The sequence below is a fragment of the Eulemur rufifrons genome, chromosome 25, assembly GCF_041146395.1.
Source record: "Eulemur rufifrons isolate Redbay chromosome 25, OSU_ERuf_1, whole genome shotgun sequence".
NCBI lineage: Eukaryota > Metazoa > Chordata > Mammalia > Primates > Lemuridae > Eulemur > Eulemur rufifrons.
In genome coordinates this window covers 15,822,764-15,966,942 of record NC_091007.1, presented here as the reverse complement: position 1 = coordinate 15,966,942, position 144,179 = coordinate 15,822,764, and the positions used below count along the sequence as shown (strand labels likewise).

The following is a 144,179-nucleotide window of genomic DNA, read 5'->3' as shown; positions in this document are numbered from 1 at the left end:
ATCCTAGCACTCTGGGAGGCCGAGGTGGACGGATCGTTTGAGCTCAGGAGTTCGAGACCAGCCTGAGCAAGAGCGAGACCCCATCTCTACTAAAAATAGAAAGAAATTATATGGACAGCTAAAAAATATATATAGAAGAAATTAGCCGGACATGGTGGCGCATGCCTGTAGTCCCAGCTACTCGGGAGGCTGAGACAGGAGGATCCCTTGAGCTCAGGAGTTTGAGGTTGCTGTGAGCTAGGCTGACACCACGGCACTCACTCTAGCCTGGGCAACAGAGTGAGACTCTGTCTGAAAAAAGAAAAAAAAAAAACTCAGAGGTTTACTGTTCTCTCATGAAAAATGCTAAGGTGAGAAAAGTTTACATACTGTATTATTCTAACTACCTGACATTCTTTGTAAGGCAAAACTATAGAGACAATAAAAAGATCAATGATCGCAGGGGTTTGGGGTGAGGGAGGGAGGATCAATAAGTGGAGCACAGAGGATTTTTAAGACAATGAAAATATTCTGTGTGTTCTTTTTTTTTAATTTTTGTAGAGACAGGGTCTTGCTATGTTGCCCAGTCTGGTCTCGAACTCCTGGTCTCACGTGGGCCTCCCTGCTTGGTCTCCGAAAGTGTTGGGATCACCAACGTGAGCCACCACACTTAGCCAATTCTGTATGATGTTCTAATGATGGATACATGTCATTATACATTTGCCAAAACCCATAGAATGTACAACACAGTGAACCCTAATGTAAACTTCGGGCTTTATTTAATAATGATGTATCAATATTGCCCCATAATTATAACAAATGTGCCACACTAATGCAAGCTATTAATAAGTGAAACTGGGAAGGGAGTTAGGGGTCTATGGGAACTCTTGTTCTTTCTTTCAACATTTCTGTAAACCTAAAGCCACTCAAGAAAATAAAGGGTTTTTTTTGTTTTTGTTTTTGTTTTTTAAAAACAATGCTAAGATGAGGGGGAAATTCTGCTCCATACAGTCATTCAAGGACTCAGGTTCCTTCCAAGTCATTGCCCTCCCATCCCTAGAGTGCCGTCATTGTCTGCATGGTTATAGACGGCTCACCATCAAGGCCAGGTTCTAGTTGGTGGAAGGAGGAAGAGCAAGTGGAGGAGGTATGCCCGCTGTTCATGGACCTGGACTAACACTACTCCAAGCACCATTCTAAGAACTTAGTCACTTGACCACACCCAACTGCAAGGAAGGCTGGGAAATGTCTACACAGACACTCAGGCAAAAGGTCAGAATAGATTATGGGGACTAGCCAGCCTCTCTCTCTCTCTCTCTCTCTCTCGATATTTTCTTATGTATTTAATATATATATAACTCCATTATAATGATTTTCATTTACAAAAATAGGATAATGCCATACCACATACTGTTTTGCAACATTTTTTCAAATTTGCAATTTACCTTGGACTTACTTGCATGCCAAATGATTACCTAATTCTTTTTTTTTTTCCCATTCTCATTGCTTCAGTTCAATGATTACCTAATTCTTTACGACAACTATATATGATTCTATTTGCAGATTTTCCAGAATGTACTAACCTTCCCCAGATCATGAACTCTGTGTTGTTTCAGACTTTCCTCTATTTCCTATCTCCAGACTGGCCCCGGTCCTTTAATTGCATGTTCTCAGAGTGGCCTGTGCTTCTTCATTGAAATGAAATAATAATTTGAATAATTTGTCATTGGTGTCTTTTGCATTTTTAAATTAAATGTGTAATAAAGTCATAAACTCTGTGATTTGACATTTGAGATCTATGTTTCCTGCTGGCATGCAGACTTTGTAACAGCTCTTCAGAGCTGGGACCGCATCTGTCTTGTTCTCTAATATATTACCCCAGAACCCAGCCCTGCACCTACCGCATAGCAGGTATTTAATAAATATCAGTTGAATGTTGAGTATATGAATGAGTAAATATCAAAAAACTACAGGCCAGGCACAGTGGCTCACGCCTATAATCCTAGCACTCTGGGAGGCCGAGGTGGGAGGATCACTAGAGTCAGGAGTTCGAGACCAGACTGAGCAAGAGCGAGACCCCGTCTCCACTAAAAAATAGAAAGAAATTAACCTGACAACTAAAAATATATAGAAAAAATTAGCCGGGCATGGTGGCACATCCCTGTAGTCCCAGCTACTCGGGAGGCTGAGGCAGGAGGATCGCTTGAGCCCAGGAGTTTGAGGTTGCTGTGAGCTAGGCTGACGCCACGGCACTCTAGCCTGGGCAACAAAGTGAGACTCTGTCTCAAAAAAAAAAAAAAAAAAAAACTATAGACTTCTCAGTGTGCTTTCAGAGTTATCCTGAAAATACACTGAGAAGTCTATAGTTCTATAGTATTTTCAGGATAACTCTGAACACACCGTTACTTGTTCAAATTCATGGACATTTTGTATTTTTATAGATATTGCCAACTAACTTGCAAAGAGTTTATACCAGTTTGTACTCCCATCAGTAGTGAATGAGAGGCACTATTTTCCAACTTTCCCTAAAATGTGTGGAAATTCACAACAAAATGCATGTGCCTAAAGAGGAGATTATTTTAAAACTCGATTTACTACATCTCTGTAATTGTGAGGAGATGAGAACTGTTATTTTTGTTTTTTGGAGAAAAGCTGGAAACGGTAAAATAGTCTATGGCCCTGTTAAGTGAGAGATTTAGGTCTATTGGACTTGACTTTGTAAAATTTTCAAGACTTATTTGATCTTTTTTATAGCTCAAATATGCACTGTCATGTGTATATGGAATACTATTGCAATTGCTCATTGTTCCCCCTAAAATACCCAGATTAAATAGTTAAGTGTTTAAAACTGTTTGTGGAAGTATAATGCAATACAGAAAAGGAGCACATATTGTGAGTCTTGGATCCAGTGAATTTTCAAAAACCGAACATACTTACCTAACCAGCACCTAGATCAAGAAACTGAACATTATCGGCCCCCAAAAGCCCATTGAGTAAGTTTTCATTTATTCAGATATTTGTCTCAATTATGTCAGCGAACTGATCACATGCATGGCAGTAATGATGGCAATCTACACTTTATATGAGTATATTTAAACCACGCTTGTATATAGCCACACGTATGATGGCATAGATATTCATACGGAAGTTTTCCTCTGGAATTCCTGTTGTCATTATACTGGGTGTTTTAAAGACAGGTCAGTAGAGATAAATAGAAGTTCTGTCACCTCACACACGGCTAAAATTAAAATCACAGATCACCCTGCACATTCTTAGAGGTTTCCAGGTAGCGCCGAAAGTCAACCCCGCCAGTCACGGACGCAGCCGAGGACTGTGTGTGACAGGCGGCGGTGACCAGGATGATTCAGGCCCACGCACTATTATTAGAGCGAGCAAGTGCTACTTGCGTAAACAGGCTGTTAGATAATCCCCTCGGAAGAGGGAGAAGAAAAGGAAAAGCGGATCTGAGTGGCTGGCACTTTCCCTTTCCAAACTGTACTAGTCACAGTCCAAGTGTCGCGTCAGCCCGCGGTCATGTACTCACGCCGCTCTGGTCTTGGCCTCCGCGTGGCAGCTGCCTGGGCCATCAGGCTCCGTAGGGCTGTGTGTCCACCGGGAACTCAGTTCACCTCTTCCTAAAGTGCTCCACCAGGAAGAAAGCCAGAGATGCGTGGCACTGCCAAGGAAAGTTCCAGAGACTTCAGTAAACACATACACCTCTTTTCCCCAGATCTTTTGCCATATTTTTACTTTGACTTGAAGTGTGATTGTCTTATTAGGGCTTCTAAAAAGTACCAGAGAGGACACAGTGGTTTCATGATTTTGTTTGGGTGACAATTGCACCTTACAGCTGGTGGCCCAAGCCCTCCGAGTTTATGCTAATGAGGTGACTTGGGGTGGGGTCCCTGGACCGCTTCAGCACTAGAAAGACTGAGTGATTAGAGGATTAGAGGGTCAGAACTTCCAGCCCCACCCACCGACCTTCAGTGGAGACTAAATTCTATTAAAAACTCTTGCAGAATGAGCCTTCTAAGCTGTCAGGCTGCTGAACACAGGGAGGTGTCTGGAGGGTGGGCGACCAGACAGGACATGGAAGCTCTGTGCCCCCAGACCCCCGAATACCTCCTCACCCTACCCTTCCCTTCATCAGGCTGTTCAGCTGTACCTTTTGCAGTGTCCGTCATAATAAACTAAAAAACATAAGTCAGTGTTTCCCCGAGTTCTGTGAGCCATCCTTGCAAATTCATCGAACCTAAGTGGTAGTTGCGGGAACCCCAGTGTGTAGTCAGAAGTAGCGGTGGCCCGGACTAGAGATTGTCATCTGAAATGTGGAGCAGTCTCGTGGGGCTGAGCCTTCAACCTGTGGGATCTGACACCATCTCCAGGTAGACAGTCTCAGAATTCAGTGGAACTACAGGACGCCTAGGTCGGTGTTCGCTGGAGAATGGCTTGGTGTATGGGGAAAAAAAAAACCACACACACCTGGTCACAGAAGTGCTCTGTGTGGCACTGAGTGTGCGAATAGAAGGGAAAAAAGTTTGTTTTTCCTTTAATACAAATGAAAAACATTTTTAAAAAGTGATAGTCCTGCACTCACTCTAGCCTGGGCAACAAAGCAACACTCTGTCTCAAAAAAAAAAAAAAGTGATAGTCCTATGTGTACCAAATAATTACAAATTTGACTTTCATTTGGCAGACTTCATCAACATCCAAAATCTCAGTAAATTAGAGAAATTGTTTAAGTAGAATGAAGTTCAATAAAGCTTGAAGCAGAACACTTAAAGAAGAGAACTTGCTGGGTGACAAACGTTTTTGCATATTTTTCTTATTTAATCCTTAGAATGGTGCAATGGTTTAGTTACTGCTATTACTGCCCTTTTATATTACAACTGAGGACACTGACTGCCCCTCAGTGACCCACCTGGTGGGGGACTGAGGGAGAAGTGGTATGTTCTGCAACCTGACTACATATTCTTCCTGCTCAATTATTCTACGATCTTGGGCCCCAAACATGAATGATAATGTGAAAACACGAAGACAAAAGTTGTAGATTTACAAGCCAGTTTCGTGGAAGTACCTGCTACATACTGGGCACGGTGACAAGTGTGCCTCATGCGTGTTCTCATTTAATCCTGTAACAGCCAGTGCCCAGGTGAGGCTTAGAGAGGTGGAGAAGCTTGCCCAAGATCAAGCAGGTGAGAGGTGTGGAGGTGGGGCTTAGACTCACCTGTGCTGCTTGCCAGAAGGGATTTTTATGCAGATGAAGTACATCAGAAAAGTAACTCTCTAGTCTTCGTGCCTTTGTTTTAAGTACAATCCTTAGGACTCTTGAAGGCACACGGTTCTCCTCGGTCAAGGACTTATGGGCCCAGGTCATGAGTACAGGTGGAAGCCCACATACGCTATGACTACATGTGTAACTATAAAGCAAGCTAACACATTGCCAAATAGATTATGTTCGATCTTTCTGCCTAAAGGAACATACCTTTGTGATGATCTGGAAGGCTGGGTTTCGATTTCTAATCCTCCGACTCCTTGGCATTCATTACGGGCCAGAGGGCAAAGACACAGGGCCCGCACTTGCCCTGCTCTTCCCGGACAGCGAAGGGTCTTGTGCTGTGCTTCCAGCCCATGGGAGCTCTGTGCGGTGTGTCACCCACCGGGGCCCCGGGGGGCACAGCCGGCGGCACCAGCTGCAAACAGGGACCTGCAGAAGCAGCCGGAGCAAGCCCTGTAAAGCAACCTGAGGCCTTTTGGGCAGGGAAGTCTGGGGTCCTGGTACTTTGGAGCGTGAACTACATGGGGTGCTGGGTTAAAGCACGTCCTCTGGGCCTGTCTCCCCACCCAGAGGCAACAGCTAGAGCAGGGCAAGAGCAAGGTGGGTCTGGGCAGCGCCTTCAGGCAGGAAGAACTGCTTGTGGCCCCACAGCCAGACTCCAAGAAGCATCCTTCAATCAGCCAACAAACAGTCCTTTGGAAAATGATTCTGGTCTTTTTACCTTGCCTAGGTTCTAAAACAGTAAAAGTTACGCAGCGCTTAAATCCCAGCAATAATTCTTCAATCCACTTTTCTCTTCGCAGTTCTATACCACCTCGCTGGCTCCAAAGAACCACTAACTGCACACACCCCTAAAAAAGAAAGACAATCTCTCCCGCCAACACCCAGCTCCATTCTTCTGGGATCCCTTCGCCCCTCACTTCCTCCTTCTTTTTTTTTTTTTTTTTCTCACTTCCCTATTTTCTCCCAGCTTTTTATTATGTGAACTCAGTTAACTTTCCTTAAGAAAAAGTCTCTCCGCCTCTTCCGGCTCAGGTTCCATTCATTCGCAGATTTTGCAGCACAGATGTTTTTAACCAAGAAAGAGAGAAACAGGTGGGGAGAAGGTATTAAGATATGAGTGGGCGGAGAGAGGATTCCTTGGGCTAGGGGTTGGGTGGAGAAACTGTTGATAGGGAAAGAAAGACCAGCTTCCTTGGTTGGAACCTCAAAAGAAATGTGAAAATGAGCGTCAGGTGGCCTAGAAATAAACTGAATACATTTTGTCTTTTGTTTGAGGAATGTGTACACTGAAAAATCTGATTCATATAGTTAAAATTCAAGGAAATCATTTTAAATAAATATATAATGACTTTCAGGAAATGTCTTTTTTTATTGCTCAATTTGATTACTTGCCCACTGTGTGTTTTTGTATCTTTGTTTTCATTGTAAAGTAACAACAATATATAGAGAGAGAGACAGAGAGAGAGACAGGGTCTTGTTCCATTGCCTGGGCTAGAGTGCAGTGGTGCAAACATAGCTCACTGCAGCCTCAAACTCCTGGCCTCAAGCGATCCTCCTGCCTTGCCCTCCCAAAGTGCTAGGATTCTAAGTGTGAGCCACCATGCCCAGCCAAAAATCATTTTTAAAAGCCAGATGTACCCCTAACACTTCAGAATGCACAGTTTGAACAACCCAATGTACATGTTACTAGCTACACAACATTGAGGAGAGAGTATTAACAGAAACTTCATCTCATTGAGTTCAAATGAGTTATCAATGATGGTTTTTCCTTTGAATCTTGAATCTAAATGTAAAAATAACTGCCAGATTGATTGCATTGGTACTTAGCTTATAAGAATGTCAACATTTTTAATAAAAAATAGCATATTCTTAAGGTATATGCTTTCAAAGTTTGGTGCATTCATACGTGAGCTTACACCCTTAATGAATTATATTTTTCTTTCTAGGAAATGATGCTCAAATTTCATTTTGTATGACATTGAGAAAATAAGGATTGATCAACAGGAGTATGCTTTATAGATAAAATTTTAAGCATGTATTAATTCATAAAATAAGGTATATCTGTCTCTCTTTTTTTTTTAAAGCTAGTCAAATTTAGCAGTGGGGCATTGTATACCAACTTTAGTGACACTAATGTTAATAAGTTCTTATAATCTACTACTATTGGACCAGCCTGTCTTTTTTTTAAAGTTTTAACTTTTTTTTCTTTTAAAGTTTTTAATCTGTGTTTTCAGGAAAAAAATGCATGTGTCTGTTGCAGGTTTCTCATGAAGCAGTGCTGGAAAGCGGACATCTGGCTTCTCTAAAATGAAGCCAAAGGCAACATTTTTCAACAACTTTAAGTACTTGACACGGTTGCTTGTTGTGGGTTGTTTGGTTAATTCTAGAGTAAGCAGTAATGTAGATTTGCGTCAGCTATTTTGGGCCTGTAATTTTGCAATAACTAGACCTTCAGATGTAAATGCATGTGGTTCAAATATGAATCATCTTTCCACTTCTTTCTCAAATCTGTTCCTGCAGTTTTGAGTCACTTTTCACTAAAAGTGACACTCAGTGGGGAGGTGGGCTTTGAGCCCTTTTGTCCTACTAACGTGCACCGTGGTCTAACATGTTTGAAAACATGACCATATATACTATTCAAGACTCGGACTCATATACTACTCACACTCTTCATTGTTTGGAAAATCTGACAATTTTTCAAAACTATCAACCAAGTGTAGGCCACAGAATGTAAGAACTGCACAATAATTGTGCCCTAAGTTTGGTACTAATCATACCCTATATTTAATTCTGGGCTTTGCATCTAAAAGAAGATGGAAAACTTGGAGAGAGTTTAAGGAGAAGCCATGAAAATGGTTAAAGGTTTGGGAAACCAGATCTATGTGTTCAGCTTTGCTTATCCTGCAGTGGCCCAGAGCTTGAGCCCAAGCTTGAAGAAGGCTTTCAACTGAAGGGCAGCTGCTGTCTTCCTACCAGGTAGAAAGAGTTTAAGTTAAATATTAAATATCCTAACAATGGGATCATTTACCCAAAAGAACACAGAAAAGCCCTGTGCAGAGAACCATTAGAAATAGGGTATGCTCCTTGAACATCAGGAAAGTCAGAGGAAAAAAGAAAAAAAAAAAAAAAAGAAAGAAATAGGGTAGATTTTTGGCAATGACAAAAAAAGAAAAAGAAAGAAAGAAAAAGAAACAGGGTAGATTTTCAATTCATAGGCAGGAGAGAGCTTTGGCCTATCTGAAGCCAGGTAGAATATAGTCAATGTCTTCTTAAAATTTCTTTTAGTCCCATGATCCTAGAATCATTTCTGTTTGTATAAGTGAGTGGCTACTGTTATGCTACAAATGGTGAGATCTCAGCCTCAAAGTGGTGTTTTAGATCTCGCCAAACCCTGATGATATTGATCAGTCATAAACCTCGTGACAATCCAGTTAGCTTGACTGGAGAATGATAACGAGGATATTGATGAACAGTCCAGTTCTACTTCTACTGATGTTTAAGCCAATTCATTAATTATTAGAAAATATCATCTCCCCAACTGCAGCTTGGCTTCATTGATAACTCTGTACAATTTTGGGGAAATCATAGGGACTTACCATACAGGTTTCATCATTGCTGCCATCTGAATGTTTGTGTTCCCAAGATTTATAGGTTGAAATCTTGTCCCCCTAGGTGATGGCACTGGGGAGGTGAGGCCCCTGGAAGGTGACTATGGGATCAGTGCCTGTGGTACATAACATGAAATGTATTTGGCCTTTGTCCCCAGTTTCTGTCCCAGAGCTCCTAAAACCCTAAGAATTTCCTGAATGATCAGAGAAGTTATTATTTATAATGAACCCTTTCGACTACACCTGAGTTTATGCTAATGAGATGTCATGGGGTGGGACCCCTGGATAGCCTCAGGATGGGCCGCTCTCCAGAAAGACCAAGCGGTTAGAGGATCAGAGGGTGGGAACTTTCAGCCCCACCCACCAGTCTCCTGAGCAGGCGTGAGGGTGGGGCGGCTGGAGATTAAACTGTGCAAACTCTTGAGCAATGAGATGTGTGAACACAGGGAGGGGCTGGGAGGGGGCCGTGCCCAGAGAGGGGTGGCGGCTCTGCACCCTTCCCGCATACCTTGCCCTCTGCATCTCTTCCCCTGGCCATTCATCTGTATCTTTGCATGAGCAAAGCATGAGCAAAATGTTTTCCTGGGTTCCATGAGCCACTCTAGCAAAGTAACCAAACCCAAGGAGAGAGTCCTGGGAATCTCCAACTTATAGCTTGTCGACTAGAAGTCCTGAAGGCCCCAACTTGTGATCACCATCTGACGTGGGATCAGAGCCCTTGACCTGCAGGATCCGGGTCTCTGTCTCCGGGTAGATAGTGTCAGAACGAATTGAATTAGAGGACACCCAGCTGGTGTCCTCTGGAGAATCGCTTGGTGTGTGAGGAAAAACCCCACACCCATCTGGTTACAGAAATTTGTATTGAGCATGAGAGCAGAGAGAAAAAAGTTTTTTCCTTTACAGTGGCTTCTAAAATATTTTGAAAAAGCTCCCTTGTCCCCTTCACCCGTGAGGACATTGGAACCAACAAGTTGCCCCTCACCAGACACCGAATCTGCTAGTGCCTTGAGCTTTTTTTTTTTTTTTTTTTTTTGAGACAGAGTCTTGCCCTGTTGCCCAGGCTAGAGTGCCGTGGCGTCAGCCTAGCTCACAGCAACCTCAAACTCCTGGGCTCAAGCGATCCTCCTGCCTCAGCCTCCCGAGTAGCTGGGACTACAGGCATGTGCCACCATGCCCGGCTGATTTTTTCTATATAGATTTTTAGTTGGCCCACTAATTTCTTTCTAATTTTTTTTTTTAGTAGAGACAAGGTCTCACTCTTGCTCAGGCTGGTCTCGAACTCCTGACGTCGAGCGATCCTCCCCCCTTGGCCTCCCAGAGTGATAGAAGTATAGGCATGAGCCACCACACCCGGCCTGGTACCTTGATCTTGAACATCTCACCCCCGTGAGAAAGAAATTTCTGTTGTTCATAAGCCACCCAGCTAATGGTATTTTGCTATAGCAGCCGAAATAAACTAAAATGATTATGAAGACTAATAACTCGAAAACACCTATATGGCAATTTAATAACTAAGAAAAATTGCTTGAGATCAGAATGGCATAAACTATTAATAACATGCTCCTTTATCTATAAGAGCACTTTCTTTGATATTTCTTTTGACCGTGTGTACTCTAAATGACTGTGTAGACTCACCACAGTACAAATAAGCTGTATAAACATGCCCACAGGTGATCCCTGTGTGAGCAAGAGTGAGGAACCATGTGTACTGAACCACTTACTTGGTATTGGGAAGGTCTAAAATAAAAGTCTTCAAGACACATCCCCTGTCCTCAAAAACACAAAATATACTAAAAAAAAAAAAAAAAAAAAAAAAGAAAGTGGCATTTGCTCATAGGACCATACTATTTATTATACAGAACAATTTTTTAAAACCAAACTTTCTATACACTAGAATTTTGGGAAACACCATAATATCAAGCAAAGAAAATTCAAGATTTCATTTTAAATATTGCTTTGGCATCTAGAAGTATTCACTTTAAATACAAAAGTTTCAAAAGCTAAAAAATTAGGTACAAAGATATAGGTAACATAGAAATTAAAATGGGCTGGGTGTGGTGGCTCACACCTGTAATCCCAGCACTTTGGGAATCCGAGGCAGGAGAATCCCTTGAGGCCAGGAGTTCTAGACCAGCCTAAGACCCTGTCTCTACAAAAAATTAACCAGGGATGGCAGTGTGTGCCTGTAGTCCTAACTACTAAGGAGGCTGAGGCAGGAGGGTCACCTGTGCCCAGGAGTTTGAGGATGCTGTGAGCTATGATCGCAACACTGCACTCCAGTCTGGGTGATAGAGAAAGACCCTGTCTCAAAAAAAAAAAAAAAAAAAAATGTATAGCCATTGTGTCATGATTCACAATTCTGTTTAACTTTGAGTTTTCAGAAATCCCATCTGTGTTTGCCTATATGATCATATCTAATAGTGAAAAGTGAATAAAAGTTAGGCACACAATATAAAAATGCTTTGGGTTCATTCCCACTCTTTAAGGTGTCAGACCACAGACCACAGGTTATAATTTTCTTAATAACTTTGATAGTGCATAAAGTTTATCTAAGTAGATTGCCCATTGCGTTGATCCCATTAATACAAATGGTCACAATTTAAAAATATTTTTAGTGTTCTCATTTTATCAAGTGTAAGTAATTGATGAAACTACAAAGATTCAATTCTACTTTGCCAGCATTAGGCTTTTTATTGGTCAATCACAGCCCTTCCCATGTTCTTTTGTGATTTGCCAGATTGGTCGTAACTTGCATATTTTATATTGAGATTAGAGAATCCTTCTGGAATGCTACAAACTTGTTTTGCTTTGCTGATTAAATTCTTTGTTGCATGCTTTGCAAAAAAAGAATCCAGTTGGATCACAAAGAGCTACGCCCAGTCCATGTTTCAGAAGCACAAGTTGGACAGAGCGTTGTTTCTGCCCAGGAAATGCCTGAGTCACCAGATGACTTGCTGGGTCTTGAGAGCCTGCTTGAGCAGAACAGGCTTGGGTTGTCAGAGCAACCGTTGGTGGCATGTTAATTTCAAATCAAGTTCCATATATATTTTATGGATTTTTTTCCTTGTAATTTTCCTATTACAAGGTTTCTTTCAGAAACATTTATACATTTATAATTGAAACAATATTTAAATTCTTTTGCTTTGTCATATAGGGATTGAACAATTTGGGAGAGTTGAGATGGTTAAAATATCTCAGGGAGCACTCAGTGCAGTCTTGGAGTAAGAGGCAAAACATCGTACAGTGGCATGGCAGTGTCACGCTCTGTTTTGTGGAGGGCAAGTTTCAAAGTTTCTCTGAATAATCAACAAAAAGATTCCCAATAATTATGATGTGGTTTCTTGGAGGGGTCAAAACAAGAAGCCTCGTGCCATGGATACATTTGTAGCTAATTGTTTGTTACATAATAGGATATAGATCAGATTGGGGTCTACGTTTTGCACAGAAATGTATTCAGAAAGGTTACACTTGTGCATGTAGTTCTTGTGCTTCGGTGCCCCACATTGTTGAAAAGTTGCAGGGAATAGGCTCATGAACTGACTGTCACTTTTCTCTGTGGATCATTTGACTTTAGTAGATTAAGAACAACTTGCAATGAATCGTAGTGAACGACAAATGTACTTTCCCAAATGGAATTTTCACTCCCCTTGTCTCCACTTCTATGGTTCTTTGCCCTCTGTCATTACGGCACCATCTGGGTTTTATTTTAAGTTGCACACGTGTCAATCTCCCCCTCAGGATCATACATTCATTGAAACCAGAGAAAATGTTCATTCAATAGCGTCTTCATCAGAGGCTCTTGTATGCTACGTTATACAGTCTCCGACTTAACCCTGGTTTGACTTAATGATTTTCGACTTATGATGGTGCAAAAGAGAAAGGTATTCAGTAGAAATAGTGCTTTGATGACCCGTATAACCATTCTGTTTTTCACCTTCTGTACAGTATCCAAAAAATGACATGAGATATTCACACTTATAATATTATAAGATGGGCTTTGTGTTAGATGATTTTGCCCAACTGTAGGCTAATGTAAGTGTTTTGAGCATGTTAAAGGTAGGCTAGGCCAAGCCATGTTTGGTTATTGGGTGTATTAAATACATTTTTACTTATAATATTTTCAATTACTTTTTTTTATAATTTTTTTTCATTTCTGTTTTTCATATATATATATATATTTAGTTGTACAGCTAATTTCTTTCTATTTTTTTTTAGTAGAGACAGAGTCTCGCTCTTGCTCAGGCTGGTCTTGAACTCCTGACCTCAAGCAATCTCCCTGCCTCTGCCTCCCAGAGTGCTGCGATTACAAGCATGAGCCATTGCACCCAGCCTTTTGATGTACATCTTTCCAATCTTTTTTCTTTCCTATGCACACATATATTCGTTCCCTTTTTCCAAACCTGGGATTAAATAAATATATTGTGTTGTAGCCTCATTTAGTTTAACTATACGCTATAATTTTTTTGCATTGTTACAAAATCTTTTTTATGCCGTATATTATGTCATGGCATAGATGTACAATAATTTATTAAAGAAATTCCATTTTGAAAACATTTGGGTTTCCAGTTTTTCAATGTTGTAAACAATACTGATATCAACATTCAATGTGGTATGTATTTCTATAAAATATATTTTTCACATATATTTATGTTTCCATGATAATGTTTAATCCTTCTCTTAGGTTATACTTGATAGTTCAAAATTTATCAATTTATACACTTAGTTTATACTATTTTTCTCTAATTGCATTATTTGACATTTGCTCTGTGTCACTTTTCTGCCCACAAATATGTCCTTGAAATTTGTTCCCTGTGTTGATTTGTTAATTCTTTACATATGAGCGTTCGTATCCACAGACTTCAGAGCTCATGGTATACTTGCTCTTCCAAATCAATAACACCATTAAAGTTTTTTAGCTCAAGAATTGAAACCATAGATTATTTTCTATGGCCTCCCTGTAAATGCTTTCCAAACCAAACTGTTCCGTGGTGAAATCCTACCACAATAAGGCATTGTTGAGCTGATGGGATCTTTGTAGATCTTATCAACATCTTCTTACCAGAGGCCCCAGGGATTCAAACAATAGATAAATTATCTCTACTCTTTGTCCACACTTATTTACCATCTCAAAGAACTGTTTGAAATTAGTAAAACCTGATTTCCCCTTTATCTTCCCTTCTAGAAACAAATGTCCCTTGCCCCTTTGAGAAATTGGAGAGCTTCATCTCCAAGATGTGACTCTGTGGGGGGGGGGGGGGCGCGTGGGAGTGTCTGTAGGGGTGGTGGTGTGTGTAGTATGTGTATTCATGTTCATGTAACAAGTTAGATAAAGGCTTGGCATTTCTTAAATAATTGGAAATGCCTATTTTATGTCATGAGCTTGTCATATGAGCTGGCCCCAGACTAAAAGGTCAAGTACATAAGTTCCTCTTCAGTCTTTCTACTTCTGGGAAGCCCAGGCCAGTCCTGTCCCTGGAGTCTGAGAGGAGCTGCTGAAACAGACTCCCACAAAGCTGTGAGTGATTCCATATGCTCCCCGTGAGGGGTTTTGCATTAAAGAGGATGGCTCAGAAGGCGGGACTTCCTTCATACAAACAATGAATTGTTGATACCGGGAAGTTTGACCACCAGCCAGAATAGGAGATATTTACAAGTTTCCCATCAGTCATTTATTCAACAAACATGTATTGATTTCCCTGCATCAGCTGGACACTGTAGTAGCTGTTGGCCATACCTAGAGGCCCTTGCTCTCAACAAGCTTGTGATTTAGCAACAGAAAGATAAATAATTATAACACATTATAACAGAATAAGAGCAGGTGTAGAGATATGTTCAAAAGATGTCAGGAGAAGAGGGGTGTGAAAATATAAATTGTGATTGGCCACCATCTTCAACACTGCTTCCTCTTTGTGTAACAGTCATGAGGTAAAAGGGTTGACCCCAGCTCTGGGGGTGGCCCTGAGGAATCTAAGTCACTATGGGACCTCTAACCCTAACTCCCTGGACACAGGACATCACCAAGGCCACGCCTCTTGTTCATGTGATTGACAGGTAAGGAGAGATTTTTGTGAGAAATGAGAAAGATATGTTCATGATCCTTTTTTTAAATTGAAATACAATTCACATACCATAATATTCACCCTTATAAAGTGTACAATTTAGTGGTTTTAGTACAATTCACAAAGTTGTGTAATTATTACCACTGTCTAATTCTAGAACATTTTTACCACTCCAAAAACAAACCTCATACCCATTCTCCCCTCCACGCACCCACCCCTGGCAACCAGTAACCTACTTTTTCTCTCAATGAATTTGCCTATTCCGGATGTTTCGTGTAAATGGAATCATACAAGATGGTTTTCGTTTTTCTTTTTGGCTGCTTTTGTAGAACTAGAAAATATTGTAAAGGGCTAACAGCCTATTTCAGCTTCTGTATCCATGGCTTGCTTGCTTGATGCTTAGCTTGGCATAACAGGCTTCAGAAAAATTGAGAAAAACAAGGCCCCAGGGAGGCGACCACAAATTACTTCCTGATAAAGGACTAGGAGTCCCGGGGCTCCCACCGACCAATTAGATAAAAAGGGCAAGGCATGATCAGTGTGTGAACAGCTTGTGTGAGGCGTGTGTTTCCCAATATCGCTTGTAAACCAGAGACCAGAGTCTTGTAAACAGCAGAGAGTATAAAAACTCACCTTGTACCACAAGGCGGGGTCCTTGTTCGTGAAGAGGCCACTGCGTTGGTGCTCTGGGACTTGGACCCTAGCTCAAGCTAGCAAATAAACTCCTTTGCCTTTTGCAACCTTGGTTGTTGTGGCTTCCTTGCTCTGTGGGCCGAGGGGAACCGGCTCTAACATTTTGGGGGCTCATCCAGGATCCCTGAAACCCCCAGAGCGGAACCCAGACCTGAGGAGGAGTTGGAACTCTGAAAATCCATACGGTGCAGGTAACTAGGCTCTGGAGAGAGACCAGCAGGAGGCCTAGGCCGACGCGCTGGAGGGTCGCTGGTCGGGAGCGGAGGGAGACGTCCCTCGCCCCCTCAGTAGGTTTCTGGCACGGGCCGGTAGGGTCCGTTTGGGAGGGAAACCAAGTCGGTACGTTTCCGGTGCTGGCCCGGTAAGAGTCAGGGAAACTGAGTTCGCCTAGGGATTTGTGGAAAGTCTTGTTGTCGTGGTCGATCCATATTGTTGTCTTGTCACCAGTTTGTCACTCGCCTCGTCGCTTCTGTCCGTGCTTTATGCTTCTTCGTCATTCATAGAACCGTGAACTTGAACTGACGTGCAGAGAAACGATTCCAGGTCCCAAAGACTCTGAGACTACCAACAGAGCTGGATGCCCTTTTTGTTCCAGGGGGAGCAAACAAGGGTGGACCAATCGATTTTCTTGCCCTGTACCTTCTTCTCCTTTGCAGCTGCGCTCCTGGCGTGCTCGCTGCTTCCCAGCTCCCTCTGCCCCACCCAGACTCGAGCACGGCCGCAGAACCCCGTCTCTTAAGGCCATCCTTTCAATGATCCCCTCAGTCTCTGGAGTTACTGCTTTTTGGTTGCGACTTATCCTCCTTGGTTCACTAGCTCTGGTGTTTGGTATCGGTCTATACACTGTTACACCTCCATCTTGGGGACCCCCACACAGGTGTGCCCTTACACTTTTCTACTGGGTTGTAGTAAGAGTCCTAGTGTGGCTCCGAAGTCTGTCTGATTGAATGAGTGAAGCGTGACTGCATGAGGTTCCACGGCGAAAGCTACGGAATCTGAGTGGGTCCTAACCTGCGATTCTGTGGCGGTGTCGTACGGCATAACAGTGATTCACTCCCCTAAAAAGGAGTGACCAGGCCTGGGGATTATAGGGATACACCTTAGCCAAGACGCGCCTAAATTCCCGAGAGGGACGCAGCCAGGCGGACACCTGAGAGAAACTGCCTTTTTCCCCGCCCCCTTGCCAGCATGGGACAGACACAGACAACACCTCTATCTATTCTCATAGATCATTTTAAGGAAGTCCAGGATCGGGCTCATAACCTCTCTGTAAAGATCAGGAAAGGCAAGTTTATAAAATTTTGTGAGTCCGAGTGGCCAACCTTTGGGGTTGGATGGCCTCAAGAGGGAACATTTGACCTTGGCGTTATCAACAAAGTAAAAGAGATAGTCTTTAACAAAGGGCCTCATGGCAATCCTGACCAGATTCCATATATCATTGTCTGGCAAGACTTAGCTCAGGCTCCCCCACCTGGGTTAGAAAAGATCCTGCCCCCCAGTGGGACACAGCAAGATCATGATAGCAAAGGAGGCCAAGAACTCACCCCCCGTTCTTCTGGATTCCACTCCATATCCACCCCCTCCTTATAACCCTGCTGTGGCCCCAGCCCCAGCCGCTGCAGCCCCTTCGGTGGATGGACCGGCATACGGGACCCGGCAACGGGCTACTAGGACGCCGGACCCAGAACCAGTCATGGCTCTCCCCCTGCGAGCAGTAGGGCCCCCGCAAGCAAACAGGGAGCAAACTTACCAATATTGGCCTTCTCGACTAGTGATCTATATAATTGGAAGTCTCAAAATGCCAACTTCTCAGAGAACCCTAAAGATCTGATTAACCTCTTAGATTCTGTTTTGTTCACTCACCAGCCCACCTGGGACGATTGTCAGCAACTACTAAAAATTCTTTTCACCACTGAAGAAAGGGAAAGAATACAGGGGGAAGCACGGAAACTGGTTCCAGGAGGGGACGGCAGACCCACCACTAATCCAGGGATCATAGACCGAGCGTTTCCGCTCGAATGACCCCCCCTGGGACTACAACGAGGCTGAAGGTTGACGGAGTGGCGACCTGGGTACACCACTGCCACGTAAGACCTGCCAAGGACGAGCGAGAGCGGCAGCAGGATCAGCGGAGAGCCTCGGCAGATCTAGAAAATCCACTGAAGACCAGACTGACTCGCGTGACAACCAGACCATCGCAGGACCAATGATGGACACACATGGACTAAAAATAGTTGTGGTGACTGTAATATTCATAACCCTTATAGGAAAAATAATGACTGACCCAAATCCCCACATGCCCTATAACCTCACCTGGGAGATCCCTAACTTAGAAACCCATGAAGTTTTTGATAGGACCTCAGGAGTGGCCCCACTAAACACTTGGTGGCCAGACCTATATTTTAATTTCGAAAAAGTTGCTTTTCTGGATGAAATGGAAGGGGGAGCATGGAGGCAGAACCAGAGGCGAGTATCCCTGAGCCAGAATGGGTTTTATGCATGTCCAGGGTTTAGAACAGGGGAAATGAAGCACGCATGTGGAGGGGTTGAGTCTCTCTACTGTGCAGCGTGGCGGTGTGTGACCACCAATGACGGAGAATGGAAATGGCAGGTACAACCTCTTCTCATCGAAATGTCTTATGTCCGGCCATGCTCGCGAACCAGGTATGCCTCTGACTGCAATCTGATACGTGTGAGATTCACAGATGAAGGGAAAAAGGACAGGCGGTGGGTCTCGGGATTGCCATGGGGTCTACTTTATCAGCGCCCATATTTTGGCACTACAATACAGCTTAAACTAAGAGTCTCTCCCATCTCGGGTGCTATGGGACCTAATCCCGTGCTAAAGAAAGAACAAAACCGCCCACACCCAACTGTAGCTCCACTTTCACTTTCAAGGACCCCCAGAGCAACCCCCAGAGTGACCCCCAGAGTAACCCCCAGAGCGGAGGTGAAAACACAAGTGACCCCCAGAGTAACCCCCAGAGCGGAGGTGAAAACACAAGTAACCCCCAGAGCTAAGGAGTTAGGAGATCCCTTATGGAAAATGCTGACGGCAGCATATGAGGCATTAAACCGCTCTGATCCCAGCGCCACGAAAGCTTGTTGGTTGTGCTATGATATCAGACCCCCTTTCTATGAAGCAGTAGGAATAGATACCCCCTTTTACCGTTCAGGAGAAGAGGCCCCCAGGTCCTGCACGTGGGACCGCAAAGGCCCGGGGCTAACACTTCAGGCAGTCACTGGGAGCGGAACCTGCGTAGGAAAGGTGCCCCCTAGCCATGCACAGTTTTGTGCCAAAGGCCATCCGTCTGTAAGCCGGACTGGAGGAACAAAATGGGTGGTCCCAGCACTCAATGGATGGTGGGTTTGCTCCAAAACAGACCTGACTCCATGCCTCAGCCTGTCTGTCTTTAATGAATCAGAGGAATTCTGCATCATGGTGCTAGTGTTTCCTAAAGTTATTTACCACCAGGAAGATGACATGTATAGCCATCCTAGCATGTGTGAAGCGGTATCTCACTATGGTTTTAATTTGCATTTCTCTAATAACTAATGATGCTGACTATCTCTTTATGTGCTTATTAGCCATTTGTATGTCTTCTTTGGCGAAATGTCTATTCAAGTCCTGTTTTATTACTTTTAAGTTGGGCTATTTGTCTTTTAATTGCTGAGTTGCAAGTGTTCTTTAGATATTCTGGATACCAGACTTGGATCAGATCTATGATTTACAAATATTTCCCCACATTTTTTGGGTTGTCTGTTCATGCTCTTGTTGGAGATCCAAGCACAGTACCCCAATGTAGGGTGTTTTGTCATGCCAAGGACTTTGAACTGAAGGAGATTGGGAGACCTTGACTCAGAAGCAAGGTGTCTCTGACCTTCTCCCACCCTCTGTTCTCCACCCCTTTCTCTCCCAAGGTGGGTCATAGAAAGTAGAGTTCCTTTCCCCAGCGTAAGCCATAAAACCTAGGAAGGTCACTCACTGGCTTCCTCCCTCCCCACCCCAAGATCCTCATGCAACAGATGTCCTGCCCCATAGCAGGGGAGGGATGTCTTACACAGACACAGAAAGGAATCTGAACAAAGAGGCCTTGCTGAGTTCCCCATCACTACCAGTTTATTACCATTAGATCATACCCCTTTTTGTCCAAACATGTTTCTCCACAACTATCCACTTCTTTCATCAGATGTAGCACAAAAATACACATCTTTCCTGGGTCTTTGGGTCTTCGTTTCTGAAGGCTCCCATGTCACATAAAACTTCATTAAATGAATTTGTTATGCTTTCTCTCTTTAACCTGTCTTTTGTTATGGGAGCGTCAGCCAGGACCCCTGTGATGGGTGAGGAAAGGTATTATTTTTCCCTTACACTCTTCTGAGTGTGATCCACTCTCTCCCTCTGGACATCTATGTGACTGTTCCAGGCTTAAGAATGAGCCAAGAAATTGCAGAAACATGGAGTTAGAGACACTGGGTGGAGCCAATCCTTGGGAGAACTTTTTATCTTATCTCTGGACTCCCAGCTTCGTGAGTCAAGACATTTACATATTGTTTAATTGTGATGTTCAGTTACCTGCTGCAGAAAGTGCCCTAAATGATACAGGCATGGAATCCAGCCTGAGGAAGAGGAAGTCTCAGTCCTTTCCACCTCCTCAAACCAAACCACAGAGTTCAAGAATTAACCTTCAACAATAACTACAGTGACATCTTGGATTTTATCCAAGCATTGAAATAGTTGAGTAATATCATCTCAAAGACAGAAAAGCCAAGAGATGAAGTTCACTTCTCAGTAGAGGTTTTATAGAAGCTACTGTTGCATTGCTAATTAAATGTTCATTTAATAAACCTTAATCTCTGCATCCTTTTTTTTCTGAGACATAATCTATATTTTAATGGTTTGGGGGCAGCTCAACAGGGGACAGACTGAGTAGAAAATCTACCTCCCCAGGCAGAAAATCATTCTGATTAAATGGGTCCTAGCAAATCTCTACTTCCTCTCCTTTGGCACAAAGGAAATGTTCAGTTGTTTTGTTTTCAAAAACCTCAAGGTCTATATCAGTTAACCAGCCGTCCTCAGTGTGGCTTTGCTGGTTTGTGGACAGTCACTGAATGAATGAATTATAAAAAGGAAAAAGAAAGAATGAAAGAGAAAGCAAACAAAAAAGGCAAGGCGTGGACAGAAGTGATTATAGTACAGAGATCCAAAGCATTTGTGGGTGAATTTCATTTTTATTTAGCAACTCTAGTGGCCACTCAACACCTACTTGATTTTTTGTTTTTTCTTTAAAGAGAACTCCTTTGCGTTAGGAATCAAAACACCTAATGGTTCTCACCAAAACTTTGCACTGTGGATCTCTCAGCCCATTTTCTCACAAAGAGTTAGTAACAAGGGTTAGGTGTTACGTTCCCAAGACTCTCAGACGACATGGAGCCACATGGTCTAAGGCTTCTCCCACCACCTGGGCACAGGAAAACCCGAGGGAAATGCATGAATTCTTCAGGCAAAGTGCCGCTCAGTAGGTCTGACCCAGATGCTAAGAACAGCACATTGGCCTTGCGAAGTCGCTGGCAACAAGCACAGGGGCTGATCTGGGGATAGCACAGAAGCTTATATTTGGTTTCGGGGGGGGTGGGGGGGTGGGGAGGGGGCGGGTATTTTGTATTTTCTCTGGTTCGGGCCACTCTCCACCATTGCACTGAGTAACGCTACATCTTGGAGAGAGCAGGAGCTGGCTCAGGACCACGTAACAGGGCCACCCCAGAAACCCAGCCAAAGGCAGAGCCAGGGACAGGGCAGCAGGATGCGGCAGGACAGCTGCTTCAGGGGCCAACTCGCCTCAATGCCCTGAAGTTAGAGCAACCATCACCGTGTTGTGTAGAATGACATCCTGGATACCCGGATGCCTTCCTCTAGGCCCGGGCTTGCAAAGGGCTTTAGTAAATGCTTGCGATTGCGTTTTATCTGCTCATATCCTTTTAATCGAGTCATTAAGAAATAAGAAAACAGTTCTCAAGTCATCTGTCCATTCCCCATTGCCTCTCCTGCTTTGCTCTTCCTCGTTGCATTTACCTCCACCTGATATGTTATACATTCACCTGTTTATCTCATGTGTGGGACACGCGTGTGCACACACACACACACATGCACAAATAAATACAGTAAGAGTGAAGGGAATTGTTTTATCTGTATCTTATTCCAAATGCCTAGAAAAGGGCCTTGCAAATAAATAGTAGGTGGACAACAAGGTTTTTATTCAATTGCTAACTCAATGGGTCTGCATTTCTATTCCCTAATTCATCTATTTAAAAAAGCATGCATACAGATTAAGAGCATGAGTTCCGGGCACAGACTGACTAACTGCCAGTTCTTCCACTTACAGGCTGTGTGACCCTGGGTGATCACATAACCTCTCTGTGCCTTGGTTTTCTCATTAGTGTAACAGCAATCATAATGACAGATATCACGTAGGTTGTTATGAATATTAAATGTGATGTTATACCTAGAGCACTGAGAATAACGCGAACGTACATAGCACATAAGCACAATGCCTATCAAATCTCATGTGCTCAATAAATGCTAACAGTCATTACCTATTCATTCAACAAATACTTACTGAATGTTCACTATGGGCCAGGCGCTGTGCTAGATGCTGGGAATACAAGGTGAACAAAACCAAAAGGCGACCTTACCCCTATCAGGTTTATAATGCTGTGGGAGAGAAATATATCAATCTAAGTGTTAAGGACTGAATTGGGTTCCCCCAAATTCATTTGTTGAAGTCCCAACCCTCAGTGTGGCTGTATTTGGAACTAGGCCCTTTATGGAGGTAATTAAGGTTAAGTAGTGTCATAAGGGTGGGGCCCTAAACTGACAGGGCTCGTGCTCGTATAAGAAGAGGAAGAGACACCAGAGAGTGATCTCTCGCTCTCCCCCTTTCTCTCTCTCTCTCTCACACTCACACACAGGAAAGGTCATGTGAGGACACATCAAAAAGGTGGCATCAGCCAGCCAGAAAGACAGTCCTCACCAGATATCAACCCTGTTAGCACCTTGATCTTGAACTTTTAGCCTCCAGAACTGTGAAAAAATAAATTTCTGTTGTTGTTTAAGCCACCCAGTCTGTGCTATTTTTTTTTTTTATGGCAGCCTGAGGAGACTCATATATCAAGTAACCACACAAATGAATGTAGAATTAAAACTGCCTTAACCGTTAAGAAGAGGAGATTGGGCAAGAGTGTCTTTGTAGGGGGCATTTGATCCGACCAGAGAAGGGAGGGAAAGATTTCTGGAAGAAGTTAACGAGGCATATGGGGTGGGGAGAAGATGGGGTGGTGAGTGGTCCTGGACAGGACCAACAGCTTGTGCAAAGGCCCTGTGGTGAGAGGGAGCACAGCTTATTGGAGAAAGTAGAAAGTGGTTGCGGGGGGGGGTGGGCACTGAGAGTGAAGGACACGGTGATGCAGGTAAGGCGGGGGAAGAAGGGAGGTGGAGGTCTGACTGACATCCCACGGCTGGGTAGACCATGGGAAGGATTTTCACCATGAACTTGGGAGACTGTGACCACCAGATTAGAGACGGATCAGACTTAGGTTGTCACTGAAGTGCTCCGGGGCACTTAGGACTGAGGTTAGAAGAGACAGAGAGATGGGGACAGCTTCAGAGCGTATTTAAAAGGCAAAAACGAGAGGACTTAGTAATGGTTTGGAAATGGCAGGTGCTGGAGAGCAGGGTCAGGATGACCTGCAGGTGTCTACACTCGTAGCTGGAAGGTCACGGAACCATTCGTGCTATGAGAAGCCTGAGAGAGGACCAGATTTCAGAGAGACGATCATGAACTTGCACATGCTCAGCCTGCTGTGCTCTTGAGTCATTTCAACAGTCATTTAAGCAGAGACGTTGGGGGCGGACCTATCTACAAGTCTAGACTCAGAGAGAGGCCTGAGTCATGTGTCACCGCGCTGACAAGGAGGGAGAGGTGATCCCAGGTGGCTCTTCTCACACTTTGAGTTTCAGGATCCTTTTACACTCTTGAAAAACTGTTGAGGGCCCCACAGGGCTTCCGTGTATGTGGATTATATCTGTCCATATTTACTGTGTTAGAAATTTACTCTGAAAAAAAATTAAAAATATTTACTAATTTATAGTAAATCCATTACATCTTAACATAAATGGCATATTTTAATGAAAAATAGTTTCCCAAACAAAAAACATTTTGTGAGACGGATAGCATCGTTTTACATTGTTGCAAATCGATTTTGTATCTGGCTTAATGGAAGCGGGTTGGGCTCCCATATCCACTTCTGCACTCGGTGTGTTGGGATCTGTCTCCCTGGTTGAACTTTATGAAGATCTGGCCTCACGCAGATGTCGAGATAGAAAAGGGAGGAGATTGTGGTCCCCTGGGTGGGGTCTTGAAGACTCCCAGCGTCCTTAGACTGTAATGTGAGAACTGCTAATCTAGAGAGATGTTACAGCAGATGACAAGAAGAGGACATCGGCCAAGCCTTAGGGAGCAGCCACATTCAATGGCCAGGACAAGTCAGAGAAGAGTAGTCGGAGAGCAGGAGGGAACCCCGGCACAGCCGTGACCGTGGCAGGCAGCCAAGGCAGGGCTGGGCTTCCAGAAGAAGAGTGGAAAGTGTCAAAAGTGGTCAAAAGTGCTTCTAAAAAAAGTCAAGATAAGAAATAAAAAAAAAAAAGCTGTTGGCTCAGTTTTTTTCCCCCATGGGAAATAGCTGAGCATGCTTAAAGGGAAGGAGAGAGCTGAGAGGGAGACATTGGGGTACAGATAAAAGTGGGTGTGTCCTTCCATTCATTCTCCCCGTTTTCTATAGTATCAGGACCTTGATTTTTAATGAGGCACGTAGTCAACCAGAATAAACAACTACATTCACCGCCTTGTAGGCAGGAGTGGCCATGAGACTAAGTTCTGCTAATTAAGTCGAAGTGGGTGGAATTTGTAGCAGCTTCTAGGGGGTCCCTGAAGGACAGCTTCTCTGTCTCTTTGCCACTTTTTCATTTTGTCCTCCTTCCTGCTGGCTGTAATGCAGACGTGATGGCCGGAGCCAGAGCAACCACTTAAGCAATGAGGTGACCACACAACACAGGGAAGTGGCAAGATAGGAGGAACTTGGCTTTGGAGGTCTCGATGGAGCAGAGCCACCCACCAGCCTCACATTACCAACTTCTACAGAAAAGAGAAATAAATCTCTATCCTGTTTAGACCAGGATTATTTTGGGTGTCTATTATTCACAGCCACACTGAATTCTAACTCCTACAGTGAGCCGGTGGTTTTAGTGGTGGGCAGTTGAAGGGGTTTCTCTCTGATGGCTTTATTTTCTTTGGGAAGTAAGATGTAAGATTAAAGGATGGGAAGGAAAGGTTAGGGAAGGAGGTCAGAGGGGTTCATAGAGAGAAGAGGATTTGAAATAGCTAAAAGAGGATTCGAGAGCGAGTGAGACAGTAAATTGGGTTAGTCTTAAAGGCCTGTGCTGGGCATTCTTTAACCTCCAAAGTCCCCATTACTCTCCACCCTGGGCTGGCTCCAAGAGTTGATTTTTATTCACTGCCTCAACCAGCTTTGCTTCCCCTCTGGCTCTGTCGGGATTTGGGTTTGGTCAACTGGAGGTCCCTGCAGGAGACTGGGGGTACAGAGCGACAGGTTGTGGTAGTTGTTTCGCATTTGTCAGTTGCTGCATTTCTCTACTGAAGACCACAGCCCCAGCTACGTGCTGTGACTTCCCCTGGCTGTGCCAAGAAGCCCAGCTGTGAACAGAGAATACATGTTAGAGTGCAGCCAGCTGCATACGCCATGATGAGAGTCACCTGAGCTACTAAAGTGGCAGCGAGCATTGAAAGGGTGACCCAGGGAATGGAAGCTGGCCATGGAGGAAGTGAAGAAAGGATGTGGCAGAGGCCTGGGAGAGAGCAGGGCAGTCGCCTTACTGGAGGCTCTGACGGATCCAAAGGCAGGGGTCATGGGTAGGTAGGAGGAGACTAACCGTAAGCTAGAGGTCAAGAGCGTGTGGTCAGACAGAGGGCTACTTGAATTAGTGAACTTGGAATTGAGCCCATTTAAAGCCTTTTTATGTCCCCAGGGCACTTCCTATGAATAGGGGACTCTGCACAGGGAAATCAAAGAGAAAAATATTGTTCTTCTCTCTGGGGGACTTAACAGTTGAACTAGGAAGGCAGATAAGAAGTATGCAAACTTAAATAATGATCAAGAGTGCACGTAAAATGCCAGATGAATGGGACAGACTGTAAAAAAATGTTTGGAGGTGGACGCGTCCCCAAAGTCTGGCCCATTCCAGAGTTGGTGGATGTCTTGCTCCATTTTCTGTTGCTTATAACAGAGTATCTCAAAGTGGGTAATTTATAAAGAAAAGGAATTTATTTTTCATAGTTATGGAGGCTGAGAAGTCCAAGGTCGAGGGGCCACATGTAGTGATGGTCTTCTTGCTGGTGGGGACTCTCTGAAGAGTCCCAAGGGAGTGCAGGGTGTCACATGGCAAAGGGGCTGGATGTGCTAGCTCAGGTCTTCTTCTTCTAAAGCCACCAGTCCCACTCCCATGACAACCCATTAATCCACTAATCCGTGAATGAATTAATGCATTTATGAGGGCAGAACCTTCACGACCCAATTACCTCTTAAAGGCCCCACCTCTCAATACAGCCACATTGGGGATTAAGCTGCAACATGAGTTTTGGAGGAAACAAACATGCAAACCACAGCAGTGGAGAAGGCAGGACTTGACATAGGCTTTGAAAGAAGAGAGACTTTAAGCACGAGAGCTGGGTGCTTTAGGCAGGGAGACAGCATGGGGACACAGGGCAAGGCGTGCACAGGGAGTGTTTGGAATGAGCAGATTAATAAGGGGACAGAGTCTGGAGAGAGGAACACAAGAATTAAAAATGGAGTGGTGTGTCAGGGTCCCCCAGGCCATCTCCAGGACCGATGATTTGCTAAAAGGACTCACAAGACTCAGGCAATAGTCACACTCGCAGCTGTGATCGGTTACAGCAAAATCATGGGAACCAGTCAGCAAAGAGAAGAGACTCACGAAGTGAAAACTGCAGGAAACGAGGCACAAGCTTCCAAGAGTCCTCTTGGAAGTCTCCAGGATGTGCTTAATTCCCCCAGCAGCAAATTAGGCCAACACATGTGGAATGTTGTCTGCCAGTACCAGAGTCTCATTAGCACCTCGGTACCCAAGGCTTCTGTTGTGGGCTTGTCCCATCGGCACCCTCTTCCTAGCAGCACAGAAATTCCAGAGTCCAGGAGGGAAAGCAGGTGTTAGCATGAGCCACGCTGTTTGCACAGTGTAAGCACATTGACCAACTCTTATTAGTTAGCCAATGGCAGGAACCCTCCCCAAATCCATGCTTCCTGAAGCCAGCCAAGGGCCAACCTTGCAAGCAGCCCTTTCTAAGGATGCTAGTCTCGGAGCTGCTGTGTTAAACTCTTCTGTACAAGGAGTTAGTAGAGGGTTGTGCTGGGAGGACTTCAGACACCAGCCCCAGGGGACTGGGCTTCACCTTGTGTATGGGATGAAAGACTACACATTAGCAAGAGTCACAAAGGAGGACAGGTCAGTCTGGAAGTGACGTGTAGGATGCAGACGTAAGAATTACTGGAAGGAACAAGAGTCCAGAGAGAAGAGTAGATGGCTGAGCCTGAAGGGTGGGGGGGACAGTTATTCGTGCTTAGCAGGTCCCTGGTACTGGGGGGCTCACAGAAGTGCCCAGTCCTAGAGTCGAGGTAGGACAGAGGGAGAAGCTTAGACTGAATTTTCCCAGGGGCTCCAAGTACCAGCCCCACCCCAGAAGCCTGTCTCCTCTCATCCCCGCTGAGCACAGGGCAGAGGACAGCTAGGGACCCCGGGCCAGCTCACCTGCGCTTATGATGACAGCAATTCAGACTTGCATAGCACTTTGGAGTTTACGAAGTGTTGATTGCATGTACTGTGTTCTAAGTGCGGTTAGGCGACTTGTCCAGCTCACAGAGCTTGGAAGTGTCAGGGCCTGATGCTCTGGGTTGTGGCGGGAGTGAAAGGGGCTTTCAAAGGGACTTGTTTCCAAAGAAGGTTCTTACTTGGAAGCAGCAATTCTGGCACTTTCTTGTAAGGCTCTCCGTCGTTGGCGGGTGCCGAGGGCCCACCCCTCACGCCAGCTAAGCCTCTGCCCTGCTTTGGGGCATTTCATCTGTTCTCCCTGCAGGCTCTCTTACTCCAGCTTGCCCTGAGGTCTGCTCTGACATTCAGTCCTGGGTCTGCATCGTCTGGTGGTGTTGAGTCACAGGGACACTCCTGATGGGCACAACCCCCGCAGAAGGAGCTGGGACATAAACCTTTATGCCTCTCTCCCGTGCTGTCACCGTCAGCCACCCCAACTTTGTTTCCCACTAGCCTGGTGCTTCCCAAACTGGGTTCCAAGCATGTTAATCGTCTTCCTGTGGCGGGGAAAGAGTTCTATGCTTTGTAAAAGGAAGCACTGGGGATTATATATACTTTCTATACTTGCAATTTTTTAAAAACTGAAACATATGTTTTGCAACATGATATGAATCTTTAAGAGGGAGACCAGAGCCCGTGGCATTTCTATGAGGAATGCTCTGTGCTGTGGGAAGACGGAGAGTGATTGTTAGTCTAGACGATGAGCTTCCTGTCTGCCTTGTCACTACGGGGTCCCTAGTGTGCAGCATGGGGACAGGCCTGAAGTAGCTCTTGATACATACTGGTTAGATCAGTGAATGTAATGATCTCTCCCTATACCCTGTGCCACTTCTGGGTTGGTGGGACTAAGGCCATTGGTGCTAAATATTAACTCCAGGCCAGGCGCAGTGGCTCACGCCTGTAATCCTAGCATGCTGGGAGGCTGAGGCGGGAGGATCGCTCAAGGTCAGGAGTTCGAGACCAGCCTGAGCAAGAGTGAGACCCCCGTCTCTACTAAAAATAGAAATAAATTAGCTGGACAACTACAAATATATAGAAAAATTAGCCGGGCATGGCAGCGTATGCCTGTAGTCCCAGCTACTCGGGAGGCTGAGGCAGAAGGATTGTTTGAGCCCAGGAGTTTGAGGTTGCTGTGAGCTAGGCTGACTCCATGGCACTCTAGCCTGGGCAACAGAGCGAGACTCTATCTCCAAAAAATATATATATATATAGACTCCAGTTCCCAAAGCACAGGCCAGTGAGGTGTCTTCTTTTAGTGATCTGAGAGTATTAGTGATGATTAATGATGGATTTGCTCAAGTTTTCATTGTATACATAGGCCCTGTTTCTTCCAAGGTTTTTTCCCCTTTTTCCCCTTTATTCTGGGTTATTTCTCTTTCTTTTATGTCTTAGGCTTTTCTCAAATATTTGATGGGTCTTGGCAGTCTGTTTATGTTTAAGAATCAAAAACTGAAAAGGTGATTGTGTGCTCTGCTCTGTGCTGGAGGCGGAGGGAGTCCCCCGGGGATCCTCGCTGTGTGGTGGCCTGGATGGGCCATTTCACTGGAAAACCTCCAGGGTCGATGTCTTTGGGTCCTTTCTCTGGGTCTTTTCAACCTCCTCCAAGAGGAGATTTCTGCTGTCCTGCCTGCGTGTGGCAGGACCCTGGCTGGCAGCATCCTCAGAGCCCAGCTGGTGGCAGGACTGGAGGTCCCAACATTCAGGGTGGAGATGTTCACTCCATCTGTCTCCACTGCAGGCACCACCCACAGGCACCTGGGGTCCCCTGGTCCAGACACGGTCTGGTCTCTTTTACCCTCAGTAAGAATCAATCTGACAAAGTATAGAAGAGCCAACTTCCCATCTGTGTGCACCTGGGGAGAGGGTTTGTGGTCTAACTGCTTCTGAAAGTAGCTTTCAATAGTGTCCTATTGTCCAACCTCCTCACTCCCACCCCCAGAGGGCCCTTGTTTTGCCAGTCCCCGAGCTTTGTGAGGCTCTGCGGTGCACACGTGTCACTTTTGGGGTTTTTGCCACGACTGCTGTGGGATTGAGCTTTCTCGTGCCTACTAAGGCAGTTACTTCTCATCCTTCTGCTTCCTGGTTTCCAGTATTTGATCGATGCGGAGTCTTCCTCATTTTCTCAGTCCTCGCGTGCTTGTGTCTTTTTCAAACAAGTCCTGCTGGTGCTTCAGTGGCGACCACGATGGAGCAGGTGTAACTGCGTGCGTTTGCACCGCTGCCTTTAACCAGAGGCCTTGTCCTCTTGTGGCCGTCCCTGCTGCCTCTGACCTAGACTCAGATGATTGTCACAACATTCCCAAGCCACCCTGTCTCCGAGCTTGCACGCTCAGCTCCATTCTCTAAACTGCAGTTAGATCACACTAAAATAGACGTGATCCCGGGAAAACCCAGGCCCTTTCTCCTCGCCTTCTCTCCACCGCTGGCCACAGAGAACTCGTGATTCCCGGACCACACAATGCTGTTCCTTTCTGCAGGGACTCACTTGTCCTCCTCTCTCTGCTTTGGGGGGCTTTTCTATGATTTTCCACCTGGCTAACTCTTATTGGACCTTTGAAACTTAGTTCCAGCGCCACGTTCTCTAGGAGAAGCAAGTCCGAATGCCCAGACTAGGCGAAGGCTCGGGTGAGGGCAGCCCTGGAGGGTGGGAGGGAACCGACAAGGTAGAATCAAAACAGGAAAAAGAGAAAAACATTCTCCAAGAAGAGAGAAAAGGACCTCTGGGGAATAAACCACCCACAAGAAGTTCCCTAGAGTAGCCAAGATCCTGAGCTAAAAGAACAAAGATGTGCAAGCCAACTTCAAGTTCTTTTGCTTTATATGCTGTTTGTTTTTCCTCGAAGAGTCAGCGAGGTAAGAGTGAGCTAGTGGCCTGGAGTTCATGGTGATTCTGCCTTGAAGGAGAAGAGGCTGGTCTGTGATTAGGGAGAAGATGTGCTGAGATGGGACCCCAGACGAGTGGGCAAATGGACAAGGGACAGGAGAAAGAAATGTCCTCTCCCTGCATCCATGCTGAGAAGTTTTATGAAAATATTAGGAAAGGTAATTAAGCCATTGCATTTGGAGATAAAGGGAAAGGTGGAACCAGAAGTCCAGAGGATTTTTGAACACCTATTGATAACAACATTAAAATTGAGAGGAAAGAATAAGTTCATTCATAATTCCACCTCCCTAAAATCATTTTTTGTTTGTTTTTATGTTCTGTTTTCCCTTTCATTCTTCGGCTATTATAAATAACTGCAGGCATTTTTATTAATACATGGTTTGACTCACAGGGCTCGAGTCATTTTGTATCTTGCTTTTTATGAGGTGGTACAGAGTCTTTGTAATTATTCATACTAATCATCATCTTTTTATAAAGGGGAGAGATTGAGCCTCAGAACCTTGCTAATTGTGCTTATGACAAAGGCTAAAGGCTCTTTGTCAGAAAGGCAAGTCCTTGAGTATAGTATTTAGTAGCTGTACTCGATCCCCCCAAATAACCCAGCATTTCAGCTGCACGATTACATAATTGCTTTTTATTAATAGAGATGGGAGTTAAGGGGTGAGAGAAGCATTCTGTGGCCAAGGAAAAGAAAAAGCATCACTAGCCAAGCCCATGACCTTGGGCACATTCCTCTCATTAGTTTATTTTATTTATTTGTTTATTTATTTTTTTAGAGACAGGGTCTCACTCTGTCACCCAGGCTGGAGTGCAGTGGCATGATCATAGCTCACTGCAGCCTCGAACTCCTGGCCTCAAGTGATCCCCCTGCCTCAGTCTTCTGAGTAGCTGGGTCTACAGGAGTGCACCACTGTGCCCAACTAATTTTTAAAATTTTTTTTAGAGATGGGGTCTTGCTATGCTGCCCAGGCTGGTCTCTAACTCCTAGGCTTAAGTGATTCTCCCACCTCAGCCTCTCAAAGCGCTGGGATTATAGGCATGAGACACCACACCCGGCTCAGTAGCTTATTAACTGAGCTAAGTAAGCAGTCTGAGAAAACAATGAAAACAAAACCAAAGAAACAAAACTACAAACCATGAGACTTCAGAGACTGAAGAATCATTAAAAGCGATCAGAATATAGTAGTAAATGAGACCGCTGACGTCAAGATAGGGAGGGGTACAATTAAGATTCTTTAAGACACAACAAGAAACTCTAGTCTAGGCTTGGTGCAGGCGAAAGTGACTTTGCCAATGAATTATTCAAGAAGAGATGAGCTGAATGAAGGAACCCTCTCTTTGCTTGGCAATAGTTCAGACTTAGTTCAAACTTTCTCCTCAGGTAACAGTATAATACAAAGTAACAAAGAAGCATGTTCGATTGTTACCTGAGTACTTTGCATGTGGTGCAAAACTGCTTGCCCTGAGTCCTCTTACTATAGTCTGAATCTTTAACAGTAACTTAGGAAAAAGAATATTAAGAATGTAATCTTCCATCTAAAAATTAATTAATAAACAGGTTCAAGAAAAGTTTGTGGAATCCATGTAAATTCCTCTTTCTGCTTACTATTGTAAGCACAATTTTAAAACCAGATGAATTAAACAAACAGTTTGAGTACCTTGTATGGGCCACATGCAATGCCTGTTTCACTTATACAAAGATAAATAAGGCCCTTTCCTCAAAACAATCATAATCTAATGGTTTAATTATCCACCCTAGTATTTTCCTGCAATTATAGGGGGAGGAGACGTTATCCTCCTGTCCCTTGTCCATTTGCCCCCCCCCTTTTTTTTTTGAGACAGAGTCTTGCTCTGTTGCCCTGGGTAGAGTGCAGTGGCATCATCATAGCTCACAGCAACCTCAAACTCCTTAGCTCAAGTGATCTTCCTGCCTCAGCCTCCCAAGTAGCTGGGACTACAGGTGTGTGCCACCACACCTGGCTAATTTTTTAATTTTCAGCAGAAACGGGGTCTCGCTCTTGCTCAGGCTGGTTTTGAACTCCTGAGCTCAAGCTATCCATCCGCCTCGGCCTCCCAGAGTGCTAGGATTGCAGGCAGGAGCCACCGAGCCCGGCCCATTTGCCCGCTCGCTTGCGGCTCAAGCCCATTCTCAGTACTGCTTAGATCAACACATACACAACTTAGGAGAATGCAGCCTGGGGGTGGGGAGGGGGGATTTCCTAAACACACAACACACTGCTAGCCTTTGTTCACATGCTGTGACCCTCTTTTTCCCCATCTATCCAGACCATATTCAGGCTTTAAGTCCTGGCTCTACGTCAGCCTTTCCATAAAATATTCATTGAAATATTCCTCCTTCAGGGGTCTCCTCTTTTCTTACTTAGAATTTAATTTCTCCACATTCCCTACATCATTTGGAATTTTCATGATACAAATCAGCACTTTCGTATAGATTGTTTTAAACGAGCCTGTGTCATTTTATTTGCATTTGTTTTGTCCTCTCAAGCAATTTGTCAGAAAGCAAAACCTTACCCCTGTACTCTATCCTGTGCCATATATTTATATACAGTTTTGTTTTTCTGAGATGAGGTCTCACTCTGTCACCTGGGCTAGAGTGTAGTGGAGTCATCATAGCCCACAGCAACCTCAAACTCCTGGGCTCAAATAATCCTCCTGCTTCAGTCTCCTGAGGAATAGTCCCCCACGGAATTTAATGCTAAATTCTTACCATGTGATTGGGTCTGCCATTCTGATTTGGCTATCTTTGTTTCTAAAATTCTAATTGGTAAGTTATTCCGTGGATGTCTGATGGTCAATTTATTTCATAATTGTTAATTATTTTGTCATATCTAGATCCATGATTTCTTAATTAAATGTAAATGAGCCTTGCATTTCTAGCCCAGATGTAATATTTCAAAGCTAATAGTGTTATTGCATAATAACTAATACATTCTATTAGGAACATGTGGTTTTTATCTAATTTTTGTATCAACATAATAAATATTTAAGTGTCTATACTATGTTTCCAGGCATATTTGGTTGTGAAATAAAACGATGCATTTGGTTATAAGGAAGGAAGTCACAATTATTAATAGAAACTAGTTCTGCTATTTTCTTTCCTTTCATTAATGCTTGTGTTTTAAAAGCACTTGCTGATAAATTCTTATCATCTACCTTATTTCACTGATTCTGAGATTCACAATTTTTCACATTCCTAACATCTTTGAAATTGTGGTGTATCGTACAACCACAGATGTGACAAGGTGTAATTGTAGTTGGCAGTATATTTTTCCTTTCTTAGTAGTGCATAAAATAAAGACACATCTTACAAAGGATAAAAATCTTAGATGGCACGAAATATGGTAATTGCCTGTGTGTTACTCTCCATTCAGACTTCGGCTTGCCCTGAACCACCTCACTTTATATTCCAATATGTGGGTTACAGTTTTCCCAGGTTACAGTCCGGGCACTTGAACGAACCTTGACATTGCCTAAATTCCCCTCTGCGGAAAGTTTACAAATTCTCTTTCAGGTGGGCTCACTTCTGCATATAGCGAAGCCCTACCATTTTCTTCATACGTTTACAACTCTCCCTTTTAAACAGTGATGATCTAAACTTAGCTCCAAACAGAGGAAAGCTTGCACTCCCGTGCTCAAGGACATTTGGCAGGAAGGATCCAAATTCTACAGCCATGTTGCACCGAACCAAAGTCCCCATCGTGCTTGTCACCTTGGTTTTCAGCTCTGGCTAGGTGTCACACTTACGGATGGAGTTTCACAGAAAGGGTATGTTGTCTCACTGCAGTAAAATTTAAGACATGAAAATGATCTAGTCTCAGGAGCTTTTCCATAAAGGGTTTAGTAGCATAATATTGTCCTGGCTGCTTCCCTTCCCAACCCTTTATTTAAGAACTTTGGCTATGGATGAGGCATGACATAAAACAAGTTTACATAACAGAGCCTGCACCACATAATCACACATTACAGCTGGTGATAAAAGAAAAATAAGCACTTCACGTATGATGACTCTCTAGAAAGAATTTAAATTACAAACCTAAACTGAAACCTCTTGGTTCTTATTAAACTACAGAACTGATCATATCCAACTGGAATATATAAATTACTATGTTTAGAGGGAGCATTTGACTCCTAATCAAATCCTCATGCTACTTAATCTGAGATGTTATCACTTTTAATAATTGGTGGGTGCTATTTCTATGTAAATACACTTTATGTGTATACATATATAGTACACATATATGTGTGTGTTTCGGAGAAATATTTTAAATTGTAAAATTGTGCCCTAAGTCCTAGTAGCTGAACAAGTAAAAAGCATTTTAGCTTATGAAATGTTCAACTTTTAAAAAATTGAAAACTTTAAGCAATGTTTTCCTGGGTGGTGGTTTAGGAAGAAAGAACACACTTATTGGACGCCTGGTTTGTGTTTGTCTTGCAGTGTGCTCTCTGTGCTGTGTGCTTTTTCCTGCTTAATAGATAACTTCTAACTGCTCTTTGAGAAAGGTTCATTATCCAGTTTTTATTTGTGAGAAAACAGAGGCTCAGAAATGCTAAGTAACTTGCCCAATATCCTAAATTGAGTAAGTTTCAGAGTCTATATATATATATACACGCACACATGATATATATTTAATGTTTACTGCCAAGCAAGCTCATGAGCTTTCCATTAAAAACCATCAATGAATTCAACATGTGATAAAAAAAAAAAAATGCCTGGATTTAATACGACAAATGCTTTGACAATGCCAACTCCAGTTTTATAGGTGAGAAGAAGATTTGAAATGGACAATTTCATAAGCCACACACCTGAGAGATAAAATAGGTAACTGACAAGAAGTGTTATGTAGTTAATAGTTTCACAAACAATCATCATCATAGCTTGATCTCCCAGCCACTGAAATCTGAAACTCCTCGATATGCTATAGCAAGGTTTCAAACAAAGATGTTTTGTTCAGTGCGTGTTTTTGTGGGATGGTGTAACTATGCAGGCTGTATCAGTCAACAAACACTGTTTTGAGCTGACCAGTGAGTCATGAAATCTACTGTGAGATCTCCCTCCCTAGTTTCAAAATATTCATTTATAATTGCACTATCAAAATAGCCAACAGCTTGTCACGTTCTTTTCACTGTCTTGGCCCAGCTCTAAGTGGATCAGGTTTTTTAGTTTAATCTTTATTTTAAAACATGTATATGCATTGTGGTAAAATATCATTTAAGAAAAAGACAACTTATTGTAGATATAGAAATTTCTTTCTTTTAAAATAGCAGTCCCCAACCTTTTTGGCACCAAGGGACCATTTTCATGGAAGACAAATTTTCCACAGACTGGGGGGATGGTGGTTTGGGGATGATTCAAGTGAATGACATTTATTGTGCACTTTATTTCTGTTATTATTACATTGTAATATATAATGAAATAGTGATACAACTCACCATAGGTTGGGGACCCCTGTTTTGATTAAACACGTTTTGATTACATAATAAAAGTTTCTCAAATAAAGTTTTAAGTTAGGGCCGGGCGTGGTGGCTCACGCCTGTAAGCCTAGCACTCTGGGAGGCCGAGGTGGGAGGATCGCTCAAGCTTAGGAGTTCCAGACCAGCCTGAGCAAGAGCAAGACCCCATCTCTACTAAAAATAGAAAGAAATTAGCTGGACAGCTAAAAATATATATAGAAAAAAACTAGCCGGGCATGCTGGCACATTCCTGTAGTCCCAGCTACTCAGGAGGTTGAAGGCAGGAGGATTGCTTGAGCCCAGGAGTTGGAGGTTGCTGTGAGCTAGGCTGATGCCACGGCACTCTAGCCCGGGCAACAGAGCGAGACTCTGTCTAAAAAAAAAAAAAAATAGGTGTCTCATATCAGTTACCAACGAATGATAATTTTTTTAAAAAAAGGATGAGTAATATTTCGCTATTCAGAAGAAACTTCTCTTATTATTGTAGCAACTTGGTAGAACTGAATTCCACACTATACGGTATAGTTTAAAGCTTGACGGCCTGCAGTCTGACCTCCTTATTAAATGGGCATGGAGGCCTGTTTAATCTCTGCAAAGAAATGTTTTGTCCAGGGACGCCTACGGTTGTGGTCAAGTGACAGGTGTAGGCAATTTATCAGGCTGCCTGCTGTCCTCTCATTATGGCATTGCTCGGGGAGCTCCGGGCTCATTATGTCACCAGCATCGTTATTAGACGTGCTCACGGTGACCTCTGGCACAAGGTGGGCGGCCAAGGAAACGAGGGCCGCCGCGCTGCCTGCGGGTCCAGCACGAGTGGGAAGAGGGAAGCAGGGGAATCTGAGTCCCCCTCAAGGGCACGGGCCCACGAGGTGGGCTGAGCTCAGAGCCTGGGGAGACGAGGAAGCCAGGAGGGCCCGGGGACGTGGCCCCGGACCCCGCCGCACCGTCTCCCCTGCCAGCCCGCCCCGCCCCCGCCCCGGATTCCCGCGCTTGGCGGTTCCCCCGGAGTCGCCATGGCAACGGACGCCGGGCTCGGGACTCTGTCTCGGCAGCCGCCAGCGCCGCGGGGGCGCGCGTCCGGGGCTCGGATGGCGAGCTGGGACGACGCGCCCGAGACCGAGGAGTGCCGGAAGATCCTCGAGAGCCTCGGGGCCTCTATCGAGCAGTTCCAGGTCAACCGCAGGTGACCCGCGGGGCCCTAGCGCCCCGGCCCGCGCCCCATGCCTTCCCGCGCCCCCTGGTTCCTGCCGCGGGGCTGCAGCTGTGGCTGCTTTAATGTGCTCCTGCTGGACACTAAGAGCAGGGACTCTTCTGGAGCCACACCGCCTGGGTTCCAGAGTCCCGGCGACCCTCTTAAAGAGTTAGGCGAGTTACTTAACTTCTCTGTGCCTCGGTGACCGCAGAGGGAAACAGCCACGACGATGCAGGGTGGTGCCTACTGCGCAGATCACAGTGAATGTCGGATGAGTTCATCTCGGTGACGTTTAGAAGGGTGCCACGCACGCAGGGCACACGGGACCTGCGTTAGTCCCTTCCGGCTGCTGTAACAAAATACCGCAGACGGGGCGGCTTATCAGCAACTCAATAGAAAGTTCTTTGTCACCGTTCTGGAGGCTGGGAAATCCCAGATCAAGGCACTGACAATGTGGGCGTCCGACGAGGGCCCCAGGAGATAGTGCCCCCTGGCTGTGTCCCCCACATGGTGCAAGGGGCAAGGGAGCTTCCTCCAACTGCCCGAATTTCTTCACCCCATACCCCCTATCCTGCTAGTATAAGGGCGCAGTCCCATTCCTGAGGGCTCCACCCCCCTGACCTAATCACCTCTAAAGGCCCCGCTTGCTAATATACCATCACTTTGGGGATTAGGATTTCAATGTGAATTTTCCAGGGACACAAATGCTCAGACCATAGCAGTAGCATATAAGTGTTTGCCAATATAATTATTTGCTATTCCCCGATCCTTGTTTATAGTTCCTCCCCTTAATAATCTTTCTTTGTCCCCTGTGCTCTAGTTTTGTTGTTTATTTGGATAATGTAGAGCTGATGTTTCTGGGAAAATGTATCTGTCTTTCTAAAAACCATTTCAAATCAGTAAGTGGCCAGCACTAGCTTAGCTGCTATGGGAGCACTCACAGTTCCATAAGGCAGCCCTCATGGGGCCAGGTGGGCTGGCCTAGGGGCAAGTCACCTCCAGGGTGAGAAGAAAGGACCACAGCTGTGCTAGCCAAGGGGTGGGACAGTGCTGCCAAGCTTGGCCTCCCCAGCTTAAGTGTATTCAGCGGGTACCTTTGTTAAAATGGGTCAGGTGGCCAGGCATGGTGGCTCATGCCTGTAATCCCAGCACTTTGGGAGGCTGAGGTGGGAGGATTGCTTGAGCCCAGGGATTCGAGATCAGCCTGAGCAACATGGCGAGACCCCATCTCTACCAAAAAAATAAAATAAAATGGGTCAGTGTACACACAGGATCTGATTTCGAGGTGGTTGTGAAAAGCACGTGTCAGAGGCAGTGCATGGCAGACGCCAGAGGCGCACTGTGTCCATGCTGTTCCAGAGTTTGCAGACAGGAATGGCTTCCTGCCCTGGATTCTTTGGGGGGAGGGGGGTAGCTCCCCACGGCACTCACTAGCCGCCCCACAGGGCAGACTGATGGTGCCAGGTGCTCAGTTAATGCACGTTGCCTGAACGAAGGACCACTGATACCCATGTTAATTCCTCTTCATCCAAAGCGTTAGGGGGGCTGGGCTGGTGGTGTGTGAGTGGGAGAGGCTCAAGTACTAACCAGAATCCTGGGATTAAGGCCTGAGCACGGCAGAGTTAGGCGCTGGGGAGGCAGCAGTCTACAGACTGAAGCCCGGGCTTGGTGAAGTTTACATTCTAATCAGGAATCGATGATCAACTGGATAAATAAATAAACTATATAACAAGTTAGATAGTGGTTAAGTGCTAAGGAAGAAACCTAAAGCAGGGAGGGGGCAGAGGGGAGTGTGTATTGGGTGGGGGAAGTGGGGAGGGCGGTTGTGATATTCAGATATGGTGACCCCGGAAGGCTTTGCTGAGAAGATGACATTGGGGTGAAGACCTGCAGGCTTGAGGGGGAGCCACATGGGTATATCAAGGGACCCATGTTCCAGGTAGAGAGAACAGAAAGTGGAAAGGGGGGAGCCTGGATGTGCCAGGAGCGTCAAGGTGGCCAGCGTGGCTGGAGCAGAGAGTGGAGGGAAGCAGAGGTGGGGACAGAGGGAAGGGGATTGGCACCCGATGGCGTGGGACCTTAGGTCACTGTAAGGACTTCAGCTTTGACTTTGAGATGGGAACCCGTGAGGGGATTGAGAAAGACCAGTGACAGGATCTGATCAACAGGGTTACTCTAACAGCTGTTTTGATGATAGACTATTATGAGGACAAGGGCAGAAACAGGGAAACCAGATAGGAGGCTAGTACAACATTCCTCGTAAAAGATGATCATGGTGGGGGTAGCAGTGGTGAGGGATTCTGAGAGATGTGGTCACATTCTACATGTGTCAGAGGCAGGGCTGACTGAATTTACTGTGGAACTGGCCTGGAGTAGGAAAGATACCAAGGTTTTTTTGACTTGATTAACTGGTAGAATGGAGTTGCCATTAACTGGGATGGGGAAGTTAACAAGACGAGCTCACTTTCAGACACGATACGTAAGCAGCGACTATTAGACATCCACTTAGGCTGGTAAGTAGGTAGTTGGTTATATGAGTCTGAAGTTCACAAGAGAGGTCCAGCTTGGCTATATCCGTCTGGGAGGAACTGGCACAAAGGTGGTGTCTTAAGCTGTGAGACTCAGTGAGATCTTCCAGAAATGAGTGTACATACAGGAGAGCTCTGTGAGCCACGGGGCATGTCCAAGTTGGGTGTTCTTTGAAGAGGAAAAATATGAAACAACATTTTTCCTATTTAACACTGAGCAACACCTCACAGTGAAAGTTTAGCATGCCTAACGCCATCTTCACTGACAAATTTATTAATGAGCGTTTGTTAGGATGGACTATTCTAGGACCCAGTGGGAAGTGTCATTCCATTCCATTCATAAATATTTATGGGTTTGTTTCCTATAATAGATGAACATGTTAATTTTGTATCTAATTTATTAAAAAACATAATTGCTATCTTCCCAAGACTGTTTTATGCATCACAACCGACCTATTATTCAGAGATAGAATTGCTGAGATTATAAATAAGGGCTGTGTAGGAACCACTTAGCTAATTTGTTGTGATGTGGGTTTCCATTCTAGGCAGCTGGGTGGTTATCTAAAATTAGAGACATTTGGAATTCGAAGGGAAGCTCAAGAATGAATCTTCATATTTCACTTAGGTTCTGAATGAGCCAGATCTTTCTGAATCAGTCACACAAAAAGTTAAGACTAGAAGGACCTCAGGGCCTTGGCCTGTCCTCGCTAGGGATTCAGAGGAGGAACCTGCCACTTTAGGCTTACGATTTTATGTTTGTTTGTTTTTTTTTTTTTTTGAGACAGAGTCTCACTTTGTTGCCCAGGCTAGAGTGAGTGCCGTGGCGTCAGCTTAGCTCACAGCAACCTCAGACTCCTCGGCTTAAGCGATCCTACTGCCTCAGCCTCCCGAGTAGCTGGGACTACAGGCATGCGCCACTATGCCCGGCTAATTTTTTCTATATAGATTTTTAGTTGTCCATATAATTTCTTTCTATTTTTAGTAGAGACGGGGTCTCGCTCAGGCTGGTCTCGAACTCCTGACCTTGAGCAATCCACCCGCCTTGGCCTCCCAGAGTGCTAGGATTACAGGCGTGAGCTACCGCGCCCGGCCTAGGCTTATGATTTTAGATGAGTTATTTGCTCTCCTTGAACCTCAGTTTCTACAGCTTCAGAACAAAAATGTATCTCTCTTATAAGATCGATGGAAGGATTACTGGAGGGGAGAATGTATGTGTTAATGTACGTATCTTAAAGCATGTGGGACAAATTAAGCACTCACTAAATTAGGCACTAATATTTTTAGACATCCTGGAGGAGGTTTCTATAAAATTATTGGACCTGATTTTAAAATCTCATATTGTATTATTATAACATTATGGCACCAGGAGGAATAACTGGAAACATGATCTCAAGTTTCTAAATCATATCCGGAATATATATATGCTGATAATAAAAACTATCCACACTCCATAAACCTACCACCCACAATAGGTCTTTCGCTTAAAATGAGAAGGAACGAAAGAACATACATGTTTGAGCTTCATGAAAAATGTGGTTGAATAGTAAAAAGGCTGGTCTCTGCATGGCTCCCAGCCTTCCTCATCGCCCCACGTCATTGACCGCCATGTCAATTCCTCCACTCTGAGAAGGGAAGGAAAAGGAAGACAGAAGAGAAAGTGAGACCATATGACTTTGATAGGTAGAATTGTGGGGAGACTTAATCCTAGGCTGAGGGTACAGCTGAGGTGCAGATGTATTTTGGGAATGTTTAACTGGCAGACACATGCCAGATGAACATAGTACTTGCAGGATATGTAATGAGAGATAAAGCTTACCACTGCCTCAGAATATATAACATGTTTTTGTTTACTTGTTACTGTGATGAGTGTGTGGAAGGTTAGTTGCAAATTCAGTGGTATTAATTGAAAATCATTATTTTGAATATTAAGATGTTTTAAAATTAAACATAGCCTTTCTTAGTTGCTATTGCTATGCTTTAGTCATTTTCTCCAAACATAAAAAAATTATGATATTTCGAAGCATAGTAGTGATAGTAGTAAGAACCACTGCCGCAGCACCAATAATGGGCAACATTGCTTGAGGGCTTACTATGTATCGGGGACCATTCAAAGTACATCTAGGTCTTAACACACTTAATCCTTATAGTAACCCTATGAAGTAGGCACTATTACTTTCCATAAGAGGAAACTAAGGCACAGAAAGGTTAATTTACCTAATGTCACACAGTAGAGTATCAGTTAGGATGCTTTCGGCTATAGTAGACAGAAACTGCCAACACTGGGTGCGTTTATTAAATCTGACATCCCAGGAAGATCCAAGGAATGACAGGTTTCAGAGCTAATTGAGTCAACAGCCCGACAAAGTCATCCGTCGAATTTATTTCCATCTTTTCTGAAAGCTCATCATCTATGTACTGGCTTTGCCCTCTGGCTGGCCCCTCCTGTGGTCCCTGATGACTAGCACAGTTCTTGGCATTACATGCACACTTGGCAATGTCCAGGGTCACAGAAGAGACCTTTCCTCCGGTGCCCTGATGTAGGAGTGTGAACAACTTTCCCACACCCCCACGATGGACCTTTCCTAATGTCTCCATCACCAGAACCGGGTTCTACGCCCATCCCTGGACAGCTACTGCCAAAAGAATGAGATCGCTGTGATGGGCTAACCCAGATAGGCGTTGCCCTTGGCGGTGGGTATAAGGTCAACCTCTCCTGAGTTGTGCAGGGAGCAAATCTGAGGCTCTGCTACCAAGCAAGAAGGTGGGAGTTTGCCCCCATCAGGGTCTTCTCCAGCTGGTCACAGAGGGGCAGGATGGAAGCTCCCACACTCTGCCTTTAGAGTCTGTGCTGGGAAGTCTGACAGTTCTACTTGCGCTTTCCTGGCTCTCTGTTTTTAGCTGACATTTTAGAAACAGGCAGTTGCAGTAGGTTTGATCAAAGTGGCAGAGAGAGTGCATCCAGAAATTAGCCTTATTATTATTGTTTGGGATGCCAGTCCTTAGGGCTCTGTAGAAGGAATTTGCAAATACTGCCCTATTCAGATTTTTCAGAAATAGAGTTTGAAAATCAAATACAGGAGGGTGGTGTGATTATCTTAAAGAAGCAGTTCTCAAACTTTTTCCTTTCAAGACTTCTCTATGTTCTTAAAAATTATTGGGGCTCTCAAAGAGCTTATGTTGATCATATCTATGGATAGTTGCCATCTTAGAAAGTTAAAAGGAGAAATTAAAAATATATTTATATTAATCCATTTGAAATAATGATAAATCAATTATGTGTTAGTATAAATAGCATATTTGAAAGAAAAACTCATGGTAATTTTCAAAACAAAAGACTTTAATGAGAAGGGTGTCATTGTGTTACATTTTTGCAAATCTTTAACGCCTGGCTTAATGGAAGACAGCTGAGTTCTCACAGCTGCTTCTGCATTTAATTTGTCAGGCAGTCATGTAAGCTGTAGCCTCTGGAAAATACCACTGAACATTCGGGAGAGAAGGGTAGTGAAAAAGACAAATACAATCTTAATATTAATGTAAAATAATTTTGATCTCGTGGAGTCTCTCAAAGAGCGTCCCGGAACCCCAGGGGTCCCCAGACCATACTTTGAGAACCACTGTCTTAAAGAGCTAACTGGGCCCATGCATAATTTATAATTGTTTCCAGCAATAGCACAGGTGATAAAATATTAAAAAGAGGCACTTGGCCAGGAACGGTGGCTCACACCCGTAATCCCAGCACTCTGGGGGGCCGAGGTGCGAGGATGGCTTGAGGTCAGCAGTTCAAGACCAGCCTGAGCAAGAGCGAGACCCTGTCTCTACCAAAAACTGAAAAAATTAGCCTGGCATGGTGGCATGCACCTGTAGTCCCAGCTACTTGGGAGGCTGGGACAGGAGGATCACTTGAGCCCAGGAGTTTGAGGTTACAGTGAGCTATAATGATACCACTGTACTCTAGCTGGGGTAACAGAAGGAGACTCTGTCTCAAAAAAAAAAAAAAAAAATTAAATAAAAATTAAAAAAAAAATTTAAAAGGAGAAGGCACTTACATTGGTCATATCTCAGAAAAGTGGAAATAAGATGAGGATCAATAGAGCAACGTCCCCCTCATCCTGCTGAAAACTCCAAATCTGGAAAGTTAATGCAGAGGTTTCCTCATCTTACCAATTCCTTAGAAATATTGAAAGTGTAATATGAGTTACACAAAAAATATACACACTAACATATGTTTCTAAAGAAATATTTATCGCATAAAGCATAGTTAATCTCCTTTTTTTCCAGACTTAACATTTCAGATGAGTTAAAGGCTGGCTTTTTCAACACAGACCACGCGACTCAAACAGATTCCAGTGAAATTTTGGCAGTAAAAGAGTTGAGTTCAACGACACAAAATTTAGTGCAGGTAAATCTGGATTTATTCTGCAACTTCTTGAGATAATGTTAAGGCATTATTTGCCTTCGTATCTTTTTCAATGGCAGAATTGAAATGATTAAAGTTTTAAAAATATTAGCCACGTTTGACAAACTGAGCTAAAAGACAGTTGTGTTTTAAAAAAGTCAGTAACATAAGCTGCTACTTGTATTTATGTCTTATTTATGTCATGCTTACGTATGTTAACTTGTTTAGTGACGTGTTTTGTTACTCTCTTTGGACTTCTTTTGACATCTGTGAACATTTTCTATTTGTGATACTTTAAAAAAATTATCCAATATTGTTGCATATAGATAAACGTAGACAATAATATTAATATAATGAATAACTGTGTTACCCACCATACAGCTGTGTCCAATTTTGACATTCTGTTATATTTCCTTTGGATCTTTTTGCTTGTAAAGGAATAGGGCATTTCCTATACATCGGATATCAAGAGTTACCATTAAAAACCCTAATCCATAAAACTGTCACATGAGTTAGCATACACAAATACTTTTGTGTATCTTGTTTTTGTTTTTTCACTTAATATAACTTAGAAATCATTCTATATTGGTACATAAAGAGGTTCCCCATTTATTTCACAAGTATATTGTATCACAAATGATACATTGTATATTTAGCTATCTCCCTATTGATGGACATTTTTGTTGTTCTTAATCTTTTACTGTGATGAATAATCCTGCACCTACTCGTGTGCCAGTAACTCTGTGGTGTAAATTTTTAAAAGTGGGATTTCTGAGTCAGAGGATGTACGAGTTAGTCATTTGGAACGATATTGCCAAATTGCTCTCCACAGAGATGGGACCAATTTATATTCCCACTAGAAACTTTTGAAGATGTCTCTTTCCTACATATTTGCCAATTTGTTGTCTTCTTTTATGCTCTCAGAGACATCTTAGAATAATTTTATTCCCTCGTAAGTAGATGTGTCCAAATGACTGCGTTCTGGTCAGTAGGATCTAGATGGAAATGGTATGTGGTAGCTTTTGGGAACCTTCTTTGAGACACAATTTATAAGCATTCTCTGTTACTCCCTCCCTCCCTCCCTTCCTTCCTTTCCTTATTCTTTCCTTCCTTCCTTTGGCTAAAACATGAATATCCCACTTGGACCAAGACAGGATACAGCCGACTAATAAGACAGAAAAATCCTAGATTATTTTCCTGACTGATTGCCTAAGTAGATTTCCAGTGAAAAGAGAACAAACTTATTTCTCATTTATGCTTCTGTTCTTTGGATTTTTTGATACAGTTGAATCAAAATCTGAGACAATATGTTTAAATCAGATTAAGGATGTTTTCTTCTGTTTCTAATGAACTTGAAATTAATTAGGCAGATTTCTAGAATGCATTTTCAAAAAACATCATGAATGACTGGATTTGAATGCTTTTTATGGATCTATTGAGATGACCATGTGGCCATATAGCTTTTCTCCTTTATCTGATCATGTGGTGAAATTTGGTGTTTGAATAGAAACCATCCGTGATTTCTCTTCTGAATAAACCCAACTGGATCATAATATTTCTTTTTGTATTTCTGCATTATGTGCCATTATATTTTATTGAGGATTGTTTTACATCTAGGTTTGTAAGATTACCATATAATTTTCTTTTCTTATAGTATCATTGTTCAATCTTGATACCAAGGTCACAGTATCTTCATAAAGTGAGTTGAGAAGTGTTTCCTAGTCTATTCTCTGGAATAGTTGGTGTAAGATTGGGATGATCTATTTCTTCAATATTTGTTAGAACTTGTGCGTAAAACTGTGCTTATTTTTATTGCTGTCATTATTTTGCTATGGTTATATTCTAGTTTTCTTAAATCTTCTTGGGTCAGCTTTGATGTTATGTTTTTCTACAAAAATATTTACTTTTACTAAATCTTCATTCAAATTTTTGGTATAATGTTAATTATTCTCTTATTACTTTAAAATCTTTATTTTATCTGTAGTTACAACTCCTTTTTATTTTTGATATTGTCCACATCTCCCTTTTTTTCCTTGGATGATTCTTAGTAGAGTTACCTATTTCATTAGGTTTTTTTCAGAGACCCAACTTTTGGATTTATTAATCCTGTCTATCATATCTTTATTTTCTAGTTCATAAATTTCTTTTTCTTTCCTTTTTTTTTTTTAATAGACAGGGTCTTGCTCTGCCACCCAGGCTGGTGTACAATGGCATCTTCATAGCTCAGTGCAGCCTCAAACTCCTGGGCTCAAGTGATCCTCCTGCCTCAGCCTCCCAAGTAGCTGGAACTACAGGCGTGTACCACCACGCCCAGCTAATTTTTCTATTTTTAGTAGAAATGAGATGATGCTCTTGCTCAGGCTGGTTTTGAATTCTGACCTCAAGCGATCCTCCTCCTTCAGCCTCCCAGAGTGCTAGGATTACAGGCGTGAGCCACCGCACCCAGCCTATCTTATTTTTTTCTATACTTCTTTTCTTCTCTCTTCCTACTTTCTATTGGATTGATAAATTTTCTCTAGTTTCTATTCTCTCCTCTGCTAGCAATTAATTTAATCATTTTATCTTTTCTCCTTTTTTTTCTTTTGTTCAAACAACAACCCATTCCAAATGAAAATCTTTATTCTTTTAATGGTTATCCTCAAATTTGAACATTCATACCTGGTTTACAGTATCCACCATTGACTAGAATTTCTAATTTCTGTCAAACAATACAAGAAACGTAGAACTTTCATCTCTAAGCATCCCCTTCTGTCTTACATATTATCATTATAAAGTATTTCAGTTGTTTTTTCCTAATATTTTTGCAGCTAACCATTCATATTACTATTTTGTGCATCTAATGTTTGTTTAGATTTGCTCACACTCATCAATTTCTTTGCCCACCATTCCTTCCTGTATCCTAGCAGCTCTTTCTGAGTTTAATTTTCATTCTTCCTCAAGATCCTTTGATCCTTCTTTCTGCAAGGATCATACTGCACTTGGCATTAACATTGTCCAACTTCAGTCAAAATGTAATAACCTTGTAGCTACAGAGGTCCATTTGCCATCTGTGCCATGTCCTGTATGCTATGGTTATATGTGTTACATCCACATACTTTATAAACTCAAATTGTAATGTGTGCTATAAACAGGCCTCTATATTTTAAGATAATAAGAGAAAAAACTGGTCTTTGTTGTTTACCTGGATATTTTCTATACCCAGTGTGCTTCATTCTTTCCCGAAGATCTACGTTTCCAACCTGTATAATTTCTCTTTAGCCTGAAGAACTTTGTTTAGCAATTCTTGTGCTGTAGGTATTTTGGCAATGAATTCTGTTTTCTTTATTTAAGATGTTTTTACATTGAATATAGAATTCTGGGTTGACAAGTTTTTTGTTTTGTTTTGTTTTGTTTCTCGCTTCAAAATTGCTCTGCTGGCTTTCGTAGTTTCTGATGAGAAAACAGCTATCATTAGTCATTCTAAATGTTATTCCCCTGTATGTAGTTGTTTCTCTTCTGTCTGCTTTCAATATTTTTTTTAATCTTTGCTTTTCAACGGTTTGATTATTATGTACCTAGGTGTGGCTTCTGTGCCTTTATCGTGCTTGGATTTGCACAGCGTCTAGACTCTGCATGTCTCTTGCCTAATTTGGGAGATTTGGGGCCATTATACCTTCAAATATTTTTTCTACTTCACTCTTTCTATCCTCTCCTTCTGCAACTCCAATTACTTATATGTTAGAACTCTAATTATGGACTCACAAGTCCCTGAGGTTTGTTTATTTTGTAAAATTTTTTAAATCTTTTTTCTGTCTACTCTTTTATTGATCCATATTTGAATTCACATACTTTTTCCCTCTGTCATCTTTATTCTTCTATTTAATACTTCCAGTGAAGTTTTAATTTCAGATATTTTATATATATATATATATATATATATATTGTTTGTTTGTTTTGAGACAGAGTCTCGCTCTGTCACCCAGGCTAGAGTACCGTGGCGCCAGCCTAGCTCACAGCAACCTCCAACTCCTGGGCTCAAGAAATCCTTCTGCCTCAGCCTCCTGAGTAGCTGGGACTATAGGCACCTGCCACCAAGCCCTGATAATTTTTTTCTATTTTTAGTAGAGACAGGGTCTCACTCTTTCTCAGGCTTGTCTGGAACTCCTGACCTCAAGCAGTCCTCCCACCTTGGCCTCCCAGAGTGTTAGGATTACAGGTGTGAGCCACTGCACCCGGCCTCAGAGATTATATTTTTAAACTCTAGAATTTGTTTGTTTTCTTTATCATAGTTTCTATTTCTCTGTTGATATTTCCCATTTTTCCCCTTCATTAGAAGCATGTTTTTCTTTGTTTCATCATACATAGTTATAATAATTGTTTTAAAATCTTTACCTGGGAATTCTAACATTTTAGTAACATTGGGGTTGTTTTCAGTCATTGTTTTTCTTGAAAATTAATCACATTTTCTGTGTGTGTGTGTGTGTGTGTGTGTGTATCAATTAATTTGGATTCTATTATAGACATTGTGAATGTTATAGTCTGGATTCTGATATATTTCCCTGAAGACTCTTGATGTTTTTGTTTTAGCACACAGTTAACTTGTTTGCTTTCAAACCATAAGCTAGGTCTCTTGGTTGGCAGCCCAAATCTTGGCTTAGTTCTTTTCTCTCTAGCTGGGCTATTTGCAGTTTGCCCTACGTCTGTGTGTTTCGGGGATGAGCCAGAAGTTTGTTCAGAGTTTTCAATTAGCAATAATCACACCTTGGATAAACATCATTGGCTATGATACTGCCACTGCACAAAGCTAGTTTGTTCAGAGTTTTTACATCAATTTTAGAGTCTTCCATATTTTATTCTTTTCATTCTGGGACCCCCACACGAACACTGTCACTTAACCTCTCAAAGTCTTGATATCCTCACCTGCAAAATAAAACCTTCCATCTAGTATAAAAACACTGAAATGCAATCCTTCCCAGGATGCCGGCACCCCAGGTATCAAATTCCCAAATTGACCGTGAGTTAGATCCCATTTGCAGATTTTGCAATGGGAATGTTACACATTAGATGAATGCCTCTCAGCTCTTGAATCAGACCAAGGATAATAAAAAAAGGAGATCAGGGAGTGAAGAGGAAAAATTGCTGAAGCAATTTCTTTAGAAAGAATGATCGCCGCAGTCCTTGTGGGGGCAGGGCCAGCAGAAGCACTGTCCTTCAACTCAGAGCTAGCAAGGAGGGCTTCTGTGGCGCTTGGGTATGTTTGCTGCTATTGGAAGACACAAAGGACTGTTGCTGGATTCATGCCTAAGGAAGCTAAGATGGGCTCTCGAGAAGACGAGAAGATAGAATGGCTAGGTTGAGATCAGTCTGCACTTCCAGAGTTGTTGGGGTAAGGGATGTGTAATTGTCTTTCATAAACCATATGTCACCTGAGAGAGAGAGAGAACCAATGTGGGGTCCTTCTGGGTTCTGTTCAGTAGAGTGATCTGGGGGGACAGAGGACCACTACGGCAGGGAGAGAAAGGAGGTGAACTCCAGATGCTCAGGGGCTGAGAAAGGAGTAGCAAGCAACCACCCAGAGTAGGGAAGCACCTGCTTGGATCAAGACATATGCACAGGAGAGAGGGTCCCCCAAATCAGAATCTCTCAAAAAGCAACTTCAGTGCCCAAGGAAAGAAAGTTGGTTCTTCTGCTTGGGCTTCACCTAGGCAGAAGACCAAGGTGAAGCCACCTCACCAGGTAAGAGCAGGCATGACCCTTTCTCCTTTTGCCTTGTCTCTGATGGAGATACAGCCGCTCGGGTGTTGGACAGGAGGTAAGAGAGAAAAAAGAGCTCAAGGGTGAATCCTACTCTTCTTTAAACACAAGCAGCTGCCAACTGCTGCCCTCATCTTGGAGCACAGGGATGAATGAAGCTGGAAGCATTTTAACTCATAGTCCCATTCTAAATGCTACTTTGAGGCTGTGTTTGGAGCAGTGGTAGGACTCTCTGTTCCCAAGAATGAAAAGAAAAGTCATGGGATTTTCTAAAGTTTCCATTCAGAGCAGGAGAAGATTAGCTAGTGAATATATTTTAAATCCACGGTAAAATACATTATGTTTTGATTATTACTAATGGTTCTTAGTCAACACCTGGTTATATATTTAAATGTTTGGGCTAGCAGATTCTAAACAAATGCTGTTTCTTGCTTATCTTTTCTGATCTGAAATCCACATCTTGAAAACTATACATGTTGGGCTATGACAAAATATCTGTTAGCACAGATATTAATATTTTATTCTGTATGGGAAGAAACTGCTAGGAAACTCCTCTCCCTTAATCCATTAGCATATCTTGGTTTGGAAAATGAACGGTCATTTTGAAAGCCTGGCCACCTGGGATGCAGCTGCTGGAATTTCCCAGTGTGTACAATGTCTGAGAGGTCACCCTAAAGGACAGGACAGTCTCCTGACCAGGACCCACGTTACATGCCCGTCACCAGAAAAGGTGCTGAAATCTTTACACAGAAGGCCTTTACTCGCTACAGTAATGTATGTTTTTCAATTTTTAGATTGTTAAATCCCTCCAGGTGGAGTTTGGGTTCCTCAAACAATTGCTTCAGTTGAAGTTTGAGGACAAACTTAAAGAGGAGTCTTTCAATCTCTGCAATGTTCTACATGACAGGATCGTAGAGCTCGAAAAACACCGTCAACAGGTAGATGTTCTCTCGTTTCCTTTATTCTATGTGTGGGTTGATCTTTTGCTTTGATGTGTATGTACTGCAGTTTTGAATTTAGAACTTAGGAGGGCCATTTAGTTTACATAGGTTATGTCCCATGTAGTAGTTAATAAATACATCGAGTTTTACTATGTGTCAAAAACTTTTGTAAGTACTTGGTATATGAACTCCTATAATTCTTATACTGACCTTATGAAGTAGGTAAAATTCTTTCCCCTCTTTTACAGATGAGAAAACTGGGGCACAGAAAGGTTCATTAAGTTGCTCAAGGTCAGCAGTTAAAAACAGCAGGGCTTAGGTTCGAGGCCAGACAGCATGATGCTTGTGTTCCTGTGCTTAACTGCAGTTTCGTACGATCTTATTTGTTCTTTAAGGGCTCTGTGGGAGCCAAAGACGTGAAAACTGCTGCTTTAAGGAATTTCCTAAAATCTTTGGTCAGGGTGGCATACTTATCTGTTATTAGCAAGCATCACTATTACTTCTGTGCTATAAAAAAAAAAAAAAAAAAAAAAAAAAAACAAGAACTCCAGTTTTAAGTTTGTTTTTTTTTTAAGTTTTGGAGAAGTGTCATTTTATTGAAAATATCTGCTGCTCACATTTTGTATGATCCGAATTGAGACAAAACGTTTACAGCCAAAAAAGGAGGAGAGGAAGAGGGGGAGTTAGAGCATTAGTGGTGAAAACCCCATCTTTTGCTAACCACACCATCCAAAGTCCTGTGCTGAGCCTTTTAAATATATTTACTCTGTAAGCCCCTCAAAATCCTAAAATGGAAATTCTGTTATTCCTGATCTACAGATAAACTGAGCTTGTCCAGGGTAAGTAACCTGCTGAAGGTTGGACAGTAAGGGGCACAATGATATTTCAATTCAACCCTATCTGACTCTAAAGCCTGTTTGTTGTTCACACTCCGTGCTGGAATCAGAATCGATATCAGAATCAAAGATATTTTTTCAACTTGTACTATCTTTCATTATTATCCTAAACAGATGTAATCAAATTATATGATTAGTCAGAAAATAACTCTAGTATATAGACAAGCCACTCTAGATTTCTTTTTGTGGACATATCCCCATTCAAAAAAGCACAAGGATCAGAAGAAGATATGAATCCCAAATGGATTTTGCTACTCTTAAAAGCAGTTCTAAGAAGGCACTAAAAGACTTTACTTGCTATGTAAGATGAAATGAAGTGTTCAAATTGTATGTATTTTATCTATATGATCTCTCTATTGCTTTCGGTTAAGTATAAGTAAAAATTGAATGTGTTGCAATAGCTATAGTGAGGAAGAAATTATTATAAATTGAAGTTTTCAACAGATTGTGATGATTTTTTTTTTTAGCATGAATCCCTCCCTAGTGGGTGTGAGTCATATTTGGAAATACATTGTGGTGCTTATTGTATTTATTCTTGGTTTGCAGAATGAGGATAAAATAAGAAAGTGCTTCTATCAGCAGTTAGCTGACGCCATAGCTGTTGTCAAAGGAATGTACAAGGTGGGTTTTTGGTGGCGTCGTGGGTGAGGCTGGCTTCCGTTCCTGTGAGTGCATGCAGTGGCGCTCACTTTGGGTTTCCAGTCTATCTTTTTAGCTTTGAAGGTCTGTTTCCTCAATTTTCAGGTCATCTCAGAGGGATCAGGCCTAAGAGTATTCATGCTCACGTTAAATTTACCAAAATAGCACCTTTATGAAGGTACTGTTCTATTCTGGTATCCACGCACCTGGGCAGGTCTCCGCAGTTTGCAGCTGGGTAGAAGAAAGTCAGATGGTCCTAAGAGAGAGTTCACGGGGTCTGTGGTTAATCCCAGGGAGCAGCCCTGGAGGAACTTTCTAATGATGGGGACACTTCTATCTGCCAGACGTGGGGCTTCACTCCTCTTCACAGTGGGAAAATTCGTATTTTCAATTAATTTTTTTTTAGACTTAGGAAGGACCTTGTGCTGCTTTTAGTGCTTATAACTATGATCTCGCCTTTTATTTCAATCTACTTCCATAAGGAAATATTTTATACTTACAGCTACTTGCACACCGACTGCGTATGTCTTTCCATCAGCACTTAACACATCTGTGGTTAATAATGTAACTGCTTAAGTGTCCCTGTTCCGTGCCGGACTGTACGCCTTGCGAGGGAGGGGATGTCGTCTGCCTTCCTGCTGCGCCACTGCCCCTTCGCACTGCGCCTGGTGCATAATTAACCGGCTACGAATTGCTAAATGCATGAACGGTTGCCTATACCTGTGGCAGACAGCGGTGCTGCTTGGTCAACTGTCATTCTCCCCACTCCTTTTTCTTACTGACGGAGGCTTTTCCTACTACAGAAGCCAAAAATGTTAGATTCTTCCTCTCCCGGGTTCCTTCTCAGCGATGACGCAGGCATGGGCAAAGTCAGGTCCCTGACCAATGGGACCTGAGGGTGAGCTGGCTGTGAGGTTTACAGGGAAGGTTACTCTTCCTAATTAAAAGGGACTCATGGGTGGAAACATCTTTCTTCTTCTTTGCTTGACATTGTTACATCTCCTTCTGATTCTTGGAACCGCTGTAGCTCACTGGAACCAAAGGATGAGATGCTCTGGATGTGCTGAGATGGCAAAGTGGAAAGATAGAGACCAGGAGGATCCTTGGTGACATCATGAGCAATGAAAGTAACCCTGGCCTTGCCCTACCTCTTGCCCGTTTATTCATGAGATAACAACCCCTCAGTGTTCAAGCCACTGTCAGTTGGCTGTTAGTTACTTGCAGATAAAAACATCCCAGGGAGGATTGCTCTGTCAGCAGTCCTTGTGCCAAGTCGTGCTTCCAAAGTTGGCCTTGACACCATCTCCCACCCACCTGCTCTTCTGCAACATCGCCTTGGTTCTCTCTGATCAACGGGTGGAGTCTAATTCCCCTCCCTTGCCTCAAGGCTGGCCTTAGTGACCCGCTTATAAGCACAGAATGTGGATGAAGGGAAGCCGCACACCTTCCAAGTCTAGGTCAAAAGAAACCTTGCAGCTTCATCCTCACACTCTCGGAATGTTTGCTCTTTGGAGCCCATTCCAGGACAGGGGGTGGGAGTGGGTGCAGGGTTCCAGGTGGTTACTTCTAGTGCATTCTTACACTGGAAGGCTGGCCCTTTGGTGTTCCAACTTTAACGAGTGGTCTCCCAGTATGTAGAGTTTCCTCCTCTCTGAGGAAGACGTAGGCGTGGTCTCTTCTTCCCTCTGGCCTGTACAGAGTTGCAAGCCAAAGCTCAATTTACCTGGCTTACCAATGCCCTGAAAAGGCGGCCAGCTCAATGCTGTGCAAACTTCCCTGGGTTTCTGCATTTGCTTAATCTTGGTCTAAGTATTCCTGACTTTCTTATCAGCTCATAGATGCATTTAATCTGTCTTATCCAGAATTCTTTTTGTTTACGGTAGGAGAGTAAGTCAGAATTCTCTGATTTAAAAAAAACATACTTTTACAGTCCTTTGTGTCTTCAGCAGTTTCTGGGACACTAATGTATTTTTTTTTTTTTTTTTTTTTTTTTTTGAGACACAGTCTCGCTCTGTTGCCCGGGCTAGAGTGAATGCCGTGGCGTCAGCCTAGCTCACAACAACCTCAAACTCCTGGGCTACTGCCTCAGCCTCCTGGGTAGCTGGGACTACAGGCATGCGCCACCATGCCCGGCTAATTTTTTCTATATATATTTTAGTTGTCTATATAATTTCTTTCTATTTTTAGTAGAGACGGGGTCTCGCTCTTGCTCAGGATGGTCTTGAACTCCTGACCTCAAGCGATCCATCCGCCTTGGCTTCCCAGAGTGCTAGGATTACAGGCGTGAGCCACCGCACCCGGCCCACTAATGTATTTCTAAGGTGTATCAAATGTGCAAAAAATACGGCTGAATAATGAATATCACTCTTTGTATATACTTTTTATACTTCTAGGGGCAGAAAGTCATGAAAGGATTAAATTCTTCGTATTTATCAGTTTTTCATAAACATGTGCTGGCTAGATATGCTTAACCAACGGTGTGTTCATTGTGGTTAGTTGCCTTATCTAATGAAAAAATTGTTTATATTAAATTAAATTAAAGTCATTATGTGAATCTTTCCTTTGGCTTGTTGGCATCGCTTTGACCCATGACCTCAGACAGCCTTCCTAATCCTGGCCACCCAGTTTGTCCAGGCTGAGTCATAAGAAAGGACAGAAGAGAGTTGAAGATACAACCGGAGTACTGTCTAGACTATTGGTAGAGAGGACAACATGAATGACTCTCTGCTGCCCTCTGGAGACCAGTTAAGGACACAAGTACCTGCACATTTTTTTTTTTTTTTAAAGCTAGGAAGCAAGTTTCTAAATCTATTTAATTTTTGCTTCCAACTAATAGAATACAGCAAAGGTGGAGAGCTCTATGTAATTTATGTTCCATAAGAGTGTAGCAGCTTTCTTGCTAGAGTCTCTCTCTCCTCTGTTGGCTTGGAGGAAGCAGGAGGCTATGCTGGCAGACTCCACGTGGCAAAGAACGGGGGGGGGGGGGGGGGGCCCTCTGGCTCAGCAAGAAAATGAAGCCCTGAGTCCTGTAGTTACAAGAAAGTGAACTCTTCCAACAGCCTGACTGGGCTCGGAAGCAGATCCTTTCCCAGTTGAGCCTGAGATGAGACCACAGCCCTAAATGACACCTTAATTACAGCCTTGTGGGACCCTGAGTAGAAGACCCACCTAAGCTGCACATGAATTCCTGACCCACAGAAACCGTAAGATAATAAACGTATGTGTTTTAAGCCACCGCATGTGTGGTAGAACCATTCCTCAGCAATAAATAACAAATTCGCCCTGCATATTCAGTGAGCCATGAAATTCTGCCCGTTTTTACCTCCTAAATCCACCTCTCGTTTTCTTGCCTCTGAACTAGTTCAGGCCATCACCGTCGCTTGCCTGGCCTGTGGCTGTTGCCTTCTCATCCCTTCCGGACTGTACTAAGTCCATCGTCTGCCCAGCTATCTGAGCTGTATTTCGAAACACAAGTCCAATCACATCCTGTCCTTGTTTAAATCCTTTAGTGTTTCCTTCAGACCTGTAGGATAAAGTTCAAGCCCCTTAGGAGGGTACAGAAGGCCCTTACACTTTTACCTCTTTCCATTTCTTGGCTAAAAATTTTACTGTCCAGCAACACTGAGCGGTCACCTGCCTCCCTCTGCACACCTGAAGTTGTTAGTTCCCTTCCTGGGATTTTCACGTGATGTTCCTCCTTGCTCTTCCTCTCTGCATGATAGTCATGCTGAACTGTATCACATCTATTCATTATGTGTTGATCTTTCCCCTAGACTGTCCCTGTGGAGCAGGGACTGAGTCTTATTCCTCTCTGCACACTTCTCCTAGCAGAGAGCCTGGCACATAAAAGAACTCGATTGTTGATCCATTTATCCATCACCTGATTTTGTAGCAGAGACACAAGCAGTTCTTGCACTCGCATTGTTCATAATCCGGTGGTCAAGACAGATAAGAAACCCACAATGACAGTCCACATCAGAGGTTTGCACCTGATGGTTACCTAACTCTTCCTGACAGTTTGGGAGAATAGTTAAGGAAGACTCTCGAGAGAAGGTGATTCCTGTGCTGAGCCTTGGAGGATGATTAATGTTTGGGGAAGAAAGGAGGAAGACAGAGAACGTGGCCTATTTGACAGCAGGGAGGCATTAAGATGCTCGGCACAGTCAGAGAACTGACCATGGTTTGATACAGCTGGAAGACAAAAGATCTGCAGAAAATGGCGAGAGGTGAAACAGGAAAGTTAAGCTAAGGCTTTTATATTTTATCTCAAAGACATCAAAGAATCGTTACAGAATTCTAAGCAGTTTTAAAAATTTTTTGGAGAGATGGGATCTCACTGATGCCCAGGCTTGTCTTGAACTCCTGGCCTCAAGCAATCCTCCCGCCTCGGCCTCCCAGAATGCTAGGATTACAGGTGTGAGCCACCATGCCCGGTCCCCCAAGCAGTTTTAATGACATGCTTAGATTTGCAACTTTGAAAGATAGAAATTGTTGGAGCGTTTATGAGACTCAATAAATAATACCCTACTTCCCCACAAAAGTTCTAGACAGGTTGAAAATAACGTTGAGAAGATGTAAGATGGAGGTGACCTGTTTGCTTGATAAAGCAGGTGCTGGAGAAAGTGGCAGGTACCTGACGTTAAACCCCAGAACTGGGCAGCGGTGGGCACAGGCTGTCTCTTCCTGCCAGGGCAGAGCGTGTGCTCCTGCAGCACTTGCCCCAGAGGAAAAGGGGGACAGGAAGGGCTTGGCCAACATATGACCAAATGTCTTCTTTCAAGGTGAATAATTCCAAGGTGAATAATTTCATGGAGAGAAGGCAAGACTGTTACATTAAAGGATGTCACTCGCCGCATGGGAGGAAGCAACACTCACTGGATTTTCATCTTCTCTTAACACAGTGAACTTAACCATTTAGCCTGTGATTAACCAGGGGTGTGTCTGTACCCTGGCGCAGAGGAGATCGTCCATCTGCCCTGCTACCACCTTCGTGATGCAGCCCCCAAGACCAACCACTGCTTCTCTGGGGGTCCTGAGTCCAGTGGCTCCCTAGAAGACTCTGCATTGGGTTAGAAGGATGCATTATTTTATTTACATTTAGCTCCAAGGTCACTGTGATAGTTAATTTTCAGGGTCAACTTGACTGGATTAATGGATACCCAGATAGTTAGTAAAGTATCACGATTGACCCTTGAACAACACGGATTTGAACTGTGTGGGTCCACTTGTATGTGGATTTTCTTCTGCCTCTGCCACTCCTGAGACTCCTCCTCTTCCTCTTCCTCCTCAGCCTGCTCAACATGAAGATGACAAGAGTAAAGACCTTTATGATGATCCACTTCCACTTAATGAATGGTTAATATATTTTCCCTTTCTTATGATTTTTCTTAACAACATTTTCTTCTCTGGCTTACTTTATTGTAAGAATACAGTATATATACATGAAATGTACAAAATATGAGTCAATTGACTCTTTATGTTATCAGTAAGGCTTCTGGCCAACAGTAGGCTAGTGGTAGTTAGGTTTGGGGGGAGTCAAGAGTTGTATGTGGATTTTTGACTGTGCAGGGCTTTGGCACCCCTAACCCCTACCCAAGGGTCAACTGCATTTCTGGGTATGTCTGTGAGAGTGTTTCCAGAAGAGATTGACATTATAATCAGGGGACTGAGTAAGAAAGTTTCACCCTCACCCGATGAAGGCAGACACTGTCCATCAGCTGAGGGTTTGGATAGAACAAAAAAGCAAAAGAAAAGCAAATTTGCTCTCTCTCTCTCTGTCTACTGGGACTGGTACATCCATCTTCTCCTACGCCTAGACGTTAGGATTCCAAGTTCTGCAGCCTTTGGACTCTGAGACTTGCATCAATGGCCCTCGTGGTTCTCAGGCCTTCAGACTTGGACCAAGCCATGCCACTGGCTCCTCTGGGTCTCTGCCTTGCAGATGGTGCCTCATGGGACTTCTCACCTCCATGATCACGTGAGCCAATTCCCCTGATAGCCACCTCATATCTATCTATCTACATCTATATTTATACCTGTATCCTACCAGTTCTGTTTGTCTGGAGAACCCTGATAACAGTCACTTTGTACCCAAAGCTGAAACTTGACTTCCTAGTCTATTCTCACCCCAGGTCATGTCCAGTGGTGCCATCCAATATCGTCTATCAAGAGGTTTTGCACATGAGGTCAAATGACATTATAAAATTACTCTAATAATAAAAAGCTAATGGCACAGTTATGCCCCAAGTTTGAATATAAACCCTTTTCTACTTTCAAATGCCAAAGAGGAAATGAAGGTGCAAATGTTAATTTTTCTTGCAAGACCAAAGGGAAGTCCAAAATGACATTCTCTTGTCTTTGTGAATTAAGAGATCAAAGACATGTTCCTACCTCCTTTCCCTTCCCATTCCCCGCGTCACAGCCGAGCGCTGGGTGGGGCAGTGTGGTCGGGAGGGCCACACTGCAGAAAGGCAGGATGAGCACATGTGCAGTGCGCTGAGCATGATGGGAGCGTTTTCTTACTGCCACGGCAGGGCTTGTATCACGGAAAGGAGACAGGCTGTGATAAGGACTGGTGTTAGGTTGGAGTTGGAGGTACTGATATGGCCTTATCATCTTTAGATACAGATATTGTATTAATCAGCGTTCTCCAGAGAAACAGAGCCAATAGGGAGAGAGAGAGAGAATAGGGGAGGGGAGGGGAGAGATTTTAAGGAATTGGCTCACACAATTGTGGGTGGCGGCAAGTCCAAAATGTGCAGTGCAGGCCAGCAGCTGGGGCCCAGGAAAGAGTTGATATTATAGCTGAGTGTGAAGGCCATCTGCTGACAGAATTTCTTCTTCCTTGGGGGTTCTCAGTCTTTTTCTCTGAAGGCCTTCAACTGATCGGGTGAGACCCACCCATGCAGTGGAGGTACGAAGGGTCATCTGCTTTACTCAAAGTCTACAATTTAAATGTTAATCTCATCTGAAAAATACCAGCAGCATCTAGACTGATATTCAACCAAATATCTGGACGCCATGCCTAGCTAAGTTGACACAGAAAACTAATCATCGCAGATATAGATAGAGATATGTGAATATATAGGTGCATGTGTATGTGTGGGTCTGTACATGCTACATACATTTATATATTTTCTAATTCTGTCTATGGAGAGGGCACAGAGGCAATAACCCCCTTATGGCAATGAGCACACCTAGCATTCAGCTCTTAGTTTTTAAATGCCATCTGCACTCAGAGAAACCAGGGCTCTTTTGGAGAAATGGACAACAGCTCCAGGGCTGTGACAGGGACAATGGAAGAACCTATAATACTTTGCTGTAGCAGAAGCAAGGAAATGCTCAGAAAATGATGAGGACATGTCAGAAGGACATACGAGTCAGCTTCTAGGGGAATCCTTCCCTGGGCAATTTGGAAAAATTCATGCAGCGAAATAAATAATGATAATTATGAGTTGTAATGATTTTAGTAAAATAGGAATCCCTGAGGTCGATGGGCCTGCCTCTGAGGGCATGGACTGGCATACCTTTGGGCAGGCCCCTGAGGGGGCAAAATTGTACTCAGACCACAGTTGACAGGGCCTGCAGCCGAGTGACACAGCCATTGCAAGATCTGCTGTGGAACTCAGGTCACCAAGCCTTTCTCCAAGGGCATGGATGGGCATGACTCTTGGTGGATCCCTGAGCAGGCAAGACTCTCTCAAACTCCAGCCTAGTGGAAGAATGAGGCCATTTCTGGGTCTGTAAGTGGCACAGTCAGTGAGCTTGCCCTTGCCGACAGTCCTGGGCTCCACCAAGGTTTTGCAATGTCCTACCTGGGTCCCAAACTCCCACAGGGGCACTTTTCTTCATAGACAGCTGCCAAATTCTTGTTGCTGGGGAGGAATATACATGAGGGCCCATGTCCACCATCTTGCTCTCTACTATTATTATTTGGGTGGCTGATACAATTAGAGTAATCTAATATGCTATGTGTTTTATAGCATGATACTGTGCTAGTTCACATGATACCTTAGCATATATTTCAGTATAAAGCTGTTTGCTAAAGTTGTATTCAAGCTACAAAAATAACCCACTTCATAAAGCAGTAGCTTAAAGAAAACACAAAATGGTTTGTGGTGGTGCTAGCTTAGTGTCTAATTTTTAACACTGCTTCCCCTCCCCGCCCTCAGCAATTCTTTGAGGTCGAAGAAGAGGTGATTGCTTTGCAAGATGCAAATACTGTCAAAATAAATATTTTGTCAAGAAAACTGAGAGAAAAAGAAGACATTATTAAGGAGTTAGAAGAAGAACTAGACCAATATGAAGAATATGGATTTCCAAGACGTGTGAGTTTTTTATTATTTCAGAATATTACGAGGGTACAAACGTTTTGCTTACATGAATTACTTTTGAACAGTTTGAGTCAAAGTTGTGTGTCCATCACCCAGATAGCGTGCATTGTACCCATTAGGTGTGAACTTACCCCTCCCCTCCTCCCCCGTCCAAAATTTGTAAGTCCTAAGGCAAAGAATAATTAATTTTAATATGTGTAAATAGAGTCATAAGTCGCTAAAAGCTTGGATTAAGAATAAGTGAAACCCAAATGATTCATCCTGGGTACCTCTCTGTAATATAAGCCAGTCCAACACTTCTCTCTCTGCTCAGTGGCCTTTTCTAGAAAACCTATAATAATATGAATAGGAGTGATGTGACTGTTCTCAACTTTTATTTATAATGGAAATAAAATAACCAGCCTCCCACTGCAAAAAAATTTCCTACTCTAGAAGAGTTCGTAAGTGGGTTTTTGTTGTAATTCTGAAAACTCCCACCCTTTCTTCAGTCAAGATAGTTTGAAAGACACAAAGCTCATCTTTCTAAGTCGTAGCTTTCAGGAAGCCAACTTGGAACAGAATGACCTTCCAATGAAAACGTCAAGAAGGCAAATGTTAAGGGGTTTTCCTCCTTAGTTCTCCCAGTTGCAATGGGAGCCGGGAGCATCTCTACTGCTCAGAAAAAGCACCGACAGGAGCAAGAAAGCAGAGAGGAGAGCCCAGGCTCCTGCCAACGAGGAGAATTTTAAGGGCTCTGGAAAGTGTGGATCCCGAGAGTGAATTTATTTCCATCTCATGTCAGCTCTGAGCCACCAGCTGTGTCTCAGGGCCAATCGTAGTCCAGAGCTAGAGAGGGTTTCATTATTAGGTTCTAAGAACAAGACGCTGATCATATGATTAGGAAAGGCTAACAGAGATGCCAGAACTCGGAAGGAATACAAATCTATTGAATACCAACTAACAGCTACCAGATGCTTCATCAGTGGTATGCCTTTTCGTTCTCACAGCTCGGTTTACAGGTGAGGAAGCAGAAACAGGGTGGTTAAGTAACTTCCCCACAGACACACAGCTAGTAAATGGGAAAGAAGGCATGTGAACCAAGGTCCACCTGAATCCAAAGCCCACATATGGAGTGGATATTTATCCTCTACAGTGAGAATTAAAGGTTGTAATGAATCTGTAGTGTACAGATTATGTTATTATATTTTGTTATAATGTATTGATACTTAAAAACATATGAATATACACACATAGAAATACTGACATAGGCACAGGAGAATCTGGGAATTTATACGTGAAAATCTCAACACTCGGAAGAAACACTTGTGGGTTGCTGGTCCCTTTAAGTACAATCCATGGTTTGTCTAAGTCCCACGCTAGTATTCTTATTTAAAACTTGAGGATTATGAGAGATAATGAATTCAACACAAAGCATTCTACAGGACCTTGTTTACCAACTGCTGAAGGAGCATTTACTTTGTTAATCTATTAGAATTCTTTATGTTCTAGAAAAAAAAACTGAGCACCTTCTAAGCAATATAGTGTAGTGTCTTTAGCATAGATCTAATAAATTTTTTGCATTTACTTTTTTAAAACTTTCTACACTTAACTTTCATTTTTTGGAGAAAATAATTTAATAGAAAAGATTAAAAACTATAGTACTTAGCCTTTAATCCCGCCTTGGCCAAAGATATTCAGTGTAGATGTAGCAAGGCATTTTTGATCCATTCGTTTCCCATTTGTGAATTGCGGAGTGATTACATGCCTCGCTAAGGTAGAGTTATGATAAGGATACTTGCTGTGTGGAATGTGAATTGCTTTGAGTTCTTTGCAGAAAGATTAGTGTATATATTTTAGTTATTATGAAGCAATGCACAAGTCCTTATAACCATCTGGTTTATGTTCCACGAAATTCACCGTACAGACATCTGGACTGTTGAGAATACCCCAATTTGGTAAGAGAACTCCCTACACTCTGAAATGTTTACACCTCTAAGTGTTTTTCTCAGCTGGTAACTGGTCTGTCTGGACGTTCTGGGGAAGGAAGGAGGAGGGGCGGTGTCTTTGGGAGGAGGCCAGCAAGGGGAGACTGTTCTCTGGCTCGTGATGGCATCCACGATACCCTAGTTATTCCACTATAATTTACCCCCGAGGAGACCACGTTAGGATCTCTGTAAGCAACACAGTTTGAGGAAGGAGAGGTCATTCTGATAAACAGGGAATAAAGTTCCTCCCAGGGACCCCAACAAAACATGTGGCTCTGGCCTCCCCCCCCCCCCGTTGAAGGTGACGAAATGCACACTAGGGTACGTTTCAGGAACACAGACACGCACGCCACAGAGCAGATCATGGGTTCTAGCAAACAAACTTACAGAAAATGCTTTTTTGGTCTTTTTGAATTGCTTTTAATTATTATGGGTACGTAAGAGTTATAACTCTTTACTCCTTGCGGCTTAAATTCTAGATGATCTTTTTAATTTGAAATTTCGTCTTATACAACTGCCCCCTCTAGTGGCATAAAACCCCCCTTGAGATGCCAAGTATTGGGAATGAGTTTTGAAAGAATTTGGAGAAACAATTAAAAATGTCAAAGTAGCAATGGAAATAACTTGAAGAAACCTGAAATAAACAAGCTTTGTTTAGTTTATCTGAAGTTATCTAGTTCATTCTCACTGGTAATCGAATTACATAAATAGCTTTATAGTTAATAAACACTCATGGTGTCTCTCCTGCTCTGCTTCTGAGAGAAACGTGCTAAGAATGTAATAGCAAAAGGAAAGTTTAAGAAACAGTTAGTTTAAATTATATTTATGACAGAACGGAAGCCAGCAAAGGAGGCTCTTCCATCTACAGAAGCGCCATGCACAGGCGGGAAGATGCTCCATGTTGAATTTTCCCAAGAGCAACTAACTTCACTCCAGGGATAAGATTTTCAGGTTTTATTCTGTGGGAAACCAGTGTGACTCAGCTGCATACCATTGTAGTTCCAGCTCTCCCGGCTGTCCGTTGACTAATCCCCTTGAGAATTTATAAATGAGGTTAGCCCGGCAGAGTGCGTGTTTGTGTGTGTGTGTGTGTGTATGTGTGTGAGCGCACGCATGTGTTTTAATTTCAATTGCAGTTGGCATTTTTGAATAGACTTTTCATTTTTCTTTCTTACCCCGACACGAATGCACCACGCAGCCATCACCCACCCACCCTCCACTGGTGCGCGGATCTGCTTGTTGCCGGCAGCTCTGAAACAGAGCTGTCATTCAAGAGTGGCAGCTCCGCAGGGCTGCGCTGCCCCGGTGTGCCACTTTCCTGGTTGTCACTCATTGGGAAAGCACCTGCTCTTCTCTGTGGCTGTCGCAAGTCATGGGCATGCATCAGAACCCCACCCCTCCCCCAGCACCGAATTGAGATGTCCAAGTACCGTACATGCAGCCTGCGGAATGAGACGCCAGTATTGCAGAAGCGAAATGGCCGAGAAACCACATAAACTGCTCTGAACCAGGACCTCTCAGACTTCACCGCTCATACGAATCACCTGCAGATCTTGTTAGATGCAGATTCTGACATAGTAAGTCCCGGCCGGGGCCTGAGAAGTCTGCATTTCCAATGAGTTCCCAGGTGCTACTGAGGCTCCTGGTCCACAGATCACACTTTGGCTCTTGGTAACACCTGTTTTCAGACATGATTCTTTCAAGATTCACTTTGGGATTCTGAAACCTGGCAACAGTAACTTTGCATGTCTTACGAGTATGCACAAGAGAAATAGCACCTAGGCCACCACCTGAACTCCTAGTTTTCCTAATATGATAGGAAAACTTGAGATTGGCAAGTTCCTTTATAAATTTAAAGTTCCTCAATGATCGTGGATCACACACGATCTCTCCTAGAGCATAATGTGGCTTTAAATAGCTATACCCAGTTAACCGCCTTTCAATGATCTCCGTCCTTCTTAACCTGGTTTTCTTAATGCAGTTTATTTTAGAGAAGTCTTGCGGTTTAAGCGAGCCAAAACTAGCAGTGTGGGCAGATGGCGGAAGGAACACCACCACAAAACCTGCCACTCAGAGTGTAACAGAGGACCGTGGCAGCCCAGAACTACCCCTTTGTTCATTTTGCTAATGAGTGCCCTCATGGCTGTGGCGTCTGAATAGTTAATTACTTGCAGTTCCCGCAGCTGACAGATGGTGGGGACAGAGCTAAAGGTTAACCTCACGGGAACAGGGGCCCTGGATTGATACGTGTAGCAAAAACCTCAAATTTAATGTGTTTCCTTTGCGTTCTGCTTTCATACAAAGAGATTCTTGGAAAACGTATTTAGGTACTAGCTGCTAGCACTTGTAAATTTTACACTTCATCTGATTAATTTCAATGGTTCTTCTCTAGTTTATGATAATGGGGGCTTATGTAATCCTCTGTGGATGTTCATAATCTGCCACTGTTAGGAAATGTGTGCTTAAGCCTATTAAGGCCAGGATTGTTTGCTTGTTCGTTTGTTTTAAAAAAATCCTGTTAGTCTGTTAATGCATTCTGTGATCGTCTCAAATTGAACAACGTGGGACAAGAAATTAATGACTGGGATTCTTCCTGTATTAAGGAAACTGTTGTTTATTAACTACTTACTAGATTTGTTACTTCTCATCAGTGAAGAATGAATTGGGCTCAAATAATTTAAATGAAATGCTGAATCAAAATCATGAAGACTTGCAATTGAGCTTAGTGCAAAATTTAACAACGTATTTTAAATACTGTTAACTCTGATATATATAAATATCCCATATATAATTTTATTCACTTATTTCTTAAGTTTATTAACATACTATAAAACATTCCAACCACTTATTTTTCCTTCAAAACATTATGATCACGGGGAAAACATTTTAATAATTTACTTCCACATCTCCGTAAAGTTAAATAAAAGTATAGTTCCAAAAAGAAAACACTACATTGAGAGAAATGATTTTGGTTTTGAGGGTAGATTTTATTCTTATTTACTTGCAGTCATGAAATTACTGCAAAAAGAATAAGTTATAGTTCACCTGAAGATTACTTTAAAGTTCAAAAGCATTTTTAGTGTCTATAGTAATTTTGAAGCAAGGCATGTAGAATCTCCTATCTGTGGCATAATAATATAATGACTCTTTAATGTGTTAAGACTGAAGAATCAGTTTAATATTTTATCACAGTGATGTCTAAACTTCTGCACCAGCTTCCTCAACTTATTACATCTTAATTTTTTTACAAAAAAAATGTGCGGCAGTAAAATCTAGACAACCATAAGGGAGTATATTCAGATGTTTTCAATAGCTTTGAAACAGACAAGAAGAAGAAGAAAAAAAGAGTAGCTGTCCCAATAAGCTTCTATTGCGTAAGAAAAAGCCTCTCCCATAATGGACATGGCAAGATTTAAACAAAAGACGCACATAATAAAAATGTAAATGAGTTTGCTTTCCTAAAACTATAACTTTAAAGTCTTTTGTTGTAAGTTATCCTGAAACCTTCTTACAAGGTAATCACTGTTTGCATAGAGATTTAAACCGAGGTCTTCAATAGCATTAAACGCCTGCACAGTCCTCGGGTGACAGGCATGCAAAGCCATGTTAATGTTCAGAATATGAATTGCCTCTGGGTGGCTCCTCCGCCAAGCAGAAAACCAACTGTGGGGATATCCGTGTGCCTGATGGGCTCCATGCGGCTCCCAGCCTGAAAACGTCACCACTTTGACATGTGATGTGCTCCTCCTGACACTGGCAGAGCTGACACTGGGAAATGCCACAAAGGCAACAAGGCCCCCTCCTTCGCCATGCACTTCGCCACCCCCTGGCGCTGCCCGTCCTGAGCTCCCCAGCCTGCCTAGTTACAGGCGGACGGCACTTCAGACACACACAGAGGGACGTGTGGGTGGAGGGGCCCCAGCTGCCTCCCCGGACACAGCCTCCATAATGAATTGACCTGAATGATGAGGGCACACAAACAATATGATATGCATTATTCCTGTCAATAAAGTGTCCCCATGTGTTGGGGTCTTTGTGCAGAATGTACTGTAGCCTTTCTTCCAGTAAGCTCTATGTCGTCTCCTTCCTTTTTCCTATTCATATTATAAGTGTGTAATAGAATTCAGAAAATTATATGATAGCTCTTCTGTATCCGCATTGTCCTGGCGTTGCATATTTAAATGCCTGGCTCCCTGCTTAGGAATATGCAATTCCCCATCTTTCAGGGCTCTTTGGCCAGAGACACCAGCTCCACAAAATCAACCCTTGAAAAGGAAAATTTGGAGTGCAGAGCGGAAAATGAGAGACTGCTTCAAATCATTTCAGAGCTTGAGGAGGAAGTCCGACTCAACATAAAAGAAAATTCAGAACTAGGTAACATTTTGGAATCACTTGGGAGAAAAATCTACACATTGGGCCCTTCGTAAAATTCCTAACTATGTTTGGCTTTGCCAAGCGTACATGTGTTTGATTGTCTGCATTGAAAACACCAATTGGGTAGCCATTTTTGCTTTCCACTGAACACAGCATTCCTTGCTTAGGACAGAGGGTATAGTTATATACAGTTGTACTCCTAAGCCAGCTCGTGCTAACTCAGGGTGTTTTCTTTCAAGCCAAACATTGGCCCTTTGCAAAAATGTGCTAATCAGTGCTCAACTTCACTTAGAAATATTATAAACAGATACAAACTTTTACTGATTTGTTTTATATGCTTAACTGATCATCTGAACTTTGGTAACATTTAAATACTTCAGAATACATATTGGAATATGCTTTGTAGAGAAACAGAGCCCTGCAGAAAAATACACTACCACGTACTAATTATCTTCAATTTTTGATACAAAATTTAAATACAAAATTCCATTTGTATACTTTATGCCTCTCTTCTTTCATACCATAAATATTGGTGAAAATTGCATTTACGTCACCCAAGTTAGAGTCCTTTAAAGTATTGTTTCACTTAACTGTTATCTTTGTATTTATGTTAATTACGTAATGTCCTTAATTTGCAGTATAAAAAGCCATGAGCAGGCAATAAAAAATGTATAGTAAAACATTCCCAAAGTGGGATATATTATAGTATCCCTTGAATATAAAATTATACCACGCCAGTATGGTTCCATTCTCCTCTGATGTGGTCTAGGAAGGCTTTTTCAGGTTGTGGTTGTTCTTATTGAGTCATAAAGTGCCACCTGCTAAAGCACTTTGTATTGGCTGTGACTAACAGCAAAATGTCCCTTGCTAGTATTGATGAAAAGCTTTTAGCCCTCAGCCACACTTGGATCTTGAACTTACTTCTTAATCCCTATCTGACCAGCCGTCTGAACAGCAGGAAGAAGGCTGTGAATGTCAAGGGCAGTTGTGAAGGTCACAGTCCTGCTAGGACTTGCGTCCACCATGCCTGCCAGTGGCTCGAGGTCTGCCCTGAAGCAGGCCATCTGAATACAGGGGCCATAAGCTTGTAATTTCATGGTTGGCCTCTCTTTCCTTTTGTTTACAGAAGATGAAGTTATAACTCTGAAAGAGAAGGCAGATACGGATCATAGAACTATTCAAAAGGTACTGTAACATTTTTACATTGATAAATGACTCTTTTCAATTGAACTATCAGCATAATTGGCCAAATAACACTGTGTCCAGAGTGCCTTACGACGCAGAGGAAAGTTGATTTATATATTTAATCTCTGTCCACTATTTGGGTAGAGTGACTACTAATGAATAGGGAATTGGTCTTGAAAACTCATTGATGTATAGATACTTATTTTATTCAGGACAACTGAACATCTACTTGTTGACTGTATGGAACCAAAAAAGTTACACGACGCTGGGAAGTCCAAAGATGTGCTTGGTATTGTAGAAAAAAATTGTATGATGAAGAATGAGCAGTCTCATGTTCGGATCAGATGTTGGTTGATGTTCATTTTTCTATGCATGAATGAGCTGGGTTTGTGTTATCTGGTAAATCTTAATTTAGAGCAGGGAATTCTTTTGGTATCATGAAAGTCAAGATTTCCTAATGCACCTAAGGCAGCAGGATCTTAGCAGTTCTTGCCCTCCGGTGCAAGCGAGGCACCCCTGTTTCATTCTTGCTGAGCTCTGTGCTTCCCTGCTGTAGCCCCCAAACGCCTTGCTGCTGTGGTTGGTCTTCCCTGCCCTACGGTAAGCTCCACGAGGGCAGAGCCTGCACAATCTCGGTCTCTGGTGTATTCCTGGGGCTGAGCACCGTGCCCGACACACTGAAATAGGCTCTTTGCGTGATGAATAGAATGAGAATGTGTTTAGAGCTCATGAAATTGAGGGATGAAAAAGCAGATTCACATTCCCCAAAGTATTCCTAATAAGCCTAAATGTTTCCCAGCAACCGAACTGCGTATCCATTTTTAAGTTAAAATTGATTACAATGAGACAAAATGAAAAATTCTGTTCCTCAGCCCTGCTGGCCACATTTCGAGAGCTCAGTCGCCACACATGTCCAAGTTCAGTTTTAGATTTCAGCCAGGTCCGATTTTGCAGTTCAGGATCTTCTTAGGTTTCAGATAAAATTACTTCCAAGAAGTATTTTTTGAAAGAAATGGTTACCCCGAGGGGTCAGAGTTGGGAGGTACTTTCTTTGGTAACCGAATCCCGCAAAGGTTTTCACAAGGAGGTTTCATTTTCTCAGTGCTGCACCTCATTTGCAATGTGACAATGTCAATCCCATTTAATCTTCTTGGCATCAACTTCTAAGGTTAAGAAGGAAATCTTGGCTTTCTAGTTTCCCTTAACCATTACCAGTTCATTTACTTGCAATGTTTCTCAAACTCTTCACTCTCTACTACTCCTGGTAGAAATGAATTGCATAAGCTTTCTACTCTCTAGGAAGAGCACAATAAGGAATTAATGCAAACAAACAAAAAAAAAAAAAAAACTCACTGTTAAGCCCCCAGTTGGAAAGAAACATGCCCCCTGAGTGGCTGGTTATACCCTGTGTGAGTTTAAACATGTCAAAGAGGTGCTGCCTGAACTTTCTGGATCTGCAATGCCCAGAGGTAGCCACTGGCCACATGTGGCTATTAGACATTTGAAATTTGGCCAGTGCAACTGAGGAACCGCATCTTTAACTGCTTAATTTTTAATTACTTTACATCTAAATTTAAAAGCTGACTGTCTCAGCTATTGGAAAAACATTATGTATATCTTCAATAACTTAAATCTGCTCTTTCATCTGTACATTTTATGAAATCTAAATATAGATAAGGTATTTCCAGCCAGGCATGGTGGCATATGCCTGTAATGCCAGCTACTCAGGCCGAAGTTGGAGGATGGCTTGAGCCCAGGGATTCAAATCTAGCCTGGGCAGCAACATAGAGATACCTAGTCTCTAAAAAAAAATATTTGTTTTGTTTTGTTTTGTTTTTTTGAGGAAGGGTCTTGCTCTGTCCACTCGGGTTAGAGTGCAGTGGTGTCATCATAGCTCACTGCAACCTCAAACTGCAGGGCTCAAGCAATTCTGCTGTCTCAACCTCCTGAGTAGCTGGGATTACAGGCACACAACCACCATATCTGTCTAATTTTTTCTATCTTTTGTAGAGACGGGTTCTCGCTCTTGCTCAGGCTGGTCTCGAACTCCTGGCCTCAGCCTCCCAGAGTGCTAGGGATTACAGGTGTGAGCCACCACAACTAGCCTTAAAAAAATTTTTTTTAAAAAGTATTTCCAATGAAACCTTAGCTCCCAAACTGAGATGTGCTGTAAGTGAAAAATACACCCCGGATGTTGAAGACTTACTTGGCATAAAAAATGTGAACTATCTCACTAGTAATTTTTAATGTGGATTACCCATTGAAATGGTAATATTTTGGATATATATTGGGATGAGTAAAATATATTATTAAAATTACTTTCACTTGTTTCTTTTACCTTTTTATCAAGGCTGCTATAAATTCAAAATTATATACATATGGCTCACATTATATTTCTATTTGACAGCTCTGTTGCAGACAAATATAACAGACCTGTAATCTCCTTGGTGATTTTTTAAAAATCCTGTCTCTTGTCTTTTCTTTTTTCTCTATCTGCACTGGAGCTTCAGCTCCACACGGACACTGAATATACAGGCACGTGTTGTATTGAGCAGAAAGAATCTAGAACCCTGGGTTCCTGTTCCATTGCTGCCATTAGGTCCCTGGGAGCCAGTCCCTATCTCCCTCCCCCCCGTTTCTCCCAAGCTTCCTGGGAGATAGAGTGAGATGATGTGTGTCAAAGTGCTTTGTCAATTGGGAAGAAGTTCAGACGTTGTTGAACAAAATCAGAGCTGATATTTGCCAGTTTCTTTCATAGCCTTCACTAAATCAGTGAGTTCAGCAATGTTTATTAGGGGCCTTTAAATGGTAGGCCCTGCACTACTGCTGTAAGAATAAAATGTACACACAAACACACACACACATGCACACACACAGCCCCTGCTGTCTAGAGGGGTAGAAAAAAAACCACAGGGCAGTGTGATCGGGACTATAATAGGAGCATGTACACAGACAAGAGATACCTGCCTTTACCTGGAAGGTTCTAGAAAGGCTTTGCAAACAGCTCTGAAACCTTTCTCATACTCTCCTCTTGGGGAGGTGGGCAAGCGGGCAAAAGAGCTGGGTGGGTGTGGGAATGCATGAGGTGTGAGACGGGTTTGTGGAACCACTTGTGACTCAAGAATGAGAGTGGGAGTCTGATAAGCCTAGGCGGTGGGAGCTTGGAGAGAGTCTGGAGGGGGCAGGAAGTGGGGAGACTGGCTGTGAGGAGAGGGGTGAGCAGGAAACGGGAGAAGGGGAGGAGGCAACTTGGAAGCCTTCAGGGAGGCCACGTGTCTTTTTTTTTTTTTTTTTTTTTTTTTTAGCTTTGAGTGCAAGTCAAAATAAGTTGGAAACGGGCCTGAATCCGGGTAGGCTGACGTCTTGCCATGTGTCTGGGCTAAGCACTCTCAGTCATGGAACTCAGTAGCGCTTGGGTTTTAATTCCAATCATGGAATAACAGCCACATCAGTGCCCATCTTGCAGCTGCTGCCACGATGCAATCCATTCTCGTGACTTTCATTCTGGTGGGGACACAGACGGGGACTCAGAGATGGCAGTCGCAGAGGTGATAGGGGCAGGACGCAGGGAAGCAGTTTGCCCTGGGGGCGCACGGCCTGGATTGTTTGGGACCAGGGAAGGCTGGAGGAAGGACACTGCGCTGATACCCAGAAGAGGGCTTAGAGTTGGCCAGGACACGGTGTCCTAAGAGCCATTTGAAAGGCGTGGCGAGGAGCAGGGCACAGTGGCAGAGGATAACTATTCATGCAAAAAGCTTTGAATTATCTTCTGAGTGCATTGAGGAGCCTTGAACATTGCGGTAGGATCCGATCCATGTTTCAAAAAGAAAATGAATGAGAGGGAGGAAAATCCAGAGCAAGAGAGGCCAGTGGAGAGATTACTTGGATCAACCAGTATAAAGTCCTGAGACAACAAGGACAGTGACGCTGGGGGTGTTTATTGAATGAATAAACACATGAGTTAATTGAATCGCATGGATGTCCAAACCAAGGGTTGAATTTTACCAGCCTGTATAACACTTGCAAATAGCAAACAATCATTTAAAATCCTGAGGCCAGTTGCACGGGTACTTTGGCCCTGCAGTGTACGCTTTTAATGGCCGTTTTCAATTGGTGTGAATATGGTTCGATATGCACATAAATATGGCACAAAACCCCTAAAATATGATAAATAGGTCATATAAAGGGTAAAACAAAAATTGTTCTTTTTGATAGATGAGGATTTGTTCTGTTGTGTATTAATGTCACATTTTGGGGGGTTGGAGTGAGGAAAGTTGCAAGTAAATTGGCATTTTTTGTGTATATTTTGCTTCCTTATATAATACTTCTACAGTAATATAACATGATAGTCCACTGAAATTTTATTTGTCCTTTGATCATATTGAGATCCATTTTCTCATATCAAAATGTTTCCCTAAATGCTATTGAGAAGGGATTTCAGGTGTTCTCGTCTTTAAGCAAATTGTAATTTCTTCTCTATTTCAGTTACTGGATGGTAGAGAGAGATTAAGAAATGAGCTTGAACATGAACAATCACTCGTCCAAGATATGGTAAGATCATTTCCATTATTTCCTAATGAATTTGAATTCAGGACTTTAATTGCGAAAGTTTTATAAACTTTATTTGTAACTTGTTCCTGTGAACTATTCCTTTCACCTTTATCAAAAAATCCAAGTGCATGTATGATTATAAACATTTTTAAGTGATCATTTTAAAGAAAGCAGTTTAAGTAGTTCCATGATAAATATACATACTATGTAGCAGAGTCTTACATAAAAAATAGCATTACCATTTAAAACAGTGTTTAAAAATTTTTGCATTTTATTATGGAGATTTAAAAAAAAACAAATACAAGAGCCCAATATTTTGAAGGATTTGCTATTTTTAGTTACAAATTGCCATAAGTGACAACAAAAAAAGAGCCCAGCTAGATATTTTGGCATTCTGTGTTAGTCTCATAAGAAAACACTGCCTTTTTATGTTCTTTTAAGAGAACTTTCCAGACGGCTGGTCTTTTATTTTATCAGTTGACTACCCACCCCCAGGCTCTCCCCAACCCCCTGCCCAGCTTATGGGGGTGTATGTTGGCTTTCAACTGATCACCACTAGTATGTCTTTGTTACAGTAAACTGACTGTGTTTATTATAATAAAAAATAAAACACAGCTTGACTTGCGTTCTAAATGTGCTTGAAAAGAATATGATACTGTTTAGAAGAGAAAAGGTTGTTCATAGGAAATCAACACCACTCCAGATATTGAAACCTTCGCTTTTCTACAGCTTGTCACATTTTGTGCCAAGTCATGACTGTTTCCCTAACTCTGTTTTGTTACTCTCAGCACCCTGTGTTTTGGGTTCCTTGTCATAGAAATTAATGCAAAACAATGCTCCGAGATTACAATAAAGCCTTCTATGAAACCAACTGGGGAATGCAGGCAACGGAAAAAAAAATTAGGGTCAGTTATTCACAAAAACCATGTGTTAGCAAATACGTTGCTTTGAACGCTCTACTTTTAAATACCTGGTGTATAAAAATAGTTTCCATTTTTAGATTTGAGTCTATTTGGTGGATTTCCTCTGCCCCCATCCCCCACCCTCTTCTGTCATTCCTCCAAAGTCCAGGCTTTGCTTCTGAAAACAAACAACTAAATGTGCGTATTGTCATTAAAATCGAAAGTGTTTTTAGAGAGTGGGAAGCCGATGTTATATTGTCAGTGTGTTAGCAGCAATAGAAAAGAAATTAAAACTACTCAGTCGGTGAATTGGTGCTCATACTAGGAGCAGATTCCTTACTCTTTGAATTACTTTGCCTATTTATTTTAACTGTAAGCCTCGAACGGGTGCTATTGTATTGCCCACGGGGGAACCAATCACGTTTTATTTTGTGGTTTAGAGGTTTGTTGAGCCACAAACCTGTTGCCAAGCAGCAAGAGCCTGCACCGCAAACCCCACGACAGCGCTGAGAGCCTTCAGGATGCTCAGAACTAGTTTGGGGGTTCTTGTTTTCAGCAGAGGGGGTGGAGTTGAGGTTCTTGTGACCGAAGTTTCCGTCACATACCTGCTTGGGGCCCAGCAGAGGTCACTATTATTTCGAACCTGCTCTCTCCTCCCACTGCCCCCAAGCCATTCTGTTATTCCCTGGGAGGGAGGCTGGCTTTGTTGCTATTTGGGCTTCCTTTATTTCTTGCTAGACTGCTTTTTTTCCAGGACTTGCGATTGCCCAGGCAAGAGAGAGTGGGAGAAGGTGAAGTTGACCCCAGTCATTGTATAGAAATCAAAAAGCTTTCCCGCTGAAAGGTTTTGGTTTTATGATTGTCTATTCCTGTTTCTTTTTTTTTTTTTTTTGAGACAGAGTCTCACTCTGTTGCCCAGGCTAGAGTGAGTGCCGTGGCGTCAGCCTAGCTCACAGCAACCTCAAACTCCTGAGCTCAAGCGATCCTCCTGTCTCAGCCTCCCGAGTAGCTGGGACTACAGGCATGTGCCACCATGCCCAGCTAATTTTTTCTATATATATTTTTAGCTGTCCATATAATTTCTTTCTATTTTTAGTAGAGGTGGGGTCTCGCTCTTGCTCAGGCTGGTCTCGAACTCCTGAGCTCAAACGATCCGCCCACCTCGGCCTCCCAGAGTGCTAGGATTACAGGTGTGAGCCACCGCGCCCGGCCTATTCCTGTTTCTTAATACAATTTGTTTTCTGGCTTATTAAGAACATAAGGTAAAAAGTCAAAGAGCTGGTAGTAAAGATACACGATCAGTATAGACAGGTAAGCAATGAAACGGGGAGTGATTGGACCCTGAGATTGGCTTTTGGGGAAGCATATGAAATAATTCCCTATCTTTCTACAGCTCCTGGGCTGAGTGGCTTTCATTTATCTAGAAGCTAACAAAAGAGAGAGAGAGAGAGAGAGTCCTCAGCAGAAAAGTACTATGATTGAACTCTTTCTCTTACCTATTAACTAATTTCCATCTGCTTCCTCCCAGTGCACCTGGGTTCTCAGAACGATAAGACTTGAGACAGGAAGGAGGTATACAGGTTGCTCTAGCCCCATTCTGGGGACACGGCACTAAGTCACCACTGCAGTCTGCCTCGCTGCGGAAACTGGGCTCCCAATGCCTGAGTTCCCCCTGAGACAGGCTTCAGGTGTGCCCAGCCCTGTGGCGTGTAACATGGCCGTGTGTGGCCACCCAGCTAGGGAACCGATGCTTTTGGTGTATTGATAGAGAAGCTCTGGGAATGGCGGCTCTTCCTCAAGACAAACGTGATATGAGTATGGCCCATGTGGCTGCGCCCCTCCGTGCCACGGCAGGCGGGGCAGCAGGTTCTGCCGCCCCCGTGGTGCCCGTTTGGCCATCAGAGAGGTCCTAACCACTGCCCAGTGAAACGTGCTCCGCCAAGGACATCTGGCGGTCCTGCTTAGCCTCCGCCATCTCCTCATGGAGTCAAAGAGGCGGAGAGACAACCTTGTGAAAGAAGGGGTCCCTTGAGGGGTGTTGTTCAAAATTCATCAGGATGAAGCCCCCAAACCCTGGTTGCGATTCACCCCACCTGAAATCCGCAGACAGATGTATCCTCCTAGAATCAGGACGTTTGTCCCAAGATGCCTGAGAGTACTGTCTCTTAATGCTGTCCCCTCTTCCTGAAGTGCCCTCTCTCGGTCAGCCCCTGGTCCCCTCCTACGCATCCTTTGGGTCAGAGGTCAGGCAGTACCTACCTCCTCTGGGAAACCTCCTCCCACCCCCTCCCCAACGTCCTGGCCTGGAGGGGGAGCCCCCCTCCCATCCACACGGCGCCCAGTTCTCTCAGGGCTCTCATCACGTTCTATGGAGATGGTGCTAACTTTGCTGCCGCTCCCATTCTGTGAGCTGCTTGAGAGCAGGAACAGCGTCTTGTTCACGGGGTACCCCCCAAACCTAACATGGTGGCCGCCGTGGAGTAGATGCACAGTAAATATTTGTTACGAGTAAATGAAGGAATGAATAATAAAAATCATTAGTTGAAAGTGGCTTAACCCACACTCTGGGATGAACGACATACAGTTTCATAAGCTCATAGTATTGTTAATACGCTCACGTGACACAGCTACACAATATACAGATTAACTAGAATGTGGTTTCCAGGATCAGTTTCTAGGTCCCACTCCGGTGGTTCTCAGACTTTCTGATCTCAGGATCCCTCTACATTCTTAAGAATTATTGAAGGCCGGGCGCGGTGGCTCACGCCTGTAATCCTAGCACTCTGGGAGGCCGAGGTGGGAGGATCGCTCGAGGTCAGGAGTTTGAGACCAGCCTGACCAAGAGCGAGACCCCATCTCTATTAAAAATAGAAAGAAATTATCTGGATAGCTAAAAATATATAGAAAAAATTAGCCGGGCATGGTGGCACATGCCTGTAGTCCCAGCTACTTGGGAGGCTGCGGCAGGAGGATCACTTGAGCCCAGGAGTTTGAGGTTGCTGTGAGCTAGACTAACACCACGGCACTCTAGCCCGGGAAACAGAGCGAGACTCTGTCTCAAAAAATAAATGAATAAATAAATAAAACATGCATTGAAACTTCCTCTTAACCCTGGAATTGTTTGGAGGTGTGTTGCTGAATTTCCATGTGTTTGGAGATTTCCGTAACCTTTCAGTTATTGATTCCATTATGATTAGAAAACATTATGTAAACTATTAACTTTTAATAATGTACTCAGGTTTAATGTATGGTTCAGGATGTGGTTTATAGCTGTGAATGTTGAAAAAAATGTATTCTGCTATTGTCATAGGGAGTGTCCCCTAAATGTCCGTTAAATTCTATTGATTGATTGATTACAGTCTACTGGTATCCAATGAAGTGTAGAAATACCACATCCAGTTAGGGCCCTTTACTCTCCCATTTTTAAAATATAATTTTCTTTTTTTTTTTTTTTTTTTTTTGTTGAGACAGAGTCTCACTTTGTTTCCCAGGCTAGAGTGAGTGCCATGGCGTCAGCTTAGCTCACAGCAACCTCAAACTCCTGGGCTCAAGCGATCCTACTGCCTCAGCCTCCCGAGTAGCTGGGACTACAGGCATGCGCCACTACGCCCGGCTAATTTTTTCTATATAGATTTTTTTTTTTAGGTGTCCATATAATGTCTTTCTATTTTTAGTAGAGACGGGGTCTCGCTCAGGCTGGTCTCGAACTCCTGACCTTGAGCAATCCACCCGCCTCGGCCTCCCAGAGTGCTAGGATTACAGGCGTGAGCCACCGCGCCTGGCCTAAAATATAATTTTCTTAAGCATTTCTTCTACATACATTGAAGGCCACATTAGATGATGTTAAAATTTTTGCATTAACCATGAAATTCGATTCAAGAAACTCATAAGAAGTTAGTGTATTATGCTAATATTTACCCTGATTTTCATCCGTTTATTTGCTCTTTCCTTTCTAAAGTTCCAAGCCTTCTTCTAATATCATTTCCTTTTTGTGCAAAGACTGCCTTTAGCATTCTGTGAGGGCAGCTCTACTGGCAACAAATTCTCTTAGTTTTACTCCAGCTGAGAATATCTTTATTTTGCTTTCATTCTTGAAGAATAGTTATGCCTGATGTAAAATTCACAGTAGAAAGTTCTTCTCATTGTATTTATATTGAAAGTGCTTCTCTTATAGACAGTAAATAGTTGGGTCCTGTTTCCCACTCCCCCCCCCATAGATCCTGGCCATTTCTGCATTTTGACTAGATTGTTTAGTCCATCAACATTCAGTGTTACTATTGATAGGACTGGATTTAAGACTACCGTTTCATTATTTGTTTTCTATGTTTTCTCTGGGTTTTTTTTTTTTTTTTGTCATTGTTCCTCTGTTTCTTCTTTTTTGCCTACCTTATAACAATTTAGAATTCCATTTTAATATCTATTGTCATTTGGCTATACATTTTAGTGGTTGCTGTAGTGATTATAATTTACAATCTTAACTTATGACCATCCACTTAGAGTTAGTGTTGGGCAATTTCATGTAAAATATAGAACCTTTGCAAATATATGTTTATTTATATTGGTTAATTTATCTCTCCATTCTTCACGTTAGAGTTGTCATATGTTTTATATTTATACCAGTGTTATAATTCTTGCTTCAAACAGTCTTATGTGTTTGAAAGAAAGTAAGAGAAAATAGCCATATATTTACTGAGATATTTACCATTTCTGAGCTGCCTTTAGCTTTTCTTATAGGTAAAATCGTATGGAGAAAATTATTTTCAAACCATTATAATGGAACTTAACTATAATATAGTCATGTGCTGCATAATAACGTTTTGGTCAACAATGAACTGCGTATACAATGTTGGTCCAATGAGATTATAATACCATATTTTTCTGTACCTTTTCTACGTTTAGATATGTTTAAAGACACAAATACTTCCCATTGTGTTACAGTTTCCTGCAGTATTTGTTACAGTAACATGCTGTACAGGTTTGTAGCCTGGGAGCAAGAGGCTATACCATATAGCCTAGGTGTGTAGTAGGCTGTACCATCTAGGTTTGCATAAGTACACTCTATGCTGTTCACACAACGATGAAGTCACCTAACGATGCACACCTCAGAACACATCCCCGTCGTTAAACCATGCGTGACAACATGAGGCTGAGTTTAAGTACACCGAGACCATCTAAATAGTCTTTCATGGGCATCAGTAACTGCCTCCCTGACTTCAACGTATCCCAAGACAGATCTGCTCTCTGTTGAGTTCTGCTCCATTAGTAGGTGCGAGAGAGTTTTGAAAATCCATTGTAGTTGTTGTTCAGATGCCAATGAGATTAATGGTTAGATATATTTTTCGTCATTGCTTAATTTCAAATAAGATTAGTCATACTTAGAATGACTGGCATTGCTCATAAATTTATTTTATGAAAAAAATCTTAATATTATGGAAGCATGCATTAATAATACATCTTTTGATATGCCTTTTATGCCAGAAATTAAAATCGATTTTTAAAGTAAAATTTCATTTGTTATGTTGTTGAAGTTTGACTAATAATCTTAAATTTCTCAAAAAAATCTTGTAACACCTAGAATTTATAGCTATAATAGTGTATCAAACAAATTATCAACTCATAAGCAAACAATGCATGTTTTTCCATAATCTCTGATACTTAAAGCAATAAATTAATGCTAATTACTTTAAATATTTGCATTTTTATATATTTCTGTTCACTTTTCTTTAATGTTCTTTTTCTGGATACAAGCTTGTTTTCTCTTAATCCCCCTTCAATATTATAACTTGTATTCCCGTAATAGTTTTGGAAGTCAAACGGTTTTAAATGCTACTTTTTCATCACTTATGGAAGTTTTATAGAAAATTCTCTTCTTTAATCTTTGCAAACAATACCAAATGATGTGAACCTTTGCTTTTAGATTAATAGACAGAAAGAGGACATGGAATCAAAAAGGTTTGGCAGCCTGAGCATCAAGGTTGGTATTTAAGTTCTCTCTCTCTTTCTCTTTTTTTTTAAATTCTGTGTTTCTCTTATTTTGAGATCTGGATTGAAGAATCTCTAGGTACCATACTGAGGCTTTTCACTTTCCAACTTCTGAGTTTGAAAGAGAAAATTCGTGAAAGTGAGGCAGGAAGTGTGAATGGGAGATCAGGCAATGGTTGTTGAGAGCAAGCTGCAAGCCACTAGGGGCTTCAAAGTGCGGAAGTGTGTCCCTGTGTACCCATCCTGGGGCCCCAGGCCCTGCCTTCAGGTCCCTGAACTTCCCTTCCTACCTTCTGCTTCCCTACCTTCTTCCTGCCTTAATACGGACCTCAAGCTACCACCTCACCCCCTCCACAAAGACCCCCCCTTTCCCGGTCTTTCCCAGGAACGTTGATCTGTTGTTCTGTTTCTCTTAGGCTGCTAGGATCAGTGCGGGGAGTGGAGAAATGAGCCTCCCCTGCAAATCAAGTCCAGCTAGGGAGGACTGGGGGTCCCAGAGCAAGAACAGATCCATGCCCTCTGGGACTGGAAGTGTCAACTCTGCCATTCCAGCTCCGGGGAGGGGAAGGGAGGAAAAGAAAGGGACACAAACCTGAGAAACAAAATGAGAATAACAAAATTGGTTCTTTTTGGTGTGCCAGCGCTCGCGATCAGCCAAGTGGAAAGAGACCTCCTCGTCCTCGGGTCCCCCACAGTCCAAGCCCCCGTCCAAGCCCGAAGCAGCTTCAAGGCCACATTCTGCGTCTACCAGTGCATCGTCTGCTGGATCCAAAAAATCTAAGACTTCAAAGAAGAAAGCTTTAAAGCAAAAGCGGTCCGGGGTAAGAACTGCTTCCATGACACACCCTAGGGCCCTGTCATCTGCAGAGGGACTCCTGTCCCTGTAGCACTCTCAGGAAGGCTGACAGCCTGAGCACATCTGAACAGGGCCCTGGTGCCTCCTCTTTAGCCAACACATCCTTGTTAGGCCCCTTAACTTTCTCAAGATGAAGCCAACGTTATCCCCACGCTTGATGGTTTATCTAGCTTCATCACTAAGCCTTGGTGAATCTCTACTTAATTAGCAAAATAGAGAAGCCACATCTTAGGCACTTTCTAAGGTATATAATTTCTAACTCATTCCTGCCCAACATCTATCAGAAGCTTCCTGAAGATTCCCCGAAAGACACAGAGGTATCTAGTCCATTCACTCCTGTAGGATTGCACAATCGACAACTGGATTCAATCCCACTATCAGAGACACGAATGCATGAATTACATGCTGTTGTTTCTCCTTACCCGTCTGCCCTTCCAAAGAGTCAGAGCTGTTCTTACTGGACCTAGGGTGGTACCACCGGCCAACATAAAAAGACTTGCTAAGAAGTAGCTCTGGGATGCTCAGCCCACCGTTGGCTGGTCGTGTGGGGGTCGCTGAGACACTGCTTGCGACATTACGCAATTCCTCCCTTCATGATGATACGGTGGAGAATATTCTTCGGCTCTTAGCTCTGGGGATAGTTATACTCTCTGAGCAGTTGATCTGTGGCACTGCGGGTTGGGTAACTAGCCAAGGCTCCTTTTTAGCACTATGAGCAAGTAAGTGTTCACTTGTAGAAAGCTCAGAACCCAGTTGGTGACACATATGGCCACCATCTAGTGCTTCACACAAACTCTTCTGTCCTGTTTCTACGTGTTCCCGTGGTCTTCCTCCTTCCCCTCCAGGGGGCAGAACCTGCCTCTCTCCCACTTAACACATGGAGGCAGAGAACAGAATCGTGCACCCTGTGTGCATCCTTGCTCCAAAAAGGGGGAAGGAGAGGAGCAGGCTTCTCATGCCACCCCTGTGGGCAGATCCCTCCCCATTCCAGCAGAGCAGCCAGGGAGCAGGTGGAAGGAGGCTTTGTACCAGCGGAAGCCACTCCAGTCGGAAGGAGACTTCAGGAGATGAGACAAAGCATTCTCTCCTAAGAGCACTTCCACTTTGCAGAAGGTTAGGAAGTACAGACAACTGGAAATCAGTGTCATTTCCCAAGGAACGGAATAACACTGGGGGAGGCGAATTTTGCACACGACTGACCAGTGAGTGACCGGGTTCTAGAAGTAGGATGGTTTATAATCCATGTTTGGGAAAGTATTTTTTTGGCCCACAAAAAGAAAAACATAAACAAAAACCAAAAACCCCGGCCTGAGTGTGCAATGCTGCCTGCTGACCTGGTCTGGAAGACCAGCCGCGCCGGGTGAGGGCGCCATGCCATGCCTTGAACTTAGTGAGCCTGCTCCGGAAGGCTGAGTCAGCTGCCATGACACTGGTCACGTGTCAGGGGTCTGGGGTCGGAGGCTCTGAGATGATGGCTGGGAGGACTGCAGAGCAGGGTCAGGGATGGGACAGACCAGCTGAGCCTCCAGTCCTGAGGTCACAGCAGCAGGGGGTGGCTGCAGCAGAAGGCGCCCCAGTCTCCGCAGCAACCCAAGGCTGGAACTAAATCCTACAATTCCAGCTCAGAAACTCCAGTGTCCTCAATTTACAGATAGAAGCTTCCAAAGTCACGGCCATGAGGGGCAATGACATCTTCTGTTCTCTCCCACTGACAATGCACAATAAAGGAAAGACAAAGGCCGGCTTGGGATCTCTGGGAAGGTGTCACTTCAGTAGGCCTTTCTCTTATCAGTGTCACCGTCTTTCCATCTGACTGTAATAACTGTGGCCTGGATGCTTCCAAAGCTTAACCTTTTGTCATGTGGGGGAGAGTCTGAAGTTAATGTGTAACAGTAAGTAAAAATTGGACCAGGGGAAGGGACAGATGATTGATGTATGCTAGATCATTGTTTTTAATTAACATTCAAGAATCATTAGGTAAAATATCTTTGCAATAGTTTTGCAATTATGACCATAGTTGCAAGCTTGCTGATGTTCACATCTCTATAGTAATTGACTCAATTGTAAAGTGAAATATATTTTTCTAGATCACCGTCATGTGCACTTTTGTTGTTAGTAATAATAATCTGGTTGTTATAAGCACTCCCTTCTCTCACCTTCCCATGTGCTTTATTCTTCACTGTATATTAATTCACACACACTAGTTATAATTTTTCCTGCTTCTCTCTTTTAAGTCTATTGTGGTAGCTGGATCTCTTAAAATTATCTTTACAGGGTGACCACACGTCCATGACCAAATGGAGAGCTTGCTACAGGAATTTTTTACAACAGTCATTTCACTTATCTAATTAATCATACTTATTTTTTGAAATCTGTGTCAGGCGGTGGGAACAGAACACATGCTCCCCACGGCGGAGCACACAGTGATAAACGGAGTGTTTAGCCAGTCTGAAAGATACGATACGAACACTGCCATTCTGATTGCTATTTATGAAAGATTTCACAACATCAGATTTGTATTTGTGTAATGCTTTGGGGTAAAGTTTATTTTTTGATAGCTGTAAAACATTTCCAATACTAAGGCTGCACATATCAAGGTTAAATTGGATTCCCAGATTTTCCAAGCCCCCGACTCCACGGTAATTAGTTCATTAAGGCTGCACCCAGTAAATCCTTCCCTGGAAGACTTGTGAGCGTCCACGGGGTCCCCTGGTCTGCGCCGACGGAACATATGGTGTGTGCTCGGCTCTGGAGAAAGCATCAGGGCCCTTCTGTGTGGGAAATGGGGCAGGGACAAAGTCATTTCTGTTCCCATTCTTAGAGTTCTCCCAATACGGAGCAACTCGTGCAGATAAAAAGACTTTGATAAGAACTCTACGGTGTTGGGTTTTTTTTAAACATTCAAGAATTGTTAGGTAAAATAGTTTCACAACAGTTTTGTAATTAGGACCATCGCCACCCTGCAAGCTTGTACATTTTCAAAAATTATTATTGTGGGATATAGGATTATTATTATAGGTATATAGGATTATAGGCTAGATGGGTAAAAAAGAGGTCTTTCCTTCTGAAATGTACTATTTTTCTCTTACACGACCCTTTTGTTTGATTAAATTGCATATGAAGTTTAACGTAAACTCTATTAGAGAAGAAAATAATATAATCTGTTGTTTCAGTATTCCATTCATTTTTCCCTTGGCTTGGCTTGATAGAGCAGGCAGTTAGTTAATAGTTGTGCAGAGCAATGTAGGGAAGCCAGCACTTCGCTCACTGCTTATCTGGTAGCACCGGCCGATGGAGTAATACAGAGACAGGGCAATCGTGGGCACGTGCGTGATCTTTGCAGGTTGTCAAAGGATAGTTACCATATTTTGATAGACTATGCCAACCAAAAGAATTTTCCTTATCCTACTGGATCTTTGTTTCATATTTTGAATAACTTTAAAAATGTAGAGATAATTGAAATTAGACACTACAATTATTCACTTTATTTTTTACTTGAGACAGAGTCTCACTCTGTTGCCCAGGCTAGAGTGCCATGGCGTCAGCCTAGCTCACAGCAACCTCAAACTCCTGGACTCAAACAATACTCCTGCCTCAGCCTCCCAAGTAGCTGGGTCTACAGGCATGCGCCACCATGCCCAGCTAATTTTTTCTATATATATTTTTAGTTGTCTATATAATTTCTTTCTATGTTTTAGTAGAGACGGGGTCTTGCTCTTGCTCAGGCTGGTCTCGAACACCTGAGCTCAAACAATCCACCCACCTCGGCCTCCCAGAGTGCTAGGATTACAGGCATGAGCCACCGTGCCCGGCCTCACTTTATTTTTTAAATCAAATGTTTTCCTTTATCGCTAAAATGAATTCATCTTTGGATTCTGCTCTAAGAGACCAAATTTGAAAATCTGAGTTAACATCATGTTTAAAATTCAACCGAAAAGTTGGCTTCTGTCTTATAGGCTATTTTATTCTGGGTAGTTTGATGACAAATAAATGCTTTTAGTACATTTAGAAGTGAAAATATTCTAGTGAAAATAATATTCCATATTTGTTGCACAAATGAAAAATGTTATTTGTTCAAAACCTCTTGAGGGATTTTGTACTTTTTCTCTTCTTGTTTATATTGTTGGGAAACAGTCGTAACATTTTATTTGCGGAGTTTGCCATATTTTGGTATGATTTAAATTTAGAATGGAAGGTTTTGCTGTGGAAATCAGGAATAAACTGAAGGTTTGTATTATGCCCTGTTCTTCCCCAGGCACTCTCAGCTCTGGGGACAGATGTTAGGTACTGACCACATGTGATACTGACTTGGTGGTCACGAAGTGTCATCTGGACATTCAGGGATCCACAGAGCAGCCTTCTTATCCTTCACTGCATGGTGTTGCTCGATTCCACTTACCTGGGTTCAGCTATGGGCTTCCCCACACTTCCCGCTGGGGAGCTGAGGCCAGTCCTGAACACCAGGTCATTTGGCCAGAGTCCTGACACTGTCCAGATGTGGGTCTTTCCCCTAGAAGGCTGAACATCTAAAACATGCTGCCACTCACCCTCAGTGTCACCATTGAGTTTGCCAATGCTGCTGTCTGCAGCTGTGTGCCATCATGGAACTGCTTCAATAGCAATGCATGAAGGTGGTTACACCCCTCTGGACACTGGCAGTGGACTGTTGGCCACCCTCTTTGGATCCAACTTTGCCAACTTGTCAGTTTCTCCAACCCTGTTCTCTCTGGCCCTAATCTCTCTGAGTCCCAGCTTTCTCTTCAAACTCTGGGAATAAATCTATATGAGTCATAACACATTAATTTTGTTTGCTTTAGGAATTTATTTTCATGGAGGTAGTTCTTAAACTTTTCCTCATTTAATATCCCCTTTGTTTTCTTTTTCTCCATGTAATAATGTCTGCTTGTTCATCAAGAAAACGAAAGTTACTAAAGAAGAGGTATGTGTTTCCTTTATTTATTCATCTCTTACATATTTCTTCCAATTTGCATATCTGGACAACTTTAGATAACCGATAATACCTCCATGAGTTGATTTAATGGTAGCTAAATTTAAAGAGTTCTTAAGTTTTGTTAGCCTATGCCCCTTAATTAGTGAATAAGGGTACACTTTTACTTTAGGCTTTTAAATATAGCTTGAGGGTCTCCTTCACCAGTCTTAGTGTGGGAATCATTTCTCTGTTGAATATATAATTCAGCTTTTGAAATATATGTATGTTTCAGCTCTTGTGTTAACTGAACTCCATAACTTTTCATGTCATTGGTAGATAATTCCTTTTTCTATTCGAGGTCTGTAACTCCTTTTCCTTTTTGTTTTTGTTCTTGTTGTTTTGAGATCATGTCTCATTATATTGTCCAGTCTGGTCTCAAACTCCTGGGCTCAAGCAGTTCTCTCATCTCAGCCTCTCAAGTAGCTGGGATTACAGGCGCGCAGCACTGTGTGTGGCCGCGATAACTCCTTTTTCTATTTCAGATGTAGAATAGAAAAACGAGTTCTCTACAACCAGTGCTATGAAGTGTTAGGGAGTCCAGTTAATCCAATGGCTGAAAGCACACAGTGAATATTTATTTGGATTCGGGCTGCCAGAATTGATGGACAGGTCCCAGCTCTGTCTTCAAACTCTGGGAATAAGTCTACATGAGTTATAACATGTCAATTTTGTTTGCTTTAGGAATTTAATTTCATGGAGGTGGTTCTTAAAAACTTTTCTTCATTTAATACCCCCTGTGTTTTCTTTTTCTCAATGTAATATCTGCTTGTTCATCAAGAAACTGGAACCCATTAAAGAAAAGGTATGTAACAACCTAGAGTGGGATTCTGATGGTCTGTCTTCCTTGTTGAGAATCTGCAAGTGGGTTCCAATGAAAATATATAAATTTCTATCTGGTTTACATTAAATGAAGCATTAGAATATTTTAAAGGTAATTTTGTATCGAAATTAGTAAGATTGTAATATGAAGTTAGGTTCTTTTCTCTTTTAATTTTTTTTAAATTTTATTAGATCTAGGGGGTACAAGTTTGGAAAAGCTAAGAGAGCAAAAAATTAAGAAAGCTACAACAACCAAAAAAGATTTCAGATTTCAGGCTGAAGCATCCAAGCAGCTGATTGAGAAGAGATCAATGAGAAGCCACTGTAATTTGTAGGAACCTCTAAGAATCTCCCACCATATAGCTTAGTCTTCAGCAGTAAAAGAGTGTTATGAGTTCTCCAGAAAGCCACTGTAAAACTCATATCTGTCCATGCATCTTGCTCCAAATGCCTTTGGGATAATCTTTTCCAATGTTTCCATCAAAGGTACAGTTCTTTGGAGTTTCTAAGATGTTATATCCTTCAAAAAAATTAAAGTTTAACGTAGATATTTTCATGCAACAAAATTGATATAATTTGTTGCAGCAAGATTTGCATTTGACACCTTCATTGTTACCATTTCTGGAGCTTTCATTCTTTGTGTAGGTCAAGTTTCTGTCTGTTATCGTTATTGCCACTTCCTTTTGGTCTGCTGGCAATGCGTTCTCTTAGTTTTTGTGTGTGCCTAAAAAAGAATCTCTATGTCTCTATTTTGCTTTCATTTTTAAGAGTCTCATGCTCTACCGACTGAGCTAGCTGGGTGCCTTGCTTTCATTTTTGATAGATATTTTTCTGAGTCTGGGTTGATAGTTTTATTTTCTTTTAACATCTCGAAGGTGAGACTCCACTGTCTTTTGGCTTACATAATTTCTGACAAAACATCTGCTGTAATTTTTAACATTGCTTCTCTGTAACGTGTCTTTTATTTTGCAATGACTTCAAGAGTTTCTCTTCATCTTTATTTTATGACAGTTAGATTACAGCATGTCTTTGGGCATTTGTTGTCTTCTCTCCTTCATCTCTTTATTTCTGTTTATCCTGATTTAGCTTCATGAATTAGTAGTTTGATATTTTTCTTTAACTTCTGACCATGTTCTTCAATTATGTCTTTGCCTTTGAATATATGTGTTAGACTGTTTGATATTGTCCTACAACTCTTCTATGCCATGCTATTAATTTTGAATGACTTTTTTCTCTTTGTTTCAGTTTGGGGAATTTCTTTTGACCCATCTTGAAATTCACTCATTGTTTTCCTCAGCTGTATTGAGTCTACTGATGAGACCATCAAAGAAATTCTTTGTCTCTATATGGTTGTCTTGTTTGTTTCTAGTATTTTCACTTGACTCTTTTTCACATTTTACACCTCTCTGCTGAAATTCCCTATCTATTCTTTATCATGAATGGTGTTCACCTCTTTCTCCTAGGTTCTTTAACATTTTGGTTATAGTTATTGCAAAGCCCCCATCTGACGGTTTCAGCATCTGGGTCATGGGTCATCTTTGAGTCTGGTTCTGTTGATCACTTTGTCTCCTAACAATAGGTTCTTTTTTTTCCCTTGCCTCTTTGTCTGAGGTCCAAGACAATTCCTCTTCCCCTCCCCCAGGGGAAAGCGTGTTTAATTTTTTCCCATTGACATAATAAATCTCCATCTATTAATACATCCTGTGAGCAGAGGCTTTGCTGCCCTCCCCAGCAGTTGAAAGCTTCCCCTTCCTAGGAAGGCATGGCCTGGGAGAAACAGGTGGGGTTTGGTACCTAACACTTCTTCACAGCATCAACCACTGACCACCTTTGTTGAGCCTGGTCGGCCAGAGAGTTTTGTTCCTCTCTCCCAAGAGGTTAAGTCTTTTGCTTCCTAAGATAGAAGGACCCAGAAAAGGTGCTTTTCCCTTAGTAGCAGCTGATTCTGACCTCAAGTCTGCACCCCCACAAATGATTTTCTTCAAAATTGCTCTGCCCTCAATTTTTCTGATGAGCACCTGCTAGGAGAAAAAAGGGGGAAAACCTTGTGAGTGAATGTGACCTCCCCGTTTAACTTGTGCCCCCAGCTACTTCAGACTGCTCTGCTAACCCGCACTTGACCTTCAGAAGTCTTTACACTTCAGCTTATTCTTCCGACCTGCTTGTGTTGAAAGTGCTGTGTGATCGCACACAGCCTCGTATCCTGTTCTCAATGTGCCTAATTTTCAGTCTCTTCTCTCCAAATTGTAAGCGCACAAGGTTGGTTCTCCCCTTTTCATGTGCTTATATCACCCCCTCCTTTTCCTGACCAACCACTGCCCATTGACACACTACTAAAACACTAATATAAAGTCAAATGATTGAGGTTTTGGGGAAAAAAATCATCTTTCCTCATGATGAGCTAGAAAGACTGCTTTGTTGGTACTATATTTAACATTGAAATGGGGAAGAGGAAAGGAGGAAAAATACCTTTCGTCACTCCCAGAGAGAATGGGCAAAATTTCATAAGAGGGATGTTTGCCGAAATTAGCAGAAATAGAAGAACATAATAACTCTTGACAAGAAAAAAGAAAACAGGGGTGTGAGGATATGATAAAAGGTATAGCTAATCTTACGGCAGTGGATAAACATTTTTGTGTTTCTGTTTGTAAAACCAGAGTTTTTACAAAGCTCCGTTGTTGATTCCTAATATAGAAGATTATATTGATGACATTTAAAAAAATATGTCTTAAGTGCTTAAAAAATAAACACATTTAAGAATCATAACTTCTGTTATAAATGAACCTTATGTCTTAACTTTATGAAATTTTAGTTATAAATATACCTACAAATTCAAAAGAAAATGAGAAATATTTATAATAAATTATGAATGGTAATAATTTATCTTTACAATTATTTGATTTCCGTTTTCCTACTTAGGAAGTTAATTACTTTTATATTCGTGCTACCATTCATTTTCACCTCTATGTATTGTTCAGCAGCCCAGTGTTTGCACCTGTCAACAAAATGACCACATAAAGACCAGCATGTGTATTCCAGAGAAAGTGGAATGTCAGCAGCTGGCAAAACAAAATGACAGTTTAATGTGGACAGAGCCCGAACGCAATATAGCATGCTGTCGCAGAGTTGAAAGTTCAACTCCAACCGGAGAGCAAACACTCTAGTCTACACGTGCTCTTTCTTTTTTTAATGAAAAGAGATGCTATCTTTATCATTGTAATAGTATTGTCTTTTGGAGAGGTTGAATAATTATTTGCTTTATCGAAGATATGCTTTAGCACAGACTTATCTCTAGCTATTACGCAGTTGATCATTAAATGAGAGTCAGGAAAAGGGAGCCTCAAAAATTGAAACTGGTTTTTACCGTCTGTGAATTGAAACACAGAATTTCCATTATAAACTTTCAGTCACTGACGTGACTTTGGGTATAGTGAAATATTAATGTCTTTCTACATGGAAACTTATTTTGTTCTACTGATTTTTTTTTTTTATTTTCCGTGCATTAATTTTTTTTAATTCGAGTTAATTTTTTTCCCTTTAGTATACTGGCAAATGCCCAAGGCCTGGGACTCGGACCCTGGTGACTTCCTTGGCCTACTGTTACCCAAAGGGCAGTGAATTCTGGGCAGAGAGGCAATTCAAGTGAATTGTGCTCCTTGAGAACAAACAGGTGGAAGGATCCCCAAAGGTGCCTGCCTCATGTCACTTTGGTGATCCCCACTTTTTTTTTTAATTATAGAGATGGGGTCTCGCTCTTGCTCAGGCTGGTCTCAGGCTGGTCTTGAACTCCTGACCTCAAGTGATCCTCCCACTTTGGCCTCCCAGAGTGCTAGGGTTACATACAGGCATGAGCCACCGCGCCCAGCCGACCCTCACTTTTTTGAGGCCAAGGAAGGCTAGCGATAACAAAGACTTTTTGTTGCTTTTGTTAAATTGGTGGTGTTGTGCCTTGGCTTTTCTTTTTTTGGCTACTTTCCTGCCACATGGGCCTTGAGAAGAGTGAGTCACTGTGCTTGTGGAGATAGCTTCTCCTAAGAAGTTCAAGGTACTGTGTAGACAACTAAGGGAACAGTTATTTGGGTAGTTCTACGACCACCAAAGGGCTTTCCAGGACTGTGGGTCCTGATGGAGGAGGAGTTAGGGTTTGGAGACCTCAGGTAAAAGCAACAGGTTAGGGTGCAGGTTCGGGATTAAGTCAATGCTGAGGATTCTCCCAGCCAGGGACAAGTGACAACTGCGGGTCAGCCATGCCTGCGCCATGGGCGTCCATCCTGACCTTCTGTCTTCTCGGTCCAGGGATGTCATGAATAGCCTTATCCAAGTCTTTAGCTTCACGTGATATACTGATGACTCTCAAATTATACCTGTAGGATTGACCCTTCTTCCCAATTCCAGGCCCTTGTCCCAGTTGCCCACTGTATGTCTTCATTTGAACAAGCGATAGGTACCTCAAAACTCCAAGCGTGTGAATCTGAATTTGCCAAATTCTTTCTTGTTAAAGAAAAAGCTAGCATTAAAAAAAAATTCTTATTCCTCTTGTTTTTTTCTTGTCTTAGTGAATGGTTTTATTCTCCAATTAGTTGCCCAAATGGGAAATTCCAGGCAGCTCTGTTCTCACTCAGAAAGCCCCCTAAATTTGACCTCTTTCATAATTTCTCTCAAATCTGTCTTCTCTGCTTCAGCCCCGTTCTCTTTTCTGTTGTGTTTCCAGGACTTAGAACAATTCCTGGCACACGGTAGGCATTCAGTAAATAGTGAATGAAAGGAGAAACCAAGAGAACAAAAAAAGCCCTTGGTTCTGCAGGAAAAAGTTAATTCAGGGAACAGACAAGAACTTAAAAGACTTTTTTCAATAAAAGTATTTTGGGAGACATTGAAGAGAAACCTGTTGTCCATTCATTAAGCAAGGACAGACAGCTATGAAAAAGGAACAGTCCAAGTGAAAGAACAATTTCATGGAAATAATAAATAAAATTTCCCCAAGAAAGGCACTAGGCAGGCTGAATGATAAAATTGACACAGCTTAAGACTTAATTAATAATCTGGAAGATAAAGTGAAGAAAATCTCCTAGAACATAATGTGAAATGGCAGGGAGAAATTATGGAAAAAATTAAAATGTGGGGGCTAGATCGAAGAGGTCTAATGTCTTTCTAATAGGATTTTTTAAAAAGCAAAATAGATACAATGGGAGTCAGACTATAATAAAGAAATAAAAGAAAATTTCCATAAATGAAGGGGGAAAAATCCAAATATTCAGATTGAAAAGGCCCACCAAGTGCTAAGCAGGATTTAAAAAGAAAAAGCAGAATATCGTCCATATTTTATCAAATCTCAGATGTCACCAGTTATAAGATGCACCATTATTTTAACACTAGCAGGGAAAACTGCTATCAATTAAATTATGACATCCACACCAATTGTAAGAACATCTCAGCTTCAAAGATGTTAAAATGCTGACTGGGACAGGGAATGTGTGTCTTAGAACTCATGAAACTGTAGGTACGTGCTGGTCAAATTTTAGATCTCTAGGAACTAAAAAGAGAGGGGGGAAATAAAACAGTTTAACTACAATGGAACCAAAAAAAAAAAAAAAAGAGAGAGATTTACTTTAATTTCCTCATTAGCAACTGGTTGCTGCAAGAAAATAAAACAAAGTTTTCAAAAGGGAAAAAAAAAATAGTTTGATCCCTAAGTCTTATACCCAATTGAGTATATAAGCAAAATTAAGATATTTTTGAATATGTAAAAACTCAAAAAGTTTACCATTCATGAAAAATCGAGAAATACTCGAAGCAAACATGAAAGGAGCTGAACATGTAGGATGATACGGACACAAGAAAAAGGAAGCTAAGAATGGCTCAGAAGGGAAGGAAGGTAGAAAAAGTTAAAAATTGACACTTTTTAAATTTTTTTGCTGGTTTTAGCAGCTAAATTTCAGTAACAGGCTTACATTTCTTTCTCTGCGGATCCAGTGACGCTACTTAGTTGTATGGTGATGTGAACATATTGTAAATGCTAACTTTTAGATTTTAGTTTTTATAATCAATGTGGAGATTGATTAATAAAGCATGGAGGACTTAATTATAATTAGAGAACAATGCTATGTACATTGACAATGTAAATGAATCACAATCTTTCTAACAATGGAGCAGTCGAAGGAGTGAAGAATGTTGGGAAAAAAGTAAATAAATTTCCCAGCATGAGTTAATAAATCAGAATATAGAAATTTGCATATATTAATGTCATAATAAAGGCAACTACGATAAGAGCTAAACATGCAAATAAAAAATTAGGATGTGCGGTAGAGAGGCAGTAAAAGGTAAATGCAAATGCTCTAAATTCCTAATCTTTATTGTGGGGGAGCCCCAGTCGATAAAGGCTATGTTTATTTATAATAAAAACCACGAGAAAAACTAGGGGATAAAAAAGAACAAAACTCTGAGCTTCTGGGAAGTGAGAGTCTTAAGTTCATGTATACTTGTATATATTTGAAGTTTAGGCCGGGCGAGGTGGCTCATGCCTGTAATCCGAGCACTCTGGAAAGCCAAGGCGAGTGGATCATTTGAGCTCAGGAGTTCGAGACCAGCCTGAGCAAGAGCGAGACCCCGTCTCTACTAAAAATAGAAAGACATTATATGGACAACTGAAAATCTATATAGAAAAAATTAGCCGGGCATAGTGGTGCATGCCTGTAGTCCCAGCTACTCGGGAGGCTGAGGCAGGAGGATCGCTTAAGCCGAGGAGTCTGAGGTTACTGTGAGCTAGGCTGACCCCACGGCACTCACTCTAGCCTGGGCAACAAAGTGAGACTCTGTCTCAACAAAAAAAAAAAAAAAAAAAAAAAAAGAAGTGAATAGGTAGATATATAGAGACAAATGATAATATGTGTGACATGCCTGGCATATAATAGGTTGGCAATAAATTTTAGCTATTCTGACTGTTATTACAAATTCTGTTATTTTCGTATGTGGCAGCTGGTGGCAGCTGCATTCTCTCTGCCCCTTTGGATACAAGGAAAGTTGGCTTAGGACCACATTCTTGCTCTGTGGTGGCCCAAAGCACACCCCGTGCTTGCACGCGTGCCCACTGGCGGTCACCCTGCTGGCGATCGTTGCTGGATCCGGGCTCCTTCATCCACTGAATTAAGTCAGTTTCCGAGTCTCCTTGTAGCCCACATGCCATGCCAGTTCACACGTTGTTTAATCAGACACTGAATTCAGTGTGATTCTGCAATTTCTATTCAAACCTCCCACCCAGATTTTGCACGTGTGAGTTGGAGGAGGCTGAGGAAGGTAAGTGATGGGGAGAATTCACATCACCAAGATGCCATTTCAGATCGACCGTGGGACATCACCCCTGGGTGGGGGGTACCTCCAGCCTGGAGGTTTTTCCCCCTGGAGATTCTCTGTCTTCACCCCAGCCCTCACTTCTGGTTGCCCGGGGTAGTCCTAGGTTCCTTTTACTTCATTCCATAGACTTACTCAGCTGTCTCAACCCCCTGCTACCTGGCTTCAGACCCTCCTGGGTGAAGCCAACTCCACCAATATGGGCAACAGATCAAAGGACCTTTAGGGTCCTTTGACCCACTCAGAAAACACAGTGGTGTGATAACTGGCAACTTTTTCTGTCTGTTGTACAGAAATGTAGGGATTGCTAACCAAGGAGATTGTAATATCCAATATATCTTCTCACTGCTAAATAATCTGCTCTCTCCTGCATCAGAGAGGTATGGTAGTGAAAATTCATCACAGTCATCATTTACAATAAAGTTTTTTAAAGCTTGTGGCTACATTGGATAGTAACTGTCCACTTCGTTTAGAAAAATGTAATGGTAAAATTTGACCAACAACTACAGGGTCATGCATTTTTAGAAACAGTAGTAGGAAAATTATTTTTAATGAGCTAGCATTGTCCGATTGCAAATGCTATGTGTAAACACTGAGTTTTCTAAATGACATAAGGCTGTGAAGAACTCCCAGGACCTATGGCTGCCATATTGTAAGTCCCAGTTGCCTTTTTTCTAAGCTGCAGAAAAGCCACATCTTTATGCATTAATTTGAAATGTTGTATTTAACATATCTGGCATATTTTCTTGTCAGGTAGGACGTTCAACAACTGTTTTGCCACGTGAAGGAAGGAAGGTGAAACTGTTAGTGAATGAGGTATAATAATGACTAATATGACCATTATTATTAACCTAGTTATTGTTTATATTGATGCTGGCTATTCTTAGAAAGTAGCAATGACTTTGGAGCTGAAATCAGTCTTACGATGAGACAGAGGACCTGATGGCCTCTTCAGTATGATTCTGTGGCACATCGCTGCCACACCCAAAGAAATCGCTCTCATTCATGGCATGTCTACAAATCCACTATTAGAGGTTCATTCCTTTTGCTGAAACTTTGTCCTCTCGCAAAATATAAACAATCCTGAAAAACGACGTAAAGCTCTGCTGGGTTTGAGTTGGTCAGGTCCTTGCCTAAGAACTGTTTAGACAGAAAGAACTAGAGTAACTGGGGGCAGCTGCTGCCCATGATGACAAGATGGAGAAGCCACAGGAAGGGAGGGAAAATAAGAGTTAGAAAAAGGGATAGCTGGTGGGGGGAGGGGTGATGAAGATAAATTGCGGTTGCTTCCTAACATGGCTTAGAGCTGGCTGCCCCTAAATCAGTCGTTTACAGGAAATGGAGGCAGAGGATCTTAAACTCTTCCTATTTATGGAAATCCACAAGTAAATGTACCTCATCGTTCTCTCAAATTATTTTTGGTAGTAGTTAGAATGTGCATACTACTTCATAGAAATAGCCTTTTCAGATTTATGGAGAAACAGGGTATTTGTTCGTGTAATTAACTCTGTCATATATTTTCTGTTGAAAGCTTGAAGGAAAAAGTTCTTCGACGGTGCAAATAGAAGCACTACAGGCCACTATTGAGATTGAGAGGAGGAAGCTAGAAAGGTACAGTTAACAGGGAGTCCCAGTTGTTCATCTGTAGCTAACACAGGGTTTAACCATCTGTCAATTTCTTACAGGTTTAGGAGGGAAGCAGAACGGATCAACAGAAACTGGGAGAAGAGATTCCTTATTCTCAGGAACAGGTATGGTATGGTGACGTATACCAATTCTATTTATAAAAATGTGAGCAATCATCCTTTAAGGAAGTGAGGAGCCTTGAATTTTTACATATGAATGTTAAATGCCCTCATATACTCTTAAAAAGAAACGTAAAATAATTGGCCTCAAATAGAAGAATAACCAAAGTCTCTGAAAAGAAAACTCATTCAAGATTGTTTCATTCCCTATCTCAGCGTTTTGGCTTTAAAAGAGCAACAGGACAGACTCTCTTGATACCTGGTTTAATTAGACCTAACTAGTCATCTTCCTCCATTGGGCTGTTGAAATCTTTCCTCGTTCATTTGCGCATGATGATATATAACTGGTTTGTACTTTCTTCTTAAAATTCCTTTAGATACTAGAGCCCCTACCCTTTTCTTTTCCAGACAGAACAGCACCCACCAAGCTCCGTGATCACTCAGATCTAATTTTCACTCCCATAATTATTTAGTTTCCCTTCCCTGTGTCATCTTTGCCTTTGTTTTAAAATGGGGAAAGTGAAACTGTATAATTCTGAAAAGGCTGAAAGCAATGTCAAGTAGAGAAAATGCCTAGTTTTTTCCCTTGCCCTATTCTCTTCTTTTCTGGGATTCTAATTATATGTATGCGTTTCCATCTGACTATCGCCACATGTCTCTTAGGTTCTTGTCTGGTTTTTTCCCTTCCTTTATTCTCTCTGTGCTTAACAATGTATATTTTTTATTGAGATTAATAATCCTGTGTTCTGCTGTATCTATTCTGCTATATAGACTATCCCTATTGAGTTCTTTTATGTGGTGTTTTTAGGTCTAAGGTTATATTTTTCTATGAAATCAGTCAACTCATGGAATATTTCAAAATTCTTGTCATAAATTTGTTCTTAAATCTGTGTACTAGTTTACTATTACTATTATAACAAATTGCCACAAATTTAGAGGTTTAAAACAGCACGAATTTATTATCATGCAGTCTTACAGGGTCAAATTCAAGGTGTTGGTAGGGCTGGTTTCTTCTGGAGGTTCCAGGGGATCATGTTTTTTGCCCCTTCAAACTTCTAAGGGTTGCTGATATCACTCCAACCTTTGCTGCCCTTATCACATTGCTTTCTGATTTACCTACTCTGATCCTCCCACTTGCTCTTCAAAAGGACCCTTGTGATTATATTGGGCCCACTAGATAATCCAGAATAATTACTCCATCTCAAGATCCTTACCTTAACACATCTTCAAAGTTTCTTTTACTCTAATATGTTAGGTAGCATATTCCCAAGTTCCAGGGACTAGGGAGTGGATTTCTTGGTGGGAGGCAACATTCAATCTACCAGAGTCTACCCTCTGGCCCGAAAAGATTAATGTCTATACTGCAAGCAAAATGCATTCATCACCTATCAACATTCCTCAAAGTCTCAACCTATTACAGCATCAACTCAAGTTCAAAATCTTATGTAAGTATCGTCAGCTCAAAAGTCCTAGTTCTCATCATCTAAATTAGGTATGGGTGAGGCTTTGGTTCTAATTCATCCTGGGGCAAAATTTCTCTCCATATTTGGACTTGTGAAACTATAAAACTGATTATTTGCTCCCAGATACAGTGGTGGGACAGGCATTGCATTGACGTAAATGTTGATGACAGTCACAGACATTCTTGTTCAAAAGGAGAGAAAATGAGAAGGAAAAATTGAGTCACTAATCCAAACAGTTCTGAAATTCAGCATAACCCCATTAGATTTCAAGACGTGGAGATAATTCTCTGTGACTCAAGGCTCCATCCTCTGGGCCCAAAACACTACTGCTGAATTATTACTCCCTTTTTCAGGAAAGTTAGCACATGTTTGCAACTAAGTAGTTTAAGCAGCCTATTTATTGCCTGTAGAATTTTAGGAGTCCAATAGCCCTCTTTAGTCCTTTTCAGTTCACACTGGCAGTGTTGCTGCTGATTTGACATTCTTAAAAACCCCGTGGGTCTCCCATGTTTGTCATGGAAAGACACTGCGTTAGACAGGAGGCTCCTTCTCGGGTCTCTCCTAGACAATTCCATCTCTACTTTGGACTCCTACTGAGATGGCTGAGAGCATCCATGAGTCACACATCTAATCTCTTCAAAGACCCTTTTGTACGACTGAATGCTGTGATTTTGTTGTTGTTGTTCCTTCCTAGGCAGTAGCAAAAGGTCGTCCAGCCATATCCTTGGCTTTCTCTCCAGAATATGCTTTTCTGACAGCAAATCTCCTAATTTTAGCATCATTTGCAATCTGGATGGGCTGAGAATTTCCCAAATAGTTAATACATGTGTGATGCTTCAATACATTGTAGTCTTTATTATTTTTGATGCTTAATTTCTCCAATCTTAAGTCAAGGATCCCTTACAAGTTGCCTACTATGTTCTTTTGCCATAATCTTTGATGACTTCCTTGATTTCTAATAGAATAAAATGTCCCAGGCTCATCTTGTACATTTTTGTCAAGAAACAGCCATTTCTGAAAGATGCCCTGGCTTGTTTTAGTAAGAAATGCTTTTTAAGACCACAGTTTGGGCACCAGGTGGGATCATTGCCATTACTTCTGTGCCTTTTCAGAGCTGGAAAATACGCAGTTTTTTACATGAAAGGATAAATTCATAGTAGTACTTTAAATTTTTTACTTGGTAATATTTTAAAATTTAAGGTGGTTTCTAACCACTTTAATGTAATACTTACTGCTTTATCCTGTGATTTATATACATTTAAATTTTCCCATTTCTTTGTTTTCAGCTTTCATGTCCTTAAGGATGAGATGTTTACTAGGCACACACTGTATCGTCAGTTTGCAGTGCTTGCTGATACATCCTTCAATTATGTTGTAAGTGTATATAATGTTTGGATGTTATTTGTCTCTTTGAATCTATCTTTTGTCTTTCTGTTCTCATTTCACATTTATTGAGGTTGTGTCAATACAGAGTCTGGAGACAGTACATGACAGTCACTCTGCTAAATGCTGAAGTTGTAAGACAAGGTTCCTGAACCCAAAGCGCTCAGTCCGGTGTGAGATATATACGTGTAAACAAATTATTGCAATCCAATATGGCTGAGTTATAGTAGAGGCAAGGACAAATTTCAGAGGCAGGGTGACCCATTCTGGCTAGAGAATATCTGTCAGTCTGTCCATTTGTGGTCATGGATGGAATGTTGGGAAATATCAAAGCTCAGAGTCTAAGTATCCAGTCACTGCCAAAGGACAAAAGGAGATAGGAGAACCTACTCCTAGTACTAAGCCATTCATTTTCCTATTAGAGGTCACCGATAGATAAGACTCAATTGTATAGTAGCCTATTATTTATTTGACTTATTATTTTCCTTTGGGATTTCTAACTATTAAGGTAAATGATGCCCAACATAGAAATATATCCAGTAAATTTCAACTCAGTCTTAGAGCTGAGTGTTCTTGCTTTGTTTCATCAGCTTCTGGCTACCTTGAAGAAGATAAGAAATGAAAGTCTTACTTGGATTTAAATCCTACTCCTGCATTTTATTCACTGTATTCATTCCATACAACCTCCATAACTCCCTTGCATTTCATCTCAGCCTATTCATCTCCAGAATCTTCTGCCTACCTTTCCGAGAGGCCGTATATTCTTGTACTCTACTGTCCTGGCCAAAAAGCTTCACGAGGTTTTCATCCAGATCTCATAACATATCATTTTTAGAAGTATGTGCTTCCTCTGATTTCAATCTTTAAACGTATTCTGTAGTTTTTTCCCAGCCCCTGTTTTATTTTACCCCTTTCTCATCCTTGACAGGGTGAGATATATTGAAATCCAGTGCTATCAACTGTGTTCTCTTGTGTGTTGCTCAAATCTCCCTTTCACATTTACAACTGGGAGGCAGGTTGATGTGCACAGCACTGATTCCTGACCCCGGTTTTAGCAGCATTTTACTTTTTTCAGTGCTGTCGTAAGAGGTTGCATCTTCTTTTACACCCACTGCTCGAAGGTATGAAACAATGGATTACATTAGAACTTAAATTCCCAACAATCATACATTGAACACTGCTTTCTTTCACCATTGTCATAAAACGCATGCAGGGTAGTGAGGGAAGGAGCCATGTGGATATCTAGGAGAAGAATTCTAGGCAGAGAAAAGATGACTGGAAGCCTGTAAGGTAGAGGTGCCCCCAGCGTGTTTGAGAAACGAGATGTTCAGTGTGGCTGGAGCACTGTGAGTAAGGAGAGAAAATAGTCATAAATGCGGTCAGAAGGATCACAGGACTTGGATTTTTTTTTTTTTTCTCCGAGTCAAATTGGGAGCCTTTCAGAGTTTGTGAGCAGAGGAGGAAGATAACCTCACTTAACATTTTAAAGGAACAACATTGGCATGTATGGTGGGGGCGAAGAAACAGGTGAGGAGGCTATTGAAGTGATGCAGGTGAGAGGCGATGGTGGCTTGGACCACCCTGGGAGAATAGATGGGCAAAGTGGGGCAGACACCTGTCAGGCTGCTGTGCAGTGCTCAGCAGCAGTGGCTTTTAGGTGCACATGGCAAGATGGATGAATCTGAAAAACATAGCACTTAGTGAAAGACGTAGGGGACACACAAGATACGTTGCTTTTTACTTGGAATCTAAGATGTGCTCAACACTGGCTCAAGATTCCATAAGTCACTAAAAGAGAAAAAGTGCTGCCAATTATATTGGACACAACATCTATTGTATGATGTGTCCGCATTTTAGGCACATTAGAGTATCAGAAGGCGGGGTCTTAGAATCGACGGGGCAGGAAATTACATAATACCATTAGCATAAATTAAAACACACGCACAAAATCTCACATTTTTGCAAGACCATATTCAAACAAAAATTACCTACAAAATATTTAAATAGTTTCTTTGGGGAGGAACAAAAAGGAAGTGGAGCAGGCTGTGGAGGTCAAAAAATACATGCAAACACACGTATGTGCATGCATGCATATACAGTATACATACAGACAGACAAAAAAGAGAGAAGCCCCCAGAATTGGGAAAAATTCACATAAATCCCAATGTATAACCATAGCCCTCAGGCCTCTTTTTGATGAGCATGCTTAGTGGACTTTTGTTCCCTTTCACCTGCATAGTTTTTTGTTTTGTTTTGTTTTTGAGACAGAGTCTCGCTCTGTTGCCGGGGCTATTGCCGGGGCTAGAGTGCCGTGGCATCAGCCTAGCTCACAGCAACCTCCAACTCCTGGCCTCAAGGGATCCTCCTGTCTCAGCCTCCCGAGTAGCTGGGACTACAGGCATGCGCCACTATGCCTGGCTAATTTTTTCTATATATTTTTAATTGTCCAGCTAATTTCTTTCTATTTTTAGTAGAGACGGGGGGTCTCGCTCTTGCTCAGGCTGGTCTCGAACTCCTGACCTCGAGCAATCTTCCCGCCTCGGCCTCCCAGAGTGCTAGGATTACAGGCGTGAGCCACCGCGCCCGGCCACCTGCATAGTTTTAATGTCACAATTTATTTTGCAATATATGATGTTGGTGACAATTCTGTCTGCATGCTGCTGCTTCTAAACTCCTAGAAGAGATACTTTTGTTTTTTTCACCATTCTTGGGGATCAGGACACCACTGCTTAGCTTCTGGTAGCCGGGAGGTGCTGAGGAGGACCTTGTGGTTCCTGGCCAGTTACAAGTATTAAATCTCAAATTATCAGAACAATCAAAAGGAAGTACAGTCAGAACAGACACTAAGGAAAACATTTTTCTTGAATTTTCTCTTCAAGTGGCCTGAATGAGGAAGGGACCCTGTCCCATTGCCGTAAAGGGAAGGGTTTCCCAGCCACGTGTGAGCAAGTACATTCTGAGCGCAGTTTTCATATCTTGGTCAACTGAGGGTGGAAGAACATGTACATCCATTTGATGTGACAATTATTTCCCCTTGATAACACAGTACCTACCTTTTGTGTCTTTCAGAAAGTAAAACCCTTAATCGTGCAGTCTAAAGTGAACTTGACCAGTACTGCATCTTCTTCAAGTGATTACCATGTATCTTTGGTAGGCAGCTGATTTTTTCTCTATTAAACATTTTATCAGTGGATATTATTCAACGTCAGTAATGAAACTTTTTGGTTCACCTACAGATAGACCCCAGGTACCTAGACATGGGCAGTGACCAGGTATCCTTTCAAATTGCAGCAAGAGGTAAGAGTCTTCATTGTTGGAAAAGGTTCACACGCAGACTGGGTACTGAAGTCTAGATTAACTCTGCTTTTCTCTTTTACCCTGAGGTGATTTGGTATTCTGGGTGAATGTTTGACTTTTTTTCAGCCAATTTATAAAACTAATGCACAGATAAGCTGAATAAAAGTATACTAAGGTGTATTTCTGAATACCTATGCTACTAATTAAAAATCAATTTAGTCATATTAATACTTCAAAACCAGGAACTATCTCAGTTGGAATCCCATTTGTTTTTTATTAAACTAGCAACAAACCCGAAGCTCCTGTTAAATTTCTTTCCCCCCCCCAATTTAATAATTAAAATACAACTATTTCTAACAAACTTTATCTCCCACAGTCCTTAAAGGGCTTCAAATTTGTCTCTTTTGAAACTGGAAGTGCCCTTTGTTCATAAGTTTTCTTAAGTCTTTAGAGAACAACCATTTTTCCTTTTCTCTAAATTTGGAGGCCAAAATAGGAAACCTACTTATTGCTTCTTTCCTTATTTGTCTCTATTGCCAGCAGTCCGGCCGAAGGTCTTCAAGGGCAGGGGGATTAGGTGAAATTAAAGAAATTCATCATCTAAAGCTTATTAGTCGGCAGTAATAAGTTAGAGTAACAAAATTTGACATTATTAGTTTGAATTATAATTGTTGATGATAACCAAAGGTGTCAGTAATTTCTGGGTTTTTTGGTTTTTTTTTTTTCATGTCTGGGAATGTTGAAAAGAAGACTTTTATAATGAATCGTTATGCAAGGGAAAAGAGTGTGATATGAGTTTAAATCCTGGGCTCCTGATTGCAAAATCCTCTACTTTCTAAAAACTTCAACAAGGAGGAACCTCTCTTCTTCTCCTGGGCCTCTATGCAATGGAAAAGCTTTTTCCATGGTGCTTCTATGTATGGGGAATATCTGTTTGACAGGTGCCTGCCCTGGGTACAAAGGATTCTTTCAGCAATCACAGTGCTGGCTGCCTCCCCAGGCTGGACTCTGTAGGCAGCATCTGTTAGCTTAGGAAGCAGCAACCTTTAAAGGTATTTTATATAATTAATTAGATCTGTTGAGTCGTTGGAAGTTCAAACTCATACAGTAAGTTATTTCTAAAATGTCTTAATGTACTCATGATTTATAGTAAATATGTAGATTGATGTGTTTGGAATCTGTGGTTGGCCTGAAATTTTAGTTAGGAAGTTGAATTAACCATAGAATTCCATTCCCCAGAAATTTCAGTTGAGGATTTTGCATTGAAAATTGACTTTCCCTGGCCAAGCAAACCACTTTTCAAAGGATCATTTGAAGGAACACAAGTTAACTTTGATGGCCATTTGGCATATAAGGCAGCCCCTGCTGAAACAAACACTGTCACTCCCTTTCCTCAGCCCTGGAAATGCAAAATGTAGAGTTATTTCCACCCTTTCTACCGAAAATCCTCCTAGAATTCATTAGCTCACTTTTTGGTTTTACTAATACAATTGAATATAAATGCTTTTTTATGCTCCATAATTTTGCATTGTGCCCTAAAGCTCATCATTCTGAATATTAATCTGCCCTGGAGAGGTCGTCTAGGTGAAAATGTTCACACCAAATGCCTCTGGGCATAACCCTGGAGTTTCTTCCTATTAAATCTCTGATACAACTTTGACATGTCACGTTCTTCCTTCTGAGTGTTGGAAAATAACCCAGTTAACAAAATGTTCTGGTTAAATGGTTCCAGTGAATCCAAAATTTACTAGAAATAAGTTTTTATTGAATAAAAATGAATGTCAGGAGGAAAGCGGAATTATTTACTAATTTGGGAAGTCAATGAATCTTCTCGTTAGAAAGCACAGTCTTTAGTGGAAATACCTCATGAATGGTATTCACACGAGATGTTCAAAGCGTCCAACTGTCTTCACCAAACAAGTCACCCAAGCTCCCAAGGTACTTTGGAAGGTTGAGTACCTGCTTCGGGACCCTAGACAATAGTTTAGTACAGTATTAGTGTTTTCAAGCACTAAGTCACAAATACCTATTACAGAGGTGTTAGCTACATATAAAATGGGGAGGGTTAACTGTAACCTATCTGGTGACAGACCCCAAGCTGAACTCTTTTAAAGTCACTGTTGTATGAATTCCATTTAAAATATGTAAATAGAATATTAATATTTTAATATCCTATTGAATATTAATATTATCCTTGTTACAGCATCCTTCAGTGTTGCATAAAGATCAAAGTTCTTAGGTTGTACTTTCACACCACAAAATACTTTATAAAATTATGTATACCTAACATTTAGTGGATATAGGAAATATTCTAAATGCCTTTCTAGTTTTGACTTGAATCCTCACTACAATCCTAGGAGGTGGGCACTTTTGCTTTCCCCCCAGCCCCGTGTTATAGCTGGGACAATTGAGAGAGAGTTTTAGGAAACTGCCAGGTTTGCACTGCAGATAAGCGGAAGAGCTGGATTGAAACCCAGACGGTGTGGCCTGAGGACCAGTGCTGGTCCCCATTCGCTTGTATCAACTGGCCCCAAGACTCATGCATGGCAGCATGGGAAATGTCCCGTTTTCAACCACACGCAATGGGAAAATCCGTGGTGTAACAGAGAGAGCAAGGACTTTGGAAGCTGGTGGACTGTTCTGGTCTCAGTTCACTACTCACTCACTGGGTGATTTCATCCCAGCTCCACCTGCTGTGTGAAGTGGAGATGGAAACCTCACCTGGTAGGTTTGTTATGGAGATTAAATGAGATAATCTATGTTGACGTGCCTTAGCTAATCCCTCTCTCTGCTTGTCCTCCTGAGCTGTTCATAATAAAATCCCAAACTAAAGTCTAGCAAAACTACATTTTAAGCCACCACAAAAAGGCAATGATGCCCTAAGGAGTAGGCTAGGGAATTAAAACAGCTAGCCTCTCCTTTGCTTCTCGAATAACTAATTTTCTACCAGCCATAAATAAAAATAAAATCCAGCATTAGTATCAAAACATATAGTACCTATTTTGAAAAGAGTGAAATAAAATATAAAATATAATTTATCAAAGAATGTTATATCAGGTGATATGTCCTTCCCTAAGCAGGTCAGAAATGATTTTTTTTTTTCAGTGTTGCAAGTTCTAAAAATTCTAAACAGAACAACAGAGAGTCATTCGTGCAATAGAGGAAGTTTAAGAGATGAATAAATCCTTGTTAATTTAAGGGAATAAAAAATGAGGTACAATACTATCTACAAAATTTCAAAGTAGTTTTTTATGCAGTAGTAATTATCCCAAGAGAGCACAGGTAACATTATTAATTTGTTTGCTATTTACCTCTGATAAAATTGAGGATCTGAGCCGCCCATTGTGTGCTGTGCACGGCCACAGATTTTATGTACTCAAGAGGACCTTTCTCACAGTCCAGTAATTAGGCGCTATTGACATTGTAATCTTTGGAAATGTTCTTAATGAGCCCAAAAGACACGAATCTCATAGATAAAACCTCAAAGTAACAGTGACTCTTTAAGTAGCTTGTCAGGAAGAGAAAGCTCAAACATCAGTATCTGAAACACAAGAGAAACCCAAATTTAAACCTAGATTACATTGTGTTGTTAATTCACTGAGACTTCTAGGGAAGAAACCTCCAAGAGGTGATTTGAAAGGCTTTCAAAAAATAGTAGAACAATCCCAATATATTTGATATGATTTAAGAACCTTGCTTTTCACCCTTTGAAACTTTGGACCTGAAAAGTATTTTTTTAAGAAGAATATTTTCCCCCAATTTGTAAAAATAAATATTAATTGAAAGTGGAGTTCAGTTACCTCTGCTGTTTTAAATACAAAAATAATTTTTAAAATCACACAAGGAATTGGAACTTGGATAAGAAATAAAAAGAAATTTTAGGCATCAGTGTTAGCATTGTTTTATATATTATTTCTAGACTATCAACTGTAATTAATATAATTTGATAAAGCTTTCAAATTCATATTCAGATGCATATTTTATAATATTACTACATATAAAAACAGTATGTAACATCATTGAGCATGTAATCGATATCCATAAAATGTTAAAAGGAATTATCGATGAATTATAAGTACCAGGACTAATCTGATTTACTAAATATAATGTATTAAGGGGTCTGTAAATCTTAATGATGTCGCTGCCTTTTTAATGTTTTCTACTACTTCCCTTATTGTCACAAATTACCTATTATTCAAATGTTACATTTCAAGGTCATCCTTGTCCTTGAGACTTGAGCTGATTCTCAACTACCTTTCCTTAGGAATTTTCTTTGCTTTTTATGCATTTATCCTAGAGATACTTTCTATTTGAAGCATAGAATTTAGGATAGTAGATGATGAATTAAAGCCTGAAAGATCAGCAGCCTGTCTCTTAATTTATCCTTCCAAATACAGTGAATTCTCAACTGCATAGAAAAGGGTCAGGATGACCAACTGTATCAGTGAAGTAATGACAAAAATAAGAGGTTCTCTGTCCAACTGAAGTGATGTCCACAGGTCAGATAGGGGATTGAAACGTGAAAAATGAAAAGGAACGGTAATTCAATTCATGGTTTGAAAATACAGTGTTAATCTTTGAAACAGACAGGCAGGTAATTACTTTGAATTTGCAAGCTCATAAAAATTTACTAGAAAAAGGTCAAGACTAATACATCTTTAAAATGTGCTTTATTAATTTGATGGACTATCTTGTATTATTAATTCAATCTAGTGATGTTTTAAATATACACAAAGTTTTATTTAATAAATAAGCACATTCCTCGTCACGTCCACACCTGGTGCTTAGAGCCCTCCAAATCACGAGGTACAGGACAAGAATGCTTTCTGGCGTGCGCTGTTAGTTCAGTTCTTGGGCCATCAGTTGAATTCCAGAAGCTTCTCTGAGTCCTGTGACCGATGATTTGATCCCAAACCTCAGCTGCCTGGTTGCAGACTGCTACCATGGTTACTTAAGAGGTGTTATATAATAATAAGTCTTTATGGTAGTAACCAAATATTGAGAAAGGGTTTCATTAGTGCAGAGACAAGTGGGTATTAATTTTTTAACTTAAGAATGGTTCTGTTATAGAGACGGCAAAACGTTACAGGGTATTGTATATGGATTCATGCACATCTGTGGACTTATCAAGGATACCCTTAACTGGATTATACATTGATTTAGAACTTCTTGTATATTTTTAAATAATGTTTTATAATATCTTCATAAAGGTTTTGCACATCTTTTAGATTTATTTCTAAATAACTTGTAGATATAAGTAACATATTTTTGGTTGCTATTGGGAAAGGAATCTTTTTTTCTGTGACATTCTACATGTCTATTACTGTTGACTATGTTTGTGCTTTGATCTTGTGTCCAACAAACTTGCTGAACTCTATTCGTTCAATAGCTTTGTCTGAAAAGTCTCATAATTTTATTTAGACAATCACATTATCTATAAAAAGACTTGTCTCTTCTATATACTTGTTTTTTCCTTCTTTATTGCATTGGCTAGGATTTCCAGCATTGTAATAGAGCAGTCAGTGGCACCCTTGTCTTGTTTCTCTAACAGGATAGGTTCTAACGTGTATGATGGCTATTGAAGGTTTGTCATAGCTACTCTTTTCTCAGGTCAATAAAGTTATCTTCTGTATGCAGTGCTAAGTGTTCTTATAACAAATTGAGGGCTAATTTTTATCTGTTTTTTCCCCCTTTACCTACTAAGCTGTAAATTGTCATTTTTCTCCTTTAATTCATTAATTTTGAAACATATTAGTACATTTTCTCATGTTGAATTATACTTATATTTCCTAATTTTTTGTGTACATGGATAATTTTAATTTTCCAGTCAATTTAGGATTTTTCTTCTGAGTTTGGTCTCTAATTTTTTCCCCTAAACTACCCTAACTATACCCTAAAGGTATAACCTTTAACCCTAAACTAGATTAGCTTAGAAAGAATTCGATTCTTCTACCTCTTCTTTTAGACTGTTAAAGTTGGTATAAAATAGGTTTTTTTTTTTTTTTTTTTTTTGAGACAGAGCCTCGCTCTGTTGCCCGGGCTAGAGTGAGTGCCGTGGCGTCAGTCTAGCTCACAGCAACCTCAAACTCCTGGGCTTAAGCGATCCTACTGCCTCAGCCTCCCGAGTAGCTGGGACTACAGGCATGCGCCACCATGCCCGGCTAATTTTTTTTGTATATATATATTTTAGTTGTCCATATAATTTCTTTCTATTTTTAGTAGAGACGGGGTCTCGCTCTTGCTCAGGCTGGTCTCGAACTCCTGATCTCGAGCGATCCACCCGCCTCGGCCTCCCAGAGTGCTAGGATTACAGGCGTGAGCCACCGCGCCCGGCCTAAAATAGGTATTATCTGTTCTCCGATGGTGTGAAAAATTTGTCTGTCAAACTGGGCCTAGTGTCCTTTGTGAAGTTGGGGGAGATTTTTGAATACCAATTTAATTTCCTTAATAGCTGTTAGTTTTCTATTTTTTATTGAGTCAATTGCAATATTTTTTTCCACATAATTAATCCATTTTATCTAGGTTTTCAAATACATTGAAATAGACTTGTTCATTGTTTTTTTCCTATGAATCTTACCATCTCTGTAATTATGTTCCTTTTTTCTGTCCCTAATTTTTTTTGTTTTGTTTTGCTTTTCTGATGTTTTGTTTTGTTTTGTTTGAGACAGTGTCTCTCCTTCTGTCACCTGAGCTAGAGAGCAGTGGCTGTCATCATAGTTTACTGTAGCCTCAAACTCCTGAGCTCAAGCGATCCTCACACCTCAGCCTCCCAATTAGCTGGGACTACAGGTGTGCACCACCACACCAGGCTAATTTTTTCTATTTTTTGTAGAGACGGGGTTGGTGGGGGCGTCTCACTCTTGCTCAGGCTGGTGTTGAACTCTTGGCCTCAAGCGATCCTTCGGCCATGGCTTCCCAAAGTGCTGGGATTACAGGCATGGGCCAATGCACCTGGCCAACTTGTTTTATATATTGACCATGTGTTACTTTGTTCTTAATCCGCTAAAGTGTTGTATAAATTTTAGCCTTTTCTGGTTTATTTATTCTGATTCATTTTTAATTTATTCACTCTAATATTTGGTTATCTTATTTATGTGTTTTCTCTTTTATTTTTCTATATTTTTTCTCTAGCTTACTCATTTCTTTTCATTTTTACTGCATTTTAATAACTACATTTATGACTCTGAAGAATGTTTTAGTTGTATCATAACATTTTTAGGCATGCTTTCTTGAGATTGCTTTACCTTTAATTAATGACTTTGAATTTCATTACATTTAAGTCAGAAATGTGGTCTATAAGGCACTGATCCTTGGAAATTTGTACAGACTTCATGTGTGAAGTGTTTTTTAAGTATCTACATGAACTTGAAAATAATTTACATTTTCTAGTTTTCAAGTGCAGAATTCCACACCTTTCTATCGGGTCATCTTGTTAATTTGGTAGTTCAAACATTCTCTATTCTTCTAATTTATTTTATGCCAAAGCCCTTATTTTTCTGAAAGAGAAATACAAATATCTCACCATGACTGAAACTTTATTAGTAATTCTGTCAGTTTTTATATTATATATTTTAAGTTTACATCAAATGCATCCTAATTTATTACATTTTTCTTGGATTGTTGCATGCAGTAATTAACCCTAGTAATTCTTTGGTGTCTTAAATTTTTTTGTCTCGTGTAAATAGCATGTAGCTTTCAACTATTAGTGTTTGCATTGTATCTCTTTTTCCATCCTTTTTTTTTCAATATTTTTATGATTCTTTACATTAGATTTTCCTCTTTTAAGCAACTTAAAATTGGGTCTTTTTCTTTTTCACTCTCCTTGATAATCTGCTTTTAAACAGATGAATTTATTCTGCTTCTAACAATGGTGATTAATAATACATTGGGGACTTATTTCTATTATCTTTCCTTTGTATTTTTTGAGATTTTGCTTCACTGCCTATTCTTTGGACTGATAATATTTCCTGTATTCCTTTGTTTCCCCCTCTGCTGGTTTGAAAGCTACAAGCTGCGTTTCTTTTCCTTTAAGTGTATATGTTTATACATGTGTATGTTTTAGTATACATGTATGTTAAAAAGCATCACGTTCTAGCATTAAGAATCAAATGTGATAGGGCTTGTGTGTACCTGTGCCTGCCACTCTCCTGGCAGTTAGTAAGTGATCGATAAATGCTTGCTAAACCTGAACCTGAAGTTCACTCCATTCGGATGCATGACTTTGTGCACTCGAGTTACTATCTCACAATACCCCTGCCTGTCCCCGTGTCCCCGTGCCCGCTCCCTGTAAGCATGCTCATGCTTATAACATGTCCTTGTCTCTCTCTTTCCCTTCCCCTTCGAGAAATCTGACCCTGCTTTGTCCTCTTCTCCACCTCCCGTTTCCTTTGCTTCCCGAGGGGCCACCACAATCCACCAATTTCTAGTCCTCATCTCACTTGACCTCACACCCCAGGATTCTGTTACTATTGAGCACCCCTTAATTCTTTTTTTAAGACAGCTTTATTGAGATATAATTGGCAAATAAAAATTGTATATATTTAAGTGAAATGATCACTACAATGAAGCTAATTGATATATCAATCACCTCACCGTTTCCTTCTCCCCCTCCCCCTCCTCCTCCTCCTTTTATGGTGAGAACACTGAAGAGCTACCTACCCTCTTGGCAAATTTCAGGTATACGATACGATACGGTGTTGTTGACTATAGTTACTCTGCTGTGCCCTAGATCTCCAGAATTTACTCATCTCGAGTAACTGCTGATGCCAACCTTTAGTGCCCTGAAACTTTGTCTGCTTTGCCTCAATTCTCGAAATCCTCTCCTCTTGCCTCCCAAGACACCCACCTGTCCTGCTTCTCCTCCCGCGTCTCAGAGCATCCTTGTCAGTCTCTCCTGGCTGCTCAGTTCTGCCCCTGCTCTGAGCCTTAAATGGTGGGGTCACTAAGGATTTCATTCTTTGGTTCCCTTTTTCATACTTTTACTGTTTTCCTTGGTTAAATCCTTCAGTAGATCTCTAAGGCTTTCAGGATAAAATCAGGTTCTTCAGTGCAGCATAGAAGCCCCGCCTCTCCCCTCCAAGAGCTCTCTAACCCAATCACATCACATGGCTGGCGGTTGCCTGCTGTTCCCTGCTGTTCCATGCTCCTGTGCCTTTATGCACGCCTTCCCCTGGGGGTGGGTCTTCTGCCTGGTCTTGCTGGGCTTACTCATATTTTGTGGTCAGCTGACCATTGATGGCCTTATGCTGGATGCCTGCTGGGGTGACAGGAGTAACCAGATGTCATGTCCCTCATAGTCAAGTAGGCCAACCCAGGCTTGCTTTCATGGTGGTCTCAGGGTTCTCAAGAGCAGCAAGAGAGAGCGAGCTCCAATGCACAAGGTTCAAGTCACTTCTGGTGTCACGTTTGTTCTTGTGCCATCAGCCAAGCAAGTCACGTGTCCAAGACCAGCGTCAATGCGGGAGGGTACTGCAAAGGCTGTGGATACCAAGGGGGCCACACTACTTAACCTTCTAGATTTCACCGTCTCCTTGTTCCTTCATTCATTCATTCCTTCCACGGAGTTTGTGAATAACTACTCTAAGCAAAGCCGAAGGGTAGGCATTAAGGGCACAGAGATTTTTCTCGGTGTTTGGAATTTGTCTTCTAAGACAGTCACTCAAAGACTAGCACATGCAATAAAAGTCAGACCAGGATTGCAGAGGTCCCATGGGGTACAGTGAGCCTCAGAAGGATTCTCTGCAATCTTCACTGTTTCTGCAGAAATTGCTACCTAGTTAGTCAGGATTATCTATTGATAGCCTCTTCCCCCATAAGAATGATCAAAAACCAAGATATAGAAACAAAATTTTAAATATTTTCAGTGCGTATATTTTAAAAATAACTGAAATATCACTGTATTTCCTTGGTATCCTATAAATGCAAGCATGAAATTGCATAACTGTATTTGCACTAAATATCTAAATGTCGAAGGTGAGTTACAGGAGCAGTTAACATTCTAATCCTCAGGCCCCAAACTGTTCACTTGTTCACAGGAGTACATAACTGCTTGTACCTTCAAATTCATTCCTGCAAAAATTGCACAGACCAAAAGATCAAGTGAAAATCCCTTTAGAAATAACTATCTAAAGCTTCCATATTAAGAGTATTTATTTTTCTCTAGGATCAGAACAGATTGCATTGGGAGTCCAGTCTTTCATAAAGAGAGGGGGTGGGGAATTGAGTTGGGCCTTCATTTTCTCACAAAAGGCACAATGTAAAGCGCATCTGTGAACATTGCATAATTTGTTATGTTCTACAAAGAGGTGGGTTTTTGTTGTACACATACCAAAGCTGTTTGGTACTGTTTCACCAATGATCTCTATTCAGGTCCAGAAAAGAAATTGGCCTCAGAGGAGTGAAAAGAGAGTAAATTTTTCTTTAAAAATTAGATACAGATTATCGCTTCAAAATGCAGGAGGGAATTTTACAAGTGACGGTGTACTGATTAGCTTTCCAATGGACATCCAGTCCTTTATAATACACATGCTAGCTGTGGTCAACTGTGACCAATGTGGTTTATTACTCTCCAGAACCGTTGAACTGAGATTACCCATCTAATTTAACTGAGAAATGTTGGGTGAACTTGAACTGTTTCATGGACATGAATGACCAGAGAATTTATTTGATGAGACATTAAAGGCTGAATATGGTAACTATCTCTTTGATGGTTTGGTACAGTCAATTCTTTAGTTCATTAGCATGTCTTTTCGTGTTTTTTTGTTATTACTCTTTTTTTCTGGTGATTATACAAGCCACCTAAACGAAAAAGGCAAATAAAGAGTTTGTGCAGCATCATTACAAAAGTTAGCAACCTTACCTTTATGGGTAAACATTTGTGAGAGTTTTCATGCAGTTAACTCTTTAAAAAGTGACATCAGCTTTCATGTAAAGGAAGTTAACAGTAATTAAATTGTGAAAAGAAATTAATAGAGCAACTGTGTTTTCATATGATAGTCCCCAAATTATCTTTAAAATGTTGTTTTCTGATTTCATTAAAGAAGAAAAAAAAAGGCCTCAGGAAGTTGACATGTTATTTACCAATCTCCTTTGCATATCCTTATAAACTGAGCTGCGTGAGCTACCACTAGTGGCATCTCTATGAAACATTTACAGTAACTTTATCAATTGTAAGGCACACAAGATGGCATCAGATGACAGTGCTGTCTCTTCATATGTGTCTGCTAACATTTAAGATAAATTCTGCTTTATTCCAAACGACTAATGTTAAGGCATAATTTAGATATAATATTTAAATACAGTAAAAAAAAAGACGTTTATATCTTTTAAAGTACTCATAGAAACTCTGAATTTCTAGAGGCAGAAACTCTTAAGCATAAATTATAAAATCACACTTCATGTTCCTGGCGATTCTTTAAATGGAATTTTTCATTGCAACTTTGCCATTAAACTAGAAAGGCCTTTTCGTTGTGCCCATACAAGCATAATAAATTGTGTATGTTTGTGATACTGAATGACTCTTACCCATATGCTGCACGGCAAAGCTACATGAATGAGGCATTTACCAAATCAGGCCCACCACATTAAACAGAAAAACAATCTTTATTCATGGTAACTTATCAGTTTCAATTAATCAACCTTAACAATGGAAATTCTGATGTGTTCAAGCAACTTGAAAGCAATAGGTCATCTCCAGGGCAGCCATGTTGTGTCTTTGTGCCTAAGGTTTTAAACAAAGCCACCTCTCCAATAAATACACATACATATACATACGTACATGTGCATATATATACATACAAATGGACAGCTACAGCTCGGTCAGGTGGTGCCAAAAAAAATGCATGTTTCTTGTTTATGATTTTTATCAGAGCAGATGTAATTGTTTTCCTTCGAGTATTACTTTTTGAGCTCTGCAAGTTTAAACAAAAGGAAAGAAATTTCCATTGGGATGACCATCCTTTCAGATTCTGTGCCGCTATGTGAATGGCATTGTGCAGACCATTCCATTGGTTTTGAAAAGGGGTAACCATTGGTTTGATTTGGTTACACGGTTTAGCAAAGAGCTCCCTCCCACTGCCTTAGGGTCTGTGAAAGGTCTGTGACCTGTTTAGAACTGCCAAGTGAAATGTCATGTCGCCCCTCCCAAATGGGAGTATCTGCATTCATTTGATCAGTATAAAAAATGATTGGGGATGGCGAGATCAGTGCTTTTGAATTGCAATTTATAGCAGTTTACAAAAATGCACATTGTTGGAAAAGAAAACATGGAAGTGTTTCTTTCTAAATTGCATTACCTGTGAAATGTCATTAGTCTTTTAAGGATATTTACATCCTTTTTTTTTATTATTTAGGAGACTTATTTCAGCTAAACAAAATCAGAATTTTATTACATTATGATTTTTTAAACTTGTATTTTGGTTTTAGAATGTAAGGAAAACAATGTCTCCGAGTTCTTAGAATAAACATTAATTTATCATGCCCATTTATTAATTTTCTAAGATAAATCTTTAATGAGTTGCAATAATAAAAGATTCCCAATTATCTTTCTTAGATTATAGGAGAGATTCATTTGTCCGCCCCGTCTACTGATTTCTATTAATAACAGTGAGGCTGAAATCTCAAGCATACTTAATTCTACCAGGGTTTTTACTATTCCTGAAATGTCTTTGTACGATGGGTACTTTCTAAACTATGGCACCCATAGATCCATCTATGTATATGCATGGTTTCACAAAAGGAAATATTTCTTTTTATTGATGTGCAAAAGAATACATAACTTTATCCGAAAAGTTTAGGTAGACTGTTCAAGTTCATCAATGCTGAACGCAGCCACCTGGAGTCTTTATACGTCAGACTTTATACTATTTCCAGGAGCCTGGAAAGCTCTGTCTCCTCACCTTAGGCAGGAGGTAGATTGGATATTACTTTGAAGAAATCCTTGAGTGAGAAAAGTTACCTTGGGAAAAGGCCCTCGGGGCGTCCCTGGGCGATGCTTGACTGGAAAGAGAAAGGCCCTTCTGCAGAAAAGACTTGAGCCAGATAGACTCCAGGCACTCCACTTTGCACCTCCCAACCATTGAAAGCCGAGGTTGTCACGTTTTATCTCTGTTCATGTTAAGCCTTGGAATGACAGCCTGGCTCTGTGTCCCCCTCTCCCACTGCCCCGGCTGTAAGTGTCCACATTGACACCTACCGGTGACCGCAGGCTGCAATTCTTTGTCGCCTTCTCCACGCTCCTGTCTTTCACTGGGATTAGCTCAGGGCCTTTGTTCGCCTTCAAAGCTGGAACATCACGTCCCATGTTGTGGCTTTCCTGTCTCAGACCCCCAACGCTCGCCTCACAATTTACACACCAGGTAAATGTCCCTCCCTCCAGGGCACAGAGCCCAGCCTGTGGGAGGAGGGGGGACAATAGTTCCCCAATATCAGACCCCAGTGCCAATTTTTCTTTCCTTCCCATTCATAATTTTCTATTTCATAGGGACAGAATACCAAAATGCAGATGGAAATTTAAATCTTAGGAAATTTTCGGTTAAACCCTGGGCTCAAACATAAGACAACTCTCCCCACTTTTTTTTTTAATCTTCTTCACAATGGCTCTCAGAGTGTCACTGACTGGCCTTGGTCACAAGCACCAGAGACCCTTTCCAGGCTGGGGTTGCTGGAGAACCGTGTCAGAGGGAACTTGGCTGGCACACGCTGTGTTGAAGGCCAAGGAGGACCTGGCGGCCTGACCGACCTCCCCCCCACCTCTCTTCCAGGTCACCGAAGAGGCCCCCAGCCGGGGCCAGGCCTGGGAGGACCCACTAAGAAATGGTGCAAAGCGCTACCAGGGGAGAGCGGGTGGTGTTTTATGCGTAGTCAGTAAAACAAAGTTCACGTCTGTTCGTCTTTCCTCGTGTTTAGGGAAGTTTTCGGAAACCCTGGAGGAAGACCTTTACGAGAAGCCATCGATGCCCCAGAACAGCCCCGCGGACACTCCCGGCTAGCCCGGCAGGAGGCTGGGCCGCGCGGAGCGGGGGCGCGGAGAGAGGGCCTCACCCTGCCGGCGCAAGGCCTGCCTCCCTGGCAAGGGATGCCGTCTCCAAGGAGTTTCTAAACTCACTGTCCAGTCCCTCGGGATTGTGTACATTAACGCGTGCGCCTCCTGTGCGCACCTTCCCGAGCCTTTAAGGAAAGCGCTGGCTGGCGCGGGGCGCACAGACCCCCGGGGACAGCCACGGCCATTGGGGCGCTCGGGGCGCACAGAGATGTGCCCAGGCGCCTTAGGGTGGGAAGGGCTAGATTTCAATTAAAAAGTTTAAGGCACTCAACTTTCTCTCTCCTTCAACCAGCCTGTCTGTAACAAAGTCAAACCGATTTGCTGCCTCCTCGCCCGATCACTTGATCCCTATTAAGGTGAACCCTGCAGACTCGAAGGGATTTTACGTTTGCCCTAGGGAGGTCCACTCGCCTGAGCGCGGCGCAGGGCGCCCAGCCGTAACTCAAAGGCTGTAAACAATTCGTTAGTAAGTGGGGACACTTTGGCGATTTGCTTTCGGGTAAGCATGGAGAGCAAGATTCAGGTGTAAGTGTTTTGCGGGAATGAATACCAGGTGCCATTCACGGAAAGGCGAGTGTGCGTTTCTCCCGTGCGTAACGTTCAATTTAGTCTTTTCTGTTCCCCTAGCTACACGTTAGGCCCTGTCACAATCTGTATCTGAACCGTAGGCGCTGGATGGCAAATTTCTAAAGCTATTTACTAAGTTTTAAGGAAGATATTGGAGGTAGCTGTCACATAAAGCTGATATACTCTAGTCCAAAAGAAAGCTCAAGAGGCGATTTATTTGTGCGTAAAAGGAACAAGATTTAATTGGAAAGAGACGTGTTATTTTCAACGCAAGTACATGGGGTGGCATAGCGCCGTGGAGCATTATTCGAGCTTCATCTACTATGCACTATATGCCACCGTCTCCAAAGGAGTGTTGCCCTAGAAACTTGTTTTAAATCTGCTGCTATATATCAACACCTTGTTTTAGCAGTCCTTGGCTGAATTACAGTTACACAGTTTGGCGCTTCTTTCAAATTTCCTGCCATCACTTTGGCTAAAGAAAGGAATTTTTCTCCTTTAGAAATGAATTGGCTTAATTAGTAAGTAGATTAATGGCAATTGCTGGTGAGTTGGTTTCCAGCAGAGTTTCACCAGAGAGGGTTAATCGGAGTCAGGTCTGGAATCTTTCCCAGAACTGGCTGCCAGCCATTTCCACCAACCAATCAACCCTACAAGAACCGGAGGAAATGAAATAAAATTTATATGCTCTGTGCCATTATCCTGGATGGAAATTCCCTGGAAGCAGCCTCCTGCTTCGGTGCAATACATACTGTTTCATTTTAGAACTGCAAACAGAAATTTTAGCCTTCCACATTTATCTGGGTACCAAAGCAGAATTTCAAATGGCACAATAAGGTGTCTCCACAGAACCCTGGATGCATTGGAAATTTCTGAGGTTTTCAGTCAATTTCAGATTTGGAGAAGTTGCAAAGCACCCCTCAAGTCCCGCTCTAAATTTGTTATCCACCAGAGGTCCTTCAGAAGTTTTGCTGTATGTTTTGTAGTCTTTTCACTGATTTTTTTCTTCCATAGTGATAAAAATGCATTCATAGTTTAACTTGCAGCTGCATTAGTCTTGCAAAAAAAAAAAAAAATCCCTGCTGAGAAATGCATATAATAGGAAAAACAGATCGGCTGGACAGCAGTGTAATTAATGCCAGAAAGGGCTGAGGCCGGTTTCATAGTTTGTCTTTTGAGGATATCAAGACGAGACCTGGTGAAAAATGACGCATGCGTTAGCATTTCAGAAAGCTGGCAACTGGCAGCGCTTTTCCTTTTTTCTTTGACTTTCTGCCTCGGAACAAAGAGGTCGGCAGAACTAGCTAGGTTGTAATGAGTTCTATGTCCCTAGCACATTAAGTGCATCATGGAAACATATTGTATCGAAATAGTTTGGAGGAGAATACCAGGGATGAAAGAGAATGGGTGCTTTGATCAGCTCCCTGGGGTCCTGAGCGCGCACAGACTGACTTGCAAGGAGTTATTCAGCTCCAGCTAGACACACTTACAACACCATTCAAAGAAATTTGCATATCTGTAATTTATCACATTGGTCCAGAACATTATTGCAAGGTAAATAAAAGTTAGTTGAATTAAAAAAAATCAATCATCGCAGATATAGAGGAAACCGTGAAGTCAGTCTTTCCTTTAAAAACAGAAATAAATATGTCCATAAAACAAGACAACGTAGAAGCTAACTTTAAAGCGTCCTTAGAGTAGCAACAGGTTATGCACTGGCAAAAACAAGAGGGGCCACAATTTCTTTGCCTTTCTGCTTTAGGGGAGTGTATTTGCAGCTTCCCACTGGAATAAAGTCAGAAAGCTGAATGAGATCCATGTGGCTATAACCAGCCTGCGACACGCAGAGAAGAATTAGTACAGACTTTGAGGAGATATGAAAGATGGCTTAATCTCCCTGGCATTTGCAAATGCTAAGCTTAAATCTCATTTCTTCGCCTGTTGATTTCATTGCCAAGCCCTGTTTGCTGAATTTAGCTCAAGAGGATGAAATGTCCGGAGACCCGGTCAATAGGAAAACTTGCTTTCGAATGCCCCATGAGAACAAGTGAAAATTTAACAGGCAGGCATTGTTCTGAGTTTTTAAACAACCCAGTTAAACAGCAAACAAGAATCTTCAACTTGACCTTGGAAAAGGCTGTGTGCCTGCGGATAATCTATCAAACAACTCTGGATGACAATGATATATTTCAAAGTATTGTCAGATGAAAAGATTGATAAATTTGCTGCTGCAAAGAGAGAACTTTGGAAACCGGCAACAGGCAATTTAGCTCACGGACTCCGCCGCCTCCTTCTCTGTCCTCACAGCCCCATTCCCCACCCCTCCACCCCCGCCGGCCTTGGGGCCAGCTCAGTAGAAGAGGGCCAGTAAATCAGCACTGTAATATTTCTTAAGGGGCACGGAAAAGCTGTGAACAGTACTTCTCATATTAAACGCAATATTTCTTTGCTTTCGTGGGGAACAAAAGTCATAGCAAGACGTCTTTATGGCTAATTCAGTCAAAGGCACATCTCTGGTTCCCCCCGAAGAAAGGTCAGTGTCGTTGTGTTTGGTCCACCGAGGGGGTGTTTTCACACTGAAAACTGAGCCAGCTGTCCCTGTCATACCCTCGCCATTGGAGAGCGCGCACTAGCCATGGTTATTAGGCACATTCTACACCTGCAAAATATACCGATTTCCAAGACTTTTCAAGACACCCTCCCTTTCTCATGCCCCCCTCCTCTTTCGTCTACTAAACTTTGACAACACAATTCAAGTCCTGGATGAAAGCGCTGCACGCAAGAGGAACTGTGGGGAGGGGGTGGCGCGGCAACCAGAGTGGTGTCTATTGAGCAGCAAAGAAATGAGGCGTCAAGGATGTTTTCAAAAGTCTGGAAAAACTTCCCAATAATTGCTTCGAGGTGTCACACGTTTGCTATTGCTACAGATGGTAATTGTTGAACCTTAACGTCTAATTATATGCACCGGCGTTAGGTGCAGGGTTGCAGCCAGGCGTACTTTCACGTCGTGGCTCGTTTTTAAAAATTTTATTTGTATTTAACATGTCACTGACCGACTCCAGGAGATGAATTGGTTCTGAGTCGCCCCAATGCGAGTCTAGGTCTAGTTTTTAAAAATTTAAATGCCAGCGCGTGCCCAACTTGATTTCATAATAAAACTCTTTCTAGAAACATCCCCTAGCTAGATTTCTCACCCCTAACCCCAATTCCAAAGGCTTGCACTCTAGAGACAGGCGACTAACGAGCTGTTTAGGAGAGACCCAGCGACCCAAACAAGAAAGGAGCTAAAGAGAATCCTTGTGCAATCGCTGAAGAGAAATTGTAAAACTAGAAATAATTCAGAAAGAAAATCGCTTTAAGAGTGAGACTTCCCCAAGTGCCAGTCCCTCTAAGACCCGAGCGCGAATAGAACTAGCTTTCTCCATCAGCACTTATATAGGGCCCAGGGGTGGGGGTGGGCGTCCCAAGATTCCTCTCTGGCTTTTGGATGGGGGAGGGGAACACGGAGGAGAGAAGAGAGGACTTAATTAGGCGGGGGTGGGTCTCTAATCCCCACCTTTGTCTGATCTTTCCACCCAAATTGCAAAGCGCTGCACGAGAAGTCCCTAGAGCGGACGAGGTGCAGGGGTACCCAGGACGCCTTGGGTTTCTGGGACACAGGCAGCGGTGAAACATTCCGCGTGCCACGGGGGGCGGGGAGGGGGTGCCTCTCACTCACAGGGAACCCAAAACGCTTTCCTGAGGCTGGGGGCCTCCACACAGCCCGCCTCCACCGAGCCAAGCGCCAGCGCTTCTCCAAAGCCATGTCGGCGCAACAGGTTGTTTGGAACAGGTGCCAGCCAGCCAGGGAAGGGGGTGGCATTAAGCTGCGAGGATCAGCCAAGAGCTCAGACTCCCCGCGAAGCAAGAGTAGATCCACAGGGGCTCAAAAGTGGGACCCGCTAGAAACCTGCGCCCCCGCCACTCCTAGCGCCGGCGCCTCAGCCCAGAGGCAAACCCAGCTCGCCACAGCCTGCGCCCCGGGCCACGGGGTCCTCTGCAGGCGGCCGCCCGAGGGCCTCCCGTCCAACAGTGGGGCGTAGTTGCCCCGGGCCTCCTCTTAGGAGGCCGAGGGCCCCATCTCCTGGCCTCCTGCAGGCCCTTCGCCCCCCTCCCTGCTCGCTGCAACCCGGAGCCCCTCTTGGAGACTTCCATGCGCAAAGATAGCAGGACTGCGGAGAGCCCGGCGCCCGGCAGCCACTTCCAGCCTCCAGGGAAGACAGCCAGCCCCCGAACCCCGACTGCGCCGGGAGCAGGGGCGAGGCGGGCCTGGCGGGATCCTCGTGCGACTCCACCCCGGCTCTCCCGAGCCCTGGGAACGCGCAGCAGCGGGCGGGGCGCATGCGCGCCTCCGGCCAGGGTCCCTCCCCGGCCTGCAGACTTTGGGAAAAGTTTGGCGAGGTTTGCCTTGGCAGCGGCGGACGTCCCAGAGGCCGGGCTGCCCTGGGGATGCGGCCAGGAGCCCCCCGGAGTCCGGGGAGCCGGCTCGGCAGGGGCCCGAGGGCTGAAAGGCGGCAGAAGGTGGGGAGAGAGAGGCCTTTTGTGTGTGGCACAGGAGAGTCACTTGCGCACAAACGCAGCAGCGCGCTCCGCCGCCGCCTCAGCCTCCACGGCTGCACCTCCGCCTCCGAGGCGCTTCATTACAGCCGAGCCCTTCCCCCGCCTCCCCCCGGCCCCGGCCTTTGTTCGGCTTGAAAGTAATGCTGTGAATTAAAAGAAATGACAATATTTTCTATCTGCTTGAAAGTCCAAGAGAAGAGCCCTTGAGCTTGGCAAAAATCAGGCAAATCATTCATCATGCCACCCCGCACCTGTGGTCTTGGCATTGAAAACCCTCCAGACCTATTCCTATTAAACTTAATTATTCCCCCAAAGCACACAATGGTTGAAATGGAGCAGGTTGGAGTCTGTTTATTGGTGGTAAATGTTTTTCTGAAGATCTTCTGAATCTCATTGTTAGCTCGTTGTTTGAGGCTGCCCTCTTTCTTTCAGACTAGAGTAGCCTTGGACTTTTCAATTTTCAATCGTAACATCTGCTTAATCGTACGGATCAAAATATGGAGACACAAAACATATGTAATGGTTGATTTGTTAAATCCTGGTAATGAGTTATTAACAAGGGAAAACAATAGGCCAGGATGGTGAGAGCCTTATGGTAACAGAGTCACTTTATGTAACGCCTGACGTTTCCCTTCTTGATAAATGGAACTAAGGTCTGAGCGCCAGGTGATAGCAAGAAAATCAATGTCTTTAGGGGCCAGCACTGAGACTTTTTTCTATGTGAAAAATTAGGAGACATAAAATTTAATTGGCTGATCAGGAGGGGGGAGAACAGTGGCCTTAAGTTTAATTGCCAGTGGGCTTAGCAAGGGAGACAAAACAAGATTTGGGCCTGTTTGTTTGCTGCACCCCAGCCTCAAGTCCAAGTGTATCATTGAAAATGTGTTTTATTATAACACATGTCATGCTTTACAGTTCCCATATTGTGTAAAGACAATAGTTAATGGTACATTAAAGACAGGCAAACCATGCCAACACGTCTTGGAGACATTGTAAGGGCCTCTCTCTTTGCTTGTTTTAGGCAGCTGCAGCCCAGGACCCAGAAGCACAAAAAGAACAAGTTTGAAATACCAGGTGCATCCTAGAGACCCACGACAGGGATTGATATGTTATAGCCCAGGACATGAACCTAGCAATAAAGATATCATTTCGATTGTCTGCGGCTTCCACGGCCTGTAAAGCCGGGAGGCCCTGAGCAGCCTGCTTTCTGGCAGCTCCGTCTCTCTCCCTGGGTTTCCCATCTCCCTGGGCCAAATCCGAACACCTGTTGGCCAGACCCCACAGCCCGTCGTGGGAATCGTTCCCCACCGGTGGTTCCAGATCTCAACGACGCAATTGGTTGTGGAATTATTTAGGACCATTCCCACAGGCTGCAGAAGGCTTTGGAAAGGCAGAGGGAGGGAGGGCGAGGGAGAGAGGGAGGGCGAGGGCTCTTCCCAGAGAGGTTCGCCAGGGAGTACTCAACTGGTGTTTGTTCAACCCCGCAGCTGGTATTCGGTGCCACCGCAAAGGCCCATTAATGGAAATGGGATGAGTTTATGGATTTAAGAGGCTTCACACCCTCTCCAGCGAGGGGCGTTAATCCCAGCGCCGGCAGATGAGCAGTCCTGAGAATCTCTCCCGGCCGGGTTCACAGGAGCGCCCACAAGGCCTTTTATGCTCTCTGCTCCCAGCCTGGGGACGGGAGGCTCACTCTCTTTCCCACCTACTTTTTCTGCTCTCCAGGACCTGCAGGCTCCACATGCAACATTTTAGGAGAGTTTTAAATCACCCCATGGCGCTTCCTTCTTGGGAAGGCAGAGCTCCACAAGAGGGCTCCAAGCCGGAGGCGCCAGCTCAGGGTGCGGGGGTGTCTGCCTTGCCTTTTTTCCCCTCCCTTCTCCTCCCCCCACCCTTCAAGAGCTACCTCTCCCCGCCTCACCTCAGAACTGAAAGTCCCATCAAAAAGAAAAAAAAAAACTGAAGGGAACAGGAATGGCACCTCAGTTTCCCAGCCTCTGAAAATAGAAAGCACCTTTCTTGTGACTTGTAATATTTTTTCAGGTAACCACAAGAGGACCTTGGCATTAACGCCCAAGGAGGAAGGGCAGAGAGGGCTTTTATTGAGTGGAGTTTTTGGCACTCTGACACCAGATCAGAGAGGCACAGCAGCCTGGGATGAGGACCAGCAGTTGGATGGGCTGGAATTGAGGATGCGTGTCTGGCAGGAAGGGGTAAGACGTTGGGGGAGGGCAGGGCATCCCAGACAACCTCTGCTCTCAGAAGACTTTATCAAACCCACCCCAGGACTCCCACCCCCCACCACTGCTAGCAGTGGAGTCTGGACCACTGGGGAATGATTTAGCCAGCTCTCCAATAGAGATCATAAAATGCACCCTGTACCGGGTTTGCAGCTTCTTTATTATGCTAAATGGACAAGGGCAGCCAGGGCGGACTTTAAACTCCTTCCCCTGGTGGTCCCAGGCTGGCTTTCAGCGCAGGGGCTGATGGGTGTTCAGAAGAGCCCGGCTGGGCAAGGGCTCTCCACAGCCGTCCAGGAGTTTGGCTTACTCGATTATTTTCATATGCATTTTTTTAAGTTGGAAGAAAAGGGTTGACTTACAAGAACTGCTGAATACCTGTCACTCAAACTGCCCCCACATGGTCCTTCTAGTGCCAGGCTGTATTTATGGGCCAGAGATGCCCCAGGCCAGAGGCTCTCCAGCCTGGCGCTGCCACAAGGAGAGCGACTCCTGCACCCAGCACAGCTTGGGCCTCCCTGACGCCAAAGGACACTCTGAAATGATACGTTTGTTCTGCTTTTACTGTGGCATTTTTTTTTAAAAAAAAAAGAATTGCTACACTAGAATGAATGGATTATGAGTAAATAAAAAGAAGCTGTCAGTCTCTTTGAAGGTTGTGCTTAAAGGGACTTGCCAAGTCAGGACAGAGAGTGACAAGATAGAGACCCTGGTGTTTTGCAGCTCAGTTCGGCTCTTCCGCTTCATCTGCACCGCACTAAAGGATGTGTTGAGGCATTGAATCACAAAAAAAGTGGCACGCAAAATAAAAGGTGCCACATCACAATGATTGTAGTGTTTTAACTGCGGATGGCCACATTGCCCAGTCCAACTGAAACGCAGGTCTACACAGCCGAAGAAAACGGTACAATACTTCCATAACTTAGAATTAAGTTGGAGTCTGCCTAACATTTGACTTTCTAATGAGTGTAATGAGATTACATGCTGATGGAAGCGCTTGTGCAAAAGCAACTTTCGTGTTTAATGAGGCCCTAATACAGGACAAAATCGAATTATTTTCTCGCGTTCTCAAATTCTGTCTCCAGTGTGAAATCATCTTTAGGGGGAGGGGCGGGAGAGGGCTGGAAGGGTGAGCAGGTCCATGGCCAAAGGCCTTCGGGGAGCCTGGCGACCCAGAATCTCCGCATATCTGGCCAGGCCGCGCTGCGGGGTCGGGCTCGCGGCCTCGCTTTAATTGCTCTTGGACAAGGTCCATGGCACCCGCGGCGCGCGGGGCACCCCTCGGTGGGTCTGAAACTGGGTTAAAGCAATTAGCATGCTGCCGACATTATGGCCTCCGCCAGGGCTGTGGGCACTGGGGGCGATTCGTGATTGTACCTTGGCTGCCCAGGCCGCTGCGGGTCTCAAGCAGCACCCGGCGTGGGCCCGGCCTGCGCGGCACGGGCGACTGTCCCACGGGAGGTGCGCGTCTGCAGCCCGCGCCCGCGGGTTCTGTGCGCCCCGGGCCTCGCCATCCTCCGCCGCGCGCCCCGGCTCCAGCCCGCAGGTGGGGGCTTCCCGAGGGTCTGGGACGCGCCTGCGGCCGCGGAGGAGACAAGGCTGAGCCCTGGCTTTCTGGACTTTCTGGCTGAGCGACCCCGGCTGCGCCCTCGATCCTCTCCCTTTCGCTAGGGGGCGACCCCGGGTCCCCAGGCTCGCCTTGTCCCCAGGTGGCTGGCCGCGGAGCACGCAGTTCTGCTGGAGGCAAAACGGAGTCAGTTTCAGAAGTAACCCGGTTGCACAGGTGGCAGGGGTAGCGGGTGAACTCCTTCCCGCCTTACCTAAAAGACCCTGGATTTTGGGGGGTGGCCTCCACGTGGTCTCCAGGGTTCCGCACCGCCGCCTGTCCCGTCTCCTTTGAGAGGAGTACGTCTGAGTTGTAGGTAACTTCCGAAGGGGTGAGTCACGCGTCCTTTCTCCCCAGCCCTTGGAAGAGAAAGTCTCCTTCCCTCGGCCAGCCCAGAAACTAGCTCTCAGCTCCCACCGGACACAGCGCCTTCGCTTTTACACACTGTGATGAGGCGGGGTGGGGATGACCTTGGGTCGATCAAACGTCATTTCCGGGCTTTAGCTTTCCCCTCTGAAAAGTGGGGATAAAAATACTCCATGACTTTTTTGCCTCATAGGGTATTTGGAAGTTGGGATAAAAATACAGGCAAAGGTAATTACTATTTCGGGCAGGCGATGCAGATGCAGGGTTGCAATAGAGAGTTGAGACCCAACCTTCTAACCTACCACTTTTCAGGTTAAATCTAAATAAAAAGTGATTTCTTACCAGATAGCTACAGTTTGAGTCTCTGAATCAGTTAATTTTTACTAAGTCATTATTTTAAAGCTATAGCTACCAAATCATGTACTAAACACATAACCTTAAGAAAAAGGTGTAAATAGCATTTATTAAGAACGCTTAGAAATAAACCATATCTGGCAATAAATAAGCATGAAGTTTTCGGGCCAGAGTTCTTCCAACAACGCAGAGGTCTGCCAAAGGTGCCGAGGGAATCATAGGCTATTGCATATTTTCAGAAAATCAGGATAAATTATATAAATTATATATTTAAAAAGAGAGCACCTATTTCATTAACTCAACAGGATAATAAATAGATAAATAACAAAGAGCTGATTGCCATTAGAAAAATCTGATTCTTAAATTACATTTACATTATAGGTATTTACATGTACAATATGCACAGAGACATAATCATTTCCTCAGCTGAGCCTGGGACTTCCTCAGGACACAAACTCAAAGGGCGGTTCGTTTTCTATATTGTTGAAGGAAGATTTGCTGTTGAGTTTTCTGGGGTCCTCTGGGGTCCAGACTTTGGCTGTTCGGATAATATTTTGCTCTTTGAGTTGTTTTTCATCAGTCCATGAGAGAGAGTGTCCTGCCAGCGGGGGGAGGCCATAATCCGGGTCGCTGGGGGAGGGTGACCCTGGGGAGGTGAGAAAAGAAAACAGACCGTGAGTGCCTAACCGTGTTCCCAGCAGTCCCCTCAGGGCCTTTAGGACACCCTCAGGGGCACCTCGACTCAACAGGCATCTTACAGTTACACTAGAACGACCCTCTTCCTCCACCGCTCAGTCCCCCAGCGCCCCTTCCCCGGAATCCCAGGAGCTGCAAGTCGGGCAGGGACGCGCACCCTCAGAGCTGGGTTCAAAGTGTTGGGGGAAAAAACCAGAAAAGCGACCTGGCGCTCAAGGTTGCAGGTGCCCACCGACGGTCGGTCCGTCACTCTGCTTGGCAGTCTGTTCCCCACCCCAACCCCTCCGGGGCCTCCGCGTGCCAGTCCCTGTCTCCCAGAACTGGGAAGCGAGCGCACTTACGGGTACCCCGATGGCAGATGATGACCTTCTGGGCCTGGCTGCCCGGGCTGTCCCCGCCCAGGCGCCCGCCGCCACCCGGCCCCCCGCAGCCGCCCGCGCCGCCGCCGCGCAGTGGCAGGTCGGCCTGCACGAGCTCGCTGAGGAAGTTGATGTAGCCGATGGCCAGGCGCAGCGTGTCCACCTTGGAGAGGCGCTTCTCGTAGGGCAGCGTGGGGATGTGCGAGCGCAGCCCCTCGAAGGCGTCGTTGATGGACTGCATGCGCCGTCGCTCCCGCACGTTGGCCGCCTGCCGCAGCTGCTGCAGCTCGGCCTCGGAGCGCACCCGCCGCCGCCGCCGCGCCGCTGCCGCCGCCGCGCCGCTCAGGCCCCGCAGGCGCGCCCCGGGGGACAGCACGGCCGCCCCGGCGCACGGGTAGGCCAGGCAAGAGGGCGGCGAGCCGGGCGAGTAGGGGAAGCCGCCGGGGGGCGCCCCCGCGTCGCAGCAGTAGCCGCCGCCGTCCCCCGGCTCTCCGGGGCCCCCCGAGGGCGGCGGGGCGAGCGCGAGCGGGGCGGTCGAGGGCGCGGGCTGCAGCAGCAGGCACGCCCCGTCGCGGTAGCAATACTCGTGCAGCTGGTGGCTGAGGAACTCCACCTCGGCCTGCTCGTCCGCCAGCAGCTCATCGCCGTCCTCCAGAGGGTCCCGGGAGGACTGGTCGGTGAAGAAGTCCTCCTCGTCGAAGTAAGGAGAAGGGAAGGCGTCCAGGCCCCCGGGGAAGTGCTCCAACAGCACCGCGTCCATGCTCGCCGCCGCCGTGGGCCCGGGGCGGCCGGCTCGTCGAGGGGGTCCCGCGGAGGTTTGCCGCCGCGCGGTGGCCGGCCGCAGCCCCTCCCTCGCGGGGCCCGCGCTGGGGGCAGGAGGCGGCCGCCCGGCTGCCCGCCCCGGGCCTCCCTGGAGTGCCCGCGGCCGCTGTGCTCTGGCCCGCGCCGCGCTGCGCTGGGGAGGGCTGCGGCGACGCGCTGAAACGCAGGCCCGGCACGCGAGGACTCTTATAGCTACATCCACAGGCGCGTGCCAGGGGCCCGCCGCGCCAGCCAATCAGAGCGCGGGGGGCCGGCGCGGAGGGGGCACGTTCCTCCTTTTGGGAGCTCCTGGGGCGCCGGGGAGGCGGGGCCGCGCGGCCGGGGGCTCCCCGCCCTTCCCCCGCCCCTCCGGCCACTGCTGTGCTCCGTACCTGCCGCGCGCGGGGCTCCGGGGACACCTGCGGCCAGCGCGCCCGGCCCTGCCGCCCTGAGGCTGGGACAGCCGCGCACCGCGTCTTCACGCAGCCACAGAAGGTTCTACGGGTGCGCGCTAGTAGCCCAGACGGCGGGAGTGGAGTCCACGTGGCGGTCGTCCTCCTCCGGGGTCGGCAGCAGCCTCGGCAGTCCCAGGGTGCTGCTCTCAGAGGCCGGGTTGGTGCGTTCCGCCACCCCCTTACCCGGGGCGCGCGCCATTTGGAACCTGTAGCCCATCACCAGACTTTCCAAGGACCGTTGCAGCTCGCGGAGTTTGTGCGGGCGCGGCTGGAAGGCGAGCCCGGCCCACTCCCAGGCGTTCCGGACGCAGCGCAGGGGCCAGGGGCGCGCCTCTGCCACGCCGCTCGGGAGTCTGGCTCTGGTGCCCCGTTCCTGTCCCCGGCGACGCCGGCTCAGCGGCCAGCCTCGCCTCCCTACCCTCCGCAGCCCTAAGAAGGGAGTGGGGACGCGGGAGGGGCTGCCTCAGAGCAGCTCAGTGGGGCGCGTTTCTACTGCGAGCAAATCGAGACGCTAGGGGTTCTGAGCAATAAACCGGGTACAAAAGGAGCCAATTGAATCGTCTGGTCCGGAGCAATCCGGAGGGAGGGCATTGAAGCTAAAGGGCAGAGCGTGAACCGTTTTCAAAGCCCGAGTCTCTCACCTTTCCGACTGGCCACCGGGACCAGCCATGAATGATTTTTTTCTTTCTTTTCTGGGGGGCGGGGGGGAACAAACCCAAACACAAAACGTATGCACTCTGCGCCAAGACACACTTTATCACATACTGCGGTGCAACATGAATTCCTCAGTTTCAGAGCCACAAAGAAAACACTTTCAAGGTCGGTCCTGTTGAAAGCCAACCTCCAGCTTCCGCCCTGGGACACTTAAGAGGAGCAGCCGCGGCGCGTTATCCTCCCAACAGAGCCCGAAAGGAGCTGTCTTCCCAGGTCAGCCACGTCCTTTTTCAGACCCTTGTCCCACCAGAGGCTTCTGTTGCGTATTCAGACTCCCCCCAACATCCAAGCCCAGGCCTCTTAAGAACAGTGCTTTAAACGCGCTTCCTGTTTTTAGACATTACACAAGATTTAACTGAATTCTGAGACCAAAAGACGTGTAAGGTTGGAAGACCAGAGATGGCTCTACCTCGAACCGTCAAGAACCTCAGACGGTTTTAATCCAAAGATCGACTGTTTTCCAGCAGGTTTTTTCTTCCATGTGTTACTTTCTCAACACACGACCCCTTCCTGGTGGTGAGGTTATCTTTTAAGTTGATGCAAAAATGGACAGGTGATAGAGCCTGCGCTGGAATTTTCTGAATTTAGATTTCTCTGTGTGACCTCAAAGGGAGGGAAGCTGGAAGTGTGTGGTGGGAGGGTGGTGTCAGGACCAGGTGCCTTGTCCAAAACACTGACAGCCGTTCACTGGAGAGAAGACTGGGTTTGAGCCTGCAAAGCTTCCCTTCAAGAGGGTGACGGGTTTTCCCTGGTGGATCTAGATGGCTCTTGAGGAAGTATGTTTGTGTCATGGATGGTGGGCAGGGGGCTGCGAGACCTGAGACTGAGTGTGTATATGTGAGTATCCTTTTATTCAACGTGATTTAAACAATCAGCCTCCGCAGAAATTCATCTTACAGATTTTTGATGAGTTTGTGGAAAAGTTACTGAAATTTACCCGGGCACCCGGGTGAGTTCCTGGGAAATCCGCTGGCTGGCAGAGGAAAGCTTACTGTCTTCAGAGGCTGGGCAGCAGGGAAGTTCTGGGCGGCTCCTGGGGCTTTGCGGATGAGCAGAGGGTAGAAGGAAGAGACATAGGCCTCCCTGCCCTCTTCCTCCTCCTCCCTACCCCCACCTCCAATTTTTTCTCTTGGAGACTTGCTGACTGTCTGCAGACTGGCCCTGTTGGGAAGCTAGGACAGGGGCTGCAGACACTGATACTGTGACACACACACACACACACACACACACAGTCTTTAAGTAAGACATGATCGTTCTTTTCTCTTATAAAAAGAAGAAAGGCTTCTCCGCTAATAAAGGGAATTTTCTCTGGGTCACTGGAGGTCACAGCAGTGTGGACGGCTGCCCTCTGCCACTCGAAGCAACAGGTCCGATGAGGAAGAGACTGCAACTGAGGCTTGTCAGGCTAGAGGCCCCAATTCTCTTTACAGCCCCTCCCTCTGCACCCCTGGGTCCTCTGGGCAGGGGGGACATGGAGCGGCAGGTGATGAAAAGGCCCCAGGTAGCTCATATATAGAGAGAGCTGGGCCCAGAGCTGCGAGCTCCCCGTTCTCTGCTAGGCTCGCCCAGTGGAGCTTCTCTCCACTCTTTGTCCTCATGGGAGACGTCCCCTAACCTTAGAAAGACCCCCTTCCTCATTGCAAAATGACATTTCATCCTCCAAGGTGAGCAGCAGCAGGAGGACTTGGTCCTTCCTCGTGCCAAATCCTGGTGAGGCCTCGAGACTCCTCCGAGGCTTTGAACAGCTGTGCAGCCTGGGATGTCAGGCCCAGCCTTATGTAGTCACCTGTTGAATGCGGACGGATGCCCCTCAGCTTGCAGAATTATGAGGATGAATGACAAGCGTATCTGGAAGTGCCCCAGAATGTTCATTTCCGTCTTTTCTAGCATTGGTCTCATTCCTTGCATCTATCCTGTCTTAGGGAGGATAAGTGTAAGATCTTCGCATCTGATCAAGGAGGTTACGGACACATGGAAAGGACAGGAGGAGCGAGTGAGTCACAATTCAACACCAGGTTTGGCCAACTCCGTAACTCACGCGTGTTACGTGCCACCTCTCTGCCCCATCTTTGCTACCACACTTAGCGTAGTTGTTTTCCTATGATTTGTGCATGGACTAGCTTGTTCGCTCCTAGCACAGCCCTGTGACATCAACTGGGCAGGTTATTTTTTATCACTTACAAGGGGTAACAGATTCAGAAAGGCTAACTCATCCGGGGTGGGTGACATGCTGGCACCATGGAGTTGCAGGTGGAAGGAAGTGGATTTCCAGCATCCAGCACAAGGGAGTGGAGATCTCAGCGCCGTGCAGGAGGGTTTCCCATGAGACATTCTCTGCTCTGAGGCTGCTGAGCCTAAAAAGAGTAAGTAAATAAAGCAGGGCCGTGTCCCATTCCGGGATGAGGGTAGGTGGCCCATGGCTGCAGTGAAACAGACAAGGCCCATGTGCTGAACACCCAGCCTCCCTCCTTCTGGTCTGTGCGTTTCTCCTCGTTAAACATTAATCTTTAAAGGGAGAAACTCCTAAATGCTGATATAATTATCCAAATAAGTGTTTTCTGTCGTGCCAGGGTTTATTGGATGAATAGCAAAGCTTCCCGAGCTTTGTCCTTCAGCCTGGTTATCCTGAAAGGTGTTTGAACTTCAGCAATGTCAACACTGCGGGTCATCGTTACCGGACTTGTGGAGCTTGGCCTCCGAAGTGAGCAGTGGAAAGAAAAACAATGAATTTCATAGAAACAGGACCTTTTTTTTCCTGGTTTCTTCTCAAAGCTACACGTGTTTTCTGTCTTCATGTCCGTTGGTAGGGCCTCAGATGAATCGTGGTGCGTCCACATGATGGAATGTTCAGCAGCTGTGAAAAAGGACGGGAACGCTTTTGATCTAGGGATGTGAAATGAGATCCAAGGTACATTGCTCAGCGAAAGAAGCAAGAGTGACTTGCACGTTCCCACCTGTGTTTTAAAAAGAGGACAGTGAATATATGCGTGTGTTCACATAAGCATCAACTATCTCTAGGTGGATGCACGAGAAGCTCATGGCATCGAGAAAGGAATTGAGTGGCTAGTGGATAGAATTTTCATTGAATATGCCTTTGTATATTTTTGAAATATATACGCAGGAAATTTTTTACACAATTAACTTTTTTTTTTTAAATGTTGGAGTTTATGATCTCTTCATTTGTGCCCCAGAGCTGTGGTCCCCAACCCCCAGGCCTGTTAGGAATTGGGCTGGGCATCACCGCCAGCCAGAGCCCTGCTCTGCCACCCATATTTTGTTTTGTCATCCATGAAACTGAGGAACTGGGCCGCACAGCAGGAGGTGAGCAGAGGGCCAGAGAGTGAGGCTTTATCTATTTACAGCTGCTCCCCATCGCTCACATCACTGCCTGAGCTCTGTCTCTCCCCCGACCCCCTGTAGAAAAATTATCTTCCATGAAACCAATCCTTGGTGCCAAAAATATTGTGGACTGCTGCCCTAGAGAGCCCTGCAGGGAGCCTAGCTTATGCCATCTTCAAAAATCAGCAATGCCCCATTGGTAGGTAGAACCAGCAATTGCTGCCAGGCACAGGGAAGCCACTTTTGTAACTATCAGAAATGGACGACATTGGATGAAATGCTATTCCCTGCGTGAAATCAATATCAAACAACATTTAGAGGGATTCGACAATGTAAAGGACATTTAATATTACTCAGTACTCACGGAAACCACCACATTTTCTGCATTGTCTGTAGTCCACAGCCTACAGGTGATGGTGCGAACATTTTGGTCTATTTGCTCCCACATGGCCCTAGTTCTGCATCTTACATTTTTCACTCAACAGCATCTCACCATTGTTTCTCCATATCTTTACCGACAGGCTTTAGTGACACCCTGATGGTTCATCGTATGGCTTTACTGTTGGATAATTCCATTTTCTCTGGGCATCATTCACTACATCTGGGAACTCACAGTTCAGTTCACACTTTCTGCATCTCTTAGAATGCCGCCGTCCATATTCTATCTCTGGTCTCACTTTATCCTCTGCTTGGTAGACCATGACTTTGATTCCCTCCGAATTTTTTTCTGCCTCTTCTCAATAATGCCTCTCACTCATATCAAGGGTCCTGAAGATGTTGGGGTATCTCGCAGTGTCATTATTACTGTTGCTGCCTCAAAATCTAGTCTAAAGCCCAAGTTTTCCTCTGCTGGGTTATTCTGTGCTTGAAGAAGCTTATGCCAGACTCTGCCTGATTCAAGGAGGGAAGTGCCCAGTATCAGAAAAGAAACATCAGTTTGTGGGGAAAGCTGCCTACAAACGCAGGTGTGTAGTTTGCCTGCTTGTGCTGTCCAAGAAATAGGCACCTGCGTGCCCCTGGCTTTGCCACCGTACTGTGCCTCTGCTTCTACATGTGCAAAAAGAAATTCTACTAATGCTACCTCATTGGGTTATTGTGAGGATTGAGTTAGTTCACAAATATAAAGCACATAAGCAGTTCCAGGCACATAGTAGTTGCTCAATAAGTTATTTGGTTGTGTTCTTTATCTATGTGTTCAGTGCATGGTGGAGTGGTTGAGTGTTTATCGTCATGAGAGGTGGGGACCCTCTTAATTAGGTAGGAGTCATTCTTCTTGGTCACCCCTATCCAACCTTCTAGATTTATACTGGACAAATATAAAAAAAAAGTGAGTTTAATTCCCTGTCAACACTAGAAGATGAACTGCATCTCCATTTGGCTTTTCTCATGCCTTTTGGGGCGGTTGGGATTAGGCCTAATTATAGCTTTTTGCTAATGCTCATGGCTTTAAGGTGAGGGCTAGAAAAATGGTCCATTTACTCAGGCTGGTTCTCACAGAGAAAAGTCTGATCCTGGGCAGAGCAAGACCACAGTGCTCAGCGAGGGCGTCTGAGCAGGCCAGGGCAGGCAGACTGTGACCTGGACTCTGAGTACAGGAGCCGGAGAGGAGCCAGCTTTCTCCCCTCACTCTTCCATTCTCATCACCCTGCAGAGCCGTCAAGGCTGTTTGTCTAACCTGGAAGGAAAAATAAGCTGGGCGTGTTACAGGACACAGTCACCTCACAGTCTGTTCTTTCTTCTGCGATCAGTGAATTGTATGTATAGTCATTTCTCTCTTCCCAACAAGGGGACAGTTTCTATAACTGGGATTGATTTTCCTGCTCTAGACCAATCATTGGGCCTGTCATTTCCAAGGGCCTCTGATTTTCTGGATTCATGTTTGTTAAATTAAGGCTGCACAACTTCATGACCACAATTTTTCAATTCTATGACATCATTTAGATGATCGTCTGAAGAAACAATGACAACAAAGTATGAGCATGTTGTAGACCACCTAGATGACCAACTTATCTATCACTCTGTCCTAACATGGGAGTTGGGACCTGAATCTGAGTTTACATTTGTGTTTAAAATTGCGGTGGTGCCACATGGTACTTGAATTACTGCAGGCTAAAGAAGACACACAGATGGTGTGTTTGTGCCAAGAAAACACCGAATAACCACCCAACAAGCTAGACAAAGCTATCATGGTAGTTTAATTAAACCAGGAGTAGAATTGTCACATGGCACATGGTGCACTGAAGATAGGGACCAACACCACATCAACTTTGTAAGTGGCATATGTCATTGCGACAAAGTCATATCATCTATCACATTAAATTCAGGTTAATTTGAATTTTATTGATTTATAGAATTTTTCAATATTCACTTTTGTTTGGTTTTGTAGTTACATGACAGCAACACATATAGAGTTTATTCTAACTTTATATTTGCAAATACTTAAGTAATTTCATATTAGTAGTAATTTAATGTGACACTGAAAGCCCATAGAAGGTGTTATTAGCTGCTGTTTTGTCTTTCTGTGAAGAGTGGAGATTTTTATATATAAGTGCATTTATGTATCTAGGTGTGTATAAAAATATATGCTTATGCACACACAGATAAATAAATACAAACATATATTAAAAGTCAAATTTGAGAAATACTGTTCCAGATGATGACCAAATACACACGTTTGGCTTGAGGAGTTAGAAAGCAGAGAGAAAAAAGGACAGGAAGGAAAGTAAAAAGGAAACAATGTAAAATAAGAGGGGAGAAGATGCAAGAGGAAGAGTTCGAAAGGTGAGAAATGTATATGGAAGAGCAGAGAATGAAAAAACATGCATGTTTGACTCATGTAATCTGAATTCAAATTCAAATATCTGCTCTACCCCTTATAGTTGCTTATTCCTAGATAAGTTATTCAATCTGGCTGAGCTTTAATTTCCTGGTTTATAGAAATGGGAAAAAACAATATATACCTTAGGATTGTTGTGCAAAATAAATGAAATATGTAAAGTATCTGATAGACAGCAGACACTCAATGAATGCCAGTTCCCATCCTGTTTCCCTTATTCTCAGTGGTTGATCAATAACTTTTTATTAAATGTCTATAAAGTACAGAAGAAAAAAAGGCACAAGCATTGGTATATTTCACCTTGAGCCCTGATTATCTATATAAAGGAATCAAAAGTTAGTTTTTTGACTGCATGCTTTGCATTACTTTGGATAAGGGGTCTAGCTTCTGAAACAAACATGTAAAGGTAAGAGTGATTAAAATATAACATTTATGTCTCTCTCATGTAATAGTCTGAGCATAGCAATCCAAAGTTTATATGGTGGCTAAATGGGCTGGAGGTTCAGCTTCCTTGTAACTTGTTGCTCTGTATTCCTGAAACATGACTTCTATCCCTGAGTCCAAGACGGCTGCTCCTGCTCCTACCATTGTGTCTGTATTCCAGCCAGCAAGAAGGACACACTTTCCTTCTTTCCTTTTAAGACCATGACCTGAAGTTTGCACATATCACATCTGGTCACATTCAATTGGCCTGAGCCATCACATGGCCACATCTAGCTGCAAAGGAAGCAGACAAATATAGTTTTGAGCTTCTGGTCATGTTCCTGGTTAAAATTTGGGATGTTATCAAAGAAGGGGAGACAAATATTGTGTTTGTGGGAGTAGAGTGGAGATTAGATATGCCTGACACACCTGCCCATTACCACTTTTCAGTATGCATTTTTGTGAATATATGTATATTTATGTATTTAAAATTGCATACAAATAAGATGGTAGTAATATATTGTATACATTTTAAAACATGCACAAAACGAATTTTTTTGTACATTTATGTTTTGCTTTTATTCTCCATAAGTTGTTAGTGACACTATTGGGTAAGGTCTGTGATACTTTGAGGAACAACAGTGTGCTAGACACAATATCTATTCTTAAAGAATAAGTAGAATTTTAAAGGCCCTAATTCCTTGAAGTCTGTGGTAGGCTGAAAAATGGCCCTTCAGAAGATATCCGCGTCCTAATTTCTGCAACCTGTAAGTATTACCTTATGTGGCAAAGACTTTGTAGGTGAAATTGAGCTAAGGATCTTGCGCTGGGGAGATTATCCTAGATTATCCAAGTGCACCCTAACTGGCATCACATGTATCCTCGTAAGAGAGAAAAAGAGGGAAATGACACATAGAGGAGAAGGCAGTGTGAAAAGAGAGATTTACAGATGCTGGCCTTGAGGATTATAGTGATGTGGCCACAAGCCAAGGAATGCTGGTGGCCACCAGAAGCTGGAGGAGGCAAGAAACAGATATTGCCCTAGATCCTCTGGAGGGAGTGGGCCCCCAAAAGAAATATTAAGATGAGCAAAAATATGAAAGAAGTTCTAAGTGTTTTCTCACACCTTAATAGTATATCTTACCCACTTTGGAGCCCGCTAGTCCATATAATGCCAAATAATCACTTAAATTGTTTTTGAGCTGAATGATCTTGTTTTTCATCATTATATGTGAAGTTACAGGCAATGCAGAAATACTGACAAATGTAAAGATAAAATGTAAAGGCCGTGTTTAAGGCCTTCATTTATTTATTGCTTTAAGAAACGTGTTCCAAGCATCAACTCTATTCAAGTCGCTGTGTTAAATATGGGGGAAACAGAGATGAAAAGGATGCAGTTTCTGTGCCTTAATGTATTCTTGGGGTCATCAGAGAGGGTTGTAATTAATTAGAATCCAGTGCAGTAATGCGGGCTATTGTTGAGGTACGGGGCTCGGTCGGTATGAGAGTGAGGGACAGGGAAGGCTTCATAAAAGTCCTGAGGGAGTGTGACCACGAGAGGAGAGGCAGAAATGTGTTCCTGGGAGGCTGAACACCCAGAGGTGTACAGTGGCCTGCAGATTCCCCCGATTTCGGGGACCGCACACCAGCAAACCCATGAGCTGTCTCAGGCTCCATCTCAGGCACAGCCCAGGGCCGGCGCCTGGCATTAAGCCTCTCTGTGTCTTCCTTCTTAGTCCTGCCTCCCACACCAGCCCCGTCCCGGCACGGAGTGGCCTCACAATGACCACATGGTTGCCCCACCAAGACCTGTGTCCTCAAAGAATGCCCAGTGCTCCAAATTATCCTTTTTGCCCTCGGTAAAAGCTGATTACTTCAGGGCCATTGGTCTCAGCTAGAGGCCATAAAGGAAAACATCTGCTCCACTAAGGTATGAGCAACGCAGCAACCAAATCGTTCTCTCGCTGGCGTTTTATTAGTACCCTTGAAAGGTAATGCCATAAATCACAGGAGAAAATTTTTAAAAAGTGGCAGTTGGGCCTTTTTGCTGTCATTTGAAAGCATTTTGGGGGTGGAGATTTGCTCATGTCCCTTTGACTCTCACCTGTATTTAGTCTTTGCTGGCCTTAGAAATCGATTTCCTGTATTTACCCAATGGTAGAGTGTCTTTCTGTATCTGCACACACTCCAGATTTTTTGGTGTCTTTCTTTTTTCCAGACACTTGGTACCACCATGACTGAGTACAAACCCATTGCAAAAATCCGAGACAGAGCTAGGAATGTGTGCACAGACTCCTAAAAGTGTTAAGGGCTACCCTAGAGGGAACCAAAGCTGAGAAGGCATCATCTAGTATCAGTGGTCCCCAATCGTTTTGGCACAAGGGACTGTTTTCATGGAAGACAATTTTTCCGTGGACCAGGGGTTGGGAGGGAGGGTGGTTTTGGGATGATTCAAGCCCATTACATTTATTGTGCACTTTATTTCTATTATTATTACATTGTAATATATAATGAAATAGTTATACAACTCTCCATAGGTTGGGGACCCCTGTATTAGATGCTATTCCCCTACCCAGATTTAAGAGGCTGTGAGGATGTTGTCATTGGTCTTAGAAGTCCTCAGGACTTGGGGAATGATTTTCTTCTTCAGCTGGACGGGTTTGAGCAAAGAAGGAAAGATGCAAAAGGACCACATTCTGCTTTCTGGGTGCCTTGCAGATGAAAGTTAACCTGAAAAGCTTCCACTGTACATGGGATGTGGGAGCCCCCAGGGCAAACTCCAGACACTCTAGTTCTTCTCCCAGACAGATGACAGCTGGTACTTCTCTACCCTCTCCTAGGTAAGATGTGGCCACTGGGCTTCTTTAGACAAGTGAAATGACATGTCACTTCGGGATGGAAGCTTTACGAGCCAGTGTGCACTTCATCTCTTTTGTCTCCCCCTGCTGTAATGACTCTGGAAACACACCTTGAGACAGAACACCTGTCAGCTGGGGACCTCGAGTGCCTATGATGAACAGGGTCCCCCTGCAACCTTTCATAGAACAGGCACCCTGGACCAGAAATAAACTTCTTCTTCTTCTTCTTTTCTTTTCTTTTCTTTTCTTTTTCTTTTTCTTTTTTTTTTTTTTTTTTTGAGACAGAGTCTCACTCTGTTGCCCGGACTAGAGTGCCGTGGCATCAGCCTAGCTCACAGCAAACTCAAACTCCTGGGCTCAAGCAATCCTCCTGCCTCAGCCTCCCGAGTAGCTGGGACTACAGCCATGCACCACCATGCCTGGCTAATATTTTCTATATATTTTTAGTTGTCCAGCTGATTTCTTTCTATTTTTAATAGAGATGGGGTCTCGCTCTTGCTCAGGCTGTTCTCGAACTCCTGAGCTCAAAGGATCCTCTCAGAGTGCTAGGATTACAGTCGTGAGCCACCGCGCCCAGCCCAGAAATAAACTTCTGTTGTGTGAAGCCACTGAGATTTGGGGGTTGCTGCAGCAGCATAATCTAGCGTATCTGACACATCTGTGTTCGGCACCTAATGTCACTGTATAGATACTCAGTACCTTTGCATATTACTTTAAGATCTCTTGGTTTTAAGCAATTGTAACCAATTTGAACTAAGTTAAACATTAAAAGGGGCTATAGCATGGGATACAGAACATCTCCTAGAGTCAGAGAGCAGAAATGTAGCAAGGCCTCAGGAAGGCAGTGATACCAAGTGTTGCAGAAACTGAAAATGCTCCCCTGATATTCATTCTCTCCTTCCTTTAGTAATAGAACCCCAGAATTTTAGCTGGACACATGGCCACCCAGAATAAAAACTACATTTCCTACTCCCCCTTTTAGCTCAATGTGACTATGAAAACAACCTCTAATGAATGGGTTGTGAGCAGAAGTAAGGTTCACCTTTGGGGCTCAGTCTTTGAAGGGGAAGGACATGTCCTAAGTTGTCACTTTCCCTCTCCACTCTTGTTGGAATGCTGAGGCAATGGCAGGAGTTGGAGCAGCCATTCTGAACCATGAGTTGAAAGCTGCATGTTGAGGATAGGTGAGTGACCACATGGAAGGAACCTGAGTCGCCCACATCATTCAGACTGCACACCACCCTGGAATGCCTATCTAGTTTTGTTTTTATGAGAGATAATCTTCTATCTCGTATTTTTCAATTCCTTTATGGGGCAGCCAAACTTGTATCCCAGTTAATATACTGGGATCTGGAAAGACGCCTGGACACTTTCCCCATTTTTCCTGTGCTTCTTTCTGTTCCCTTCTGCACATTTACTGAGCATATATTCTGTGCTGGGAACTGTGAAAAGCATGAGAAACACAACAGCAAATGAAACAGATCCTTTTTTCACAGAGCATACAGACGAGTAGGAGTGAAAAGCAGACATAGAGATTAACGTGAAACAGACAGAAAATGATCATCATGGTGTTTGAAGAAATAAAAGAACTTTATTAAGGACGAAGTAAAGAGAGATGATGAGGATGGGAATGTAGACAGGGACTAGACCGAGGAAGACTGTATAAACTGTGCTATGGAGTTTGGCATCGCATAGACCAGTCATTTCCAGAGTGGATAAGCTCTACTAGGGCAGGAGAAGAAACGATCCATCCATATTTTTATGTCGCTCTTTTACAATGAGTGTTACTCATGCATTCTTTATACTGTATGTAATCAATTGGTATAGCAGTACTACAGCAGCACATATTTGTGATTTATAAGTAATTAATCAGAGCCATCCAAGAGTTTTAAGCAGAGGAGTGACATGGTCAAATCTGCCATTTAGAAAGGACAGGTAGGCTGCAAAGTGGAGAATGAATTGGAGCAACGTAAGAGGCAGGGGGACGGAGGAGAAGGCTACAGTAGGACAGCCGGCTGACATGTCATGAAGGCCTGAACTGAGTGGTGGCTGGGAGACCGGAGAGATATTTTGGAAGGAGAATCGTTAGGACTTCTGAACTTATTGAATGTGGAGCTTGGAAAAGAGAAAGTAGTAAAAGATAACACAGAGGACTCTGCTTTTGACGTCAGGACGAATGGTGGCCCTGTTAGTGCAATTTCAGGCAAGCTAAGGGCTGCAATTTGTCTCTAAATTTGGGGACATGGAATTTACTGACTAAAATGATTAAAAGGAGTTTCGATGTAAGAGTGGGGGGCAGAATGCAGAGTGTTGAGGTGCATAAAGGCAAGGAACTAGGGACACCTATTTGGGGGAACTTATTCAAGAAATAGGGTTATGAATGTGATAAGAGAGAGGGTAGGGGGGATTTTTCTATATTTTTTAAGATGGGAAAGACTTTCTTTTGCCCTTTAATGAATCTATTCCCTCTCTTTTATTCTTCTCTCTGTCTTTTTCAGACACACGCCTGCCATCTTCAGCCTTGTCACCATTCCTGCACCAACTTCTCTGCTACTTTCAGAAAATCCCCCAGTTTTACTCAGGCAAAAGCTAATCCTAATAATTGATAGCACATGCAAAAGTGACAACACACCTGCAACAAGGAAAAGGAAGATTCCAGCTAATGTCGGCCACAGCGAGGAAACAAGACCACCTCTAAAACCCCTGGAAGTTGCCTTCAGACACACTCAGAATTTTGTTTGCTTCATCCTCTGTTTCAAGCTAGCCCTGAAAATATCATTAACGTGTTCTTTTTTATTATCTTACTTAATATCATAGCAGTATTTTTTGTGCTAGTTTTCTTTCTCAGTATTTTGGCCACGTGAAGGTTTTTGATGGCCAATCTAGGGAATAAACTCCATTTACAATCCCCCTCTCTAAGGAAAAAAAGCATTTCCAGGTTTCTCCATAGAAGCGACCTTGAGGGGGCTTGAGTTCTTGGCTTGCCAGACTTTGGGGTCACAGGGGGACACAGGAGGGCGTAGCTGCTGCTGTAGCCTAAAGGAGCTAGTGGCGTTCTTTGGTTTCTCCTGGGCAGATGACCATGGCTCCGCAGCTGCTCAATGCGCCAAGGCTCAGCCCATCTTTGCACGGAAGACGGACAAGGAGACGATGGGCCTACGTGGGAAGTTTCAGTTAAACCCTGGCAGGCACATGGGGACCAAGCAGCCCAACGTGCGGGCAAATGCCCCTTCCCTGGCACAGCGCTCGCCTCCACGGAGGGGTTCTAGCCTCCCGTGACCTCCCCGTGCCCTTAGCCTTGAAACTGGGTCAGTACTGGGCAGAACCCAAAGCCTCTCCCCACTCCCTTTTCCATCAAGCGAAGCCCATAAATAACGTCATGGATCCCCCCACCCCACCCAGACACACACACGCACCCCTCCCCCAGCCCCCAGCTGCTTTCTCTACGCCCCTAGGACTTATGTCTGTACCCCAGGCTGGCTGCTATGTTGCAGATGAGCAAGAGCGAACCGGCGCGAGTGGCAGGCGCGAGCCAGGCCGGATGCCCCTCCCCGGCCCTGTCCGCCCCGTCCCAGCGGCCCTCCCCCCTCCCCCCTCCCGGGCGTTTGTATAGCAGACACCTGCAGCACGGGCGGCCGCCCGGGCTTCCCGACACAAGGCGCTGGTACCTGAGCCCTTGACTGGTAATGCACCATAAACGACTCCTTTCAGGCCCTTTCAGAGCGGGAGCGCGGAGGTCACCGTGTCTACAAACCCCTCTGTGTCCGCCACGTCTCCCGGGCCCCGGGCGCCCGGGCCTGCAGCCGCAGAGCGCGCCGGCCCGTGGGAATCCCAACACTTGTGCTCCGCGCGGCCGGCGGGCGGGGCGGGGAGTGGGACCACCCGGCCCTCCCGGCCCGGCCTCCTCCCGCCCTCCCCGCCGCCCGTTCCCAGAGCGCGGCGGTGGAACGAATGGGTGCGCCGTCCTCGGACGCTCGCGGAAATCAAATGATAAGGCGGGATGAGCCCCCCCCCATCCCCGGCCCGCAGGCGACACCCGCTCCGCGCCCCAGGTATAACGCGGCCTCTGGCTCCGCGGCGCCGCGCCTCGGCCGTTGTCCCCAGCGCTGGCATGCGCGGCCAGCGGCCGGCGATAGTGTCCCGGCCCCGCACAGCGAAAGACCGGCTCGCTGGGGGCGATCCCGGCTCAGCGCGCGCACAGCCCTCCGAGGGCGCAGCGGGTTTGGGTGCTGTGGTACCTGCGGCGCAGGTGGCCCAGTGACTCGCCCCGGGCCAGTGCCGGCGGCAGCTGTGCGCGTTCTGAGCCGCCGCTGCGAAGGGAGCGTCACTGGCGGCGGCGACAAGGCGGCCATTCGCCACCTCCCAAGCCCAGCAGTGCGCACTGAGCTTAGAGCACGCGGCGCTGCGACGCAGAGGCTGATAAAGGGGAAAATGTCCCCAATGTTTCCGCGAAATGGGGTGGGGGTGGGGCAGGGAGAGAATGACAAGTATCCGAGAGGACACCCTCGCGCGAGACAGCCACGGCCACCTGTCTTCTGCCGACCACGCTTCCATCTCTCCGGCTGGCCTGGCTCTGGGGACAGAAAGGCGGGAAGGGGGCGCAGCGCCCGAGAGCTGACCGCAGGCGGCGCTGGCCAAGGCCACCCAAGCCCCGTGGAGGAGCCAGCGGCCTGCGGGACCCGGCCGGAGGGCAGAGGGACGGCTGCGGCGTGCGAGGAAGCGCGGCCGAGGCCGGAGCTGTGGCGCCGCGCGCCCTCTCCCGGGGCCGCGGGGAACCGGGGTTACCTGGGGAGCCGGGCTTTGTCGTCGCCGCTGGCTCTCGGCGGCCCCAGAACTAATTAAACGCCTCTTTTGGCCCGGGGAAGCCTCGCGCCGGCCGGGGGTGGGGCGCGGGGGCGGCATGTGGGCCCGGGAATAATCGGCCCCATTCTTGCGCTTCCACAAAACCCGCGGCGCAGCGAGAAGTGAACAGCGGCCGCCTGAATGGCCGTTTCAAAAGGCGACACCTGCAAGCGCGGCCGGTTGTGAATTGAATGGAATCAAATGCGGCGCCCGCCCGTACCTGAGCCGCGAGCTATTAGTGTCAGGCGCGCCCGGTCGCCGGGCGGGGAAGCGCGCGGCCCGGCCGCCCGCGCTGAATGCGACAGGCTGCGGCGCGGCCGCTCCATGGGAATGTCGCCACTTGTGCCGCTCGCGGTCGGGAGGGGGTGCGCTGCCCTTTCAGAGACAGACACAATTAGGCAAAATGCTCAATGAACATTATAAATGATGTGCGATCGCTCTGCAGATTGCCTGGCAAATCAAATTATATGGTCGCTCGCGGGCGATTTCCATGTGCTTTTAAAACTTAAACAGGTATTCGCTGATTTAAAAAAAAAAAAAAAGTGGGGGTGGGGGTGGGGAGCCGACTCGAGGATTCCGGAAAATACAACTAAAAGAGTCGGTGTTGAATATTCACACGTCCCTTTTGTTAGCAATTGACTTCACAATGGGCTTGGGGAGGGGGTGTGCTTGGACGAGACACATTTTTTACTGTCTTACATACTGCAGAGGAAGGAACCAGAAGTTTGCATTTATTACAACTCACAATTACAGTGGGACTCTCTTTTTTCTTTTAAGACGAAAATTCTTCTCATAATGAATGACTTGAAAGCTACTGTCATTCTAATCAGATGGAAGAAACATTCTAATCAGATGGAAGCACGCCCGGGCGCACTTGGGGAGGGGTGGGGGGAGCCCCGCGCTTCGCCCTGGCACGGTGTTAACCCCGGGAGGGAGCGGGGGAAGCCGAGGCTCCGCGCTCCGCACGGCCCTGCCCCGGTTGTCCTGCGACTGGCCAGGTCCGCGGGGCTCGCGAGGAGCAGGCGCGCGGGAGCCCCGGGAGAAGAAGCGCTGGGTGCCGTGCGCCCGGGCGTCTCCGGCAGCGACTCGGCACATGCACCCCGGCCACCCTCGTTCCGCCCCAGCTTGGCCCCGCACTCGGCGGCTGGCGACTTTCGGAGGAGAAGGGGCAGCTGGAGGCATCGGGATTGCGCGGACCCCCGCCGAGGCCAGGAGCCGCGCCTCGGGCGAGGGGCTGTCACCGAGCAAGAGCAGAGTCGATTTTGGCTCCTGAAAAAGGGAGCAAGGAAGCGGCAGCAATCCGCGGCCTCAAGCCCCTGCCGACCTCCATCTCATTTTCGATTTTCTACTCTTGGTTTCCAGATAATTGGGCCGGAGGGAGGGGTGAAGAACTGCGGACCCGGGAGACAGTTGGCAAATATATGCATCTTGCTGGGAAAAGACCCGCAGAGGACGAGACTGGAAATCTGGCCTTTTGGTGCACCTTGGTCAGTGACTCACTGTGTAATCTTGGGCAAGTAGCTTAACTTCTCGGACTCAGTTTCCTCATCCATGAAATGGGAACCAATGTCTGCTCTGTCTTCCTGAGAGGTTTTTATTAGTACTTTAGTCGGGCATAGCAATCTTTTGGGT

The 144,179-nt window shown here is 43.7% G+C and overlaps 2 protein-coding genes and 1 non-coding gene across 3 annotated transcripts; 1 reads left to right on the top strand and 2 right to left on the bottom strand.

Annotated features, from left to right (window-relative positions):
- The first annotated feature begins 36,615 nt into the window (after positions 1 to 36,615).
- Positions 36,616 to 124,569, top strand: C25H10orf67 (chromosome 25 C10orf67 homolog). The gene is made up of 20 exons (XM_069458848.1): positions 36,616 to 36,804; positions 36,895 to 37,118; positions 43,934 to 44,054; positions 50,579 to 50,722; positions 52,168 to 52,242; positions 60,432 to 60,587; positions 66,784 to 66,931; positions 68,058 to 68,116; positions 72,602 to 72,667; positions 79,487 to 79,543; positions 80,193 to 80,372; positions 95,095 to 95,174; positions 95,249 to 95,314; positions 98,058 to 98,145; positions 101,224 to 101,304; positions 101,391 to 101,451; positions 119,822 to 119,877; positions 120,030 to 120,619; positions 121,680 to 121,732; positions 124,289 to 124,569. Exons 1-20 carry the CDS (start codon positions 36,616 to 36,618, stop codon positions 124,567 to 124,569), a joined length of 2,775 nt encoding a protein of 924 aa, XP_069314949.1.
- Positions 48,701 to 48,836, bottom strand: LOC138375426 (U4 spliceosomal RNA). The gene has a single exon (XR_011231500.1). It is a non-coding gene; the product is annotated as a U4 spliceosomal RNA (small nuclear RNA).
- A 1,098-nt stretch (positions 124,570 to 125,667) lies between the features above and the next one.
- On the bottom strand, positions 125,668 to 127,039 carry PTF1A (pancreas associated transcription factor 1a). Its single transcript, XM_069458617.1, has 2 exons — positions 126,262 to 127,039; positions 125,668 to 125,870 (listed from the first exon to the last, which is right to left on the bottom strand). Exons 1-2 carry the CDS (start codon positions 127,037 to 127,039, stop codon positions 125,668 to 125,670), a joined length of 981 nt encoding a protein of 326 aa, XP_069314718.1.
- Between the last annotated feature and the right edge of the window lie 17,140 nt (positions 127,040 to 144,179).

Excerpts from the sequence above, each read along its gene's own strand:
- C25H10orf67 (XM_069458848.1), top strand. The coding sequence starts at position 36,616 with ATGGCATTGCTCGGGGAGCTCCGGGCTCATTATGTCACCAGCATCGTT. Across the intron at positions 68,117-72,601 it reads ATCATAGAACTATTCAAAAG|TTACTGGATGGTAGAGAGAG; the intron begins GTACTGTAACAT and ends TCTCTATTTCAG. Across the intron at positions 121,733-124,288 it reads GAACAAGTTTGAAATACCAG|GCCGCTGCGGGTCTCAAGCA; the intron begins GTGCATCCTAGA and ends TTGGCTGCCCAG.
- PTF1A (XM_069458617.1), bottom strand. The coding sequence starts at position 127,039 with ATGGACGCGGTGCTGTTGGAGCACTTCCCCGGGGGCCTGGACGCCTTC. Across the intron at positions 125,871-126,261 it reads CATCTGCCATCGGGGTACCC|GGTCACCCTCCCCCAGCGAC; the intron begins GTAAGTGCGCTC and ends TCACCTCCCCAG.